Source organism: Pelobates fuscus, chromosome 6 (assembly GCF_036172605.1).
Source record: "Pelobates fuscus isolate aPelFus1 chromosome 6, aPelFus1.pri, whole genome shotgun sequence".
Classification (NCBI taxonomy): Eukaryota; Metazoa; Chordata; class Amphibia; order Anura; family Pelobatidae; genus Pelobates; species Pelobates fuscus.
This window is the reverse complement of record NC_086322.1, coordinates 10,163,028-10,307,206: the sequence shown is the minus strand read 5'-3', so window position 1 is coordinate 10,307,206 and position 144,179 is coordinate 10,163,028. Positions and strand designations below refer to the sequence as shown.

The window sequence follows — 144,179 nt, the reverse complement described above, 5'->3', positions numbered from 1 at the left end:
AAGGGTTATGGTCCCGAGGAACGTTGTTGGGTTCCTGCTGACCGGGTCCATGCGCCCCGTCTTCTCCGGTCGTTTCACAACCGCTTTCCTCTTAAGCCGGGTCCTTCCCGCCCGGTGCGCGGTCTTCGAGTGGGGGGTACTGTTGCGGTCACCGGCCCGCCGAGCCTCACGGTCGTGCCCGACCGGCACGACCGCTCCGACTACACGAGCTTACCTGCTCGTCGGCGAGCCGGGAACCGCGCACATAGTTCTTCCGGGCATCGCGCCCAGATCCAAGATGGCGCCGACCGCGTGGTCGCGTCTATTGCTAGCCCCGCCCCCGAGAATTATACCAACGTGTGCGTGACGTCACGACGTCAACGCACACGCACGTTTTGGGGTCAGAGGTCGCCCTCTGACCAATCATAGCCTAGAGAGGGGTATTTAAACCCCTAGCTTTCCCCATTACTTTGCCATGTCGTGGTTTCAGTTTCCTGGTTTCCTGAAATTGCTATTCTCGTGTTTCCGATTTCCTGGTATCCTGATCCTTGGCGTTTCCCTGGTTATTCTGATCTCTGGTTTCCCTGACTTGGCTTGTTTAATCGGTATTGAGTATTTTCTGGCTTCCTTGACCTCGGCTTTCCCTTTGACCATTCTCTGTCTCTAGCGTATTAGTCCGGCCATTCTAAGGACCGGTTTACGCTCTTTCCTATTATTTTCCTTTTCTTACTTATGTATATGTTTACATAGTTTCTGCGTGCTGGACCACATTACTAGTCGTGACAAACGGTTGGGTGGTCGTCGTTTGTATAGTCAAACACATGACGGCGGCCATCTTGTTTAGTCGAACGCATCCAGCTGTGTTTTGTCTTCGAGCGCATGGAACTAAAATCGGACACTAGACGGCATGGACACCGCTGGGACTTCCATCTCCAGTTAAGTTCAACTGGAATTGCACGAACGGAGCGCCGTTCGGTAGATTTCATCTACTGATCCAGATACACCCACTGACTCTGTGCACGATTTGCTCCGTTCGACTAATGGAACATTACTTCGACTGGTTTAAATAGACCCACCGCACAGCCTAATTCTCTGAAACAGTTTTGGGCATGAAACCATGCGTGCGGTCGGTCAAAAGAGACTTCCAGGAATTTCCTGAACCCCTGCTCTTTTCTGGGTGATTTTGGGATATGCTGTTCACCCAGATCAGGGCTATCAGGGGATGTGTTATGGGGATATGTTGTATTTTGGGGTACTTATTGGACTTTATAAAAATATGTGTTTTTCGATCTAGGGATAATTAAGTTATTGTATTATCTACCTTAATTGTATTACAGACAGAGGGGAGGGATTGTGTACTGTATGTGGGAGTGTCGTTCATTGTTACATTGTTTTGATTGGCTTGTATTGTGTCCTGTGCCCAACAAGGTCCACCTGGGAAACTTGTATAAAAGGCAGTGTGCCTCCATTAAACAGCTATCCCAGCTTATAATCCCAAACTATGTGTTGTCCTGTTATTGGAGGGAAAGATGATTTACTCCTGTGTCTGCTGTTCCAGCTTGCAGGAGATTCAACGGGGAAAGTCTTTGTAAGGACTAGAGCTAATTCCCCATTCGGCTCCAGGAAAGAGTGGTTCCAGGGCACCAGTCAAGCCACAGCAACTGTGGGCAGAAGTGCTGTAGTTTGTCCCCTGTTTCAGCTAGGAAGCGGTCCTTGGCGGAGATCCCCAGCCAGGGGTACAGGGAGCTCTGTAACATCATATGTCTGCAAGTGACATATGATACCAGCAAAAATTTGTTTTTGTTTTTTTTTAATTCTGGCTGTGGAAGAATGATATATGAGGGTCAGATAGGCCTGCAATAAAGCTGAGGGAGGGGGATATGCATCTAAGCACAGAGATGAGGGTTGATATCAATAAAAGAAGGGAGGGTTCAGAGGGTAAATAGAGGTATACATGTAGGTGAATAACTCATTTAAATACAGGGCTAGTAAACCTATGCATGTAGGTGACTAGAACAATCAAATACAGGGCTAGTAAAACTACACTTGAGCATAACAGACAAGGACATAAAGCAATGCACCCAGGATATAAAGAGTAAGGTTAATACAGTTTGCAGAGAAAATAAAATAAATAAGTACATTTACAGGATCTTTAAGATTAGAATTGAACGATGATGTACAGGATAGAGTCTTAGTATTATCCTCCAGAAGGCTACCTTGCTTATGGCAGATGAGAGAAACATAGAAACATAGAATGTGACGGCAGATAAGAACCATTCGGCCCATCTAGTCTGCCCAATTTTCTAAATACTTTCATTAGTCCCTGGCCTTATCTTATAGTAAGGATAGCCTTATGCCTATCCCACGCATGATTAAACTCCTTTACTGTGTTAACCTCTACCACTTCAGCTGGAAGGCTATTCCATGCATCCACTACCCTCTCAGTAAATTAATACTTCCTGATATTATTTTTAAACCTTTGTCCCTCTAATTTAAGACTATGTCCTCTTGTTGTGGTAGTTTTTCTTCTTTTAAATATGGTCTCCTCCTTTACTGTGTTGATTCCCTTTATGTATTTAAATGTTTCTATCATATCCCCCCTGTCTCGTCTTTCCTCCAAGCTATACATGTTAAGATCCTTTAACCTTTCCTGGTAAGTTTTATCCTGCAATCCATGAACCAGTTTAGTAGCCCTTCTCTGAACTCTCTCTAAGGTATCAATATCCTTCTGAAGATACGGTCTCCAGTACTGTGTACAGCACTCCAAGTGAGGTATCACCAGTGTTCTGTACAATGGCATGAGCACTTCCCTCTTTCTACTGCTAATACCTCTCCCTATACAACCAAGCATTCTGCTAGCATTTACTGCTGCTCTATTACATTGTCTGCCTACCTTTAAGTCATCAGAAATAATTACCCCTAAATCCCTTTCCTCAGATGTTGAGGTTAGGACTCTATCAAATATTATGTACTCTGCCCTTGGGTTTTTACGTCCAAGATGCATTATCTTGCACTTATCCACATTAAATGTCAGTTGCCACAACTCTGACCATTTTGCTAGTTTACCTAAATAATTTGCCATTTGCCATTTATCCCTCCTGGAACATCAACTCTGTTACATATCTTAGTATCATCCGCAAAAAGACACACCTTACCATCAAGACCTTCTGCAATATCACTAATAAAAATATTAAAGTGAATGGGTCCAAGTACAGACCCCTGAGGTACCCCACTGGTGACAAGCCCAAGCTTCAAATATACTCCATTGACTACAACCCTCTGTTGCCTGTCACTCAGCCACTGCCTTAGTGCCACTGCCCATTCAACAATATTGGAATCCAAACTCAAAGATTGCAGTTTATTGATAAGCCTTCTATGTGCAACAGTGTCAAAAGCCTTACTGAAATCTAGGTAAGCAATGTCTACTGCACCACCCTGATGTATAATTTTAGTTACCCAATCAAAAAAATCAATAAGATTAGTTTGGCATGATCTTCCTAAAGTAAACCCATGTTGTCTCTGATCTTGAAATCCATGTGTTTTTAGATGTTCAACAATCCTATCCTTTAACATGGGTTCCATCACTTTCCCCACTACTGAAGTAAGGCTTACTGGCCTATAGTTGCCCGACTCCTCCCTATTACCTTTCTTGTGAATGGGCACAACGTTCGCTAACTTCCAATCTTCTGGGACTACTCCTGTTAACAATGATTGGTTAAATAAATCTGTTAATGGTTTTGCTAGTACACCACTAAGCTCTGTTAATAGCTTTGGGTGTATTCCATCAGGTCCCATTGACTTATTTGTCTTTACTTTTGACAGTTGAAATAGAACCTCTTCCTCTGTAAACTCACGTGTAATAAATGACTAATTTATCCTTTTTCTTAACTGAGGTCCCTTTCCTTCATTTTCATCTGTAAATACCGAGCAAAAATATTCATTGAGGCAGTCAGCTAGACCTTTATCCTCATCTACATACCTTCCTTCTATTGTTTTTAATCTAACTAATCCTTGTTTTGCTTTTCTTTTCTCATTTATGTATCTAAAAAAAGTTTTCTCCCCCTTTTTTACTGACTGTGCTATTTTCTCCTCTGTGTGTGATTTGGAAGCTCTTATAACTTGCTTAGCCTCTTTCTGCCTAATCTTATAGGTCATTCTGTCTTCCTCACTCTGTTTTTTTTTCATAATTACTAAATGCTAACTTTTAGTTTTTTACTATTTTGGCCACATCTGCGGAGAACCACAGTGGTTTCTTGAATTCTTTTGAGTTTTACTGACAAGCCTAATGCAATTTGCTGTTGCCTTCAGTAGTGCAACTTTTAAATAATCCCATTTCTTTTGGACTCCATTTAAATTGCTCCAGTCTGATAATGACTCCTTTACACATATTCTAATTTTAGAAAAGTCTGTTTTTCTAAAGTCTAAAACTTTTGTTTTTGTGTGGTGTGACTCAGTCACTGTTCTTATATTAAACCACACTGACTGGTGATCACTGGATCCTAAACTTTCACCTACAGTAATATCTGATACCAAATCTCCATTTGTTAACACTAAATCTAGTATGGTCTCTTTATGAGTTGGTTCCTCAACAACTTGTTTTAGAGACAATCCCAGTAGGGAGTTTAGAATATGTGTGCTCCTGGCATAAGTAGCTATTTTTGTTTTCCAATTCACATCAGGAAGATTAAAGTCACCCATGATGATAACTTCCCCCTTCATTGTCATTTTAGCTATTTCTTCAACTAGTAGATTATCTAACTCTTCAATTTGTCCTGGGGGCCTATAAATCACACCTACATGAGTTACTGTGTGATTACCAAATTCTAACGTAACCCAAGCGCAGAGCGCTCCCTCCTGCCGATCTCTCAATGTAGCATGGCCGGGCGGCACGGAACACGGGACAGGTACCTCTGTTTCCTGTACCCGGCCGCCGGCGGACTGACAGGAAGTGCTCACTTCCTTTCAGTCCGCCGGCGGCCGGTTACAGGAAACAGAGGTTCCTTTCCCGCGTTCCGCGCCGCCCGTCCATGCTACATTGGCAGGAGGGTAAGGACCACTGGGGGAGGAGGGAGGGGGGACACCTAGGACCACTGGGGGGGGGACCTAAGCTAAGGGGGGTGGAGGGGACTAAGGACCACAAGGGGGGTGGAGGGGACCCTAAGGATCACTGGGGGGAGGACTAAGGATCACTGGGGGAGGAGAGGGGGACTAAGGACCACTGGGGAGGAGGGAGGCGGACTAAGGACCACTGGGGGAGGAGGGAGGGGGGACAAAGGACCACTGGGGGAGGAGGGAGACTAAGGACCACTGGGGGAGAAGGAAGGGGGGGAAAGAACCACTGGGGGAGGAGGGGGGAACTAAGGACCACTGGGGAGGAGGGAGGGGGGACTAAGGACCACTGGGGGAGGAGGGAGGGGGAACTAAGGACCACTGGGGGAGGAGGAGGGGGGACAAAGGACCACTGGGGTAGGAGGGGCACTAAGGACCACTGGGGGAGGAGGGGGAACTAAGGACCACTGGGGGAGGAGTGGGGGAACTAAGGACCACTGGGGGAGGAGGAGGGGGGACTAAGGACCATTGGGGGAAAAGGGGGGACTAAGGACCACTGGGGAAGGAGGAGGAGGGGGGGGACCTAAGCTAAGGACCACAAGGGGGGTGGAGGGGACACTAAGGATCACTGGGGGGGGACTAAGGATCACTGGGGGAGGAGGGGGGACTAAGGGCCACTGTGGGAGGAGGGAGGGGGACAAAGGAAAACTGGGGGAGGAGGAGGGGGGACAAAGGACAACTGGGGGAGGAGGGGGGACTAAGGACCACTGGGGGAGGAGGGAGGAGGAAGTGGGACACTAAGGACCACTGAAGGAGGAGGATTGTGGGAACTAAGGACCACTGGGCAAGGAGGAGGGGGGACTAAGGACCACTGGGGGAAAAGGGGGGGACTAAGGACCACTGGGGGAGGAGGGGGGACTAAGGACCACTGGGGTGGAGCGGGAGGGGACACTAAGGATCACTGGGGGATAGGGGGGACTAAGGATCACTGGGGGAGGAGAGGGGGACTAAGGACCACTGGGGAGGAGGGAGGGGGACTAAGGACCACTGGGGGAGGAGGGAGGGGGACTAAGGACCACTGGGGGAGGAGGGACACTAAGGACCACTGGGGGAGAAGGAAGGGGGGAAAGAACCACTGGGGAGGAGGGGGAACTAAGGACCACTGGGGAGGAGGGAGGGGGGGCTAAGGACCACTGGGGGAGGAGGGAGGGGGACTAAGGACCACTGGGGGAGGAGGAGGGGGGACAAAGGACCACTGGGGGAGGAGGGACACTAAGGACCACTGGGGAAGGAGGAAGGGGGAAAGAACCACTGGGGGAGGAGGGGGGAACTAAGGACCACTGGGGGAGGAGGGGGGGAACTAAGGACCACTGGGGGAGGAGTGGGGGAACTAAGGACCACTGGGGGAGGAGGAGGGGGGACTAAGAACCATTGGGGGAAAAGGGGGGATCTAAGGACCACTGAGGGAGAAGGAGGAGGGGGGGGACCTAAGCTAAGGACCACAAGGGGGGTGGAGGGGACACTAAGGATCACTGGGGGGACTAAGGATCACTGGGGAGGAGGGGGGGACTAAGGGCCACTGTGGGAGGAGGGAGGGGGGACAAAGGACAACTGGGGGAGGAGGAGGGGGGACAAAGGACCACTGGGGGAGGAGGGGGGACTAAGGACCACTGGGGGGAGGGAGGAGGGAGTGGGACACTAAGGACCACTGAAGGAGGAGAATTGTGGGAACTAAGGACCACTGGGCAAGGAGGAGGGGGGACTAAGGACCACTGGGGGAAAAGGGGGGGACTAAGGACCACTGGGGGAGGAGGGGGGACTAAGGACCACTGGGGGAGGAGGGGGGACTAAGGACCACTGGGGGGAGGGAGGAGGGAGTGGGACACTAAGGACCACTGAAGGAGGAGGATTGTGGGAACTAAGGACCACTGGGCAAGGAGGAGGGGGGACTAAGGACCACTGGGGGAAAAGGGGGGGACTAAGGACCACTGGGGGAGGAGGGGGGACTAAGGACCACTGGGGGAGGAGGGGGAGGGGACACTAATGATCACTGGGGGATAGGGGGGACTAAGGATCACTGGGGGAGGAGAGGGGGACTAAGGACCACTGGCAAGGAGGGAGGGGGACTAAGGACCACTGGGGGAGGAGGGAGGGGGGACAAAGGACCACTGGGGGAGGAGGGACACTAAGGACCACTGGGGGAGAAGGAAGGGGGGAAAGAACCACTGGGGAGGAGGGGGGAACTAAGGACCACTGGGGAGGAGGGAGGGGGGACTAAGGACCACTGGGGGAGGAGGGAGGGGGGACTAAGGACCACTGGGGGAGGAGGAGGGGGGACAAAGGACCACTGGGGGAGGAGGGACACTAAGGACCACTGGGGAAGGAGGAAGGGGGAAAGAACTACTGGGGGAGGAGGGGGGAACTAAGGACCACTGGGGGAGGAGGGGGGAACTAAGGACCACTGGGGGAGGAGGAGGGGGGGACAAAGGACCACTGGGGGAGGAGGGGGGACTAAGGACCACTGGGGGGAGGGAGGAGGGAGTGGGACACTAAGGACCACTGAAGGAGGAGGATTGTGGGAACTAAGGACCACTGGGCAAGGAGGAGGGGGGACTAAGGACCACTGGGGGAAAAGGGGGGGACTAAGGACCACTGGGGAGGAGGGGGGACAAAGGACCACTGCGGGAGGAGGGGGGACTAAGGACCACTGGGGAGAGGGAGGAGGGAGTGGGACACTAAGGGCCACTGAAGGAGGAGGATTGTGGGAACTAAGGACCACTGGGCAAGGAGGAGGGGGGACTAAGGACCACTGGGGAGGAGGGAGGGGGGACTAAGGACCACTGGGGGAGGAGGGAGGGGGGACTAAGGACCACTGGGGGAGGAGGAGGGGGGACAAAGGACCACTGGGGAGGAGGGACACTAAGGACCACTGGGGAAGGAGGAAGGGGGAAAGAACCACTGGGGGAGGAGGGGGGAACTAAGGACCACTGGGGGAGGAGGGGGGAACTAAGGACCACTGGGGGAGGGGGGACAAAGGACCACTGGGGGAGGAGGGACACTAAGGACCACTGGGGAAGGAGGAAGGGGGAAAGAACCACTGGGGGAAAAGGGGGGGACTAGGGGCCACTGGGGGAGGAGGAGGGGGGGGACCTAAGCTAAGGACCACAAGGGGGGTGGAGGGGACACTAAGGATCACTGGGGGGACTAAGGATCACTGGGGAGGAGGGGGGCTAAGGGCCACTGTGGGAGGAGGGAGGGGGGACAAAGGACCACTGGGGGAGGAGGAGGGGGGACAAAGGACCACTGGGGGAGGAGGGGGGACTAAGGACCACTGGGGGGAGGGAGGAGGGAGTGGGACACTAAGGACCACTGAGGGAGGAGGATTGTGGGAACTAAGGACCACTGGGCAAGGAGGAGGGGGGACTAAGGACCACTGGGGGAAAAGGGGGGGACTAAGGACTACTGGGGAGGAGGGGACACTAAGGACCACTGGGGGAGGAGGGGGAGGGGACACTAAGGATCACTGGGGGATGAGGGGTGGGACTAAGGACCACTGGGGGAGAAGGAGGTGGGACTAAGGACCACTAAGTGGGGAGGGGACTAAGGACCACTGGGGGAGGAGGGGGAGGGGACACTAAGGATCACTGGGCGAGGAGGGGGGGACACTAAGGAACACTGGGAGAGGAGGGGGCAGTAAGGACCACTGGGGCAGGGGGGGGAGTAAGGACCACTGGGGAAGGGGGGGAGTTAGGACCACTGAGGGAGGAGGGGGGAAGGTCCACTAGGGGTTTGCCAGAGGGAGGACCACTAAGGGGGGAAGAGGGGAAGGACTACCAAAGGGGGGAGGGAGGACCACTGAGGGAGGGAGGGAGGACCACTAAGAGGGGGAGGGGGGAGTGAGAAGACCATCAAGGGGGGACTGCAGAGGGACAGGGGGCCAAGGGAGAACACTGAGGGACAGGAGGGAAGGGGAAATCACTAATTGACAGGAGGGGAGAGCACTATGACATTTAAAAAAAAAATAAAGAGCTGCTCCCCTCTCAGTCCCTATCCTACCCCACAAACCCTCTCTTTTACACTACACACATACACAATTCATCCCCCCCACATACACAGAAACATGCAATGCATTATTACACACAGACACACCAGAAACACACAATGCATCCCTTACGCTCACACAAACACTCATTCTCTTACACACAGAAACAAAATGCATCTCTTACACACTCAATGCACACCTTACAGACACACACTGCTTTCAATTACATGCACAGAAACACACCTTGCATCCCTTACACACACACACACACAGAGAAACATACAATGCATTCCTTACACGCAAACACACACTGCATCCACTATACACACACTGTGTGGCGAAACCAACCTCGCCACTGGGCCCTGGAGAAGCCTGTTTGCTAGCCTCCTACCTGCTGACTATGGCCCCTGGGGTATTTGGGGCATATTGTACTTTATATTGCTGCTACTGGCCCTTTAAAATCATCGATGGACATATTGGGACTTTTGGGATACTGTACCTTTAAGACTGTGGAGCATATTACAGTAATACTGCCTTTGGTCCTTTAATATCATGTATGCATTTATGTGTTCAGTTAACCTGGGTTATATGAATGCAGCATTCTCTGATTGTTCGGTAGAATCACTCCATTCAGTCTGGAACTAAAATCGGACACTTGACTAGGCAAACACCGCTGAGACCTCCATACTTCCAGAAATTCGTATAGAAACTACCGAATGACCCGCCGTTCGGTAGAAAGAACCCCACAAACAAGGGAATTCATTCAAACCCTCTCCAGGCTCTATAACACAGGCAATTCGTCTGTTTCCATTCCCTTGTTTGTGACCGACCGCAGGGCCAAAATGCATGGAACTGTTTTCGGATACTTTACCCATGCGGTCGGTCAAATCTTTGGAACCCCATATCTCCCGAACCGTTCATCCGAATGACTTGAATTTTGAATATGTTGTCCCCCTGAATAAGGGCTATCCAGCGATGCTGGATTTAAAGGTGTACCCCCTGTTTTTGGGGTACATCCAGAACTTGGCTGAAAAGGTGTACCGGATAATTGGGTTTAATGTTATCTGAGGGGAGGGGATGTGTGGGCTGAACCATGTATGTGATTGGGTATTTTATGCCTCCCCCTGGGTGTGGACTGTATGTGTATTATTGTAATAAAAGCCAGGCTGGATGAGCCAGTCCAGAGTTCCTGTTTTACCCTCAAAGTGATGTGTCGTCTCATTATTGGGGGAAGGATTTATTGTATGCTGTTCCAGATGACTGCTAGGAGTACAAGCCTATTCGTATGGTTCCTATTCAATGGTCTACAGCATTCATATGCTTGGGAGAATTTAAAAGGTTTCTCGGATTCGGTGATTGTGGTGTCTGCCAGAGTGCTTGGAGTCCTCAGGAAGCACTAGGAGCATCCATTAACGGAGGTACCCAGTCGGGGTGCCAGGCGATCCGTTACACACTACACAAATTGATATCCCTATACACTACATTCTATAAGAACACACACATTACATCCTCTACAATAACACATAGATCATCCCCTACACACATACACTCCACTACCTGTGAGAGAACTCATGGGTGGGCCATGTAGGTGGATTTATGTGTGGGCATTGCAGGCATACTCATGGTCAAGCCCTGGGGGCCCAAACCTTGAGCTGTGTATGGCGCTGCTTCCTGTTCTACACCAGACCTGTGGAGCCAGACTGAGCCCATCATCAGCCTATTGTCCTCATCTGGTGGTAAGTAGGCAATCCAATATATTATTAGTGGCACTAATCTCTAATTTACCTCACATTAAATGGATACTATAGTTACCAGAAGCACTACAGCTTAATGTAGTGGTTCTGGTGTCTATAGCCTGTGCCTGTAGGCTTTTTAATGTAAACACACTGTCTTTTCAGATAAAAGACACTTTGTGCAGACTGACGTTGGCCCATATGGCAGAGCATATGAGCGTGGGCATTGTGATGTCACATGGTGGGCAGGACATATGGGGGGGGGGCGGCAATTTTTTTTTTGCCTAGGGCGGCAAAAATCCTTGCACCGGCCCTGCATTCCAAACAGAGCTACCATGAGAAATAAAGCCAAATCCTTGCTCCCGGCACCATTCGCCAAGCCACAAGTTAAAGTCCCTAATACGCATCCGCCTGTCATTCTGAGTGTTATGCACAGGCAGAACTTCAGAGAATGACAGTGTGGAAGCAACCTGCCGTATATCATTGGCAAAAACACTAAAAACTTCCTTAACCTCTGAAACATCATTGCAAGCCAAGTCATTCGTCCCTAAATGGACAAGTACATCCAAATCCCCTTCCTGCTTTGCTTGCTTAACAATATTACAGATACGTCTCCTGTTGGAGCTAAGACTTTCTTGCAGCACTTTCTTGATTTCTCCTTTTTGTATCCTCCATGTGGCATATTGGAGTACACAGAACTCACATCTACAATTGCTAAAATAATTAAATAAAGCTTTATGGACAATCTATAGTTTGTAAATCTCATAAAATATGTTTCGTATCTGTCATATAAGCAGGATTTCAAGATACATGAGTCTGTCGAAAAAAACTCTATTTACTCTGAAAGAATGCAAGTAAGATAGTTCACTTATTATGGGGTGGCCAGGTGGAGTTCTAAGTATCACTTTTTTAAAATAAATAAAGATGTTCACTCCATAGATTATCATTATAACTTTATTTTAGTAATGCTAGATGTAACTTGTTTGTATTACAATATACCTTGAAAAGTGTCTCAGTTTTGCGAGGGCATTTTATACCTATCACCTTTTTTGTGGTTCATACTGTATTATACTATGTGGGGTGTGTTCTAATATTTTCAGTGATTCCTTGACCTGTGATATACCCACAAGGGAAACTCCAAGTACCATAACCTCTACAGCCTTATTGGAACTACAATAGACTGTAGTGGTTATAGTACTTGCACTGGCCCTTGTAGAAAATTACTCTATTTTATGTCTGCTGTGTCAAGAGGAAAACAATATAAAATTCATATTATTTATTATTATTTCATCTTATAGTTACATCATTACTTTTCCTCTGGTCTTCATATGTATGAAGATAATTATTTTGATGAAACTGGAGAGGTTATTTACCCTTACTTTATATATTACATATTTATCCAACCCAATGATGCAACTCCAAATAAAAGTTTTGTAGGAACCTTAACACCATGGAATAATGAAGATCAGCAGCTGGTCATCAACACACAATCTATCAAATGGAAGAACGAGAAGAATGAGGTCAGTTCAATTTCTAAAAAAAGGAAATAGATTTATGGACTTTCCCTCTCCTCCCCCACTCACCATTATTATTGTGAGGGGTGGTAGGATGGATACTAGTTAGGGTGTGTTTATAGAGGCTTGAGGAACCATAGCCTCAATATATATTGGGTAATGTCTTCCTTTCATCAAATTAGTACCACATCCACCTGCTGTTAATGGAATAAAGCATCTCCCACTTTTTCTACAATATTGCCAGCACCAGTGTGTAATAGATACACAACCTTATCATTATTTTGCCTTCACCCACTGGTCATTGGGGTGGTTAATTGGCACTTCTTTCTAATTGTTCTTTTGAACCCCCACCCTCTTACCATAGCTTGAGACAAGTGGGTGAAAAACAGCATATATTTTTCGAGACAAATGAATGTGCCCTCACCTGATGCCAATGTCTGTTTATATGAACCATTGGCCGGTACCCTAATAAAATGTATACACACCTTGTAAGTAAGACGACCCTGCAGTAGAAGGCAAAAAAAAATATATTTATTAACTAGTTTGTATTTCCATGCAGGCAGGGTATTATTCCCTACCGCTAGACTGCCCTTTTTTCTTGTGTCACAAAGGGTGGCAAGCATTAACTCTAGAGTGTTGTACATTATTATGTGACCTTTCAATTACTCCTCCAACCTAATAATAAAAAATGCCACATCTGGATACAGCCTCTCCAGGTTCTCACTTTCTGCTCTGTAGGACTTTTTTTCTGTCTTGTTCTTTATTATAGTGAATATTGACTTGCTGCGGCCTGATTTAAATTGTCTGTTACATCCTTGAAAAGCTTAAGACTGTTACCTTTGGACCTATAGCCCCCTATCTCTCTCTCCCCAGTGGACATGTCACTCTAATTCTCATCTCTGATGAGAAGAAATGTATCACTCTTTGCTGATCTAACGTATGTTCCATCATTTCAAAAGTGGAATTACATTATCTTGGTAAAGAAGATGATGCTGTGGCAAACCTACTTGTTCTTGATGTTCCCTCAAATTTTGAATATCCTCCACACTGCAGTGAAAGTGCCCAACAATATCCTTTTGATCACAGTTATGACACGTCCTCAAAATTGACAACATTGATGTTCTGCCACAGACCTTTTGTTTGTATAAATATATATATATAATAGCCATTGGAAAATGAAAGTACACCCTCTTTGAGTTCTATAGTTTTAAATATCAGGACATAATAACATTCCTCCATCCTTAGCAGGTCTTAAAATTAGGTAAATACAGCCTCAGATGAACAACAACACATGCCAAAACTAAGTACACCTTATGACTCAATAACTTGCAGAACCACTTTTAGCAGCAATACCTTAACATAATCTTTTCCTGTCTGACTTCATCAGTCTCTCACGTTATTGTGTAGGAATTTTGGCCCACTCTTTACTCCATTGCATCAGGTCATTGAGGTTTGCTGGTATTTTTTAAGCACAGCTCTCTTAACCCGATAGCGCCTTTATGACCTGCTATGCTGTCCCTGTTTAAAACCTCCCAAGTGTGCCCGCTCACTCCCATGCTGCATATCACGGTTGGGGAACCTGCCTGCAGGAAATCAGTGGCAATCTGCACTGATACAATGTGTCAGCCAATGATTTAAAATCACTGACTGACATATTGTCCCTGCCCCTCTCTTCACTTCACTATAATCTGAGGCGAGAGAGGTAGAGAGATCGTTGGAAAGTGTGTCCAGACTTTTAAAACTTTTAATACATTTTTACAAAGTTTGTTTTAAAAAGTGATTTAATTAACCCTTTCAGTGCTGATCACAGCATTGTGATCAGGCTGATCATGACATTCAGTACTTTTGTACTAGTGTTTAGGGTAAAAAAAAAAATGTTTTCTATCCTTTTTGTCAGCCAGAGCATTTTAAATCTCCTTAACCCCTTCCCAGATGCCGTGATCACTGTACTGTTGAAATTTTTTTAGTACTGATCGCATCGGTCTAAGCTGCTATCCGTAATTTTATTTTAGTCTTTGGTTGGGTTTTTGTGGCTTGAAGTATGAATTGGGAGATGGGTGTAGTTAATGGGTGTTGGGCAGGAAATAAAGTAATTACCCCCTTAGTTTTTAACGTTTTTAGCATACAATTAGTCCCCCCAGAATAGAACACCATTACTCAGTAGACTAGGTGTATGCCATTCTCTCAAGCAGTGATGGTGACACTCTGCAAGACAGTGACACTATGACTGCCTCTGACATTGAACCTATAAGTGAATCCTCAAGCCCCACCACCACCTAGGGGACACTCAGAAAGCCCAATACCAGATGCAAACTGGGTACCGCCAAACCTGACGGCCACAGAAATACCCCCTTTCACGGCAACCCTTGACATCATTGTAATAATGGATGCTTGTGAGCCAATAAAATATTTTGTGCTGTTTATGTCAGACAACATATTTCCGCTATTGGTGAAGCAAACCAATTTATTTGTCAACCAGTATGTGACAGTGAATCGGGGTTACATAATAACAGGAAAAATATGTGGCACCCCAAGGATGTCACAGAAAAGTGCAAAGCTTGGGCCCTTTAACCAACTCGTAAGGAGGCCATACTCGATTTAGTGTGAAAGGAACACCATAGTCACCTAAATTACTTTAGCTAAATAAAGCAGTTTTAGTGTATAGATTATTCCCCTGCAATTTCACTGCTCAATTCACTGTCATTTAGGAGTTAAATCGCTTTGTTTCTGTTTATGTAGCCCTAGCCACACCTCCCCTGGCTATGATTGACAGAGCCTGCATGAAAAAAAACTGGTTTCACTTTCAAACAGATGTAATTTACCTTAAATAATTGTATCTCAATCTCTAAATTGAACTTTAATCACATACAGGAGGCTCTTGCAGGGTCTAGCAAGCTATTAACATAGCAGGGGATAAGAAAATCTTAATTAAACAGAACTTGCAATAAAGAAAGCCTAAATAGGGCTCTCTTTACAGGAAGTGTTTATGGAAGGCTGTGCAAGTCACATGCAGGGAGGTGTGACTAGGGTTACATAGTTACATAGTTAGATAGCTGAAAAGAGACTTGCGTCCATCAAGTTCAGCCTTCCTCACACCTGTTTTTTGCTGTTGATCCAAAAGAGAAAAAAAAAAAAAAAAACCCCAGTTTGAAGCACAATTTTGCAACAAGCTAGGACAAAAAATTCCTTATTGACCCCAGAATGGCAGTCAGATTTATCCTTGAATCAAGCAGTTATTACCCTACATTGAAAGATTATATCCTTGAATATTCTGTCTTTGCAAGTATGCATCTAGTAGCTGTTTGAACATCTGTATGGACTCTGATAAAACCACTTCTTCAGGCAGAGAATTCCACATCCTGATTGTTCTTACAGTAAAAAAACCTTTCCTTTGCCTTAGACGAAATCTTCTTTCTTCCAGTCTAAACGCATGGCCTCGTGTCCTATGTAAAGTCCGGTTTGTGAATAGATTTCCACACAATGGTTTGTATTGGCCCCGAATATATTTGTATAATGTTATCATATCCCCTCTCAGGCGACGTTTTTCTAAACTAAATAGGTTTAAATTTGTTAACCTTTCTTCATAGCTGATATGTTCCATTCCTTTTATTAATTTTGTAGCCCGCCTCTGCACTTTTTCTAGTGCCATGATATCCTTCTTTAGAACAGGTGCCCAAAATTGCACAGCATATTCAATATGTGGTCTTACCAGTGATTTATAGAGAGGCAAAATGATATTCTCGTCCCGAGAATGAATGCCCTTTTTCATGCATGACAATACCTTACTGGCCTTGGCCACTGCTGATTGACATTGCACATTGTTGCATAGTTTGTTGTCTATAACAATTCCCAAGTCCTTTTCGTGTGTTGTTATCCCTAATTCGCTTCCATTAAGGGTATACGTTGCTTGTGTATTCTTTACGCCGAAGTGCATAACTTTGCATTTTTCAACATTAAATTTCATCTGCCATTTGAGTGCCCAGTCCTCCAGTCTATCTAAATCCTTCTGCAGCAAAGTAATATCTTGCTCACATTGTATTATTTTACAAAGTTTTGTGTCATCTGCAAACACTGAAACATGACTTTCAATGCTGTCTTCAAGATCATTTATAAAAATGTTAAATAGAAGGGGTCCCAGAACAGACCCCTGAGGGACACCACTTGCCACCTCTGTCCAGCTTGAAAATTTACCATTAACGACAACTCTTTGTATTCTGTTTTTAAGCCAATGTTCTACCCAAGAACAAGCATTTTCATCGAGACCGATTTCCTTGAGTTTGAACACTAATCTTTTGTGTGGAACTGTATCAAATGCCTTGGCAAAATCCAAATAGATCACATCCACTGCAACACCCTGATCTATACTTCTACTTACTTCTTCGTAGAACGCAATCAAGTTAGTTTGACATGACCTGTGCTTCATAAAACCGTGCTGATTTTTGCTGATAACCATATTCTTCTCAAGGAATTCTTGAATATTATCCCTTAATAACCTTTCAAATATTTTACCAGCCACAGAAGTTAAGCTCACAGGTCTATAATTTCCAGGCAAGGATTTTGAACCCTTTTTGAATATAGGAACCACATCTGCCTTCCTCCAATCCTCCGGAACACTTCCTGAAAGAAAAGAATCTTGAAAGATTAAAAACAGAGGTTCACTTATTTCTACACTTAGTTCCTTAAGTACACGTGGATGGATACCGTCAGGCCCTGGAGCTTTGTTTATATTAACTTTCTTTAGTTGCTGCAGCACATTGTCTTGAGTTAACCAATTACAATTATTCTGCAAGTTTTTAGTAGCAATCATTTGCACATCTATTGCCATGGGTTCTTCTTTAATATATACGGAGGAGAAATAGTTATTTAGAATTCCTGCCTTTTCTTGGTCTTCATTAACTAACACCCCCGTTTCAGTTTTAAGTGTACCTATACTTTCATTTTTGGGTTTTTTGGAATTTATGTACTTAAAAAATGCTTTGGGGTTGGTTTTGCTCTCTTTAGCTATCATTTTTTCATTTTGAAGTTTAGCAAGTTTAATTGCCTTTTTGCACGCATTATTTGCTTTCTTATATCTTTTATAAGATGCATCTGATTTGTCTGATTTAAATGCTTTAAATGCCCTTTTCTTATTTTTAATCTCTTGTTTTACTTCTCTACTAAGCCACATTGGTTTTAATTTGTTTCTTTTATACTTATTTCCCAATGGTACATACTGAGAAATGTACCTTTCTAATATTTGTTGGAAGATGATCCATTTATCCTCAGTGTTCTTTTCACTAAAGAGTTTATGCCAGTCAATATATTGTAAAGCTTCCCTTATCTTATTGAAATTGGCCTTTTTAAAATTATATGTTTTAGTATACCCCATGTGCTTTTGTTTTTTTGAGTTTATTTCAAAGGACACTATATTGTGATCACTATTTCCCAAGTGCTCACCTACTTGAATGTTGGTCAAAAGATCAACGTTGTTTGTTAAAACCAGGTCCAGACAAGCGTCCATTCTAGTTGGTGCTTGTACAAGTTGTGACATGAAGTTGTCATTTAACAAGTTTAAAAACCTAATTCCCTTTGCTGAGCTACTAGTCCCTATGTCCCAATTTATGTCTGGGTAATTAAAATCTCCAATAATTAAAGTGTTACCAAGATTTGCAGCTTTCTCAATTTGCTCAAACAGCTGTTGTTCCTCGTCAATATTAACATTAGGTGGTTTATAACATATCCCAACCAATAGTTGGTTTCCCTTCTTTCCCCCCAAGCAGATATTTACCCATAAAGCTTCCACATTTTCCTCATCGCATTCAATTTGCTTATGATTTGGCTTTAAATCATGGTTGACATACAAACATACCCCACCACCCTTCTTGTTTTTCCTATCCTTCCTAAATAATGTGTACCCATTTAAGTTAACTGCCCAGTCATGTGTCTCATCCCACCATGTTTCAGTTATGCCTATTATATCATATTGTTTAGTGTATGCTAATGCCTCTAGTTCCCCCATTTTGTTATTTAGGCTCCTTGCATTAGTAAGCATACATTTAATATCATGCGTCTCTTGTTTATTTTGTGAATTACCAACATTACATAGCTTCTCTGTTCTGAGCTTGCCCCTCCCCCCGTCTCCACCCTCCTTATACTGTTCTAAAGCCCATCTCCTTTCTGTCCTATCTCCATTTTGTAGATTGCTATGACCCTCCCCCCCTACTACTAGTTTAAAATCTCCTCCAACCTTCTAGCCATCCTATCCCCCAGCACTGCAGACCCCCTTCCGTTTAGGTGCAATCCATCACTACTATATAGGTTGCACCCAATCGCAAAGTCGGCCCAGTGCTCTAAAAACCCAAAACCCTCCTTCCTGCACCAAGACTTCAGCCACGCATTAACCTCTCTAATCTCCCGCTGCCTTTCCACTGTAGCACGTGGCACAGGTAATATCTCAGAGAATACCACCTTGGAGGTCCTTTTCTTGAGTTTGCTACCTAATTCCCTGAAATCATTCTTTAGGACCTTCCATCTTCCTCTTACTTTGTCATTGGTACCAACATGGACCATGACCGCTGGGTCATCCCCAGCCCCTCCCAATAATCCATCCACTCTGTCAGCAACATGCCGGACCCGAGCACCCGGGAGACAGCAAACTGTCCGGTTGAGCCGATCAGAGTGGCAGATTGCCCTATCTGCTCTCCTAATGATAGAGTCCCCTACCACCACAACCTGTCTTGCCTTCCTTACATTTTGATCCCCACCCGTACTAGAGGGGCTGTCACCTCGGCTGTTAGAAGTAACAGCTTCCTCTAATACAGCTACTCCTGAGCTGATGCTCCCAACATCTTCCCTCAAACGGGCAAATCTGCTAGGTTGCACCAAATCAGGACTAGCTAGCCCTTTCCTCTTCCCTCCCCCCCTGCTTCCTCGCCCCACTGTCACCCAGCTACATGCCTGTTCCCCATCTGTCATATCTCCTCCCTCTCCACTACCTGTCCCCACTAAACTCTGCTCAGTCAGCAGCAGACTCCTCTCAAGATTGTCGATCTCCCTCAAAGTTGCGATTTGCTTCTCAAGATCTCCAATCTGAGCTTCCAGAGAAGCCACTCGCACACAACCATCACAGAGGTATGGACCATGGACGGGTACATCCAGGCATCCATACATGCAACAAGATGTGCATTGAGTTAAACTAACAATCTTGCTAACACTCATTTCCCCAGATACAGATAAAAAAAAAAAATAAGTAAAAAAAAAAAAATAAAAAAGAATCTATATATATATAAATAAAAAAAAAATTTAAAATTACCTTGATAGTTTAAACCCCTAGTTAGTTCCAACTCCTGGTTTTTTAACTCCTACTTGAAAGAGTTCATAAACAAAGGGATTTAACTCCTAAATGGCAGAGGATTGAGCAGTGAGGCTGCAGGGGCATGTTCTATCCACCAAAACTGCTTCATTAAGCTAAAGTTGTTCAGGTGACTATAGTGTCCCTTTAACAAATGGAATCAGATATTACTGTAGGTGAAAGTTTAGGATCCAGTGATCATCAGTCAGTGTGGTTTAATATAAGTACAGTGACTGAGTCACACCACACAAAAACAAAAGTTTTAGACTTTAGAAAAACAGACTTTTCTAAAATGAGAATATGTGTAAAGGAGTCATCATCAGACTGGAGCAATTTAAATGGAGTCCAAGAGAAATTGGATTATTTAAAAGGTGCACTGCTTAAGGCAACAGAAAATTGCATTAGGCTTGTCAGTAAAAGCAAAAAAATTCAAGAAACCACTGTGGTACTCCGCAGATGTTGCCAAAATAGGAAAAAACTAAAAGTTAGCATTCAGTAATTATAAAAACACAGAGTGAGGAAGATAGACAGATCCATAAGATTACAATAATAGAGGTCCAGGCACTCCTTGGTTCAAGACAGGTACTTTATTAGGAACCACAACAGCAACGTTTCGACCCCAACGGTCTTTGGGGTCGAAACATTGCTGTTGTGGTTCCTAATAAAGTACCTGTCTACAACAAAGGAGTGCCTGGACCTCTATTACTTTTTTATTTCTGGAAATCTGATGTTTGATTCCGGCTCAGACTTATGGGAGTGAGTGAAGTTCCACACATACTACTTAAGATCTATAAGATTAGGCAGAAAGAGGCTGTGACAGACCCATCTGTATGGACTAAAGATTGCTGGTTCGTCTGTTTGCCTCTATTCCGTTTAATTGCCTGTCCGTATGCCCCTGTTCGTGTGTTTCTCTAAGTACCGATTGAAACTACCGAACGGACGGCCACCCAGGAGAGAAGTGTGCTGCTGGTTAACCTCTTGGCCCCAATTAGAACGTTGTGGTTAACCGCAGACACCTCTTTATTCCATCCGTATGGGTGGTCGCCGTTCGTATGAAAACTACCGACCGCCCTTCTATTCTATTTCGGCGAGGCATACGAACACCGGTCCGTTCGGGAGTTTACAACATTCGCATGGACTTAGCCAGATAGCCATCCCATAGAGTCATTCGTATACCGAAAGACTTGTGATAGACTCCATGGCGATTGAACTGTATACATCGGATCTGAGTGCTATTTGGTAGAAATATGCACTCAGATACGTTACACGAAGCACCTGCATTCGGTATTTTCAAAATTATGTATTTTAGTGTATTTTTATTGTTATATTCAAAATGGCAATTTGCCTCTATCCCTTGAGCTAATTAGGTTTCTTCCCAATTATCTTGAGGATAGAGAGGAGGGATTTATGTATGTAAGCCACTGCGATTGGCTATTGTACAATAAATGTCCCAGTCTTCCATTTGGTCCCCTAGGGGAGTGTCCACCAGATGGGAGACCTGCATAAATACCGGGCGGGTAGCCCTCAGTAAACAGAATCCTGTTTTACCCTCAAGACGGAGCTTGGTCTCGTTTGTGGGGGGAATTACTACTTGGGAAAGCGCATTTCGGTTGTTTTAGCCGTGGAAGGAGTTCGGCTGATTTTATGTTCGGGAGTTACCGTGTTTACTTAAACTCCGTTCAGGAATTTGGCAGTCGGCCGTGTAAATCCTGCATTTTGGGAAAAGGGGATTAACGACTAAACGGCGGTTTCATTTAAAGTGGCGGTGAGTGTCGTAACAGAGTCTAAGCAAGTTACAAGAGCCTCCAAAGCACACACAGAAGATAAAATAGCACATTCAGTAAAAAAAGGGACAAAACATTTTTTCAGATAAATAAATGAGAAAAGGAAAGTAAAACAAGGATTAGTTAGATTAAAAACAAAAGAAGGAAGGTATAGAAGAGGATAAAGGTCTAGCTGACTGCCTCAATGAATATTCTTGTTCAGTATTTACAGATGAAAATGAAGGAAAGGGGCCTCAGTTAGGAAAAAGGACAAATGCGGAAGTGAGTTTATAGAGGAAGAGGTTCTATTTCAACTGTCAAAAATAAAGACAAATAAGTCCAAGGGACCTGATGGAATACACCCAACGTTATTAAAATAGCTTAGTGGTGTACTAGCAAAACCATTAACAGATTTATTTAACCAATCATTGTTAACAGGAGTAGTCCCAGAAGATTGGAAGTTAGATTGGAAGAAAGGTAGTAGGGAGGAGTCGGGCAACTATAGGCCAGTAAGCCTTACTTCAGTAGTGGGGGAAAGTAATGGAAACCATGTTAAAGGATAGGATTATTGAACATCTAAAAATACATGGATTTCAAGATCAGAGAAACATGGGTTTACTTCAGGGAGATCATGTCAAGCTAATCTTATTGATTTTTTGATTGGGTAATGTGACGAGACCAATCTCGCCACATTGCATTGGAGGAGCCTGGTTTCCCGCCTGCTGCCTTTGGACTATGGACCAGACTTTAAAAGAGTTATTTTCCCTGCAGAAAGGCTTATTCGTGCCTTTTCTGCCGGGGTGTTCGGTAGATTTTATCTACCGAACAAACTAACGAATGCGCGACCACCTGGGAGCTGGAGTGTGCCGTCAATTTACCTCCCTGAAGCTGCGGTTAACCGCAGCTTAATTGACGAATCCAGGGTGGTCTTTGTTCGGTTGCCGACCACGAGGCGGCGGCCTTTTTAATCGTGCAAAAGACCATCGGTGTTCGGCAAATATTCTATGGAACTAAAAACTGACACTTATTTGCACAAACACCGCTGAGCCGTCCGTCTCCTGGTTCCTATTTGTGGGAATGTAGCCGAACAGCCGTTCATTCGGTATTTTGTTTTATGTGAATATGTGTTAACCCAGATAGCTATGCCATGGAGCCTATTCGTGTGATTAGAGACTTTGGCTCCATGGCAATTGAACTGTGTGAATAGGATCTGAGCGCTATTCGGTAGTTTTGTGCGCTCAGATCCCAGCTATCTGGGGATATGTGACATGCCTATGTTTTATGTGTAAAAAGTGACTTTATGTATTTTAAAGGGTTTGCTGTCTTTTGAGTCCCCACATGTGTAATGGAGTTTTGTCTCTGTCCTGGGAGATAATTGAATTACTTCTCAATTATCTCCAGGATAGAGGGAGGAGATCAGGATGCAATGTTTTACTGCTGTATGTCTGTAATTGGTGTATGTCTGTCCCTTGTCACAGTCTTCCATTTGGTCCCTTAGGGGAGTGTCCACCAGGTGGGATACCTGCATAAATACTGGGCGGGTAGCCCTGAGTAAAACAGACCACTGCTTGACCCTCAACACGGAGCCTTGTCTAGTTCTTGGGGGGATTCACTGTATGCATATATAGACTGATTGCCAGGAGTGTAAGCTGATTGTGTGCTTTTCCTGTTCGTCTGCTAGCAGCTATTCGTGAGATCCCAGTTCGGGAGTTTGGAGTGCTACCTTATTCCCTTGTATGCAGTTCGGGAGTTTGGTGCATTCACTTATATCCAATTTGTGAGTTTTGGTGATTCTACAGTAGCTGTGCCTGTCTCTGAAAAGGGGATTATTGCCTAAACGATTTTAACCCCTTGTCTGCTGAAACGGTCCGTTACAGGTAACTAAAATAATAGATTAGGGTGGTGCAGTCGACATTGCTTACCTAGATTTCAGTAACGCTTTTGACACTGTTGCACAGAGAAACATAGAATGTGACGGCAGATAAGAACCATTCTGTCACGATTTGGGGAACCTAACACACTAACACAAACAGTCACAGAAAAAGGGTGCAGTACCGGTCCTTAGAATGGCCGGGTTAAGCACACTAAGAATAGTCAGGAGACGAGCTGAGTAAGAGGAGCCAGAAATCAGGATAACGAGAAACAAGCCGAGGTCAAAGGAGCGGAGAATACAAGAGAGTCAGAGAAACAAGCCAGATAATCGGTAACCAGAGAGTGAGTTGCTATTCCCGTATCAAGGTGAATCCCTCATTTGGTATTATCCCTCGATACCCGGGTTACCCGGGTTATACCGTAACACTCTGTAAACTCATTTGACTCATTTGTCCTTTTTCCTAACTGAGGCCCCTTTCCTTCATTTTCATCTGTAAATACTGAACAAAAATATTAATTGAGGCAGGCAGCTAGACCTTTATCCTCTTCTACATACCTTCCTTCTTTTGTTTTTAATCTAACTAATCCTTGTTTTACTTTCCTTTTCTCATTTATGTATCTAAAAAAATGTTTTGTCCCCTTTTTTTTTACTGACTGTGCTATTTTCTCTTCTGTCTATGATTTGGAAGCTCTTATAACTTGCTTAGCCTCTTTCTGCCTAATCTTATAGGTCATTTTGTCTTCCTCACTCTGGTTTTTTTTATAATTACTAAATGCTAACTTTTTGTTTTTTACTATTTTGGCCACATCTGCAGATTACCAAAGTGGCTTCTTGAATTTTTTGCTTTTACTGACAAGCCTAACGCAATTTTCCGTTGCCTTCAGCAAGGCAACTTTTAAATTATTCCATTTCTCTTGGACTCCATTTAAAGTGCTCCAGTCTTATAATGACTCCTTTACACACAACTCTTCAATTTGTCCTGGGGGCCTATAAATCACACCTACACGAGTTACTGTGTGATTACCAAATTCTATCGTAACCCAAACGGACTCCATGTTCGCATCACTATCTTTTATTAGGCTAGATTTTATGCATTCCTTCACATACAGGGCCACCCCTCCCCCTTTCTTGCCTTCCCTGTCTTTTCTATATAAAAAGTATACTGGTATTGCTATTAGTGATGTCGCGAACACAAAATTTTCGGTTCGCGAACGGCGAACGGGAACTTCCGCAAACGTTCGCGAACCGGCCACAAAAGTGATGGAAAAGTTGTTTCAAGGGGACTAACACCTTGACTGTGGCATGCCGGAGGGGGATCCATGGCAAAACTCCTATGGAAAATTACACAGTTGATGCAGAGTCTGGTTTTAATCCATAAAGGGCAGAAATCACCTAACATTCCTAAATCGCAATGGATATGGATTGACACCTGACATATGGATTGACACCTGTCCTCAGAGACCCTGATACACACTGACACAGAGCAGAATAGGGACTGTTCCCCATACATAGGGTCACTTGGCAGATATGGATTGACACCTATCCTAATGATCCCTGATACACAATGACACAGAGCAGAATAGGGACTGTTCCCCCTACATAGGGTCACTTGGCAGATATGGATAGACACCTGTCCTCAGAGACCATGATACACACTGACACAGAGCAGAATAGAGACTGTTCCCCCTACATAGGGTCACTTGGCAGATATGGCGTGGTCGTGGGAGGAGGAGGATGACTTTCACCTCTTCCCCTTTTAGATTCCCTTTTGTGCTGTGACATCACTCTTATAAGCTGTGTAAAGCATACTTTTTAATTTATTTTGCAAATGCTGCATCCTTTCCGACTTGTTGTAATTCGGTAACATTTCCGCCAATGTCTGCTTATACCGGGGGTCTAGTAGCGTGGACACCCAGCACAGGTCGTTCTCCATCAGCCTTTTTATACGAGGGTCCCTCAACAGGCACGACAGCATGAAAGACCCCATTTGCACAAGGTTGGATGCCGAGCTACTCATTTCCCGTTCCTCCTCCTCACACAGAGTAGAATAGAGACTGTTCCCCCTACATAGGGTCACTTGGCAGATATGGATTAACACCTGTCCTCAAAGCCCCTGATACACACTGACACAGAGCAGAATAGAGACTGTTCCCCCTACATAGGGTCACTTGGCAGATATGGATTGACACCTATCCTAAGGATCCCTGATACACACTGACAGAGAGCAGAATAGAGACTGTTCCCCCTACATAGGGTCACTTGGCAGGTATGGATTGAAATCTGCCCTCAAAGCCCCTGATACACACTGACACAGAGCAGAATAGAGACTGTTCCCCCTACATAGGGTCACTTGGCAGATATGGATTGACACCTATCCTAAGGATCCCTGATACACACTGACACAGAGCAGAATAGAGACTGTTCCCCCTACATAGGGTCACTTGGCAGGTATGGATTGACACCTGTCCTCAAAGCCCCTGATACACACTGACACAGAGCAGAATAGAGACTGTTCCCCCTACATAGGGTCACTTGGCAGATATGGATTGACACCTATCCTAAGGATCCCTGATACACACTGACAGAGAGCAGAATAGAGACTGTTCCCCCTACATAGGGTCACTTGGCAGGTATGGATTGAAATCTGTCCTCAAAGCCCCTGATACACACTGACACAGAGCAGAATAGAGACTGTTCCCCCTACATAGGGTCACTTGGCAGATATGGATTGGCACCTATCCTAAGGATCCCTGATACACACTGACACAGAGCAGAATAGAGACTGTTCCCCCTGTAACGGATCACCTGGCACCCCGACTGAGTACCTCCGTTAATGGATGCTCCTAGTGCTTCCTGAGGGCTCCAAGCACTCTGGCAGACACCATAATCACCGAATCCAAGAAACCTTTAAATTCTCCCAAGCGTATGAATGCTGTAGACCATTGAATAGGAACCATACGAATAGGCTTGTACCCCTAGCAGTCAACTGGAACAGCATACAATAAATCCTTCCCCCAATAATGAGACGACACATCACTTTGAGGTTAAAACAGGAACTCTGGACTGGCTCATCCAGCCTGGCTTTTATTACACTAATCCACATACAGGCCACACCCAGGGGGAGGCATAAAATAACCAATCACATACATGGTTCAGCCCACACATCCCCTCCCCTCAGATAACATTAAACTCAATTATCCGGTACACTTTTTCAGCCAAGTTCTGGATGTACCCCAAAACCCGGGGGTACACCTTTAAATCCAGCATCGCTGGATAGCCCTTATTCAGGGGGACAACATATCCAAAATTCAAGTAATTCGGATGAATGGTTCGGGAGATATGGGGTTCCAAAGATTTGACCGACCGCATGGGTAAAGTATCCGAAAACAGTTCCATGCATTTTGGCCCTGCGGTCGGTCACAAACAAGGGAATGAAAACAGACGAATTGCCTGTGTTATAGAGCCTGGAGAGGGTTTGAATGAATTCCCTTGTTTGTGGGGTTCTTTCTACCGAACGGCGGGTCATTCGGTAGTTTCCATACGAATTTCTGGAAGTATGGAGGTCTCAGCGGTGTTTGCCTAGTCAAGTGTCCGATTTTAGTTCCAGACACTCGACGGCAAAACACCGCTGTTCGGTAGTTTAAGATGGCCGCCGCCACGTGTTTGTTTCCCGAATGGCGGCCACCCAGAGGACAAAGAATACATTACACGGATTGCCAATTACCCGTTTGCAACATTGTTGCAAACTGTAATTGGAGGCACACTTATTCCTGGGTGGTCTGGTTGTTCGGTAGTTTCACTCAATATAATAAATGGAGTGATTCTACCGAACAATCAGATGAATGCTGCATACATATCCCAGGTTAAACTTAATACACATATAATATTACAGGCAGTACACTAGAATATGTATCACAGTCTTAAAGGGACAGTAGTCCCAAAAGTCCCAATATGTCCATAGATGCTGTTAAAAGGGCCAGTAGCAGCAATATACAGTACAATGTGCCCCAAATAACCCAGGGGCCATAGTCAGTAGGTAGGAGGCTAGCAAACAGGCTTCTCCAGGGCCCAGTGGCGAGGTTGGTTTCGCCACATTTCTCCCCTTTTCCAAACAGACTAACAGGGTACCTGACCTCTTGCCGGTCAGTGCCCTTGTTAGTCCAGCAGCCCACCCACAAAACAGAAACAGCAGTACAGTCCACCCACAATGAATGGTTACTACACCTGAGTAATGGAAAAACTTGTCCAGGTCCAGGTGCCTCACCCCGGCTGTGTGGGGGACTGGTAGGCTGTTTTGGTGGGTTGCTGAGTGGGCAGAGTGGGCAGACTGGTGCCAGCACTACTACGGGAGTAGTCTGGTTGGAGCCTTGCTGGAGACCGACTGCCTCCCCTTTAGCTGCGCAGCTCTGCTGCTGGAGACCGACTGTCTCCCCTTGAGTTACACAGCTCTGCTGCTGGAGACCGACTGTCTCCCCTTTAGTTACACAGCTCTGCTGCTGGAGACAGACTGTCTCCCCTTTGGCTAAACAGCCCTGTTGTGGGGGGGCAGGACCGACCGTCCCTAACCCCTGTGCTGGAAGTGCAGAGACCACGGTCCCATCTGCACAGGTGTGGGGCTTACAGTCTCCCCCTGGTACATTAAGCTGCCGCTGGGGAGAGGTGGTAACCAGCTCCTCTCCCATTAGAACACTCTGCCCATTGATGATCCGCCGCTGGGGAGAGGTGGTAACAATCTCCTCTCCCATGCCTACTTTCAGTCTTTGTGGAGGGAGACCGACTGTCTCTCCTCCCAATTCAGTGTCCTGCTGCTGGGGAATAGAGACTGGGCTCTCTATTCCCAAAAAATCACGCTGCTGCTGGGGGGTAGGACCAACTACCTCTGCCCCCTGTAACTCAGCCTTCCGCTGGGGAGGGAGGACGCTGCTCTCCTCTCCCTGCACTTCACACTGCCTTCCCGGCATATCACTCTGCTGCTGGGGGGTAGGACCAACTACCTCTGCCCCCTGTAACTCAGCCTGCCGCTGGGGAATGGGGACTGGGCTCCCAATTCCCTGCAATTCACACTGCCGCTGGGGAATGGAGACTGGGCTCCCAATTCCCAACAAATCACACTGCCGCTGGGGAGTGGAGACTGGGCTCCCAATTCCCAATAAATCACGCTGCTGCTGGGGGGTTGGACCCACTACCTCTGCCCCCTGTAACTCGGGCGCAGAGACCACGGTCCCATCTGCACTGGTGTGGGGCTTACTGTCTCCCCTTGGTGTGCTAAGCTGCCGCTGGGGAGAGGGGGTAACAAACTCCTCTCCCTTACACACTTTCAGCAGCTGGGGAGCAGGGCTGACCCTCTGTACTCCCTGTAGGCAGGGCGCAGAGACCCCGGTCCCATCTGCGCTGGTGAGGGGCTTACTGTCTCCCCTTGGTGAGCTGCGCTGCCGCTGGGGAGAGGGAATAACAAACTCCTCTCCCTTACACACCTTCAGCCACTGGGGAGAGGGGATAACAGGCTCCTCTCCCTGCACCGTAGACTGCCGCTGGGGAGCAAGAACGGCACCTTCAGCTCCCTGTAACGCACACTGCCGCTGGGGATCTGGGCCGACTGCCCAGCATCCCTGTAGGGCCGGTAGAGAGACCGCAGTCCCATCTCCACCTGCCATCTGTGGGTCTTCCCAGGACCAATCCGTGAGGCCCCTCAACATTTGTGAGTAAGGGCCACCTGCTTCCCCACCTGGCAACTCTGGCTGCTGCTGGGGATCTGGGCCGGCTGCCCAGCATCCCGGTGGGCCCGGTGGAGAGACCTTGGTCCCATCTCTACCTGCCTGTTGTGGTTCCTCACAGGACCAGTCTATGAGGACCCCCACTTCGGGTTCCTCCCGCCGCCTCAGGGAAAGACGGCTAACCTCCTCGGATGCAGCCTCTACTCGGCTGCTGTAACGCTCCTGCTGCTGAGCATACTTCCTCTCTTTCGCCAACCGGAATTCTCGGTCCAGCCTTGTGTTTCGCTCGGCCATGACCTGGTTCCAGATCACCCGGCGTGTCTCCATGAGTATATCATCCCCATACTCGGCCACTCGCTGCCTCACCTCGGCCAGCCAATCATCTCCAGAGCCAGAACCTTCCATACTAGTCTGCTCCCAGGGGCGCTGCACGACTGCTAGCGTTGCCCTCAATTTGTAAATCCAAACGTACTGTGTCTCCGAGCTGCTTTACCTCGCACTAGGACGCCATCCCACCGCTTGCCACCAATGTAACGGATCACCTGGCACCCCGACTGAGTACCTCCGTTAATGGATGCTCCTAGTGCTTCCTGAGGGCTCCAAGCACTCTGGCAGACACCATAATCACCGAATCCAAGAAACCTTTAAATTCTCCCAAGCGTATGAATGCTGTAGACCATTGAATAGGAACCATACGAATAGGCTTGTACCCCTAGCAGTCAACTGGAACAGCATACAATAAATCCTTCCCCCAATAATGAGACGACACATCACTTTGAGGTTAAAACAGGAACTCTGGACTGGCTCATCCAGCCTGGCTTTTATTACACTAATCCACATACAGGCCACACCCAGGGGGAGGCATAAAATAACCAATCACATACATGGTTCAGCCCACACATCCCCTCCCCTCAGATAACATTAAACTCAATTATCCGGTACACTTTTTCAGCCAAGTTCTGGATGTACCCCAAAACCCGGGGGTACACCTTTAAATCCAGCATCGCTGGATAGCCCTTATTCAGGGGGACAACATATCCAAAATTCAAGTAATTCGGATGAATGGTTCGGGAGATATGGGGTTCCAAAGATTTGACCGACCGCATGGGTAAAGTATCCGAAAACAGTTCCATGCATTTTGGCCCTGCGGTCGGTCACAAACAAGGGAATGAAAACAGACGAATTGCCTGTGTTATAGAGCCTGGAGAGGGTTTGAATGAATTCCCTTGTTTGTGGGGTTCTTTCTACCGAACGGCGGGTCATTCGGTAGTTTCCATACGAATTTCTGGAAGTATGGAGGTCTCAGCGGTGTTTGCCTAGTCAAGTGTCCGATTTTAGTTCCAGACACTCGACGGCAAAACACCGCTGTTCGGTAGTTTAAGATGGCCGCCGCCACGTGTTTGTTTCCCGAATGGCGGCCACCCAGAGGACAAAGAATACATTACACGGATTGCCAATTACCCGTTTGCAACATTGTTGCAAACTGTAATTGGAGGCACACTTATTCCTGGGTGGTCTGGTTGTTCGGTAGTTTCACTCAATATAATAAATGGAGTGATTCTACCGAACAATCAGATGAATGCTGCATACATATCCCAGGTTAAACTTAATACACATATAATATTACAGGCAGTACACTAGAATATGTATCACAGTCTTAAAGGGACAGTAGTCCCAAAAGTCCCAATATGTCCATAGATGCTGTTAAAAGGGCCAGTAGCAGCAATATACAGTACAATGTGCCCCAAATAACCCAGGGGCCATAGTCAGTAGGTAGGAGGCTAGCAAACAGGCTTCTCCAGGGCCCAGTGGCGAGGTTGGTTTCGCCACACCCCCTACATAGGGTCACTTGGCAGGTATGGATTGACACCTGTCCTCAAAGCCCCTGATACACACTGACACAGAGCAGAATAGAGACTGTTCCCCGTCCTCAAAGCCCCTGATACACACTGACACAGAGCAGAAAAGAGACTGTTCCCCCTACATAGGGTCACTTGGCAGGTATGGATTGACACCTGTCCTCAAAGCCCCTGATACACACTGACAAAGAGCAGAATAGGGACTGTTCCCCCTACATAGGGTCACTTGGCAGATATGGATTGACACCTGTCCTCAAAGCCCCTGATACACACTGACACAGAGCAGAATAGAGACTGTTCCCCCTACATAGGGTCACTTGGCAGGTATGTATTGACACCTGTCCTCAAAGCCCCTGATACACACTGACAAAGAGCAGAATAGGGACTGTTCCCACTACATAGCGTCACTTGGCAGATATGGATTGACACCTATCCTAAGGATCCCTGATACACACTGACACAGAGCAGAATAGAGACTGTTCCCCCTACATAGGGTCACTTGGCAGGTATGGATTGACACCTGTCCTCAAAGCCCCTGATATACACTGACAAAGAGCAGAATAGGGACTGTTCCCCTTAAATAGGGTCACTTGGCAGATATGGATTGACACCTATCCTAAGGATCCCTGATAAACACTGACACAGAGCAGAATAGAGACTGTTCCCCCTACCTAGGGTCACTTGGCAGGTATGGATTGACACCTGTCCTCAAAGCCCCTGATATACACTGAAAAAGAGCAGAATAGGGACTGTTCCCCCTACATAGGGTCACTTTGCAGATATGGATTGACACCTATCCTAAGGATCCCTGATAAACACTGACACAGAGCAGAATAGAGACTGTTCCCCCTACATAGGGTCACTTGGCAGGTATGGGTTGACACCTGTCCTCAAAGCCCCTGATACACACTGACAAAGAGCAGAATAGAGACTGTTCCCCGTCCTCAGAGACCATGATACACACTGACACAGAGCAGAATAGAGACTGTTCCCCCTACATAGGGTCACTTGGCAGGTATGGATTGACACCTGTCCTCAAAGCCCCTGATACACACTGACAAAGTGCAGAATAGGGACTGTTCCCCCTACATAGGGTCACTTGGCAGGTATGGATTAACACCTGTCCTCAGAGACCATGATAAACACTGACACAGAGCAGAATAGAGACTGTTACCCCTACATAGGGTCACTTGGCAGATATGGATTGACACCTATCCTAAGGATCCCTGATACACACTGACACAGAGCAGAATAGAGACTGTTCCCCATACATAGGGTCACTTGGCAGGTATGGATTGACACCTGTCCTCAAAGCCCCTGATACACACTGACAAAGAGCGGAATAGAGACTGTTCCCCGTCCTCAGAGACCATGATACACACTGACACAGAGCAGAATAGAGACTGTTCCCCATCCTCAGAGACCCTGATACACACTGACACATGGCAGAATAGGGACTGTTCCCCTTACATAGGGTCACTTGGCAGGTAAGGATTGACACCTGTCCTCAAAGCACCTGATACACACTGACACAGAGCAGAATAGAGACTGTTCCCCGTCCTCAGAGACCATGATACACACTGACAAAGAGCAGAATAGAGACTGTTACCCCTACATAAGTTCACTTGGCAGATATGGCGTGGTCGTGGGAGGAGGAGGATGACTTTCACCTCTTCCCCTGTTAGATTCCCATTGTGCTGCGACATCACCCTTATACGCTGTGTAAAGCATACTATTTAATTTGATCAGCATGGCCACTTGAGTTTTTATTTTTTTCACGCTGCTTGTAGTTTATATATGGTTCCCAAAAATCAAACAAACGATAAAGTAAACATGTAAGGATTCAGAATTTTCTTTCAAACACTTACACATTGTGTGTACGTATTTTTTGTCTTAAGTTTGTGGCTTTAAAGAGGTTCACATTGTTTCTATGATGTGCATACCATGTTCTTGTAAATGTCACATTTTTCCTGGAATTGTAATTTTTGAATCTGAATAAAGATAGTCAATTCCCTTATACACACTGACACAGAGTAGAATAGGGACTGTTCCCCCTACATAGGGTCACTATATGCGTTTTTTTGGTTTGGTTTTTGAAGCCACAGTGCAGCACCAGAGGGCCTAAAAATTAGGCATGTACATATGCCTGAAAAATTAGGTATTGTTGCAGCCGCTGCTTTAGCAGCGGCCAGAAAAATTGATGTTTGTTTCACAGGCAGAAAGTGCCCTAAAACATGGCGGCTTGAACCCTAGATGGTGGCGGATAAGTCACGCAAGCCAACCGGCATTCAGAGCTAAAATACAGCAGCGTGTGGACCATTTTTAGCGCAAGGCAGCTCATCTCATCAGGGCTTTTTTAATCGAATGTATCGCCCAGTGTCAGTCCCTTCGGGATCCATCCCTCATTCATCTTAATAAAGGTGAGGTAATCTTGACTTTTTTGACCTAGGCGACTTCTCTTCTCAGTGACAATACCTCCTGCTGCACTGAAGGTCCTTTCTGACAGGACACTAGAAGCGGGGCAGGCCAGAAGTTCTATCACAAATTAGGATTGCTCAGGCCACAGGTCAAGCCTGCACACCCAGTAGTCAAGGGGTTCATCGCTCCTCAGAGTGTCGATATCTGCAGTCAAGGCGAGGTAGTCTGCTACCTGTCGGTCGAGTCGCTCTCTGATGGTGGATCCCGAAGGGCTGTGGCGATGCGTAGGACTTAAAAAGGTCCGCATGTCCTCCATCAACAACACGTCTTTAAAGCGTCCTGTCCCTGCCGGCGTGGTCGTAGGAGGATGACTTCCACCTCTCCCCCTGTTAGATTCCCGTTGTGCTGTGACATCACCCTTATACGCTGTGTAAAGCATACTTTTTAATTTATTTTGCAAATGCTGCATCCTTTCCGACTTGTTGTAATTCGGTAACATTTCAGGCACTTTCTGCTTATACCGGGGGTCTAGTAGCGTGGACACCCAGTACAGGTCGTTCTCCTTCAGCCTTTTTATACGAGGGTCCCTCAACAGGCACGACAGCATGAAAGACCCCATTTGCACAAGGTTGGATGCCGAGCTACTAATTTCCCGTTCCTCCTCCTCACTGATGTCAATGAAGGTATGTTCTTCCCCCCAGCCACGTACAACACCACGGGTACCAGGTGACAACGAGCACCCTGTTGTGGTTGGTCTTCCTCCTCCTCCTCAAAGCCACATTCCTCCTCTGACTCCTCTCCCTCACAATCCTCTTCCAGTGTTGCCGCAAGTCCAGCAAGCGATGCTGATAAGGCTGTGTCTTGTGGTGATGGTGACCACAACTCTTCCTCTTTATCTTCACGCTCATCTACAGCCTGATCCAGCACTCTTCGCAGGGCACGCTCCAGGAAGAAAACAAATGGTATGATGTCGCTGATGGTGCCTTCGGTGCGACTGACTAGGTTTGTCACCTCCTCAAAAGGACGCATGAGCCTACAGGCATTGCGCATGAGCGTCCGGTAACATGGCAAACAAAATTCCCAGCTCCGTAGAGGCTGTCCTAGCACCCCGGTCATACAAATAGTCGTAAACAGCTTTTTCTTGTTGGAGCAGGTGGTCAAACATTAGGAGTGTTGAATTCCAATGTGTCGGGCTGTCGCAAATCAAGCGCCTCACTGGCATGTTGTTTCGCCGCTGGATATCGGCAAAGTGAGCCATGGCCGTGTAGGAACGCCTGAAATGGCCACACACCTTCCTGGACTGCTTCAGGACGTCCTGTAAGCCTGGGTATATTGCACAAAGCATTGTACGATCAGATTACACACATGTGCCATGCACGGCACATGTGCCAACTTGCCCAACTTCAATGCCGCTAACAAATTTTTTCCGTTGTCACACACCACTTTGCCGATATCCAGTTGCTGCGGAGTCAGCCACTTTTCCACCTGTGCGTTCAGGGCGGACAGGAGTCCTTGTCTGGTATGACTCTCTGCTTTCAAGCAAGTCAAACCCAAGACGGCGTGACACTGCCATATCCGGGATGTGGAATAGTTCCTGGGGAGCTGGGGGGGTGCCGTTGATGTGGAGCAAGACGCAGCAGCAGAAGAGGACTCAGCCGAGGAGGTTATGGAAGAGGATGGAGTAGGAGGAGTAGTGGAGGTGGCAGCAGGACTGCCTGCAAGTCGTGGCGGTGTGACCAACTCCTCTGCAGAGCCACGCATTCCATGCTTGGCAGCCGTCAGCAGGTTTACCCAATGCGCAGTGTAGGTGATATAACTGCCCTGACCATGCTTTGCAGACCAGGTATCAGTGGTCAGATGGACCCTTGCCCCAACACTGTGTGCCAGACATGCCATTACTTCCTTTTGCACAATCGAGTACAGGTTGGGGATTGCCTTTTGTGAAAAGAAATTTCGGCCTGGTACCTTCCACTGCGGTGTCCCAATATCTACAAATTTTTTGAACGCTTTAGACTCCACCAGCTTGTATGGTAAAAACTGGCGGGCTAATAGTTCGGACAAGCCAGCTGTCAGACGCTGGGCAAGGGGGTGACTTTCTGACATTGGCTTCTTACGCTCAAACATGTCCTTGACAGACATATGACTGTGGGCAGATGAGCGGGAACTGCTCAAGGTGGGAGACGGAGTGGCGGATAGTTGAGAGGGGGCAAGGAGGACAGCAGTGGTTGACGTGGCTGAAGATGCTGGACCAGGAGGAGGATGGTGGCTTAGAGTAGGTGTGCTGCTTGTACTCATGTGTTGATCCAATAGGCGTTTGTGATGTGAGATCATGTGCCTACGCAAAGCAGTTGTACCTAGGTGGGTGTTGGACTTCTCACGACTCAATTTCTTTTGGCACAGGTTGCAAATGGCATCGCTGTTGTCAGAGGCAGACACACACAAAAAAATTCCACACTGCTGAGCTCTGCAATGACGGCATTCTGTTGGTGGACACAGCATGCGTTGATTGTCGTGCTGTCAGGCTGACCCTGGGTGCCGATGCATGCTGTCTGACTGTGCCACTAGCTCCATGCGACGACCTCCCCCTGCTTCCAACTCGTCTCCTCCTCCTCCTCTCTGTCTCCCCATCTGAACTTTCACCCTGTTCTTCTTCTTGCCGAGCGGGCACCCACGTGACATCCATGGACGCATCGTCATCATCAACCGCTTCACTTGTATCTGACAACTAAGCAAAGGAAGCAGCAGCGGGTACAACATCATTATCATCACACCGTACGTCCATGTGTGTAATGCTGCCTCACTGAGACATATCCCTGTTATCTACATCCTCTGGCAATAATGGTTGCGCATCACTCATTTCTTCAAACGGATGTGTGAATAACTCCTCTGACATAATACAAATACTATTTCTGGTTAAAGAAATATATGGGTGGATTGGCGCTATTAGAAATGATGTAAAAAGGTAAACAGCAACAACCCCCAAGTGCCAAACAAATCACCCAAAGGCACTATACAAATACAACAAGTGATAAAAGACAAAACAGGAGGGGGTGCTATATATATGAAACCACAGTAATATACTTATATCTGTACATAGGTAATTCTGTCAGAGATCTGCCGGATCGATCTAAGAAACAATAATGTACATAGCATAATACTGTTAAGCAAAATGGTAAATAGATATGGTCTGGTATTGGGTCACTCACGATCTCCAAAGCCTATTATAGCAGGCTTAGACTGTAACGGCTCCTCATAAAGTCATGCAGACTATGTTGTCCAGTATATTCAGCTCTTCGGATTTTCCCCGATCACACCAAAAAGCTCCAAAAGCCAAATGGATACGAATAAAGGGATTTATTGGATAAAATAACAATAAACAAAGTAATATAAAAAGTAGTATAAAAATACAGGGCACTACACGTTTCGACTTTCGTCTTCTTCCAAGGTGCATACAGTCCGAACGATTTCCATCTCTTTAAATAGGTCCGGTGATGCCGGCATTCCCGGGCAAATTTTCAATTCACTTTCGTATTGTGACGTCACTTCCGGGTTCCGTCGACGTGACTTGCGTCGGTGATGTCATTACGGATCGGCTCGTGTTCTAATCTTTAGCTCGGAGAAATTTAAAAATAAGGATACGTGAGCATATCTACAACATAAGGAGAGGTTTTTTAAAACACAGTGTTTCCTCACAATTTTTGAATGCCCATGGTGGGAACCCTGCAGGGCTGAATTTCTATGGAATTCAGACAATTAAACCCCATTGGAGGGGAGGTCAAATTGAGTCCACGTTGAGTCGTAGCGAAATGAGATGGATCTTTGATCTGGAGACATTGACTCCGGGTGGACTCAACGTGGACTTTGAGATGGCAGCCCTCATTTAGTAGATCAGCCCTCGAAACCTCTCTATATATATTTTTTTCCCTTTGTACTTTTTGAAAGGCAACTTCTATCCTAAGTGACTCGGTCCCACTTAGACGTTCTCTGGTCTCCGTTGCCGGCTGAATTTCAGGGAAGAACGATGGAGCAATAATGACACGCACACAGTTGCTTTCCAACGAACTTCAAATGTATTAGGGATAGACAGTTATATTTATACAGTATCGGATATGAACTTTGACTTACATAAAATGCAATAAATGGTTACACAGGATACATGTTTTTGCAACAAGCGGATATAGCTGATTTTGCACAAAATCCCTTGTGATCAAGCATGTGATTCTTTTCACGTAACTATCATTATTTTAGGTTGCGGATGCGTGTTTGTTATCGAAAGCAGAAGTTTAATATCAAAACATATCAAAACACAGAAGTCCAAGGACAGTCCAAGCTCAAAATAATCCTGCGGTTAGTCTGGTATTTAGCTATTGAGTAAATCATTAAAAAGAGAATATATTAGCTGAATTTATAAGATGAGATTCATTAACCATTTATTGACTCTCTCTATCCCTTCATTCCCCTCTTTGAGCAAAACTTGCTCATACCCTTTTGTTAAAGTCGTGACTTAAATATGAATATTAATTAATATATAATAATTAAGCAACAAATAACAACTTTAATATTTTTTAGAGTTCGGTATTATGGTCGAATATATAATAGGAAATACACAAAACATTGTAGTATTAAATGTATATTTAATATAATTATAATAACAATTAAACAAATGCTAGCAGAATGTCAATTTACTACAATAATTACACAATACAAACTACAACATATTACTTACACGGCTCCAGCCTGTTTGGCTGGAGCTATACAGTCAGTTACATTTTCAATCAATGCAAGCAAAAGAAAAGGGAGAGAGTTCCTCCTACTATTTGGTTTTATCCAGTAAGTAGGCTGGCCTGTGATGTCACTTCCAGAAGCACATGAGTTAGCACACTGACCCCTAGTGGTGCCTCTAAAGCATTAAGCTCATTATGCTTTTTTATGACAAAAAGTCATTAATTAATAAATACCATTACACCTTTTAGGGTTAATTTAGCCAGGGTAGCTGATCATGGTATATTCAGAATTGCTAGCCAATTCTGCAGGACTTTCATTATTTCTTCGGCCACTATTCCCATGGCATATACCCTGGCTAATATAGATCACATGTAGATGTTTTCAGGAGTATTATTCTCATGCATGTAGAATTGTAAGAATTCTGCATAAACTGGTGGTGGGGGTAATGGACGTGACGGTGGTGTGGCTTTGTAGATGCAACATATCACTCTTGTGAGTACATAAAAGAGGAGAGATATAGATGCACCCATAATTAAGATCAGACCTAAGGTTTTTACTGTATTAAGGATGGAGGAGAAATTAAACCAATCACCCCAGTAGTTAGCTATCCCAGAGTTACTCTTCATTTCCTTTGCTAAATCTTCTAATTTCTGTATAGCTAAAGTTACTTTTCCATTGGGGCCAGTATTCTGGGGTATATAGGTGCAACATACCCCTGAGGCATTTTTACAAACTCCCCCTTTCTCTGCTAGAATCATGTCCAGGGCCAGTCTATTTTGGAAAGTCATTTGTGAAGTAGCTTGTAATTGTTCAGCAAGGCCTTGTAGGGCATCTCTAGTATAATTAATGAACCTTTGCTGGTTATAGTATATGTAATTAATCCAATCAACATTTTTACTGGCGGTAATCATAGGAAGTATGGATTCAAATCCAGCTGCTACTTCATCTCTTGCCTTAAACTCTTTGGGTACACCCCGTGGGATACCTATAGTATCTAAGTGAATGTGTGGATCAAGGCTACCAATGGGCACTGCCCTCTTCCTGCGACTGGAGACAGGTATTGCTTTGGATACAGAAAGAGAATCACTAAAGATGTGTAATGGCATGATAATTTTAGCTGGGGTGCATTCACCTCTCCATGGAGTGGGGAGCCTATATCTAATCTTCATGTCCCCACAGATCCAGTATACATCTCCCACTGATAAAGTCTGGTTTGATAGGGTGATGTTACTATAATAGGGACAAAAACCATTAGAAAAATTACCAAATTGTTTTCCTTTGTTATCAGTATTGTTACCCCTAAAACATTTATAATTACCAGGGTAAATGGAGACAGCATCGTGTAATTTAACTTTAGACTCGCCTAAAGGATGCTTTACTTTCCAGGTCTCACAACCATCTGTAGAATCATTTGTACCAGTGAATAGACTAAGAAAACAGTTCCAATATTCATCAGGGACAAAGAGTGGGACTGTTCCTAAATGAGGTCTGGAACTGCCACACACATAACAATTGGACCTGTTATTGGAATGAGCATTATATCTCATCCATTCCAACCAGAGATTATTGTCGGTGTATCCTGTTTCTAGGGCAACAGTATCCTCAAAAGTTGCATCTGCTATGGCCATCATATCTCCAAGGGTGTGAATATGTGGTTTGAGGGGGTTAACAAGTGTCTGATGTGAAGTAAGCTTCTCCCATTCTGTTGAGTTCCACATATCCTTAAATTGAAACCGTCCTTTAGTGGCAGTGGATACCATATCTATATAGGTAGATAATATGTACAGACCTTCATCATTTTTATTGGGGTTTTCTAGGTTAAGTATCAAGGGCATTCGTTTACCCAATTTCTTCCTATACCCTATCCCTTCACTTTTTTTTCCCTTTGTACCATTTTTTATTATTCAAAATTTTATTATATAAAACATTTTTTTTTTTTTTTTAAATGTAAAAAAAATTTTTTTTATAAAAATTCGTATATATATATACATTTTTATTTATCTTTTAGAACCTTTTGGGCAAAACCGTTTCCCCACATGTGTTCTCCACTTATGTTGTAGAATATATTGATATAATCTTTGAATCAGATGTATATTCTGTTGATTGTATTTTGATTTGTTTATTTGCACAAAAAGATGTGGATTGACGATTTCTAATGGATCTATTTTTTCCTACTAAAAAGTGGACTTTATAAAATAAGCTGCCACCTTTAAAGATGGCGCTAAAGTATAGCAATATCCGAGCTAAAGACAAGAACACGAGCCGATCCGTAATGACGTCACCGACGCAAGTCACGTCGACGGAACCCGGAAGTGACGTCACAATACGGAAGTGAATTGAAAATTTGCCCGGGAATTCCGGCATCACCGGACCTATTTAAAGAGATGGAAATCGTTCGGACTGTATGCACCTTGGAAGAAGACAAAAGTCGAAACGCGTAGTGCCCTGTATTTTTATACTACTTTTTATATTACTTTGTTTATTGTTATTTTATCCAATAAATCCCTTTATTCGTATCCATTTGGCTATTGGAGCTTTTTGGTGTGATCGGGGAAAATCCGAAGAGCTGAATATACTGGACAACATAGTCTGCATGACTTTATGAGGAGCCGTTACAGTCTAAGCCTTCTATAATAGGCTTTGGAGATCGTGAGTGACCCAATACCAGACCATATCTATTTACCATTTTGCTTAACAGTATTATGCTATGTACATTATTGTTTCTTAGATCGATCCGGCAGATCTCTGACAGAATTACCTATGTACAGATATAAGTATATTACTGTGGTTTCATATATATAGCACCTAACTCCTCTGATACCAAGTAAAGCGGCTGTGGTGCTAGTTTTGGTCGTGGCGGCAGGCGGGTGAGTGGTATCTTGAGAGGTGCCTGAAGCTAAGCTGGAGAAGGATGGTGCGTCAAGGTTCCGAGCGGAAGCTGTAGAAGATTGGGTGTCCTGTGTTAGCCAGTCAACTATGTCCTCAGAACTTTTCAAGTTCAGGGTACGTGGCCTCTGAAAACTGGGCATTATTCTAGGGCCAAAGGGAATCACAGCACCACGACCACGATGGCCCCTGCGGGGTGGCCTGCCTCTGCCTGTCATTTTTTGGGGGATTAGTGGTACTATGCGTGCAAGCTACTGTGAGACCAGATATGAGTGGCAATGTGCAATGGCAGAGGTCTGCAGAGCACACGCTGAAGGAAGGCCTGACACACCCGCTTTAAGGACACTGACTGCTATTAGCTTACACTGGAAAACCTTTTTTCTTTGCAACAGCACGCTATAGAGACACCAGATATGAGTGGCATTTGTAAAGGTACACTGGCAGGGGTCTGTAGGGCACACGCTGAAGGACGGCCTGACACACCCGCTTTAAGGACACTGACTGTTATTAGCTTACATTGGAAAACTTTTTTTCTTTGCAAAAGCACGCTATAGAGACACCAGATATGAGTGGTGTAAAAGACCGTTTCAGCATAAAAGGGAATAAAATCCGTTTAGGCGATAATCCCCTTTTTACAGAAAGGCACAGCTACTGCAGAACATCAAAACTCACGAATTGGATATAGGCGAATACATCAAACTCCCGAACTGTATACCAGGGAATAAGATAGCACTCTAAGCTGGAACCTCACGAATAGCTGCTAGCAGACGAACAGGAAAAGCAGACATCAGCTTACACTCCTAGCAATCAATCTACAACAGCATACAGTGAATCCCCCCAAGAACGAGACAAGGCTCCGTGTTGAAGGTCAAGCAGTGGTCTGAGGTGCTGGAACACCCAGCCTGGTTTTTATTACAAGTGTACACATAAAGGCCACACCCAGGGGGAGGCATAAAATAACCAATAGTATCATGGGTGCAACCCACACATCCCCTCCCCTTAGTGTGACACATAATCCCATTATACATACAGTTAAAATATACTTTTTACACAACTTTCATAACTCTAAAACCATACATCACATTCACATAAAAATACATATCCACAATCAATCCATTCAGGGGAACAACATATTAAAAAATGGCAGGAATCCGACCAGGGGTTCAAAAGTTACTAAAAGTATCTTTTGTCCCTTACTAGCCGCATGGCAAACCAGTTTAGAAAGGTTTTACATAGGCCTCTATCCTGGAGACAAAGAGGAAAGTAATCCAATTATCCAGGGCTAGAAGCAGACTCCATTAACCACATGGTTACAGAAAGACATAAAACACTTTAAAATACAGAAAGTTACTTTTTATCCATAACACACAGACATTTCACATATCCCCAGATAGCTGGGATCTGAGCGCACAAAACTACCGAATAGCGCGCAGATCCTATTCACACAGTACAATTGCCATGGAGCTAAAGTCTTTCCCATAGTCTTTCATTATATGAATAGGCTCCATGGTATAGCTATCTGGGGTATCACATTCCCATAAAGTCTGGTCCATAGTCCAAAGGCAGCAGGCGGGCAACCAGGCTCCTCCAATGCAATGTGGCGAGATTGGTCTCGTCACATCTCTCCCCCTTTCCAAAAAGACTAACAGGGTACCTGACCTCCTGCCGGTCAGTGCCCTTGTTAGTCCAGCAGCCCACCCACAAAGCAGAAAAATCAGTACAGCCCACCCACAATAAATGGTTACTACACCTGGGTTGAGGAGAAACGTGTCCATGTCCAGGTGCCTCACCGCGGCTGTGTAGGGGATTGGTAGGCTGCCTTGGTGGGTTGCTGAGTGGGCAGAGACCAGCGGTACTCTGTCCTGGTGCCAGCACTACCACCGGAGTAGTCTGGTTGCTGGAGACGGACTGTCTCCCCCTTAGGTGCATAGCTCTGCTGCGGAATGGGGAGACCGGTTGTCTCCCCCTTAGATACACAGCTCTGTCGTGGGGGGTAGGACCGACCACCCCTACCCCCTGTGTGGTAAGTGCAGAGACCGCGGTCCCATCTGCACCGGTGGGGGGCTTACAGTCTCCCCCTGGTACATTAAGCTGCCGCTGGGGAGAGGGGGTAACAAGCTCCTCTCCCAATAGAACACTCTGCCGCTGGGGAAAGGAGACTGAGCTCTCTATTCCCTGCCCATTAATGATCCGCCGCTGGGGAGAGGTGGTAATAAGCTCCTCTCCCATACATACTTTCAGTCTTTGTGGAGGGAGACCGACTGTCTCTCCTCCCAATACAGTGTCCTGCTGCTGGGGAAAGGAGACTGGGCTCTCTATTCCCTGCTGGATACTCTGCCGCTGGGGAAAGTAGACTGGGCTCTCTATTCCCTGCACATCACACTGCCGCTGGGGAATGGAGGCTGGGCTCCCAATTCCCAAAAAATCACGCTGCCGCTGGGGGGTAGGACCAACTACCTCTGCCCCCTGTAGCTCAGCCTGCCGCTGGGGAATGGAGACTGGGCTCCCAATTCCCAATAAATCATGCTGCTGCTGGGGGGTAGGACCAACTACCTCTGCCCCCTGTAACTCCTATCCCTGCACTTCACACTGCCTTCCCGGCATATCACTCTGCTGCTGGGGGGTAGGACTGTAACGGACCGTTTCAGCATATGAGGGAATAAATTCTGTTTAGGCGATAATCCCCTTTTTACAGAAAGGCACAGCTACTGCAGAACATCAAAACTCATGAATTGGATATAGGCGAATACATCAAACTCCCGAACTGTATACCAGGGAATAAGATAGCACTCTCAGCTGGAACCTCACGAATAGCTGCTAGCAGATGAATAGGAAAAGCAGACATCAGCTTACACTCCTAGCAATCAATCTCCAACAGCATACAGTGAATCCCCCCAAGAACGAGACAAGGCTCCGTGTTGAGGGTCTGAGGTGCTGGGGCACCCAGCCTGGTTTTTATTACATGAGTACACATACAGGCCACACCCCGGGGGGAGGCATAAAATACCCAATGACATAGATGTTACCTCCCACACATCCCCTCCCCTTAGTGTGACACATAATCCCATTATGCATACAGTTTAAAATATACTTTTACACAACTTTCATAACTTTAAAACCATACATCGCATCCACATACAAATCACATATTCAGACTCAGCATACTTTAAACATAAACACTCTCAAAAATCATACCAATCCCTTCAGTAAATAAAAAGTTACACGGAAGTCCTTTTATGACCGACCGCAAGCACCTTTCCTTGCCCAAAACAGTTCCATGGATTTGGGCTGTGCGGTCGGTCACTTTCTAGCATAAAAACGGCTAAGTCCCATTCGAAGTGTGGCTGGTATTCGAAGTGTCGAAGTGGAGTTGATGTTAAGGGTTGGCGGTGTTCGAAGTTAAAATGGCCGCCGCCACGTGGTCCTTTGTCCGATGCCGGCCACTTCGACGACTTCGACAACTTCGGGACTTCGACAACTTCGGCACTTCGACAGCTTCGACAGCTTCGACAGCTTCGACTGTGTCCGAAGTGTCATATACAAAAGTACCAATCCTTCCCCAAAGTATTTAAAGAGCTAGGGACAGTATAATACAATCCACCTGCCCAAAAGTAGTTCTTAAAGGGTCAGTACATTATGGTAGAAGTCCATAAGCCCCAATTCAGTCCCTTAAAGGGCAATATGTCCCAGGGACCATAATCACTGGGCAGGAGGCTAGCAACCAGGCTTCTCCAGTTCTCAGTGGCGAGGTTGGTTTCGTCACATCTCTCCCCCTTTCCAAAAAGACTAACAGGGTACCTGACCTCCTGCCGGTCAGTGCCCTTGTTAGTCCAGCAGCCCACCCACAAAGCAGAAAAAACAGTACAGCCCACCCACAATAAATGGTTACTACACCTGGGTAGAGGAGAATCTTGTCCATGTCCAGGTGCCTCACCATGGCTGTGTGGGGGACCGGTAGGCTGCCTTGGTGGGTTGCTGAGTGGGCAGAGACCAGCGGTACTCTGTCCTGGTGCCAGCACTACCACCGGAGTAGTCTGGTTGGAGCCGGGTTGCTGGAGACGGATTGTCTCCCCCTTGGTTGCATAGCTCTGCTGCGGAATGGGGAGACCGGTTGTCTCCCCCTTGGATACACAGTTCTGTCGTGGGGGGGTAGGACCGACCATCCCTACCCCCTGTGTGGTAAGTGCAGAGACCACGGTCCCATCTGCACCGGTGGGGGGCTTACAGTCTCCCCCTGGTACATTAAACTTCCGCTGAGGAGAGGGGGTAACAGGCTCCTCTCCCACTAGAACACTCTGCCGCTGGGGAAAGGAGACTGGGCTCTCTATTCCCTGCACATTACGGATCTGCAGCTGGGGAGAGGTGGTAGCAAGCTCCTCTCCCATACATGCTTCCATCATCTGTGGAGGGAGACCGACTGTCTCTTCTCCCAATACAGTGTCCTGCTGCTGGGGAAAGGAGACTGGGCTCTCTATTCCCTGCTGGACACTCTGCCGTTTGGGAAAGGAGACTGGGCTCTCTATTCCCAAAAAATCATGCTGCTGTTGGGGGGTAGGACCAACTACCTCTGCCCCCTGTAACTCAGCCTGCCGCTGGGGAGGGAGGACGCTGCTCTCCTCTCCCTGCACTTCACACTGCCTTCCCGGCATATCACTCTGCTGCTGGGGGGTAGGACCAACTACCTCTGCCCCCTGTAACTCAGCCTGCCGCTGGGGAGGGAGGACACTGCTCTCCTCTCCCTGCACTTTACACTGCCGCTGGGGAATGGAGACTGGGCTCCCAATTCCCAATAAATCACGCTGCTGCTGGGGGGTAGGACCAACTACCTCTGCCCCCTGTAACTCAGCCTGCCGCTGGGGAGGGAGGACACTGCTCTCCTCTCCCTGCACTTTACACTGCCGCTGGGGAATGGAGACTGGGCTCCCAATTCCCAATAAATCACGCTGCTGCTGGGGGGTAGGACCAACTACCTCTGCCCCCTGTAACTCAGCCTGCCGCTGGGGAGGGAGGACGCTGCTCTCCTCTCCCTGCACTTCACACTGCCTTCCCGGCATATCACTCTGCTGCTGGGGGGTAGGACCAACTACCTCTGCCCCCTGTAACTCAGCCTGCCGCTGGGGAATGGAGACTGGGCTCCCAATTCCCTGCAATTCACACTGCCGCTGGGGAATGGAGACTGGGCTCCCAATTCCCTGCAGGACCGGTAGAGAGACCTCGGTCCCATCTCCACTGGCCACCTGGGGTTCTTCCCAGTAAAACTGTACAATATCTTCCCAGCTGAAGGGGTCTGGATCTGGGTCTGCGCTTCCCTGCTGAGCCTTCTCACTGGAGTGGAACAGATTTTGGTAGCCCTGTTCCAGCTCCATCTCTCGGGTCACTAGGTAGACCAGGTCTTGCTCTATCTCCTGAGTGTCGTCCCAGTCATACCTGCTCTCCCTCCACTCAAAGAGATCACTGAACCGGGCTTGTGTGGGGCTTCCAAATTTAGGCTCTGAAAAAGACTCCCATAACAAGCCAGGACCATCAAACTCCTCTCCCTCTGGCTTGTCATGCTCGGCTGTCCGCGGTAGGTACTGAGCTTCATACCACCAGAGTGCCTGGTAGGCATCCTCCAGCCACATCTCCTGCCTTATCAGGTACTTCAGATCTTCTACCCACTCTTCCAGGGGCTGCTCTCCCAGGAAAGGCATCCGCAGGGCTAGTCGCTTTTGCTGTCGCTGCTCGTCCTTGGAGAGCCTCTCGTCCCGCAGATATTCCACAATACCCAGTGCCTGGTACCAGATGCCTTTGCGGACTGCATCTCGGTCATCCATGACACCCTCATCGTACTCCACTGCTGGTTCCATCCTGGTGCATTCAGGGTCGCTGTACTCAGACATGCGTTGCCCTCAAATTGTAAATCCAAAGAAATGGTGTTCTGTAGCTGTCCTTCCGGCTGTAGGAACAATCCCGCCGCTTGCCACCAATTGTAACGGACCGTTTCAGCATATGAGGGAATTAATTCTGTTTAGGCGATAATCCCCTTTTTACAGAAAGGCACAGCTACTGCAGAACATCAAAACTCATGAATTGGATATAGGCGAATACATCAAACTCCCGAACTGTATACCAGGGAATAAGATAGCACTCTCAGCTGGAACCTCACGAATAGCTGCTAGCAGATGAATAGGAAAAGCAGACATCAGCTTACACTCCTAGCAATCAATCTCCAACAGCATACAGTGAATCCCCCCAAGAACGAGACAAGGCTCCGTGTTGAGGGTCAAGCAGTGGTCTGAGGTGCTGGGGCACCCAGCCTGGTTTTTATTACATGAGTACACATACAGGCCACACCCCGGGGGAGGTATAAAATACCCAATGACATAGATGTTACCTCCCACACATCCCCTCCCCTTAGTGTGACACATAATCCCATTATGCATACAGTTTAAAATATACTTTTACACAACTTTCATAACTTTAAAACCATACATCGCATCCACATACAAATCACATATTCAGACTCAGCATACTTTAAACATAAACACTCACAAAAATCATACCAATCCCTTCAGTAAATAAAAAGTTACACGGAAGTCCTTTTATGACCGGCCGCAAGCACCTTTCCTTGCCCAAAACAGTTCCATGGATTTGGGCTGTGCGGTCGGTCACTTTCTAGCATAAAAACGGCTAAGTCCCATTCGAAGTGTGGCTGGTATTCGAAGTGTCGAAGTGGAGTTGATGTTAAGGGTTGGCGGTGTTCGAAGTTAAAATGGCCGCCGCCACGTGGTCCTTTGTCCGATGCCGGCCACTTCGACGACTTCGACAACTTCGGCACTTCGACAGCTTCGACTGTGTCCGAAGTGTCATATACAAAAATACCAATCCTTCCCCAAAGTATTTAAAGAGCAAGGGACAGTATAATACAATCCACCTGCCCAAAAGTAGTTCTTAAAGGGTCAGTACATTATGGTAGAAGTCCATAAGCCCCAATTCAGTCCCTTAAAGGGCAATATCTCCCAGGGACCATAATCACTGGGCAGGAGGCTAGCAACCAGGCTTCTCCAGTTCTCAGTGGCGAGGTTGGTTTCGTCACAAGGACCAACTACCTCTGCCCTCTGTAACTCAGCCTGCCGCTGGGGAATGGAGACTGGGCTCCCAATTCCCTGCAGGACCGGTGGAGAGACCTCGGTCCCATCTCTACCGGCCACCTGGGGTTCTTCCCAGTAAATCTCTACAATATCTTCCCAGCGGAAGGGGTCTGGATCTGGGTCTGTCACCTTACTGTCCTGCTGAGCCTTCCCAATGGAGTGGAAGAGATCTCGGTAGTCCTGCTCCAGTTCCCACTCCATGTTTGCTAGGTGAGCCAGGTCTTGCTCTACCTCATGGGGGTCATTCCACTCATGCCTAGCCTCCCTCTCATAGAAAATGTCCTGAAGTCTGGTTTGCGCAGGGCTCCCGAAGCCAGGCTCTGCAAAGGACTCCCATAACAAGCCAGGACCATCAAACTCCTCTCCCTCTGGCTTGTCATGTTCGGCTGTCCAGGGTATATACTGTGCCATATACCACCAGAGCGCCTGGTAGGCATCCTCCAGCCATAGCTCCTGCCATACCCGGTGCTCTAGTTCCTTCACCCATTCCTCCAGGGGCTGCTCTCCCAGGAAGGGCATCCGTAGGGCCACTTGCTTCTGCAACCGCTGCTCTTCACTGGGGAGACTCTCACCCTGCTGGTATTGTACATTATCCAGGGCCTGGTACCAGATGCCTTTCCTTAATGCATCCCGGTCATCCATGTCACCCTCATCGTACTCCACTGCTGGTTCCATCCTTGTGCTGTCAGGGTCGCTGTACTCAGACATGCGTTGCCCTCAAATTGTAAATCCAAAGAAATGGTGTTCTGTAGCTGTCCTTCTGGCTGTAGGAACAATCCCGCCGCTTGCCACCAATTGTAACGGACCGTTTCAGCATAAAAGGGAATAAAATCCGTTTAGGCGATAATCCCCTTTTTACAGAAAGGCACAGCTACTGCAGAACATCAAAACTCACGAATTGGATATAGGCGAATACATCAAACTCCCGAACTGTATACCAGGGAATAAGATAGCACTCTAAGCTGGAACCTCACGAATAGCTGCTAGCAGACGAACAGGAAAAGCAGACATCAGCTTACACTCCTAGCAATCAATCTACAACAGCATACAGTGAATCCCCCCAAGAACGAGACAAGGCTCCGTGTTGAAGGTCAAGCAGTGGTCTGAGGTGCTGGAACACCCAGCCTGGTTTTTATTACAAGTGTACACATACAGGCCACACCCAGGGGAGGCATAAAATAACCAATAGTATCATGGGTGCAACCCACACATCCCCTCCCCTTAGTGTGACACATAATCCCATTATACATACAGTTAAAATATACTTTTTACACAACTTTCATAACTCTAAAACCATACATCACATTCACATAAAAATACATATCCACAATCAATCCATTCAGGGGAACAACATATTAAAAAATGGCATGAATCTGACCAGGGGTTCAAAAGTTACTAAAAGTATCTTTTGTCCCTTACTAGCCGCATGGCAAAGAAAGGTTTTACATAGGCCTCTATCCTGGAGACAAAGAGGAAAGTAATCCAATTATCCAGGGCTAGAAGCAGACTCCATTAACCACATGGTTACAGAAAGACATAAAACACTTTAAAATACAGAAAGTTACTTTTTATCCATAACACACAGACATTTCACATATCCCCAGATAGCTGGGATCTGAGCGCACAAAACTACCGAATAGCGCGCAGATCCTATTCACACAGTACAATTGCCATGGAGCTAAAGTCTTTCCCATAGTCTTTCATTATATGAATAGGCTCCATGGTATAGCTATCTGGGGTATCACATTCCCATAAAGTCTGGTCCATAGTCCAAAGGCAGCAGGCGGGCAACCAGGCTCCTCCAATGCAATGTGGCGAGATTGGTCTCGTCACAAGTGGCAACTGTCAAGGTACACTGGCAGGGGTCTGCAGGGCACACGCTGAAGGAAGGCCTGACACACCCGCTTTATGGACACTGACTGCTATTAGCTTACACTGGAAAACTTTTTTTCTTTGCAAAAGCACGCTATGGAGACACCAGATTTGAGTGGCAACTGTCAAGGTACACTGGCAGGGGTCTGCAGGGCACACGCTGAAGGAAGGCCTGACACACCCGCTTTAAGGACACTGACTGCTATTAGCTTACACTGGAAAACTTTTTTCTTTGTAAAAGCACGCTACAGAGACACCAGATATGAGTGGCAACTGTCAAAGTACACTGGCAGGGGTCTGCAGGGCACACGCTGAAGGTCTGAAACACCCACTTTAAGGACACTGACTGCTATTAGCTTACACTGGAAAACTTTTTTTCTTTGTAAAAGCACGCTACAGAGACACCAGATATGAGTGGCAACTGTCAAAGTACACTGGCAGGGGTCTACAGGGCACACGCTAAAGGAAGGCCTGACACACCCGCTTTAAGGACACTTACTGCTATTAGCTTACACTGGAAAACTTTTTTTCTTTACAAAAGCACGCTATAGAGACACAAGATATGAGTGGCAACTGTCAAGGTACACTGGCAGGGGTCTGCAGGGCACACACTAAAGGAAGGCCTAACACACGCTTTAAAGACACTGACTGCTATTAGCTTACACTGGCAAACTTTTTTTATTTGTAAAAGCACGCTATAGAGACACCAGATATGTGAAACGAGAATATACCCCTACACGCAGGATCCAGCCAAACAGAAGACAGCACAGAGGAGAGATACGTCTACCGGACCTTAGAGTGGCCGGACTCGACGTAATAGGAGAAGTACAGAGTCAGGAACGATCCGAGGTCAAGGGCACAAAGAGACACATCGTAAATGAGAACTAGCCGGGGTCTGGTACACAGGAATCAGCAAGCCGGCAAACAGTACAGACAAGGATAAAGCGAAAACGAAGTCAGAATACAAAGCCAAGGTCAAATACGGAGAAACACAACTGAACACAACAAGCACTAAAGGGAACTGTAGCAGAAACCACGATAGGGCAAGGAACTAAGGGAAAAGGGTGAGTATAAGTAGCCTTCAAACTAATGTGATTGGCTCCTGTCACTTCCACACCCCCAACAGGTAAGTGTATGGGGTGATTGGCATGACAGGAGCCAATGGGAGCCTTTTTGCAATTTAGGCTCCCACTGTCTCTTTAAGAGCGCGCCCGAGACTCGCGGCGCGCTCTTAGCTGCAGGCGGACACGTGACCGCATCTCGCGGTCACTGCCCGTCCTCCTGTTAGGAGAGTCGGATGAGCCGCGCGCGGCTCGTGCAGCCGCAGGAACGCGCATGGCTTGAAGAGAGGACCACGGCCGGCCCCCGGATAAGGTAAGTACCGCTACAGTACCCCCCCCCCCCTGAGGACACGCCCTCCGGGCGGGTAGGACCAGGCCTGGCAGGAAAACGCGAATGGAAAGAACGTACAAGACGGGGAGCATGAACAGCATCCGCAGAAATCCAACTGCGCTCCTCAGGCCCATAACCCTTCCAATGTACCAAGTACTGAAGCCGACCCCTAAGGAAACAAGAGTCAAGAACAGCAGACACTTCGAACTCCTCATGACCCTCCACAGAGACAGGAGGGGGAGTGGGAGTATGCCGGGTATAGCGGTTGCGTATGTAAGGCTTCAATAACGAGGTGTGAAAGACATTAGGTATACGCAGATTCTTAGGCAGACCCAAGGCATAAGAAACGGGATTAACCTTATGTATAATGCGATAAGGACCAATAAAGCGGGGAGCCAATTTCCTAGAAGGCACCCGGAGGCGAATATTCCGTGTGGAAAGCAAAACCCTGTCCCCCACAACATAGGAAGGAGCCGCTCTGCGATGTTTGTCAGCCTGAGCCTTCTGGCGGGCAGCAGAGTCCACCAAAGAATGCTGAACCTGCTCCCAAGTATTACGCAAACCAGCCAAATGCTCATCCAGAACTGGCATGCCCTGTGAGGAGAATGCAGCCGGAAGAACAACGGGATGCTGGCCATAGACAACGTAAAATGGGCTTTTGCCGGAAGAATCATGAGTGGCGTTATTCCGAGCAAATTCAGCCCAAGGAAGCAGGTCAGACCAATTGTCCTGATGGTGAGACACAAAACAACGGAGGTACTGCTCCAGAGACTGGTTGGCACGTTCAGCAGCTCCATTAGACTGGCGATGGTAAGCGGAAGAAAATGAGAGAGAAATACCCATCTCCGAACTAAAGGCTTTCCAGAACCTGGAAATAAATTGGCTACCCCTATCGGATACAATAGATAAGGGAATACCATGTAATCGAAACACTTCTCTAGCGAAGATAAGAGCCAGTTCCTTGGAAGTGGGCAACTTGCGAAGAGACACAAAGTGAGCCATTTTGGAAAACCGATCTACTATCATTAGGATGACTGTGTTACCATTCGAAGGGGGTAATTCAACAATAAAATCCATTGATAGGTTAGACCAAGGTCTCTCGGGAACGGGTAACGGATGCAACAGCCCACAAGGAACTCTACGAGAGGATTTCATACATGCACAAGTAGTACAAGCACTTATATAGTCAGTAACATCCTTACGTAAGGTATCCCACCAAAAATACCGATAAACGGCTGACAGCGTTTTGGATATACCAGGATGTCCAGCAGTCTTAGTATCATGATACAGTGACAGAATATCCCGTCTCTCGGGAACGTCAACAAACAATTTATCATTAGGCCTCTCGCTAGGTGCCATGCTTTGTTTCGCTTGTATGGCCTGCAAGAGGGACGAGGAAATAGACAATATAGTAGTTGCTATTATCCTGTCTGGGGGAATGACAGGAGTAACATCAATCTCCTGTTTGTCAATAGTCTCGAACTGTCTGGACAGAGCGTCCGCTTTAGTGTTCCGATCACCTGGCCTATAGGTGATTATATAATTAAAATGAGACCAGAACAGTGACCACCTAGCCTGCCTGGAAGACAATCTTTTAGCTTCGCTAAGGTAGGATAGGTTCTTATGATCCGTAAATATGAGGATAGGATCCTTAGTGCCCTCTAACAAATGTCTCCATTCTTTGAGTGCTAAAATGATAGCAAGGAGTTCGCGATTACCCACATCATAATTCCTTTCTGCTTTGGACATTTGTTTAGAAAAGAAGCCACAAGGATGCAATGGCTTGTCAGGAGACTCTCTTTGGGATAAGACAGCACCTACCCCTATATCGGAAGCATCAACCTCAAGTATATATGGCAATGAGGGGACAGGATGCTGTAAAATAGGTGCAGAGGCGAACGTAGTCTTAAGAAAGTCAAAAGCCTGAAGTGCCTCGGTAGACCAGGGACGTGTATTGCCATCCTTTTTAGTCATACGAGTAATAGGTGCTACGATAGACGAAAAACCTTTGATAAAACGTCTATAATAATTAGAGAAACCCAGAAAACGCTGGATGGCTTTCAGACCTTGCGGCAGAGGCCATTCTATGACCGCAGCGAGCTTCTGGGGATCCATCCGAAAACCCTTAGCGGAAATCAAATACCCCAAAATCTGGACCTCGGACCATGGATACCCTAACACCAACTGTGAAGAGGGAGAGGTGATGACCTGGAACCGAATGGTTTCATAGTGTAGAACCCCTGTGTACATGTGTAGCGGTGCAGTCTCATGAGTAACAACTGGAGATATCAATGGTCTACCATCTATGGCCTCAACGGCCAAGGGTATCTCCTTCTCCCTGATGGGAATATTGTTTTTCTTTACAAAACCAGAGTCTATAAAATTCTCAGCTACCCCAGAGTCAACCAGGGCGTATATATTTCAACTATACAACTCTCTCCCATATGTAAAGAAACAGGGAGAAGCAGTCGGTTAGGAGGCAATGTAGGAGACTTAGAAATCACACCCAAGGCCAGTCCCCTATAAGGTCTTAGGTGCGAGAGTTTTCCGGGAGCAAAGGACACTTCTTTACCATATGGTCTCTCTTACCACAATATAGGCAGAGTCCCTCCCTTCTCCTATGTAATTTTTCATTATCAGAGAGTTTGGCAACCCATAATTGCATGGGTTCCTCTTCAGATACTTTTACACTCTCCGGTGTAGTAACTCTGGGGTGAATAGGTGTAACAAAACGTCTATTCCTGTTCTTGGTATAGAGCCTGTCACGAATCCTATTATCTATATCGATGAGGTAGTCAATAAGGTCCTCTAAGGCATCAGGAAGCTCCTTAGCTGCTACCTCATCCAATATAGAGTCTGATAAGCCTTCCATGAAGGCAGTAGTTAACCCATTGTTGGTCCAATCTACCTGTGAGGCAAGGGTACGAAACTGAATAGCGAAATCAGCCACAGATCTAGAACCCTGTTTAACTCTCATTAATGCTCTTGCGGCATTCTTAGACCTTTTCATAGTGTCAAAAGTTCTCCGAAAAGCTGTAAGGAAACTGTGAAAGTCATGCACCATAGGTCCATTAGCCTCCCAAATAGGGTTTGCCCATTCAAGTGCTTTGTCGGTAAGTTGGTGCATAAAGAATCCAACTTTAGACCTCTCTGTGGGAAATGAACGTGGATACATCTCAAAATGAAACTCTATTTGGTTAATGAACCCTCTGCAAGTCTTAGAATCCCCTCCATACCTAGGAGGAGGTGTTAAATGGGCCAAAGTAGTAGGCAAAATGGATACTTCAGGAAGCAGGGGTGGAGGAGGGTTAGGTGCGGTTGCTGGAATGGTTCTAGCTAAGAGCGTCTGGAGAGCCTGAGCTATCTGATCCATACGGTGATCCTGCTCTACAAATCTAGCCTCATGGGACGCCATCTGTTGAGCTAAATCTGCGGGGTCCATGGCCCTATCGTAATGTAAAGAGAATATACCCCTACATGCAGGATCCAGCCAAACAGAAGACAGCACAGAGGAGAGATACGTCTACCGGACCTTAGAGTGGCCGGACTCGACGTAATAGGAGAAGTACAGAGTCAGGAACGATCCGAGGTCAAGGGCACAAAGAGACAGCGTAAACGAGAACTAGCCGGGGTCTGGTACACAGGAATCAGCAAGCCGGCAAACAGAACAGACAAGGATAAAGCGAAAACGAAGTCAGAATACAAAGCCAAGGTCAAATACGGAGAAACACAACTGAACACAACAAGCACTAAAGGGAACTGTAGCAGAAACCACGATAGGGCAAGGAACTAAGGGAAAAGGGTGAGTATAAGTAGCCTTCAAACTAATGTGATTGGCTCCTGTCACTTCCACACCCCCAACAGGTAAGTGTATGGGGTGATTGGCATGACAGGAGCCAATGGGAGCCTTTTTGCAATTTAGGCTCCCACTGTCTCTTTAAGAGCGGGCCCGAGACTCTTAGCTGCAGGCGGACACGTGACCGCATCTCGCGGTCACTGCCCGTCCTCCTGTTAGGAGAGTCGGATGAGCCGCGCGCGGCTCGTGCAGCCGCAGGACCGCGCGCGGCTTGAAGAGAGGACCGCGGCCGGCCCCCGGATAAGGTAAGTACCGCTACAATATGAGTGGCAACTGTCAAAGTACACTGGCAGGGGTCTGCAGGGCACACGCTGAAGGAAGGCCTGACACACCCGCTTTAAGGACACTGACTGCTATTAGCTTAGATTGGAAAAAAAAATTTATTTGAAAAAGCACGCTATAGAGACACCAGATATGAGTGGCAACTGTCAAAGTACACTGGAAGGGGTCTGCAGGGCACACGCTGAAGGAAGGCCTGACACACCCGCTTTAGGGAAACTGACTGCTATTAGCTTACGCTGAAAAACTTTTTTGCTTTGTAAAAGCACGCTACAGAGACACTAGATATGAGTGGCAACTGTCAAAGTACACTGGCAGGGGTCTGCAGGGCACATGCTGAAGGCCTGAAACACCCACATTAAGGACACTGACTGCTATTAGCTTACACTGGAAAACTTTTTTTCTTTGTAAAAGCACGCTATAGAGACACCAGATATGAGTGGCAACTGTCAAAGTACACTGGCAGGGGTCTGCAGGGCACACGCTGAAGGCCTGAAACACCCGCTTTAAGGACACTGACTGCTATTAGCTTACAATGGAAAACTTTTTTTCTTTGTAAAAGCACGCTACAGAGACACCAGATATGAGTGGCAACTGTCAAAGTACACTGACAGGGGTCTGCAGGGCACACGCTGAAGGAAGGCCTGAAACACCCGCTTTAAGGACACTGACTGCTATTAGCTTACACTGGAAAACGTTTTTTCTTTGTAAAAGCACGCTATAGAGACACCAGATATGAGTGGCAACTGTCAAAGTACACTGGCAGGGGCCTGCAGGGCACACGCTGAAGGAAGGCCTGACACACCCGCTTTATGGACACTGACTGCTATTAGCTTACACTGGAAAACTTTTTTGCTTTGTAAAAGCACGCTACAGAGACACCAGATATGAGTGGCAACTGTCAAAGTACACTGGCAGGGGTCTGCAGGGCACACGCTGAAGGCCTGAAACACCCGCTTTAAGGACACTGACTGCTATTAGCTTACACTGGAAAACCTTTTTATTTTGTAAAAGCACGCTATAGAGACACCAGATATGAGTGGTGGCACTGGCCAGGCAACTAACTGCTATTCAATCTATTACAGTGAAGAAAAAAAATGTTCTTTTTAAATGTCAAGCATAAGCTATTGTGAAAACAGATATGAGTGGTTGCACTGGGCAATTGGGCACAGTATCCACTGAGCCTGACACAGAAGCTGGCAGACAACTAACTGCTCTTCTTCAATCTATTACAGTGAAAAAATATGTTTTCTTTTTAAATGTCAAGCTTAAGCTATTGTGACACCAGCAGTGAGTGAGTGGTGGCACTGGGCAAATGGGCACAGTATGCACTGTGAGCCTGACACAGAAGCTGGCAGGCAGGCAACTGCAATTAAATTACACAAAAAAAAAAAAAGCTGACTGATGTTCTAGCCCTAAAAAGGGCTTTTTGGGGTGCTGTTCTTAAAGCAGAGATCAGATGAGTCTTCAGGATTGTAGTGGACACTGAATACCCTAGCCTAGCTATCAATTTCCCTATCTAATCAGCAGCAGCTACACTTTCCCTCCTCTCACTAAGCATGCAGCTTCAGAATGAATCTAAAATGGATGCTGGGAAGGAGGTGGGAGGGTGTGGAAGGGAGGGTCTGCTGCTGATTTGGTGGAATGTGTCTGCTGACCGTGAGGTACAGGGTCAAAGTTTGCTCAATGATGACGAATAGGGGGCGGATCGAACCGCCCATGTGTTCGCATGCGGCGGCGAACGCGAACACACTATGTTCGCCGGGAACTATTCGCCAGCGAACAGTTCGGTACATCACTAATTGCTATGTCCCAGTAATTTTTCTCATTATACCATGTCTCAGTAACAGTGACTAAATCTACATTATCAGTTGCCATTATTGCCACAAGTTCATGGATCTTATTCCCTAAACTGTGAGCATTTGTAGACATGACTCTAAGCTTGTAATTTTTTAACACACTTGCTACAGTCACTTTTTGTCCTTGTTTAGGGTGGGGCAATTGGATTGATGTTTTATCACCCTTTTGCAAGCCAGGTTATTTGTCCCTAGATGGACAAGTACATCCAATTCCCCTTCCTGCTTTGCTCACTTAACAATATTACAAATATGTTTCCAGTCTCTGTGAGCAGTAGCTCCGGGAAGACATCTTACAAGACCACCATTGTCCATCTCTACACCTCTTATGATGGAATCCCCCAACAACAACTGCTTTCTATTAGGCCTCACCATAGTCTCCAAGCCTGTCTCCACAACACCACTACCCTCAGTGCCTGAGCCTGTCTCCATAACACCATTACACTGTGAAAGCGCAGAAAATGAATTATGTAGAGCAACAGATTGTGCAATATGCCTTTTATCTACAACTCTACGTCTACCAGATCCTACAGTAATCAATCTGCCATTCCTAGAACATCGCTGCGGCAGTGGCTTTGCAGCAGTTCCAGCCTGAGTTTGTTTACCAGATAATTTACAAATCTCAGACTTCAAAAATACAATCTCCTACCGCAATATAGAGAACTGTCCACAGATTACACAGCATCCAAATCTGCAAAAAGTGGAACGTGAAACAAATGCATAACAACTATTACACTGAACTAAGTCTGCCATTTTAATGAGGTGAATAATATAAATCAAACAAATCTTATTTTTTTTTTGTCCTCCTGTATATCTTAGATTACCTCCAGTTTATCTCCAGAATATCTCCAACCACACACTTAGAAGCAGCACTTAGATGAAGCAACCAAGCTATATTAGCCAAGCTAATGACAACAACCCTTATATATAGAAGGCTTATCAATAAACTGCAATCTTTAAGTTTGGATTCCAATATTGTAGAATGGGTAAGACAGTGGCTGAGTGAAAGGCAACAGAGGGTTGCAGTCAATGGAGTATATTTGAAGCATGAGCTTGTCACCAGTGGGGTACCTCAGGGATCTGTACTTGGACCCATTTTCTTTAATATTTTTATTAGTGGTATTGCAGAAGGTATTGATGTAAGGAATGCATTTTTGCTGATGATACTAATATATTATTATTATTATTATTATTATTATTATTTTATTATTTATATAGCATCATCAGATTCCGTAGCGCTGTACAATAGGTGGACTAAAAGACATGTAATTGTAACCAGACAACTGGATGTACAGGAGGTGGAGGGCCCGGCTAAATGAGCTTACATTCTAGAAGGAGTGGGGTATAGTGACACAAAGGGTAAAAGTAGGGATAAGAAGTAGGTTGTTAGAAATGTATTCAATGAGGAAGGTAATTTTTGACAGTTGCAGGAGAGGAGTCATTGTGGGTGGGGGATAAAGACAGTTTAATTGATGTGCTTTCTTGAAGAAGTGAGTTTTCAAAGATTTTTTGAAAGAGTGGAGACTGGGTGAAATTCTTACGGAGAAGGGAAGGGAGTTCCACAGAAGAGGTGCAGCCCTGGAGAAATCATGGAGGCAAGCATTAGAGGTGGAAGCACGGAGAGAGGATATACGTAGCTCTTTGCCAGGGCGTAGGGGCCTCGACAGGACATACTTGTGTATTAGAGAGGATAGGTATGTTGGAGCAGCACTATGTAGGGTCTTGTAAGAAAGCACCAGAATTTTAAATTGAGCCGTTTATCTAACAGGAAGCCAATGCAGGGCTGACAGAGCGTTAAGGCGTGGAAGGTGCAAGCAGACAGGAAAATGAGCCTCGCCGCCGCATTCATTATAGATTGCAGTGGTGCAATCTGAGAACATGTAAGACCACTGAGAAAGGTATTGCAGTAGTCAAGGCGAGAGAGAAGAAGAGGATGGACCAGCTCCTTAGCCGCATCCAGGGTTAAATAGGGGCGGATGCGTGCTATGTTTTTGAGATGGAAGCAACAAGATTTGGTGATTGATTGGATATGAGGGATGAAGGGGAGGTTCGAGTCAAAAAGAACACCCAGGCAGTGAGCCTGCGAGGTAGAGGTGATGGTAGGGAGACTGTGATAGAGTAAATGGTGTGGTATGTGAGGATGTTTATATTACTGCTAATTTCCTCAGAGAGGCATATGATATTTAATCCCAGGGGGAGTATAACTTGTAGGTGTTGTATGCAACACAAACTAAAGTTTAGTTATAGGTCCCTGGGGTGGAGCATTTGTAGAGTAGGATGGGCCGGTGCTCCACTCCTCAGTTTATAAACAACTGGGAGAAATAAGGTCCAGGCAAGACTTTTGAACTGTCTCCAACCCACTGCTCAGCTGCAGTCTCGCCATCTTCTGTCCACCCTGGATCAGCTTCTTTCCTCCAGGACCGTGTGGGGAAGACCTCTCCTACAGGAGAGCATATCAGGAACTAGCTCTTAAAAGAGCTAAGGGATTAAAGCTCAAGGGAGTATGCAGAGCATAGCAATCCCCAGTGTGAATATAGCTGTCCCATCCAATCACGAGACAAGACTACGTGTTGAGGGTCAAGAAGAACTGTTTTACTTGGCACCAAAGTGCCTTCTTTTATGCAGGTTTTCCCTACATAGGACCACCCACAGGGTTTTACAGAACAACCAATAACACACGTACATTACAGAAAACACTCCCAGCAATTATACACAAAATCCTCCCCTCTGCCTTTGATATAATTATGGTACACAATGGGTTAACATAATTATCACAAGCAGGAAAAATACAGTTTTTATACATGTACTATAACTTTAAAAATAAACGTCCAATCTTCATAAAAATTACATATTCAGCACACTTTAAACATAAACACTCTCAAAAATCAGACAAATCCATCCAGTAGATAAAAAGTTAGCTGGGAGTCCTTTATGACCGACCGCAAGCACATTTTCCTGCTCAAAACAGTTCCATAGATTTGGGCTGGTAGGTCGGTCTATTTTACACAGAAAAATTATTAAGTCCCTTTCGAATGCATGAATGGGGCCATTCGTGCATTTAGCTTAGTATAGCAGTGAGTTCAAACTGCCGAACGGGACTTAGTCTCTGCAGCTGAAAACGGAGTGTAGGAGAAGGTAAGGGTCAGCAGTGTTCGTTGAAATGTGTAGCCGATTTCAGTTCCATGGATTTGGCTACACATACCGCTTACCTCGTTCGAACGAACAAAGATGGCTGCCGCCACATGTTCGTTTGTTGAATGGTGGCCACTTCGACTACTTCGGACCCTTCAACTGCATCCGAAGTGCCAATTTAAAGCTGCAGAACTGCTCCAATACAATTTAAAGGGGCAGCAAGAGTCTTTTAAAATCCAATCTGCTAAAATAGTCTTTAACAGGCAATATCTTCCAGGGGCCATAGTCTTAAAGGGGCATTGGTCACCAAAGTCACAATGTGCCCACAGACGGTTCTTAAAGGACCATACACAGTCCAATAAAAGTCCATAAGCCCAAATGCTGGTTTAAGAGGGTACAATCTCCCAGGTGCCATAGTCACAGGGGAGGAGGCAGGCAAGCAGGCCTCTCTAGGTCAAAGTGGCGAAGGGCACTTCATCACAAGGAAAAAGGGGTATTTGGGGTTTTGCTCCCTGAGAGGTTGGAAGCAGCAGGCTAGCTCAGAGCACTCGAGTGATGAAAGGAGAGCAGTCAAGGTGACTGAGCGCTGGAGGGCAGAGTGTTGCCATCTAAAAAGATTGGTGAAACCTATGATACGTTTTTTTTAGTTTAACCCTTGATAGAGAAGGACATTGAAAGTCAGTCAGTGCTCAGACGAGCTAGGGTTTTGTGTAAAGGGAAACCTGTTACATTATTGTTTATTTAGTTGTGTTGCTGTGGATTTACCAATAAAGTGCCTGGATTTAAGTTATTTCAAAGTACTGTGCATGTTTGTACCCAAGAGGACTGTGCTAACAAAAAAAAGGATCACAGAGACAGACACGGGTGTAGTAACACATGAGGGAGGAAAGACCAGAAGTTCTGTTTTGGACAGGTTGAGTTTAACCCCATAAGGACACATGACATGTGTGACATGTCATGATTCCCTTTTATTCCAGAAATATGGTCCTTAAGGGGTTAATGAAGTGAGCAGTCATCCAGTTGGAAATCGAAGAGAGGCAGTCAGAGACACGAATCAAGATGGACGGAGAGAGATCAGGAGAGGATTGGTAGATTTGCGTTTCATCCACATAGAAATGATAATGGAAGCTGTAACACAGCCCTAATATATGCCTGGGAATATCTGCTATCACCAAGCCCTTTAAGAGCCAGTCAGACACTTACACCGGTATAGAGACCTGGCATTATGCCGACATATTGCTTATCCAGTGAAAGGATACCGAACGGGATATACACTGAAAATGCTCACCTGCCTTCATGTGGATTCTCCTGTAAAGATGTTTGGGACTTTTACCCATTCACCTAATTGTAGGACCCAAATGGTATAGGCTCAGCATTCATCATACGAATGCAAACTACCGAACACCGGACCACCCTGCTACCTAATTATGTGGTAATTTACCTCCCTGATCGGCACATCCAGTCTGTATAGAAACGCACAAATGCTTTGTTTAAGTGCCTGGGTGGCCGCCATTTCGGGACATGTATACGTGTTCACGGCCATCTTAACTCCCAAACTGCTGTGTTTTGTCTTCGAGTGTCTGGCACTAAAATCGGACACTCGAGTAGGTGAACACCGCTGAGACCTCCATAACACCGTAAATTCGTGCCAAAACTACCGACCGCCCTGCTGTTCGGTAGAAAGACTATGCAGCAGATGGGGATTCTGACGAACATCCAGATACCCGCAGATGGCAAGCTTTTCATGACTTTTTCACGCACGAATGAGGACCGACCGCAAGGCCAAAACTCATGGAACTATTTTTGGCTAGTTTGCCTGTGTGGTCGGTCAAAACTTTAAAGCTCCATAACTCCTGAACCCAGTAACCGAATGGGATGATTTTTTTCATATGTTGTTCCCCCAGATCAGGGCTATTTTGGGGTACATATTTGGGGTACATCCAAAACTTGGGAAAAAATGTATCCTTGTTAATTTTGTTAAAGGTTTATCTGAGGGGAGGAGATGTGTATACCCTGTATGTCATTGGTTACCCTTTTAATTATGTAGGTGTCTCCCTTGCAAGGGCAGCACCGCATAAAAGGAGTTTGCATGCCATTAAAAGACAGTTCTTCTTGACCCTCAACACATAGTTTTGTCTCGTGATTAGAGGGGACAGCTATATTCACACTGGGGATTGCTATGCTCTGCATACTCCCTTTAGCCTTAATCACTTAGCTCTTTTAAGAGCTGTTCCTGTTACGCTCTCTACAGCGGTTGCGGAGTCTGCAGTGGTTGTGGTGTCCGGTGCGGTGCTCATGGTCCTCAGCGCAAGCTAGGAAGCGTCCATCAACGGAGGGTACTCGGTCGGAGTACGGGGAGCTCCATTACAGAAGCCAAAGGGGCTGATGAGTTTACCAAGGGAGGCACTATAGAGAGAACAGAACCTTGGGACAAAACCTTTGAGGAGCCGACAGAGATTTTGGGGGGAAGTGGCAAAGTCAGAGAAAGAAACACTAAAATAGCACTAGTAGAGGTAGGAGGAGCACCAGGAGAGAGCAGTATCCCATAGACCAAAATTACGGAGAATGTGAAGAAGCTGTTGATGATCAACAGTGTCAAAGGCAGCAGAAAGATCAAGTAGAATTAGGATAAAGTAATGGCCGTGAGATTTAGCAGCAATTAAATTGTTGGATACTTTGTGTTACGGACGCTCTACAGATTGTTACGGGATTACTCTGTTTATTTTACCGTATACTCTGTTTCGGTAGTTATAATGTATAAAATGCATTACATGAACAGTCAGGACTATGTATTCGTGCAAACGAACAAAAGACCACCAGGCCCTTGGCGTGTGCCGCCACTTAACCTTTTTCACCTTTAAAACAACCGAACAACCGACCACCCTACAAGCAGAGTGTGCTTCCAATTGACCACCGGGAAGCTGCGGTCTGCAATTGACTGCCTCCGGGTGGCCTCGTTTGGGTAATAATTCACTCCCGAACGAGGACCACCTACACCCTGGCGTGTAGCCCCAATTAGAACATTGGGTATGCGGTTAACCGCAAATTAAGTACCCCCCTTCATGGTGGTCTCTGTTCGGCTCACGAAGGGCTGGGACAACCATCCTCTGAGCGGTTTTCACATAATTGTTCAGCCGCTACTCGCTCCAAGGGTTTTAGGGCCAGGTCCTGCTCTATTTTCACCAGCCTGAAAACATGGCCGCCATCTCGTGTTCAGGACAAAAAGGCACGAAATGACTTTGTATTGAAGAGACTGGCTATCCTGTTCGTGAGATCTGAGCGCTATTCGCCTATCTGCTGCGCTTAGATCTGGGCTATCCAATGAATGGTGGAATATAATATGTGTCTATTAAAATTTTATAGATATGTATTTTTATACTGTTTTATATGTTACAATAAATCGTGGGATTTTGGGCGCCTGGAGATAATTAAATTGCCATAACCATTAGAGTCATTATCTCCAAGCTGGGCGGTGACCATTTCAAACGATACATTGTAATGCCATTGGTCAACTGTTTGTATTGTCCCTGTATCCCATCAGGTCCAGAGGGGGCTGTCCCTGGACCTGGGGTTTTGCATAAATAGCGATGCATGTGTGCCATTAAACCCAGTTCGTTTTGACCCTCAAATCACAGCCTCGACTCGTTTTGTGGGAACAAGGGTATCCTAGCTGGACCATAGCTAGTGGGATTGCTTTATATTCGCAGGATTCTTGTGGTATGCTGAACGGAACAACGCTTCTCTCTCCACACTCGGGAACCAGGACATCCAAGTGGTCCAGCTTTCAGCTAGCTTGGAGGTAACCGTAACACTTTGGTCACAGCCATTTCGACATAATGACCAGTGCGGAATCCAGACTGAAGGGGGTCAACCATAGAGTTGGATTCGACAAAGTCAGTCAGTCTGGTATACACAACTCTCTTGAGGATCTTGGGGACAAATGGTAGTAGCGAGATAGGGCGGTAGTTGGATGGGGAGTTGGGGTCAAGGCTGGGCTTTTTCAGAATCGGGGTTACAGTTGCATGTTTGAAGGGTGAGGGAAATGTGCCAGAGGAAAGGGAGAGATTGAAAATTTTAGTGAGAGGGAGACAAAGTACGGATGAGATATGAGGGAATAGGATCGAGGGAACAGGTGGTGGGGCGGGAGGACCACATGGGCACGCTGGGATGAGCACGCTGGGCAGCACAGGAATGAAAGCCCCATCGCACTGCCCAGCATGCAAGGCCGACAGGGGAGATCCTTTGATTTCCTCTGCTGGCCCATGGAGAGCCGTCCCTATTTTCTGGCCCAAGCAAACAGGGCCAGAAGGGCCCTACGATCTGGGAGAAAGGGTGGGAGGAATGGCCCGGTGGCGGGTGGCATGGCCCGGTGGCAGGGGCAGGGACCTGTAAGGCAGTTCGCTCCTCCTGTGAGCAGGATGTATGGATCGTTGCCATGTGTTACCCTGCATGTGAGGACAGGAGACAGCCTGCAGCCAGACGAGCTGCAGGCTACACAGAACTCACCCCCACCGGACCACCAGGGCTGGCTGTGTCTATCCACTCCATCACCAAAAGGTAAGAAGAAGGGAGGGGGTTGAAGATGTTATAAATGTATAGCATTATTAAAAACAAATTTGCTACCTGCACCCCTCAAACTCTGCAACACACACACACATCAATCCTACTCACACACACACACAGCACTCCTCACACACAGCATCTCTCTCACACACACAGCATCTCTCTCACACACACACACAGCCTCTCTCTCACACATACACACAGCCTCTCTCACACACACACACACACACAAACAAACACATACCCACTCAATGCAGTATTTGTGTGTGTATTCAGCAGTTTGTATGTATTCAGCAGTCTCTGTGTGTGTGTGTGTATTCAGTGGACTGTGTGTATTCAGCAGTCTGTGTGTGTGTATTCAGCTGACTGAGTATGTATTCAGCTGTCTGTCTATGTGCACTCAGCACTCTGTCTGTGTGTGTACTCAGCAGTGTGTGTATTCAGCAGTCTGTGTGTGTGTATTCAGTGGACTGTGTGCATGTATTCAGCCGACTGTGTGTATTTATTCAGCAGTATGTGTGTACTCAGCAGTCTGTGTGTATTCAGCAGTCTGTCTGTGTGTGTATGTGTGTTCAGCAGTCGGTGTGTGTATATGTTCAGCAGTCTGACTGTATTCAGAAGTCTGTGCGTATGTATTATATGTATGTAATGCATTTGTTGAAGGTACAGTGGTACCTCGGTTTACAAACGCCTCGGTTAACATAATTTTCAGTTTACAAATGAAAATCTATTGAATATAATGCCTCAGTTTATGACATTTGGATGTCTATGTCAGGGATGGCTCGATAGGCTTTAGCAGCCTGACCGGTCATGTTTTGTGGCAAGGAGGGGAACCTATTGTACTGAACTGATGTTGTGTATGTTTCATTGCCCATTAACATCATGCAGGAATTTGTTGAGAGCCCCTTTGATCTTGTGATCCTTGTCTGCAGGTAGCATGGTCCTCTAGGGTAAACAACAGGCACAGTCCCTTTATTTTCATATAATCCAGGCACTTTATTTGTAAGTCCACATGGAGACAGTAGCAAATGAAAACATAAATATAACACAAATCCCTATAAACAAAATCCTAGCTCTACTAACATCAGGTTCCCTATCTCTCAGTGGTTAAACTAAAAACTAAACAATATTGCTTTCACCAACCTAGTGTCTTTGTCAGCTCTCTGCACTCCAGTGCTTAGTCAGTGCTTTCCTTTCTACACTCCCAGTGCTCCAAGCCAGCCTTAACTGCTTCCTTCTCCACTCCCATTGCTCTAAGCCAGCCTTAACTGCTTTCCTTCTGCACTCCCAGTGCTCAGTCTCCTTGACTCTCTCACTGGAGAGAACAGCCTCTCTCCTACCTGCCTCCAGGGAGGAAGCCAGCAATCCCCCTTTACCTGCCTAGCAGGGAGGGGTTTATTCCTGCTGCTACAGCTGATTATCTGCAGCTGAGCAGTGGGTTGGAGACAGTCCAAAAAAACTCTGGCCTGGAACTTATTTCTCCCAGTTGTGTATAAACTGAGGAGTGGAGCATTGGCCCACCCTGCTCTCCAAATGCTCCACCCCAGGGACCCATAACTAAATTTTGATTTGTGTTGCCTACAACACATACTACACATACCCCCCCACCCCCCCACCCCCACCCCGGGTTAAATGTTATAAGCTCAACTGCCTTCACTTCCACAAATGTTTTAAACGTGCTGTAGGGGATTTTCAGCTTGGGTTCAGCACTGGAGGACACCGCAGCTGATTCCGCCAGGAATTGCCTTTTGGACAGCCAAAGTTGCATATCTCACTCCACTTGAGCAGCAAGATGTTTTAGAGGTATTTCTTGGTAGGTTACCTCAATACCAGCAACCTTTGTATATTTGTTATTATATGGAATCATTATCCCATTTGTATCCACACACCAGTTAACATAAATGCATAGAGTAGTAAGGCATAGTAGAAGAAAAACTGAGACAGTAAAGTTGTTTTTATGTATTTACTTGTAAGTGCATGTTTAATCTTTCTATTTACATAGGTTGGATACATTTCAGAAACTACACACTTGTCCATACAAGGTGCTTTTCTTGTGCTAAGCTGGATGGACAACAGTTTCACAATCCGTTACATTTCATTTTCTATTTCAGGTTCCAAAGTCTCGGTGCTCAGAAAACTGTGTGCCCGGGTACCGGAAAGGTATAAGCACACATATGTGTTGTTATAACTGTATTCCGTGTCCAGAAGGAGAAATATCCAATATATCTGGTACATACTGTCATATTATATTTTATTACATTGAAAAACATGTGAATCAGGTGACAGCACACAATAAACATGCAAAATATTGTATATTGTAGGTCAGAGAATCAATAGCTCTCATTTATTTAGGTATCAATAAATCTATTTAAATGTTAATAGATTATTATTATTATTATTATTATTATTATTATTATTATTGGCATGTATATAGTGCTAACATATTCTGCAGCACTTTACAATATTTTAAAGGAGTAAATGTAACAATAAATGAGACAATTACAAACAAAACGTTACAGGAATGATAGGTTTGTGAGGAAGCTGCTCTAAAGAGCTAGGAATCTAGAGGAAGGGCAGCATGGGGGATAGCTACCAAGCAAAAGGGCAGGAAGTAGAGGAATTGAAAGGCGAGAGTGGAATGTGGCCCTGTGACAAACTGCCCTTTGCCACTGGCTTTTGGAGGAGCCTGATTGCCAGTCTCCTGCCTTATGACTATGGCGCCTGGGGTGTATTACCATTTAAAAAGTCTATTTGGGCTTATTGGATTTTAAGACACTTTTTCTGCCCCTTTAATTCCATGGGGAAATGGGCCTCTTCCCCTCCCCCCTTTTCCTGTCCTATTGTTCTCCTGCAGGGCGTTGTCTCAGAGACACTGCCAGACCAGTTAAAACTGGCTGCTTTGTCCCTCCTCAATCTCTCACCAGTCCTTGCTATTGTTTATCCCCATGGTGATCCAACTGTATTTGTGAGACCTGAGCGCTTTTCGGACATATTGAGTGCTCAGATCCAAGCTATATGGAGTTATGTTGGACATATACATTAAACATTATATTATATGAGTTATGTATTTTTATGTAGTTTTTGTAACAGTTTTTGGACTTAGAGAGATTTCCTGTACCTGGAGATAATTGGCTTACCACACCCACTTAAGCCGATTATCTCCAGGATAGAGGAGAAGATAGACCGGCTGCACAACCTAAATCTGTGGAACTGTTTTGGGCATGAAAGCCATGCTTGCGGTCGGTCAAATATGACTTCCATAAAACATTTGAACCCCTGCTCTGATCTGGGGAATTTTGGGATATGTTGTTCACCCAGATCAGGGCTATCCAGGGATGTATGATGTGGGGATATGTTTGTTTTTTGTGGTGTTGCTGGACTTTGGGTAAAACTGTATATTTTCTTCCTGTGGTAATTAAGTTAGCACATTGTGTTTGTTAATTGTATCACAGGCAGAGGGGAGGGTTTGTGTGCATTAGCTGGGAGTATCTCACTGTACTGTACTGTGTTGATTGGCTGTTGTAACTTTGTGTCCTGTGTACCACAAGGTCCACGTGGGTGGTAACCTTGTGGGAAAATGTGTATATAGGAAAGTCCTGTGTGCTCATTAAAACAGTTCTACTTCACCCTCAACTCGCAGCCTCGACTCGTGTTTGGAGGGGACAGCTGTAATCACTACAGGGATTGCTATGCTCTTCATACTCCCTTAGCTTCACTGAGCTCTTGTAAGAGCTGTTCCTGCTTCACTCTCAGAAAGAGAGGTTCACCCACTGGAGCCTGGAGCCTTGTCGTAGGTCGAGGGTGGGTAGGAGACGGCAAGACCCCAACCACGCTGCAGAGGTTTGTGGGGTCTGCAGTGCTTATGGTGTCTGGTGCGGTGCAGCTGGTCCTTGGTGAGACCTAGGAGCATTCTTTCCACGGTCCAACCCTCAGCTAGCCTGGGGCAACTGTAACATGCCCTTTAAGAGAAAGCGAGACATAGGTTTCTAAAAGAGAAGTTACTATGTGAGGCCACAGGGTGTTATGAAGAGATAGATTTCGAGGGACATTGAAGATTTGGGGACAGGAGAAGGCCCTTAAGAAGTCCTGCAAGTGCAAGTTTGCAGTATGGGTATAAGCAGCCAAGGCCGGTCTTAGGGTACAGGGTAACATAGCAGCAGGAGAACCAGGCAGTCGATATGGCTCGCACATGCAGTGGACGGCAGTGCAGTGGTACATTTCCAAAGCTGGCTGCATGCAAGGTGGGAGTGGAGCTAAATTTGCATTTTGCTAGTGGAGCTAATTCCTTGCTTCCCCAACAACTACACACCAGGGTACTCAGTGCCTATACTCCTCCCCCAGTGCCCATACTGTCTACAAGTGCCGCTAAAGGTGTGTGAGACTGCCTGTGGCTGTGTGTATGTGTGACTGTGTGTGTAACTGTCTGCTTGAGATTGTGTGTGTGTGTGTGTGTGTGACTGCCTGTTACTGTGTGTGTGCGCAATTGTCTGCTTCTGACTGTGTGAGGCTGCCTGTGACTGACTGCCTGTAACTGTGTGTTTGACTGTCTGCCTGTAACTATGTGAAGCTGCTGTGGCGAAACCAACCTCACCACTGGGTGCTGGAGAAGCCTGGTTGCCCGTCTGCTGCCCCAGGATTATGACCCCCATGTAAAAGACCTTATTTCTCCCTGCAGAAAGGCTTGCTCGTGCCTTTCTGCCATGGCGTTCGGTAAATTGAATTTACTGAACAAACGTACAAATGAATGGACCACCTGGGCATGGAGTGTGCAGGCAATTGATCTCCCAGAAGATGCAGTTAACCGCAGCTTAATTGAGTAACGCTGGGTGGCCGTTGTTCGTATAGCCGAACATGTGGCAGTGGCCATCTTAAACTGCCGAACGGCCAGCGGTGTTCAGCTACAAAACTCTGGAACTAAAAACGGACACTTATATTCATGTACACTGCTGAAGCCGCCGACCTCCCTTCTCCTGCGCTCACACATTAATACAAACGACGGTCCATTTGGTACTTTGACTGTGTGAACCGTGCTACCCAGATAGCCATGCCATAGAGCCCATTCGTATAACGAAAGACTATGTGAAAGACTTTGGCTCCATGGCAATTGAACTGTATGTATGTGATCTGAGCGTCATTCGGTAATAATGTGCACTCAGATCTAAGCTATCTGGGAAAATGTTGAACATGCCTATTTCATTTGGTAGTTGTTATATTATATATTTTTATGTGTTTTTATTACCATGTGTGCAATGGAGTTTTGCCTCTTTCCTCTGAGATAATTGGATTACTTCCCAATTGTGACAGATGCCTTTGTCTTGGATTTACAAGAAACTATTATTCATTTCATATATTGAATTTGTGTGATTTTATGTGATTCATGTTTTTCCCCGTTCGTATTGACTTCATGCAATTCCCCTGAAACTACCAAACAAAACTCCCGAACGGCCGACCACCCAGTAGAGAAGTGTGCTGCTGGTTAACCTCTTGGCCCCATTAGAACGTTGAGGTTAACCGCAGACACCTCTTAATTGGTACCTGTATCTGGGTGGTCGCCATTCGTATCCCGAACACGAGGTTGCGGCCATTTTAAACACACGAATTCTCAGCGGTGTTTCGACGACGAAACCATGGAACTCAAAACGGACAGTATTTGGCACGAACACCGCTGAAACCACCGACCTACCTTCTCATTCGGTATAAAACGCACGAAAAGACTAAGTTCTGTATTTTTATGCCCGAAAAGCCATACCCCAGATAGCCATCCCGTGGAGTCTATTCGTATGGAGAACAGACTTGGTGAATACTTTGACTCCACGGCGATTGGACTGTACGCATAGGATCTGAGCGCTATTCGGTACTTATGTGCGCTCAGATCCCAGCTATCTGGGGACACGTTGAACACTTATGTTATGTTGAAATATTGTCAAGTTATATATTTTTAACCAATATTGTCAAAGTCATTTAAGATGGCGGGTGGTCTTTGTCCAGGGAGATAATTGAATTACTTCACAATTATCTCCCGGACAGAGCAGAGGGTCTTGGGTAATTAAACGGGCAGGGTTACACGTGTAACAATCTGATTGGTCAATGTAACGTCCTTGTCACAGTATTCCATCTGGTCACCTAGGGGAGTGTCCACCAGGTGGGAGACCTGCATAAATACCGGGCAGGTAGCCCTCAGTAAACCAGATTCCTGCTGACCCTCAACACGGAGCTTTGTCTCGTTATTGGGGGGGATTATTCGTATGGAGTGCGCTTGTTTGGCTGTTTGGGAGAATACCTAATTCGTATGATTGATGTGCGGCTGTTTAGGAGAATACTTAATTCGTATGATTGCTGGTCGGCTGTTTGTAAGACTACTGGATTCGTATAACGCTTGTTCGGCAGTTTGGAGCACTCAGTGACTACCTTTGTATTCGGGAAGGGAACGTCTCATACGGCATTAACCCCTCTCCTACCGGGGGAGCCGTAACAATTGGTGGCAAGTGGCGGGATGTTCCTACAGCCCAGGAGGTCAGCTACAGAGCCACAGACGGATGGAATTATAGTATGAACAGCTGAAACGCTCGACCCTTAAGGATTTACTGGAGAGCCGTGGTCACTCAGCATGTAACAAAAAGAAAAGGGACATTATTGCAGAACTACGGGAAATGGATAACAGCGAGAGGCTCAGCACTACAGACAGGACACCCGAGGAGGCAAGCTTTGACCGGGCAGTCCGCATAAGGTTGGCACATTTTGGCCCCAACCCCTCAGCAGATATCATTGAGCGGGTCATAGCAGCTGTGGAGGCAAACCAGTGACACTTTCAGCAAAGAGGTACTGCAGCAGCTGAAATACCCACTGCACCAGAAAAGAGAAAGGTACCTTTTGCTGCTTTTAAAAATTTCATTGAAGCAGAGGGGGAGATTGATGGGTACCTGGCGGATTTCGAAAGGCAGTGTGCCCTGCACCGGGTACCCACAGATGAATGGGTCGCTATCTTGTCTGGGAAGTTATCAGGACGGGCCAGTGAAGCATTTCGGGCCATACCAGACGAGGATCTTACAAATTATGGGTTGGTAAAAGAAGCCCTACTAGCCAGATACGCAGTCACACCAGAGGCATATCGCAGGAGGTTCCGAGAAACCTCAAAGCAAGCAGGCGATTCCTACACAGAGTGGGCTTGCTGAGTGCACCGTAAGGCGACTCACTGGCTAGCTGGATGCGAGGTGGTGTCTGGAGAGGAAGTGTTGCAGCTATTCCTAATAGAACATTTTTTTGAGAAAATACCCACGGGGGTCAGAGAATGGGTACGTGACAGAAAACCCCTTACCATGGCTGGTGTCACAATAGCTTGCATTAAAAAAAAAAAAAACTAAAAGAAAAAAAAACCTTTTTGACTGTAATATAATAGCAGTTAGTTTCCTTCACATGTGTGTGTTTCAGGTCCTGCCAGTGCACACCAGTGCAACTCATATCTGGTGTAACAGTAGTGTACATAAAAAAATAAAAAATAGAAATTTGACTGTGAAATAATAGCAGTTAGTTTCCTTCACACGTGTGCGTTTCAGAGCCTGCCAGGGCACAGTGTCACACCAGTGCAACTCATATCTGGTGTAACAATAGTGTACATTAAAAAAAAACCTAGAAATTTGACAGTGAAATCATAGAAGTCAGTTTCCTTCACACGTGTGCATTTCAGGGCCTGCCAGGGCACAGTGTCACACCAGTGCAACTCATATCTGGTGTAACAGTAGTGTACATTAAAAAAATAAAAATAAAATTTTGACTGTAATAGATTGAATAGCAGTTAGTTATCTGCAAGCTTGTGTGTCAGGCCTACAGCGTCTACTCTGCCAACTTCTGCCAGTGCACATTGCCACTCAGATCTGTTGTCACAGTAGCTTGCACGCATAGTACCACTAATCGAAAAAAAAATGACAGGCAGAGGCAGGCCACCATCCTCCTCCTGGTCCAGCATCTTCAGCCACATCAACCACTGCTGTCCTCCTTGCCCCCTCTCAACCATCCGCCACTCCGTCTCTCGCCTTGAGCAGTTAATGCTCATCTGCCCACAGTCAGATGTCTGTCAAGGACATGTTTGCGCATAAGAAGCCAATGTCACAAAGTCACCCCCTTGCCCGGCATCTGACAGCTGGCTTGTCTGAACTCTTAGCCCGCCAGCTTTTACCATACAAGCTGGTGGAGTCTGAGGCGTTCCAAAAATTTGTAGCTATTGGGACACCGCAGTGGAAGGTACCCGGCCGAAATTTCTTTGCACAAATGGCAATCCCCAACCTGTACTCGATTGTGCAAAAGGAAGTAATGGCATGTCTGGCACACAGTGTTGGGGCAAGGGTCCATCTGACCACTGATACCTGGTCTGCAAAGCATGGTCAGGGCAGGTATATCACCTACACTGCGCATTGGGTAAACCTGCTGACGGCTGCCAAGCATGGAATGCGTGGCTCTGCAGAGGAGTTGGTGACACTGCCACGACTTGAAGGCAGGCCTGCTGCCACGTCCTCTACTCCTCCTACTCCATCCTCTTTCATAACCTCCTCGGCATAGTCCTCTTCTGCTGCTGCGTCTTGCTCCACATCAACGGCACCCCCCAGCTCCCCAGGTACTATTCCACATCCCGGGTACGGCAGTGTCACGCCGTTTTGGGGTTGACTTGCCTGAAAGCACAGAGTCACACGAGACCAGCACTCCTGTCCACCCTGAACGCACAGGTGGATCAGTGGCTGACTCCGCACCAACTGGTGATCGGCAAAGTGGTTTGAGACAATGGAAGAAATTTGTTGGCGGCATTGCATTTGGGCAAGTTGACACATGTGCCGTGCATGGCACATGTGTGTAATCTGATCGTACAATGCTTTGTGCATAAGTACCCAGGCTTACAGGACGTCCTGAAGCAGGCCAGGAAGGTGTGTGGCCATTTCAGGCGTTCCTACACGGCCATGGCGCAGATTTCAGATATCCAGCGGCGAAACAACATGCCAGTGAGGGTCTTGATTTGCGACAGCCCGACAAGTTGGAATTCAACACTCCTAATGTTCGACCGCCTGCTCCAGCAAGAAAAGGCAGTTAACGACTATTTGTATGACCGGGGTGCTAGGACAGCCTCTACGGAGCTGGGAATTTTTTTGGCACGTTACTGGACGCTCATGCGCAATGCCTGTAGGCTCATGCGTCCGTTTGAGGCAGAGGCGGCTCTCTAATTAGGCGGTTTAGGCGGCCGCCTTAGGCCTCGAGCTGGCGGGGGCCTCGCGGCCGCCTAAACCGCCTGTTGGCAGAGTGTGTCAGGTCCTCGGTCACTGACCGTGGACCTGACTACAGGAGGGGGCCCGGTGGCTTGCCCGGTATGCAGCCGGGAGCTAGGCCCCTCCTGGCTGCCCGGCCACCATCGCAGACACTGGTCTGCAGCTCCACAGTGTGCAGAGCTGCAGACCATGTGACTCGCGAGAATTGGCCAATCAGAGCATTGCCGCGGGTTACCACGGCAACGCTCTGAAATCTCGCGAGATTACACGGTCTGCAGCTCCTCAGAGCACCGGACCACCAGGGAGCCCACTGGACCACCAGGGAAAGTTAGGCTCTCCCTCCCCATCACCCCCACCACCCTCAGGCTCACCCCCAGCTTCACCACCCTCAGCCTCACCCCCCACCATCATCACCCCCACCACCCTCAGCCTCACCCCCACTTCCACTATCACCCCCCACCACCATCACCCCCACCACCCTCAGCCTCACCCCCACCACCATCACCCCACCACCCCTCCCCACCCTCACCATCACCCCCACCACCCTCAGCCTCACCCCCACCACCACCATCACCCCCACCACCCTCAGCTTCATCCCCCACCACCATCACCCCCACCACCCTCAGCCTCACCACCACCACCATCACCCCCACCACCCTCAGCTTCACCCCCCACCACCACCATCACCCCCACCACCCTCAGCCTCACCACCACCATCACCCCCACCACCCTCAGCCTCACTCCCCATCACCCTCAGCTTCACCCCCCACCACCATCACCCCCACCACCCTCAGCCTCACCCCCACCACCATCACCCCTCCTCAGCCTCACCCCCACCACCATCACCCCCCTCCCCACCCTCACCATCACCCCCCACTCCCTCTCACCATCACACCCCCCGCTCCCTCTCACCATCAGCTACCCCATACACATAGGGTCTCAGACAAAAATGCAAACATGCTCACAGAGACATACATTCGCACACACAAGGATACTCTCTGTCAGACACACTCTCAGGCACATACACAGGTAGACAGTGCATCAATGTGTATATGTGACACTTTTTTGTTAGTGGGGCCTCATGTTTGCGTTTCGCCTAAGGCCTCATAAAGTCTAGAGCCGCCTCTGGTTTGAGGAGGTGACAAACCTAGTCAGTCGCACTGAAGGCACCATCAGCGACATCATACCATTTGTTTTCTTCCTGTAGCGTGCCCTGCGAAGAGTGCTGGATCAGGCCGTAGATGAGCGTGAAGAGGAAGAGTTGTGGTCACCATCACCACCAGAAACAGCCTTATCAGCATCGCTTGCTGGACCTGCAGCAATGCTGGAAGAGGATTGTGAGGAAGAGGAGTCAGAGGAGGAATGTGGCTTTGAGGAAGAGGAGGAAGACCAACCACAACAGGCATCCCAGGGTGCTCCTTGTCACCTATCTGGTACCCGTGGTGTTGTACGTGGCTGGGGGGAAGAACATACCTTCAGTGAGATCACTGAGGACGAGGAACGGGACATGAGTAGCTCGGCATCCAACCTTGTGCACATGGGGTCTTTCATGCTGTCGTGCCTGTTGAGGGACCCTCGTATAAAAAGGCTGAAGGAAAACGACCTGTACTGGGTGTCCACGCTACTAGACCTCCGGTATAAGCAGAAAGTGCCTGAAATGTTACCGAATTACCGCAAGTCGGAAAGGAAGCAGCAGTTCCAAAATAAATTAAAAAGTATGCTTTACACAGCATATAAGGGTGATGTCACAGCACAACGGGAGTCTAACAGGGAAAGAGGTGAAAGTAGTCCTCCTCCTCCCATGACCACGCTGGCAAGAACAGGACGCTTTACAGATGTGTTGTTGATGGAGGACATGCGGCGCTTTTTAAGTCCTACGCATCGCCACAGCCCTTCGGGGTCCACCCTCAGAGAACGACTCGACCGACAGGTAGCAGACTACCTCGCCTTAACTGCAGATATCGACATTCTGAGGAGCGATGAACCCTTTGACTACTGGGTGTGCAGGCTTGACCTGTGGCCTGAGCTAACCCAATTTGCAATAGAACTTCTGGCTTGCCCCGCTTCAAGTGTCCTGTCAGAAAGGACCTTCAGTGCAGCAGGAGGTATTGTCACTGAGAAGAGAAGTTGCCTAGGTCAAAAAAGTCTAGATTACCTCACCATTATTAAGATGAATGAGGGATGGATCCCGAAGGGACTGACAGTGGGCTATACATTCGACTAAAAAAGGCCTGATGAGATGAGCTGCCTTGGGCTTAAAATGGTCCACATGCTGCTGTATTTTATCTCTGAATGCTGGATGACTTGCGTGACTTTTCCGCCACCAACTAGGTTTTAAGCCGCAATGTTTTAGGGCACTTTCTGCCTGGGAAACAAAAATAATTTTTTCTGGCCGCTGCTACAGCAGCGGATGCAACAATACCTAATTTTTCAGGCATGTGTACATGCCTAATTTTTCTGGCCTCTGGTGCTGCACTGTGGCCTCATAAACCAAACCCCCAAAAAGGCACATAACAGTGATTAAACTGATAGGAATAGTACTACTTAACACACCACTCCTATCTGGTGGCACAGATAGATTGCACGCGCAGTGCCCCGAATTTGAAGTAGGAGGTCCAACCAAGCATCTTTTTCCATCTCCCGGTTCCTAAAATCGATGCCATATACACGTCCCCTGATAGGGGACGTAACAGGGATTAAACTGATAAGAATATAACTACTTAACACACCACTCCTATCTGGTGGCACATTATATTGCATGCGCAGTGCCCCAAATTTGAAGTAGGAGGACCGACCAAGCATCTTTTTCCATCTCCCGGTTCCTAAAATCGATGCCATATACACGTCCCCTAATAGGGGACGTAACAGGGATTAAACTAATAAGAACTGTACTACTTAACACACCACTCCTATCTGGTGGCACATTAGATTGCACGCGCAGTGCCCCAAATTTGAAGTAGGAGGACCGAACAAGCATCTTTTTCTATCTCCCGGTTCCTAAAATCGATGCCATATACACGTCCCCTGATAGGGGACGTAACAGGGATTAAACTGATAGGAATAGTACTACTTAACACACCTTATAATAATGCAGAGAGAGGCAATGTAGAGAGAGGAGTCTGAAGAAAAGGAGTAAGAGGAGGAAGGTGGCTTTGAGGAGGTGGAAGACCAAACACAGCAGTTGTCCCAGGGGGCTTGTTGTCACCTTTCGGGGACCCTTGGTGTTGTACATGGCTTGGTGGAGGAAGAGACCTTCAATGACATCAGTGAGGATAAGGAACGGGACATGGCTAGCTTGGTATCCAACCTTGTGCAAATGGGGAGTTTGCGGTTGTGCAAATGGACGGTTTGCGGTTGTTTGCTGTGCGTTAAACGGGGAGTTTGGTCTGTCACTGTGAAGCGGGCGTAACCCTTACACTACCTGATCAATACAGCATCATACTTGATGTTTTAAAGCACGTTATTCCAAACAATTTAGGAATGTTAGGTGATTTATGCCCTTTATGGATTAAAACCAGACTCTGCATCAACTATGTAATTTTCCATGTGAGTTTTGCCATGGATCCCCCTCCGGCATGCCACAGTCCAGGTGTTAGTCCCCTTGAAACAACTTTTCCATCACTATTGTGGCCAGAAAGCGTCCCTGTGGGTTTTAAAATTCGCCTGCCTATTGAAGTCTATGGCGGTTCACCCCGTTCGCACGTTTGTGAACATTTGCGGAAATTCACGTTTGCGAACGGAAAATGTTATGCTCGCGACATCTCTACGCCTGGATTATCGGCTGATGACAGTCACCACAGCAACTGCACCACCACCACAAGCGTACCGGACTGCAGCACCACTCCCGCCTTGCCCTCATTCCCAGCCACCCAGGTTCAACGCCCGGAGCTACTCTCAACCCCTGAGGTGTTTTGGCTGTATCCAGGTGGGGCATCGGAAGCAGGATTGCCCACTGAACCCATCCAGGCAGTCCCAGTCTTGGAGGAGACCAGCCGAGAGTAACAACCGCACAGCAACGCCGGCTGCTCACTGTGTGGAAGAAGAGGAATGTTGGGGTGTACTGCATGGGGCGGACCCTGTACAGGCTGCTAACTGGGACAACTGACAGCAGCACAGACAGACTGTCAAGGTCAACAGGAAGATTGTCAGTGGATTAAGAGATACTGGTGCCACTATGACCTTGTTGCAGAAAAATCTGATTCCAGAAAGTCAACACACCGGGGACACTGTTGCTGTACGGGTAGCTGGAGGCACCGTATTTCGACTACCCATGGCCCGAGTTCACTTGGATTGGGGAGTTGGCTCGGGACATGTTAACGTAGGAGTGATGAAAGACCTGCCAGCCGAATACTGGGGAATGACTTGGCCCCTCTGGTTTCTACCTACGCCTCGACGGGCTCTGCGGAAGCCAATCCTGTGACGACCCGTGCCCAGACTCGTGCAGCTGAAACCGGCCCACCTGCTGCTGAGACCCAGGTAAGACCGTTTTCCCCGATTTGTACGCTTGACCAGGTTCCCCTAGACTGGGATATCCCTGAGGCATTTGGGAGAGAGACCCGGGGGGACCCGACCTTACAGAAATACAGGGCCAAGGCAAACAGCCAGGAAGAAGGGATAGACGGGGAACGCTTTGAGTGGGTGGAGGATAGGCTATATAGGATCCCTAAACCATCCCCAGGGAGTAAAGCCCCTTCAAAAGCTGGTGGTGCCCGCGAAGTGCTGGCAGGAGATTCTGCGAATTGGGCATGATGTGCCGCTAGTGGGGCATCTAGGGTCCCGCCGCACAGCCTATAGGATTACACAGAATTTCTTCTGGCCCAATTTTAACCAGGCTGTGCGACAATATTGTAGCACGTGCGACACTTGTCAACGGGTAGGGAAGAGGGGGGACCACTAGCCAGGGCTAGTCCATCCGGGAAGAAGTACATTCTCACCGTGGTGGACTACGCCATCCGTTACCCAGAGGCAGTAGCCCTGTCCAACTTTGAGGCGGAGACAGTAGCTGATGCTCTGGTTAGGATCTTTTCTAGAGTGGGGTTCCCCAAGGAGATCCTCTCCGATCAAGGAACCCAATTAACGGCTGTGCTCACCCAGCAATTGTGGAAGGTGTGCAATATTAAGCCCTTACTCAGCTCACCTTACCATCCATAAACTAACGGTCTCTGTGAGCGTTTTAATGGTACCCTCAAGCAAATGCTGAGGACCTTTACTGATGCTTGCAGGGACTGGGATAGGTTCCTACCTCATCTGTTGTTTGCTTACAGAGAAGTACCTTAGGAATCTACTGAGTTCTCTCCCTTCAAGTTGCTCTATGGGAGGAGGGTCCGTGGACCCCTCAATCTCATCAGGGGACACTGGGAGGGAGAGATGGAGCAGGAGGGAACCCCCCTAGTGCCATACGTCCTGGAACTCCGGGACCGCATGGAGCAGTTGTCTCTGATGGTCATAGAGAACCTCCAGGCGGCCCAGGGGAGACAGAAGATATGGTATGATCGGGGCGCCCGACAGTGCGTCTTCCAGGTGGGACAAAAGGTCTTGGAACTTAAACCTTTGAAACACAACAAGATGCAAGCCTCTTGGCAGGGACCGTACAAAGTCGTGACCCAGGTGTGTGACACTACATATATTATTGCCAGCTGTGCAGATGAAAGGATCCAGCGGTCCTTTCATGTGAACATGCTAATGGAATACCAGGAAAGACAGGAGAATGTTGCTGCTGTATGTGCCCCCGCTACCGATGATCTTGAAAGTTTACCTTTCCCTGACTTGTTAGAGAGGGACCCCCAGACTGAACTGACGAGCCTGGTACAACTAGGGGAACGGTTGAGCCCTTTGGAAAAGGAACGGGCTAAGTGGCTGCTATGGGAGAAAAGGGCGACCTTTTCTCAAGAACCAGGGTATACCACCCTAGCTGTACATAAAGTAGAGAACCCAGGACAGACACCCCTTAGACAACCTCCCTACCGTATCCCTGAAGCAGTCCGAGAAGGAATGCTGAAGGAGATCCAGGAGATGACCCGGCTAGGGGTCATTGAGCCCTCCAACAGCCCTTGGGCTTCGCCTGTAGTCCTGGTACCTAAGAAAGATGGGACCACCCGGTTCTGTGTGGATAACAGGCGTCTCAATGAGAAGACCACGCCTACCCGATGCCCAGGGTAGACAAACTACTAGACAGCATAGCCAGGGGGCGCTATCTTACCACCATAGACCTGTGTAAAGGCTATTGGCAGATTCCCCTGGCCGAGGATGCATTCAACACCCCGTTTGGCCTATACCAGTTCAAGGTCATGCCTTTTGGGATGAAGAATGCCCCGGCTACTTTCCAGCGTCTGGTGGATAGGCTCATTGATTGGCTTCCAGGACTTTGCTTGTGCATACCTGGATGACATTGTGGTCTACAGTGGGTCTTGGGAGGAGCACTTAATTCATGTAGGGGTTGTACTGGACATGATTCGGGCCACTGGCCTGACCCTGAAGTCAGATAAATGCCATATAGGCATGGCTGAGGTACAGTACTTGGGAAACCGGGTGGGGTGTGGAAACCAGAGACCGGAGCCAGCCAAGGTGGAGGCAGTAGCTAACTGGCCCACACCCCACACCAAGGCCTTCCTAGGGACGGCAGGGTATTACCGATGTTTTGTCCCCGACTATAGTACGATCGCCAAGCCTCTGATGGACCTGACCAAGAAGAATTTCCCTAAGCAGGTCCTGTGGTCTCCAGCTTGCGAAGCCGCATTTAAGACCTTAAAGCAGGCCCTTGTGAATGCCCCTGTCTTGGCTGCCCCAGTACCTAATAAACGTTTTCTCGTCCATACAGACGCTTTCATGTTTGGACTGGGGGCTGTGCTAAGCCAGGTCGGGGAGAATGGAGGAGAGCACTGTTACGGTTGCCTCCAGGCTGGCTGGAAGTTGGACCGTAGAAAAGGATGCTCCTAGCGCTCACCAAAGGACCATCAGCACCGTAGCAACCATAAGCACTGCGGACTCCACAAACCACCACTGCTAGGCTGGTATCTCGCCGTCTGCTCTGCGCCCTGGACCTACGACCAGGCTCCAGGTTCCAATAGGCGAACCTCTTCCTTCTGTAGAGCGAAGCAGGATCAGGAACAAGAGCTCTTACAAGAGCTCAGTAGCTAAGGGAGTATGAAGAGCATAGCAATCCCTGTAGTGATTATAGCTGTCCCCTACAAACATGAGTCAAGGCTACAAGTTAGAGGGTCAGAAGAGGTCTGAGGTGCTGGAACACCCAGCCTGGTTTTTATTGCGGTTGTACACATACAAGCCACACCCAGGGGGAGGCATAAAATAACCAATAGTATCATGGGTGCAACCCACACATCCCCTCCCCTTAGTGTGACACATAATCCCATTATACATACAGTTAAAATATACTTTTTACACAACTTTCATAACTCTAAAACCATACATCACATTCACATAAAAATACATATCCACAATCAATCCATTCAGGGGAACAACATATTAAAAAATGGCATGAATCCGAACAGGGGTTCAAAAGTTACTAAAAGTATATTTTGTCCCTTACTGGCCGCATGGCAAACCGGTTTAGACAGGTTTTACAGGGGCCTCTATCCTGGAGACAAAGAGGACAGTAATCCAATTATCCAGTGCTAGAAGCAGACTCCATTAACCACATGGTTACAGAAAGACATAAAACACTTTAAAATACAGAAAGTCACCTTTTACACATAACACACAGACATTTCACATATCCCAAGATAGCTGGGATCTGGGCGCACAAAACTACCCAATAGCGCGCAGATCCTATTTACACCGTTCAATTGCCATGGAGCTAAAGTCTTTCCCATAGTCTTTCATTACATGGCATAGCTATCTGGGGTATCACTGCTCACACAGGGCCATCGTCATAAGGAAGGAGGCTGGCAAATAGGCTTCTCCACAATCCAGGGAAGCAGGGCAATTTTCCATTTAAAGGGCCAGTTACAAATAGCGATTTGTAACAAGCACCCTGTCGCCTACCTAAGCAGGAAATTACTACCCGTGAAGTGACTTATGCGGCAGTAGAAAAGGAATGCTTAGCCCTGATCTGGGCTCTAAAAAAAACTAACACCCTACTTATACGGACAAGAATTCTCCTTTATTACAGACCACAACCCATTAGTGTGGCTGAACCGGGTCGCAGGGGACAACGGCAGGTTGCTAAGGTGGAGCCTGGCCCTCTAACCTTACAATTTTACTAGTGATGGGTTGTCACGGCAGACTGACCCTACTCCAGCTTCTCTGTCCGGACATCCCCAAGTTGACCCGTTGAAGGATCAAGCTGGGTCTGCCAGAGTGTCCCACAAAGGGGGAGCCGTGTGACAGATCCCTCTGTCTTGGATTTACGAGAAACTGTTATTCATTTTGTTTATTTAATTTGTGTAATTTTATGTGATTCATGTTTTTCCCCGTTCGTATGGACATCATGCAATTGCTCTGAAACTACCGAACAAAACTCAGAACGGCCGACCACCCAGTAGAGAAGTGTGCTGCTGGTTAACCTCTTGGCCCCATTAGAACATTGAGGTTAACCGCAGACACCTCTTAATTGGTACCTGTATCTGGGTGGTCGCCATTCGTATCCCGAACATGAGGTTGCGGCCATTTTAAACACACAAATTCTCAGCGGTGTTCGCCACGAAACCATGGAACTCAAAACGGACAGTATTTGGCACGAACACCGCTGAAACCGCCGACCTACCTTCTCATTCAGTATAAAACGCACGAAAAGACTAAGTTCAGTATTTTTATGCCCGAAAAGCCATACCCCAGATAGCCATCCCGTGGAGCCTATTCGTATGGAGAACAGACTTGGTGAATACTTTGACTCCACGGCGATTGGACTGTACGCATAGGATCTGAGCACTATTCGGTACTTTTGTGCGCTCAGATCCCAGCTATCTGGGGACACGTTGAACACTTATGTTATGTTGAAATATTGTCAAGTTATATATGTTTAACCAATATTGTCAAAGTCATTTAAGATGGCGGGTGGTCTTTGTCCAGGGAGATAATTGAATTACTTCACAATTATCTCCCAGGCAGAGCAGAGGGTCTTGGGTAATTAAAGGGGCAGGTTTACATGTGTAACACTCTGATTGGTCAATGTAATGTCCTTGTCACAGTCTTCCATCTGGTCCCCTAGGGGAGTGTCCACCAGGTGGGAGACCTGCATAAATACCGGGCAGGTAGCCCTCAGTAAACCAGATTCCTGCTGACCCTCAATATGGAGTGCACTTGTTCGGCTGTTTGGGAGAGTACCTAATTTGTATGATTGCTGTTCGGCTGTTTAGGAGAATACTTAATTCGTATGATTGCTGGTCGGCTGTTTGGAAGACTACTGGATTTGTATAATGCTTGTTCAGCAGTTTTAACATAGAAACATAGAAACATAGAAACATAGAATGTGACGGCAGATAACAACCATTCGGCCCATCTAGTCTGCCCAGTTTTCTAAATACTTTCATTAGTCCCTGGCATTATCTTATAGTTAGGATAGCCTTATGCCTATCCCACGCATGCTTAAACTCCTTTACTGTTAACCTCTACCACTTCAGCTGGAAGGCTATTCCATGCATCCACTACCCTCTCAGTAAAGTAATACTTCCTGATATTATTTGAACGCTCAGTGGCTACCTCTGTATTCGGGAAGGGAACGTCTCATTAACCCCTCTCCTACCGGGGGAGCCGTAACACCAATTATCTCCAGGATAGAAAGGAGGGATTACAATGTACCTGTGGGAGTGTTTAACTGTGTATGTCTGTGATTGGTTACTGTGTAAAGTTGTCACAGTTTTCCACCAGGTCCCCTAGGGGAGTGTCCACCTTGTGGGAGACCTGCATAAATACCGGGCAGGTAGCCCCATTAAACCAGATCACCTGCTGACCCTCAATACAGAGCCTCGTCTCGTACTTGGGGGGGGGGGATTATTCGTATGGTTTGACTGTTTGCCTGTTCGGGAGTGTAAACCTTTCGTATGTTTTTTCCCATTCGGCAGATTGGTGTATTCAGTAGCTGCCTTTGTATCTGGAAAGGGAATATCTCCTAAATGGCTTTAATCCCTTTTCTACCTGTGGTGCCATTACAGCTGCCTCTAACTGTGTGCTTGTAACTGTATGTGACTGTGTTCAAGTGACTATGTAACTGGGACTGTGTTCATGTGCCCATATTTGACAGTATATGTGTTTGTTACTGTGTGCATCTGACTATGTGACTGTGGGACACTGTAAAAATACACATCTGCATTTACTCATGGGCCTTCCTTTTTTTAAAAAAACTGAATAACTGTGATAAATCATCCTTAAAACCCAGTGATTTCCTTTTGCCCAGATATTTTTCCTTTATTCAGTAGTTTGATCTACCAAACGTCGACCAGTCCCCTCACTCATTAACTAGAAAGTAATCACAAAGTTAAGTGCTCTAATCAAGCAACATGTGCAATGGAAAACAGAGGCAATCTTGTCTCCTGAAAGCAGGCAGCGGTACTTGGTCGTCGAGTGTCTGGAACTCTAAGCCGGACACTCTAATTCACGAAAACAGGTAACTTTGAACCACCGCCTGCTTCTATTCCCGACAAGCCAGAGCGCTATTCTGTGAAAAGGTATAAACAAACTAGACAAACAATGACTACCTATGAGCCAGGGGAACTGTTCGGTATTTCATTCATTTTGAGACTCCCGAAAGTGACTGACCGCTACCACTTTTCTTCTGGAACTATTTTGGGCAGCTGCCACGTGTGCGGTCAGTCAAAACTTTACCCCGGTTGCGATTTGACTGGATTAGTGAGATCTGAGTGCTTTTTTGATACTTTAGGCTCTCAGATCTAGGCTATCCGGGGATATAAGACATGTGGGGGTCCCTATTAATATTAGTTGTATCCTTCATCAAGTCTCAACTGATGTTTGGTATGTGAATGGCGAAGCGCTTAATAGTTCTCATGATCTGCTGGGATTTTGGGTAAGTACAAATAAACGTACTGTGTGAACAGGCTATAAACACATAACCCTCTAGGAGTTTGGAAGAGTGCGAATTAACCTAATATGTGAAATACAAGGGGTTCGTTACAAACACCCATCACAAATAGCGCACACAGTCATTACACACACACTATACATATACACCTTCAAAGATACATAAATAAATATATATAAAGGGCTGTATTTAATTTTGATTGGACCCTGGGCAAGCATTTACTTGGGTCCCCTGACTACATATAGATACACACAAATACACTACCTGATACACACAAGAACATAAAGATACAAACAGACTACATATAGATACACTCTCACACACAGATACACAATCTGACAAACATGCAGATACACACTGACCGCATATAGATACACACAACAACATAAAGATACACACAGACTACATATAGCTACACTAACAAACACAGATACACAAGCTGACACACATGCAGATACACAGATACAAACACTGACATATATGCAGATACAAATGTACGCACACTGACTACATATAGATACACTGACACACACAGATACACAACCTGACACATATACAGACACAGATACAAACACTGACACATACAGATACACACTGACTATATACAGATACACAGACAAACACAAACAGACAACATACAGATACAGAGACACATTCTGACAGACGTACTGACACAGAGACACACACATACAGACATACTGAAACACACATACACAAAGACATACTGAACCACACAGGCACTGACAGACTCACACACACACACACACACACACATACTAAAACACACTGTCATGCTTACCCGCATTTCCTCAGCTTTTCCGGACTCCAACCCAGCATGTTCCACGCTGGCCACTGGGGCTCCGCCTCCTCTTATGACGCGGCAGGCGCTCGCCGACGCCATGACTTCGATAACGTCATGACGTCACACGAGTGCAGACGTCATAATGATAGTGACGTCATGACCCGCCAAAACGTTAAACACAAACGTTTTGGGGGCGTGACTTCCGTATTAAGGAACCAGCCTATAAAAGGCTGGTTCAAAACTAAGTATTTGCCTTATTGTGGTCCTATTTTGTTCCCAATAGCGCGTCTTGATCCTGATTGTCTCATTTGGTATCTGACCTCGGCTTGTTCACTACTCTCTGCTCTCTCTTGTCCTTGACTCGGCTTTGTACCTCGTTTGTTCCGTTTTTCTGGTTGCCTGACTCGGCTTGTCTCTCGTTCCTGTACCTTCTCCTATCCTTGATATAGGCTCGTCCTGACTATTCTCATATATTATGTGAGTCCAGCCATTCTAAGGTCCGGTATACGTACTGTTTACACTTTGCGTGCTGGATCTACCTTAAAACCCTGACATTACAATAAGGCCACATGGATCCTGCAGGTGTAAATCCTCAGAGGAATCCCTATGAGGATAGATTCATGGACATTGTTCACCGCATAGACCAGATGGCCGTAGCCTTGCAAACCCTTTTGACGCAGTCAACTGCCCAAAAGGAGGAAAGCCATAACCCAGTGGTCACACCTGCTTCAAGGGGGCGGAGGTGACACCCTTTGGTACCACCTCACATGTTACTCCTCCTTACGATACGGTAGAACTCCTGAGGCTTGTTGTGGGTTTCTTAATCAGATCAGCATCCACTTTGAACTGCAACCTAGAGAATATCCCATGGACAGGGCCAAGATAGGGTTCATCATCACTCTCCTAATAGAAAAATAATTGATATGGGCTAATCCACTGTGTGAGAATGACAATCCCCTAGTGTATAATTATGCTGCCTTCATGGAAACATTCCGTAGGACTTTTGATCCCCCTGGTAGAAGGGCTAATGCTGCTAGGTCTCTGTTATGTCTTAAACAAGGGAGTAAGGCCCTGGTGGAATATGCGCTAGAGTTCAGGTCCTTGGCAGCAGAGGTTAAGTGGAATAATCAGGCCTTTGTGGATGTTTTTCTAAAAAGTGTGTGAGACACCATATTAGATGAGGTAGCAACTAGAGACCTACCTGAGGACGTAGAAAATTTAATATCCTATCTCAGTCGAATAGATGAACACCTCAGGTTCAGGCAAAATACTAGGGAGAGACCTAGAAGATCCTTGATTAGTTTACCTTCACCATCTAAAGCCATGGAGTCTACGGCTTTAGCGTTACCTGAACCTGTACCAGAACCCATGCAGTTAGGTTCAACTCACTTAACAGAGGCAGAGAGACAATACCGCAGGAGAGAGGGGCTGTGTTTGTATTGCGGGAAGAAGGGACATCTTAGACTGGCCTGTCCTAGCCGGCCGGAAAACACCCGCAGGTAGCCCTCAGTAAACCAGATTCCTTAGGAGGACAGATCCCTTAGGAGTGTTTTTATCATGTCCTCCATAATAAACAAAGAACAACATCGGCTTCTAGTACCCATCATCTTCACTTGGCAAGGGAGGGACATACATACTATGGCATTAATAGACTCTGGGGCTGTTAAGAGTTTTATTGATTTTACCTTTGTCAACAAACACTCCCTTCCTATCTGGTCAAGAGACACACCCTTGGCCGTTGAGGCTATAGATGGTAGACCACTGACTAAGCCCATGATTACTCATGAAACCGATCCTTTACGGTTACAAGTCGGTTTATTCCACAAGGAATCCATAGTTTTTCTATGTATTTTATCGCCCATGTTTTCCGTAGTATTAGGACTCTCTTGGTTATGGTTACATAACCCTTCAATCGATTGGGCTAAAGTGGAGATTGATTCCTGGAGTGAATTTTGTAAACTAAATTGTATGACTAACAGAGAAAATGTTTGCCTTCTTAATGTTCCTGTTACAGGCCCCACTATCTACTACGATACCTGAACCCTATATGTGTGTCAAAGAGGTATTTGAAAAGAGTAGAGCAGAGACACTTCCACCTCATCGGTCATATGACTGTCCTATAGACCTATTACCCAGAACTATACCTCCACGAGGTACTGTATATCCTCTTTCACCCAGGGAGAATTTAGTGTTAGAGAAGTACATCAAGGAAAATTTAAAGAAAGGGTTTATTTGATAGGTTAAAAAACACCAAGATCTTTACGAAACTCGATCTCAGGAATGCATATAACCTGATAAGAATTAAAAAGGGTCATGAATGGAAGACAGCTTTCAATACTCGATACGGACATTACGAGTATACCATGATGCCTTTTGGTTTATGTAATGCTCCGGCTGTCTTCCAAGACCTGGTTAACGATGTATTGAGGAATTACTTACATGAATGTGTTATTGTTAATCTAGAAGATATGCTCATATACTCAAAATCAGTAGAGGAACATCACAGACATGTTAAGAAGGTTTTACTCTGTTTATTGCAAAATGGTCTATATTATAAATTGGAGAAGTGTCTCTTTGATCAAACCCAAATCAGCTTTCTTGGTTATATTGTTTCTGAATTGGGTTTCTATATGGATCCTGTAAAGTTAGAATCCATACTCAGTTGGCCTCTTCCTTCTGGTCTCAGAGCCATTCAACGATTTATAGGTTTTTCTAACTACTACAGACGGTTCATTAAAGGGTTCTCTTCTATAATAGCTCCCATCACAGCTATGACAAGGAAGAATACTAACCCCAAAACATGGACTCCTGAAGCTAAGGAGATATTCGAATCCTTGAAAATAGCATTTTCTTCTGCTCCCATTCTTGTACATCCAGATCCTACCCTTCCTTATCTCCTAGAGATAGATGCGTCCGAAACTGGTATAGGTGCTATCCTATCTCAAAGGAAGGGACTAGACCAACCTTTGCATCCTTGTGGGTTTTATTCAAAGAAACGTACAGATACTGAGATTGGGGATAGAGAGCTTCTCGCTATAATCCTTGCCTTAAAAGAATGGAGGCATTTACTGGAGGGTACTCCCATGCCCATAACCCTTCGTACTGATCATAAGTATCTTGCTTACTTAGGAGAGGCTCGGAGGTTGTCTGCCAGACAGGCTCATTGGTCCTTATTTCTAACTCGGTTTAATTTCATCCTCACTTATAGACCAGGGTCAAAAAATACTAAGGCAGACGCTCTGTCACGACAACACGAACCTCAAACCAGCCCTTTCACTACCGTATCCTTGTCAATACAGTTCTTAGAATTGAATCTGATTTTGTTGGCAACATAGCCTCTCAACAAGATCAAGCACCAGAATTGACTCCTGTAGGGAAATTGTTTGTTCCTTCCGAATACAAAACATCCATACTTACCCAACATCATGACAGCAAGACAGCAGGGCACCCTGGTACTAAAAAGACATGTTCTCTTACATCCCAAAAGTACTGGTGGCCTTCATTGAGAGAGGAGGTCAAGGATTACGTTGCTGCTTGTGACGTATGTTCTAGAAACAAACAACCTCATGCTCTTCTATTGATTTTATAGTTGATCTTCACGTTTCCAAGGGTAGAACCATCATACTGACTATAGTGGACAGATTTACCAAGATGGCACACTTCATATCCTTAAATAAATTGCCTTCTTCACCTGAACTGGCCACTATATTCTCCGCGGAGGTGTTTCGTTTACATGGTATTCTTAGTGAAATAATGTCAGATGGAGGTTCACAATTCGTCTCTCGGTTCTGGAGAGCCTTCTGTGCTCAGTTGCGTATTGAACTGAGCTTTTCGTCTGCATATCATCCTCAGTCCAATGGGGCAGCGGAACGTACAAACCAAATACTAGAGCAATACTTAAGGTGTTTCATCTCTGAACATCAGAATAACTGGGTCGATCTGCTTCCCTGGGCTGAATTCGCACATAATAGTTTGGTTAGCGAAGCTACCCATTTCAGTCCGTTTCACCTCAATTATGGTTTCAACCCCCAGATTCTTCCGTATGCACTCCCCACTCAGGGTATGCCATCGGTTGACCATCATGTTGGAAACTTGAGAAAATCTTGGGAAGAGGCTCGACTTATCCTGTCTAATTCTTCTCGTTTGTCAAAGATCCATGCTGACAAGCGTAGACGTGCCGCTCCGGTGTATCATACTGGGGACAAGGTTTGGTTGAGTACCGACATATCCGTTTAAAGGTACCCACTATGAAGTTCGCTCCCAGATACATCGGCCCGTATAAAGTTCTGCGACAAATCAATTCTGTTGCTTATAAGTTGGCTCTTCCTTCTTCGTTGTGGATTCCTAACACTTTCCATTTATCTCTTCTTAAACCTTTGATCTGTAACCGCTTTACTCATCCTGCGGTTCTTCCTCCTCCTTTTTGTGTTGAGGATTCGAAGGAATATAAGGTTGGGTCTGTAACGGCACCCCCAGGCATAAAAGGGGTTCAAAGCTGTTTAGGAGATATTCCCTTCCAAACATACAGGCAGCTACTGTAGACACCAATCCACCGAACCGGAGAAGTATATGAATGCCGTAAACAGCTGAACCGGAACCATACGAATGCTGTAAACAGCCGAATAGGAAAAAACATACAAATAGGTTTACACTCCTAGCAGTCAAACTGGAACAACATACAATAAATCCCCCCAAGAACGAGACAAAGCTCCGTGTTGAGTGTCAAGCAGTGAACAGACAGAGCTGTGGGTTTATTGTTCTTATATACGCATTAAGGGTTTTGGAAAACAACCAATAAACATGAACAATACACTCAGACACTCCCACACAAAATCCTCCCCTCTGCCTGTGATACATTACCTTACACAATGGGTAATGTAATTACCACACGCAGAGAAATACCGTTTTTGTCACATTATTCATAACTTTAAACGTATGCATCACATTCACATAAAACTTACATTTTCAGAATCAGCATACTCCAAATACAAACATACGTCAAAATCATCAAAATTGGCCATTGGTTCAAAAGATAGATCGAAGTCCTTTGTGACCAAATGAAGCATGGCTTTTCTGCCCAAAACCAGTTCCACAGAGTCTTCTATCCTTGAGATAATTGGGAAGTAATCCAATTATCTCAAAGGACAGAGGCAAAACTCCATTGAACACATGGCAGCAAAAGACAAGAAAAAATACATAAAAATATATAGCTGTGCAGCCATTGCATAAAACAGGTACATTCAACAAATCCCCAGATAGCTCAGATCTGAGGGCACATTATTACTGAATGGTGCTCAGTTCACACACACATACAGTTCATTTGCCATGGAGCCAAAGTCTTTACCATAGTCTTTCATTATACGAATGGGCTCCATGGCATAGCTATCTGGAATATCACAGCTCAAACAGGGCAAGCACCGAATGGCCCCACTTTCGTGGGATTGCAGGGGAAAATCAAGCGTTTCAACATGGGGCCATAGTCTAAAGGCAGCAGGCGGGCAACCACGCTCCTCCAATGCAATGTGGCGAGATTGCTCTCGCCACAGGGTCCATTTTAGATTCCCGCTTCTCCTGCTGGGGTTTGCAATATCTTGTTGATTGGAAAGGATGTAGACCTGAGGAGTAGTCCTGGGTCAGGTCATTTGATGTGCATGCCTCTCGTCTCTTGCGTTTGTTTCACTATCGTTTTCCGTCTTGTCCTGGTCCATCCCGCCCGGTGGGTGGGTCTCGAGAGGGGGATTCTGTCATGCTTACCCGCATTTCCTCTGCTTCCGGACTCCAACCCAGCATGTCCCACGCCGGCCGCTGGGGCTCCTCTTATGACGCGGCAGGCGCTCGCTTACTTGGGCCCTCTGCCTGCATATAGATACACACAAATACACTACCTGACACACATGCAGATACACACTGACCGCATATAGATACACACAAGAACATAAAGATACACAGAGACTACATATAGATACAGAGACACATTCTGACAGACATACTGACACAGAGACACAGAGACACACACATACAGACATACTGAAACACACATACACAAATACATACTGAACCACACACACACTGACAGACTAGCACACAGACATACAGATACACTGACAGACATACTGGCACATATACACACAGACAGACGGACATACTGAAACACACTGTCATGCTTACCCGCATGCTTACCCGCATGCTTACCCGCATTTCCTCAGCTTTTCTGGACTCAAACCCAGCATGTCCCACGCTGGCCGCTGGGGCTTCACCTCCTCTTATGACGCAGCAGGCACTCACCAACACCCTGACGTCGATAACGTAATGACGTCACGCGAGTGCCGACGTCATAACGATAGTGACATCACGACCCGCCAAAACGTTAGAACACGAACATTTTGGGGTGTGATTTCCGTATTAAGGAACCAGCCTATAAAAGGCTGGTTCAAAACTAGTCAGTATGAAGTTCTGATATTCACAATATGGAAATAACAGACACTTAAGAGGGAATAAGAAGAGTATATGAATAAGGTCTAAAGACTGGAAAAGAGAAATTCACCCAATCCTATAAACTGTAAAAAGAAAGATACACAAAAAGTGAAGGTTCAAAACTAAGCCTTTGCCTTATTGTGGTTCTATTTTGTTCCCAATAGCACGTCTTGATCCTGATTGTCTCATTTGGTATCTGACCTCGGCTTGTTCACTACTCTCTGCTCTCTCTTGTCCTTGGCTCGGCTTTGTACCTCATTTGTTCTGTTTTTCTGGTTCCCTGACTCGGCTTGTCTCTCGTTCCTGTACCTACTCCTATCCTTGATCTAGGCTCGTCCTGACTATTTTCATATATTACATGATTTCGGCCATTCTAAGGTCCGGTATACGTACTGTTTACACTTTGCGTGTTGTATCTACCTTAAAACCCTGACACACACACATACACACACAGACACTGACAGACATATTGACAAACACAGTCATACAGAACCACACAGACACTGATAGACTCACACATAGACATACTGATGCACTGACAGACACACATACAGACAGACATTCTGGCACACATACAAACAGACAGACATACTGAAGCACACATACATGCATACATACCGAACCACACAGACATACTGACAGACTCACACACTGACACAATGACAGACATACTGGCACACATACACACAAACAGACATACTGAAACACATATACAACAGACACTGACAACCACACATACAGACATTTTGACACACATAGACAGCCATACTGAAAACACACATACATACTGAACCACACAGACACTGACAGACTCACACACACAGGCATACTGACACACATACACACAGACAACCATGCCGAAACACACATACACACAGACACTGACAGACATACACACATACAGACATATTGACACACACAGACACAGAGGCATACTGAACCACACAGACACTGACAGACTCTCACACACAGACATACAGATACACTGGCAGACATACTGGCACACTAACAGACATACACTGACAGACATACATACACACATACATACTGACACACACACACACACTCAGACACTCATGCAAATAATGAAAACCACCCTCCAGTTTCTTACCTTTTCCTGGAGGATGGCTTCTTGGAGTCCAGTGGGCTGGCTGGGGTGACTGGGAGTTAAGCTCACACTCTGTCCTGGCCTGGCCCCCTCAGGAACAGCAGGTCCTTCCTCCCACGCGGCTCCGGTTTCTGTGGGAAGAAGTGATGCACGGCTATCACTTCCTCCCAGCCGGCTGCCGAAAAGCAAGGGCCCGGTCGAGTTGTTAAGTTGTTGCTGACACAGGCCCACGGGGTGGCCCTCGGTGCATGGGCCACCCAATGGGCCCCCATAGCTTGCAGGCAGAGGGCAAATGGGGCAGCTGCCTTGGGTCCCCCCAGCAGGGCTCAGGGCAGCTGTCCCGTTTGCCCTGCATTAAAGACGGCCATGAATATATATATATATAGGAAAATTTAAAGAAAGAGTTTATTAGGAAGTCTTCGTCTCCCGCAGGTGCAGGATTTTTCTTTGTCTCTAAGAAAGAGGGGGATCTTAGACCATGTATCGATCGTTTAACCCCTTAAGGACCAACTTTCTGGAATAAAAGGGAATCATGACATGTCACACATGTGATAAGTGTCCAACCAAGTGAGTTCCCCAGAAATATCATGACCTTATGGATGATGAGTGGCGTTTGTTGAGGATATGACATGTGCTTAGTTGTCTGAGTAACAATGGATTGATGACCCTGACCATGATTTACCCCATGCCACAGCAGCTGCTACAAAGATTCCCCAAAGGGGCTAAAGTGGTGGAAAAATTTCCAAACCTGGATGACATGGCCAACAGCTCCAAAGCAATCGTTCCCGGTAGATCACTGTCAAAGCCGTGGTAGACGCCGCGTCTGACCATCTGGTTGGAGAAGTGTCAGACAATCCTGGAAGGAACATGCTTTTACCATGCCAAGTGGTTAAGAAATCCTCCCCCCCCATGTGCAGGTCTGCTGTTGCTGGGGTGTCTAGGGACATCCTCTGATCGTCATGTTGGAAGTGTGGAAAAAAGGGGAAAGTACTCTGGATGTGAAAGTGTGGTATTGTGGTATGATTGGCATGGCAAAATTAAGGAACCTGGTAGTGATTGTAGTTCCTTGCGGTTGTAAGTACTAAGCAGGATGTAGTGATTGATGTAGTTGAGAATGTTCCCTATTTGTCTTGTGGTAACTTGCGTGTATGGATGCCCAGTAATGTTATGATAGTGTCTGGGCCTTCTGTTTCTTATGGGGTACTGGGACACCCAAGTGGTCAACCAGACTAAGCTGCCATGAGGCTTCTAGTGAAAATATGTTATTTTTTCAACCAGAAGTCTTCTAGATAGTGTATGCCTGTAAGGCCTCTGGATATGTTATCATAACCAGCACAGAGTATTTGCGAATATCGATAGCGGGCTAATCTGTAGCCCAAAAGTTGAGCGGGGAAAGGATTGCCCATTTTTTACCATGTAAGTGCCAGTGTGTAGGGTAGATGGTAGCCGTTTACTGTGTTGATGATATTAGTCTTACTTAACCAAGCTTCAACCCATGCTTGAGTGATAGCTGTAAAGGTAGATCAATGGTGTTGTATAGTAAGGAAACTCCGCGGAGGGTATGAGGGAGTTGAGACTTGGGGTTGCGAAGGTGTGTGGTGCCAATAAGTCTATGGTTAGTCTTTGTTTAAGGAAAGATTTCCTTTTAACAATAGAAATGTGTTTGGGTTTGGTGTCATGCTGTAAATGGTGGAGATTGGAAAACCCAAGTAAAACACCTCTGCAAATCTTGGCTATGAGTGTGTTTACAGCCGATGGTTCTGTTGTGCTGACTGTAAGTGAAGGCATGCTATATTCCTTGAAGGTGTATTTATGATACCTGTATGGGAGCCCTTTGAAGCCCCAGAGTTTTAGTAAATCTACTACAAGTCTGGAACGGTGATGAGTCAGTAGTGTTGAAATTGCATTGGTGTGTACAGATGTGAGTACGTTATTTGTAAGTTGTATTGGGAAACATGGGTTGTCATGTGCCCTGAACCATTTGAAAATATATGCAACAGTCTATATGCAATGCAACTACTCATATCAATTGTCTCTGGTAGTTCAGAGGTGCTGGTACCTGGAACCTGAGAGTGCTCGTCCGTTTGCTTGGGACAAAATCCCTTCTGTATGGGTACCTGCAAAAATAAACATCTCTACATATTCCCAATGCCAACCCAACCAAGGGATGGTCAGTTTCCGATTTAACCTGGAATCCCAGGATCTGACGATCAGAGATACATAATCATACAAATATATGTCTTGTTTCCCCAATGTGCTGGGATCATACGTGCAGGGTTAACGTCTTGTGTGTCATAAGAATTGATTGTACCAGGTAACCAAGTTTCGGTTAGTGCTGGTTGTACAGTAGAGTGAGGCCCAGCCTTGTGAGGGCTGTGGTGACCAACTCGAGATTGCCAGTCTGTTGTAAAATGTTTTGGCTCATGAGTTTATGAGTGAGGTTAGCATGGCCTGGGTGTCACCTGAATTGGTGTTGCTGGGCCTTCCCCTGCCTCCGTGTTGTCCGTTGATGTATGGAGGAGTTTGAATAACTGTGCTTTCCTTGCTGTGGCAGGGTAGGGGATTTGTCGCCTCCTTAGGTTGGTGATAATGTGTGGGATCGTCCCGGATCTGTTTGCTGCTGGACTAGCAACATCTCCTCTGCTTAAAGGTGTATCAATTTTATCCAAGTTGCTAGGCAGAGGTAATTCTTCACCATCTTTTTGAGAAATACTTAAATAACAATAAAGATTGCAATTATTATTTGTACCCAGGGGTCTTGTACTGGCTTGTTAGCTAAGCCGTAAGGCGAAACGATTAGCCTTGGTGTTTTTGGTGACTGGTGAGGCCCTGCTAGTTGCCAAGTGGCTTGAGAGGCTCTATCTATGCTTGGCGCGAGGGGATTTTGTGTGGCCACCGAACGTTGTGGCAGGATGTTGGCCTCTCAGTGACAGTAACCAGAAAATAGGAAGGGGAGTGACAGGTGAGGCCCTCTCTATGATACAATGCGAGGCGGCTAGCTCACGAGTGGCCCGAGGGGTGTATGCCTCTGAGTATGAGGCGGGGTGTTGGCCTCGCGGGACCACTAACCGAAGCATAATGCAGAGAAAAAGGGGGTAATAACTATTGGGCCCTAGAACCCTAATTGCCAGTATGCTATTACTATTCCAGGGAAGGAAAGAGATGGATAACTACGTGTATGTACCTGGTAGTATGGTATTGAACCTGCCAAGCCGTATAGGGTTTTTTTTGGTTTTTTTTTTTAGTAGTAACTGTAACCTGAATGGAAAAAACCGTATGGCATAAGGAAATATGGCATAGACCAAGCTTATCTTAATACGTACCATATATGTGAAATGTAAAGTGCCGTGATGTGTAAATATAAAGCATCGTAGCCATACTGGTTAAATATGTATCAATCTTAACCCATTAAGTGCCGTATGTACGAGTGAAGAAGTGATCTGTCCCCACCTTTTATGTTGTATGTCCCCTTGCTAGGGGAAAGTCTGTTGTGTGAGCAGCGTGCTGTGAAAAATGTATGTGAACTATATTACCAGTTACGTATATACAGATGTGTCTGCTACTGTGTAATACTATATGTATTTATACCAGATGTTGATATACTACTTGCTATGTGAATTGTTGGATGTCTTATTGCATGGTAGGGGTCAGTGAACATGGTGTAACAAAATGCAAGTGCACTGGAGATCTGCTGAGTGCCCTATAGGTGGCAGTGTAGTTGGATACTGATTGGTATGTGAAATGTTGTTTGTCTGTTGACCTATAGGAGTCAGTGTTTTGGTGTTTGTAAAACCCCATGAAATTTGTCAATGTACTTGACAGACCTGTAGGTGGCAGTGTTGATAGAACCACTGTTGGTCTTGATGTGAAGTGTAAATTATTGTTAATTAAACCTTAAGTTGAGCCCATGCTGGAGTTTCATTTATGGTTCATGGTTATGTTTAAAACAATCTTATGTGTAATTTACATTGGCTGGTAAATTGTATATGACATGTGAAGACAGTTTTGCTGTTGACCAGTAGGGGTCAGAAATGCTGATTGTATGGTAAAATTACCCTTTACTCCAAATGCAAGGATCTGAGAAGCCTGTAGTATACCGTTTGACAGATAGGAGTCAGTATAAAAGCAAAAATGCTGTAGTTCGATTGTTTGCTCATGAAATAAAAGAGAGTGTGAGAAGCCTGTAATACCCAAAATGTGAATGTTTACATGGTGTGTTCAATTAAAACATGGCAACATATATATATATATAACAATTTCAAAATTTGAAAACATTGTTTAGGAGTGTGTAGGAGAAAATGCAGTGGTTTGTTGGTTTGTACATGAAATGCAATAATGTCTAAGAAGCCTGTAGTACATTGAATGGCCGGAAGGGGTCAGAGGGCAGGTGAAAAATGCAGTGGTTCGTTGGTTTGTACATGAAATGAAAAAAAAATGCCTGAGAAGCCTGTAGTACACCAAATGACCGTTAGGGGTCCATGTGTAGGAGAAAATGCAGTGGTTTGTTGGTTTGTACATGAAATGCAATAATGTCTGAGATGCCTGTAGTATACGGATTTACCGGTAGGGGTCAGTGTAGGCAAAAATGCAGTGGGGGTTGTTAGTTTGAACATGAAATGCAATAATGTCTAAGAAGCCTGTAGTACACCGAATGGCCGGTAGGGGGTCAGTATGTAGGCGGAAATGCAGTGGTTTGTTGGTTTGTAAATGAAATGCAATAATGTCTGAGAAGCCTGTAGTTCACCGAATGACCGGTAGGGGTCAGTGTGCAGGTGAAAAATGCAATCCATAATGCAGTAGTTGTAATATGCAGGAGACCCTTAGATTGCAGATATAGAGGAGTATCAACAACCAAAGAGTTGCTGCAGTGGCGACAAGTAATAAAGCGCTGTAGTGCCTCTGTTTTGTGTTAGCATGAGATTTTGAGAGTGACCTGTAGGGGTCAGTGTGGTTTATGTGAAACATTGTTCGTGGGCTATGCCCCAGCATTATAGTTGTATGACAGGGAAATGAACAGTGCCCGTTTGACAATATACAATATGTGAACATAATAGCTTAATAACAGTCATTATAACAAACCAAAGTTCTGTTCATGGGTTGTAAACGCACGAAACGTGTGTGTAGTACAATAGTATATGCATGAACTAGTTCCCGTTTGGTAGAAAATTGCACGAACCGTGAGCCTGGTATGTCAGGGAAACAAAACGAAACGAGCAGTGAGATTCAAAATGCACGCACAGAATTGCCTAGTATGTTTAGGCAATTGGAACAGAATGTGTTCCCATTCAGGAGTATGCTAATGCTCGAAATGAGCCACTGACAGATATAAACAAGTGAGTTTAAACGAATGATATGCATGAACATGCAATGGTATTAGAACAGACTTAGACAAAATGCAGCCGTAAAGTGAGGACCTGACCCGTGCATGGTGCCTTGGGACTGATGCCTGGCGTAACGGGTAGGTCGACTTACGGTTTGCGAGTCACTTGGACACCATCCACAGTGATGGATTGAAGAAGGTGGTAGGCCGGAAAAGACTGTGGCTGGATTCCTGACACAGCTCAGCTTGGAAAACCTCATTGAGTAATCAGGTAAAATGGCGTCTGGATGACCTGGAAGTGGAAATCATTCTGCTGCTGACCTCAAGCGATATGAGTCAAGTAAGGGGTGTCCCTTATATAGGGGAGTGAATTAATTTAAGCCCCTCCCACAAATACAGGCCAAACGGCCTTAATACATATAAAAAACAGCGTTGGCTACCTCATCCTCCTCCTCCAACGCCACGGTCACCGCCTACTCAACCTATGGGTCACTTAGTATAAACTAGGTACACATTAGCAGAGCCTTGTGAAGGCCTTTTCTCTATGCATCAGGACTGCAAGAAATGCACCGCAGGCCACAAATGTTTATTTTTTTGTATTTCCCAATATTATATGGGCTACCACAATTAGAAAAAAAACAAACCATAAAATACAGTGTTGGCTACCTCACCCTCCTCCTCCACCACCATGGTCACCGCCTCCTCAACCTATGGGTCACTTAGTATAAACTAGGTACACATTAGCAGAGCCTTGTGAATGCCTTTTCTCCATGCATCATCACTGCAAGAAATGCACCGCAGGCCGCAATTTTTTCTTTATTTGTATGCCCCAATATTTTGTGGGCTACCACAATTAAAAAAAACAAAAACATAAAATACAGTGTTGGCTACCTCATCCTCCTCCTCCACTGCCACGGTCACCGCCTCCTCAACTTATGGGTCACTTAGTATAAACTATGTGACCCACACAATATCAGAGGCTTGTGAAGGCCATGCATCGGGAGTTGAGCTCAGTTTGAACAATGAAAGAGAATACCCTGCACTCCAACCCTCTCTCAAATGGATAATTCTGGTGATCCTCCTGACTGCCATGCTTTAGATTTTGATTTATGTTCTTCCAAAGCTAAATTCAAAGATTCCAATTAGTGCAATTTTATGGCTCAGCTTTTTTTTTACGTTATTTGAAGTGATTTCCCTATCCACATTTTTTTGCAGGGCACTTGTCCTACTCTTACCCCCATTTGACTTCCTTTTGCAGCTCTCTAGCCCTTTCCAGGAGTTTTTTATAGTCAAAGTTCGGGTTGCCATTGACTTCAATGGGGTTCAGGTTCGGGGTCAAGTTCGAGACGGAACCCGGACTTATTTTCAAAGTTAGGCCGAACCCGCCGGACCCGAACATCCAGGTATCCGCTCAACTCTAGTCCTGATGAAAGTTTGCTGATGTAAACTGAAACGTTGACAAGTTCTATGGATTAAAGCCCTTTTCGTTTTTACAAGTCCTTGAGTGCTGGCTTTATTTGGTAGATTGTATTTTTGTGCAGCTTATTTGGTAGATGGTATTTTTGTGCAGCTGAGCACCGGGCATTTAGCCAAGAGGAAAGCAGGAGTGCAAAACACCAACAAATTATATTTAAAGATATATAGATATGTTGGAAGGCAGGGCCTGAATTTGTGGGAGGGGCTATAGACCTACTTAAGGGACTCCCCCCTTCCCTCACTTACCTTCGTTGGTCTAGACGAACAGCCTGTTGGTCTAGACGAACAGCCTCCGTTGCTCCGACTTCCTGGTTGTATTTGTCACTTCCGGCGAGACGCGGCACCCTCCTCTGACGTCACGCGCCGACTTCCGTCTGCTCCACCGGCTCCTATTCCGGCATGAACGGCGGTTTACAGCCCTCCTCGCCTACCCGGTCCGGTGCAATAAGCGGAGCTCCCACACAGGCACACATTACAGAGACTCCATTACCACGTAGGAGTCTCTGTTTTCCGGCCGCCGGGGGAATCATGAGTATGGGGAAGGGGAGGGGGGGCGGGAAGAGAGGTACTCTCCTTACTGCCGGACGGGAACAGGCTATACCAGACCCCTATAACACATGGGGAGGGGGGGGGAGGAATAGATGGAATACCACTGGCCCCTTGCTTAGAGGGCACGTACTGCTGCTGGTTGACCTTAGTTCAGCCAGCCACCACCATTTGTCATGCATAAATAGGCAATTTCGGTCAATAAGGTATACAAACTGGTAATTGCATATGTTGTATTTGTATTAACATACATGAAGTAATGTTATATATTAACCATCTGTGTGTTACACATATACGAAGAAATAGGATGCTGGTTAAAGTAAACTATAAACATTTTAAATATAAGTGTATGATTTGCTTGTTAATAAATGACACATGTCATATATGATTACTTATTACTGGTTAAGATATGTTAAGAGTTATTCTGCAAGTATAATTGTAACGTTAAGTGTTAAACTACATTATGTACATGGGGGGGACGATATTTCACTACCCCCCAGGAGTCTTACTACGCCTATTTTCCATATGAGAGTACATTATCTAAAATTCTCATACCCCCAGGAATCTGCATACCCTCGGACGGTCCACCTAAACTAACCCCCCCCTACTCAAGAGACTCCCGAATCTCTTACACAGTACCGGTGCTCAATTTCTGCAGGTATGTTGGACACAAGTTTTCTTTTTCTACAAGGCCATGTTAGTTAATTCCCTGCCCCTTAATCATAGAGGTCCGCGAGGCCAACTCCCATCCTCCACTTCGAGGTACTTTACGCCCCTCGGGCCAAATCATAGTTAGCCGCCTCGCAATTAAATAGAAAGGGCGACACCTGTCACTACCAAAACCCCCACCACCCCCCCCCCCCTTTTTCCTCCCTACTTACCCTTGGAGAGGCAACAACCCGTTTCACTGAGCAGGTTACCATACCCCTCGCGCCAACTCATAGATAGAGCCTCTCTAGCCACTTGGCACTAGCAGGGCCTCACCTGCCACGAAACCTAGATTGAATTTTTTCGCCATCTGGCACTAGCTAGCTACCGGCTATTCCCCAACAAACCACCAACAATGCCTATTATTACTTTCAGTATGTCTCTGCTCCCAGGCGATGGTGATGACATGTCAGTCCCTAGCACCCCGGCTAGGTCACTTACCCCGACACGTAAGGACGACATAGGAAGTCCCTCGTCCATCAGATCGTGGACTATCCCTCGCATCACGGCGGAGTTGCGCAAATGCAGTATCCCTTTCCCGGCCACGGCCAGGAAAGCAGAACTGTTCAAGTTGCTTAGAACAAGCACCCTTATTACGGACGCGGGGGAAGGCACTAGTAGGTCCCAGGACCCGACTCTCCATGCTATGGTTGCCTCCCTAATTTCTTCTATTGGGAAGGTCAACGACAGACTGGAAAGGCTGGAAGCACGCAGCTCCACCATAGAGCCACCTGTGCCTCTCGTTGTAGCAGCCCCGGTCATACCCACAGAAATAGCGGGTAATCCTATACCTAACAAGGCAGCGGCACACGTTATTAACCCTGCCCACATGGTTCCGGCTAATCTTAAAAAAGACATCCTGGAGGGCAAGGACGTTAACTTGGTCTCATTGCTCATTGCCTCCCAGGATGTAGTGAAAAAACGCTCTTACGACTACGGGGACATCTCTGTTGTTTTAAAAGCCAGAGACCCCAGACTCAGTAAGAAATTGACCATTCCAGATTTTGCCCTGTCTTTTGGTATCTTTAGGGATATCCTGTGCACAGTTCATCCGCATAGGAGAGAGGAACTGGACTTATATATGCATAAGCTGGTGGACCTGGGTAGCAAATATGGCGGTTACACTTTTTACGACTACCACAAGTCTTTTTCATCTAAAGTGTCAGCCACATTGTCCCAGTATGGCATCCAGATGGATTGGAGCCAACTGGACAATGAATTGTTCCTCAGACACTTTGCGGGGCTCAGGACACCAGCTTGTGCCATATGCACGTCACCCGCTCACTCAGCTTATTTGTGCCCTCTCTGCCCGGACAGTGCTCCCAGCACGTCCCTACAGCACCCCTTTAAAGCTGAGAAACAGACCAGAATTGGGTCGTCCGGTAGTGTACCTAGGCAAGTCACAAATTTGCAACAATTTTAATGAAGGCTCCTGTGGTTACAGCGCTTGCCGCTTATTACATGTGTGCTCACACTGTTTTCGGGCACATGCAAAATCCATGTGCACAAATAAAATGTTTCAGAAACCTTATTTGTCTCCAGTGAACATTCCTGCATTTGAACACATGCTGTCCTCTCACCCCTCTAAACACCTGGTGGAATTTTTATGCACAGGTCTCACCCACGGGTTTCACACGGGGCTCATTTACATGCCAACAGGGGTGTTAGAATGTCACAATTTACAGTCAGCCACTAATAACCCTACTGCAGTCACTAACTTGCTACAATTGGAAGTAGACCAGGGATTTGTCATTGGGCCTTTTGGTAATCCCCCCTTTTCCAGCTGGAGAACTAACCCTATCGGGCTGGTCTCAAGCAAAAATTCAGATAAACAAAGGCTCATCATTGACCTATCCGCACCTCGCTCTTCAGCCATCCCCAGCCTAAACTCATTGATTCCTTCTGAAGAGTTTTCCTTACAGTACTCCACTATTGACCACGCTATTGCAGCTATCAGGTCAGCAGGGGTGGGGGCCTGGCTTAGCAAGACGGATATAGTCAATGCTTTTAAACTGTTACCTATACACCCCTCATTATGGCACCTACATGGAGTTAAGTGCAAGAAGCCTACTACTTTTTCACAAAACTCACTTTTGGGGCCAAGAGTAGTCCAAGGATCTTTGACACGTTCGCAGAAGCTTTGTGTTGGCTCCTCCTTAATACCTGTAGGTGCCAAAATGTGATACACTATCTGGAGGATTTCCTGTTCATCGAAGCCAATACCAACCCCCCGTGTAGCCTAGACAAAGCTGTCAAACTATTCACCGCACTCGGGGTCCCCGTATCACCCACCAAAACTGAAGGTCCAGACACAGCCATCAATTTTCTAGGTATTCTGCTGGATTCAGCAACGATGATGGCCAGCCTCCCTCGTACAAAGATTGATAATATCCTACAGGACATTAACCACTACATGCACAGGGGGTCATGCAACCGTAAGGAACTACAATCACTGTTGGGTTCACTAAATTTCGCCATGCGCATAATCCCCCAGGGCAGGGCTTTCATTTCCAGGCTCCTCGCCCCACCTTCACCTTTGCCCTGCGACTGCCGACCTTCAGATGTGGTACAAATTCCTCTCTGACTGGAATGGTAGGAGCATGTTCCTTCCACAGCTGGATTCTCAGTCACCTGTCATTTGGACAGACACAGCATCATCCGCAGGATATGCGGCCATTTTTGGCACAAATTGGCTCTGGGGCACGTGGCCAACAGAAACACAGGGCATCGAGGGGTTTCACACTAACTCAGCCCTCTTTGAGGTATACCCAATAGTTTCCGCAGCTGTCACTTGGTGTAGGTTGTGGGAAGGTCAGTCAGTACGCTGTTTCTCTGATAACATGGCAATATGCCACATTATCAACAAAGGCCGCTCTTCCTCCTTGATAATTATGAACTTCATTAGGAAACTGACATGGCTGGCAGCTACCCATCACTTTCACATTGTATGCTCTCATGTTCCCGGCATATACAATACAGCAGCTGACCAGCTATCCTGCTTTCAATTTCAGGCTTTCAGACGGTCCCTACCCTCGGCAGCTCGCTTGGCAACCCCAGCGCCAATCTTCCAAGACCTTGTCATGGAGTAGAGGAACTACTCCAGCACAGCCTCACTCTCACAAAATTAGCCTTATCCACTAGCACTCAACACTCATATCATAGAGCTTTTCACCTATATAAACGATTCATGTCTGAACATCACCTAACCAACTGCTTCGAGGTAGCGTCACTAATGGCTTTTGCATCCTTTTGCCACCTTAAGTTAAATTTCTCACAAAACACCATTAAGCTTTACCTCACGGGGATACAACACCACATGTATTACTCCTTCCCTAACCACAAAGGGTTATTAACCTCATACCCCATCCGCACACTACTGAAGGGTATAGCAAAGGCAGACGGGCCATCAACACTCAAAAGATTGGCTATTGATATAGAGATGTTCAAATCTTTGTCCAACCTACTCAATCAGGCACCATTTGAACCCAATACTAATATGGTTATTAAAGCCGCCATGTATCTGGCCTTTTATGGGTTTCTTAGACCACGAGAATTCACCGTTAGTGGTCAACTACATAGCCAATGGTGCCTCCTCACGTCACATCTCACGAAACACACAGACTACTACGTCCTGTCTCTACCTAAGACTAAGACTAGTCAGATGGGGGAAACAGTCCACATGACCTACTACCCCACGGGTAACATTTGGTGCCCAGTAAAAGCACTAGACGTTTTCTTAGCCACAAAACCAACACAACGCACAAGGCCTCTACTTATGTTGCACAATGTCATTCTCACCACGGCAAAATTCATGCTTTACGTTCGAATGCTTATTACCAGGCTTGGTCTGAACCCTAGTAGCTACTCGGGGCACTCCTTTAGAATTGGAGCGGCCTCCACAGCCTCTAGCCAAAACTTTCGCGTTCATGTCATTAAAACACTGGGTCGTTGGAAGTCCGCAGCTTACACCACCTACATCCCGCACCCAGTCCAAGAGCTTAGGAGGGCTTTCATTAAGATGTCTACTTAATAATGTATATGTGTTTATGTATTTATGTTTACCAAATAAATGGTTATCTTGCTTTTCTCTTTTTGCCCACTTTATTTACCGGCCTACAGCATACATCGGTTTCGGCACACCTCAACCGACTATTTCCTTTTATTGTATTACTCTCACCAGAGTATTCCATATCATATGAGAATGCCCCGAACACAAGTTGGAAGGCAGGGACTGAATTTGTGGGAGGGGCTATAGACCTACTTAAGGGACTCCCCCCTTCCCTCACTTACCTTCGTTGGTCTAGACGAACAGCCCCACCCTCCACTCCCATTATTCATATTTACTCTATGTAAGCCCACTTTATTTACCGGCCTACAGCATACATCGGTTTCGGCACACCTCAACCGACTATTTCCTTTTATTGTATTACTCTCACCAGAGTATTCCATATCATATGAGAATGCCCCGAACACAAATATATATATATATATATATATATATATATATAAACACATACATACACACACATATATAAATATTTCGGGAGGTTGTGATGTAATGTCTGCTCATATATTTTATGTAGTTAATCTCCATCTCCATCAGACATTTGTCCAATTCCATGCCCATCCTTCTTGGATAAATTCCAATATTTGCCAACTCCCTACTTAAAACACACACACTCACTGACTGAAGGATAGAATATCCATTTCATTATTTCTGTTTTTCCTGTTTATATTATAGGGCAGTTTGAAACTTTTGCAACTTTATGAGTAGCTTGAAACAGTTTCTTATTTTAGGTTATTTTACTTACCTAGGTGCCTTGCACCCTACATCTCCCTCTCCCCCCTCCCTCTTCCCCTTGTATATATAGTTCAGTGTTTGTTTTTCACTTAATAACGTTTATTATTTTTAACTGTTTGTTTATTTAATGACATTTGTGTAAATATTCATACATTTTTGGACAGACTCCGTTCTCTTTTCTCCTCTCCATTATCTAGGGTTATCCCCTGTTCTGTCCTCTAGGATCTTTTTTCTGGCCATTTTCTCCTATGCTTGAAACAGTTGTTCAGTTTTTTCATTTCTCGGAAAACATTACCGCTTATGTCAAATCTTCTTGTTTTTGGTATTTGTAATATTTTCTGTAAATCAGCATATTTGCATAAATCAACATAGTTCTTATCTATCACGAGCAGCTGCTTCCTGTTACATCCTGTTACACCCCATAGCATGATAAAGAATGTGGAAATACAGCTTGTGAATAATTACATTTTGAACTAGTTTGGAGAGCATTTTATTGTGTGTCTCCTCACTTGTTCCTGGAACGTTTCAATAAATCTTGAATAAAAGAACATTTAAAGAGATAGCCATTAATGCCTTTGTTAACTGCAGTTCCACTAATGTAATTTACATTATAACTTGTGATTGTGGATTACAGTACATTGGCAAAACTTACCAACAATTACGTAGACGAATCTTACAGCATATTAATTCCATCACTAATTTACATATTGAGACTCCAGTCTCGAAACATGTAGGAACCAATCATGCTTCCAAACCTGAGGTTTTGAAATTTCAAGTGTTACAAAAACTTTCTCTGAATCATCGCAAAGGAGATATTAACATTGCTCTACTAAAGGCCGAATCCCGTTGGATCTACCAGACCTTGTACCCCAAAGGACTCAATGAAGAATTTAATTTCACCCCATTTATTCACTCCTAACGCAGGAGAAATTTTAATTTTAATTTCAACTTAGGACTGTTTAACTTCGCACTCTAATTTTAGGGTGATCGAATAATGAAATAAACCATCTTTTAATAACGTTATAATAGCGAATGTGTTCTCCCTTTTTCAGGGTGCATTTTACATTTGAGTTATTGGTGTTCAATCGGTCACCACATTAACTGGTGGTCCTTTGTGTAGGGTCATTACATACATTATAATTTTTTTTTTTTTTAAATCTCTGTTCACGATGTTCACCCTATTCTTCAATGAATATAATTCACAGAAGGGTTAACTTAGGAATTATCTTCTGTACATATACATATATATCTTTTATAAATTGTTTCTGTTTTCCTTATTTTTTATTTTTATCTTTAAATCACTGTCATGACTTAACAGTGCTACATCATAATACAATGTTTCAAACTGATGCTACATTTTTATTTGGCTTCTGGAATTACAGTTCCCAGACATTTTCAATTACAATTATAATGAATCTCCCTTAGTGATTGTTTTTTATCTTGGATTCTGGTAATGATTGTATCACTATTTCAATTAAGACTATATTCTTACTATTTGCCTAACGTTTTATACTATCCAATTATAAAATTAAATGTGCCTATTAAGTACCCGGCCTTGAAGGGTTAATTTTTTCCGTTCTCTATCCCTCCCCTCTCTGTAACGGTTGATGAAAATACCAACCGATTGAAACAGCGGGCGGGATATTTAAACCACGAACTTTCTTTGACCCGGTTCCCCTGGACGAGCCGAGTTTCGGCGAAACGCGCATCGGGATGATTATTTAATAGCTAGAAATGAAGTTTAAGACAAGGGACCGATAGGATGTTTTCTGATTGTATCTCTCCAGCTTAATTTTCGAGCTCAGCTTACACTTACGAGTTTTAGCTTGTAGCCGTTTGGTATTCCAGCCGCTGGGACGCTCAGAAATTAGGAGTTTCGTTTAGCAACAAAGGGCACTTGGAGTTTAGCTAGCGGATTATACTGACCTTTCTCTCCAAGCTTATTACCAGCCTCGTTTCTTTTTACGAGCTTCAACAGATAGCCGTTGAGGTCCTCCAGCCGCTGGGACGTTTTTTTTTTTTTTAATTCTTTATTTTGTTGTGCATAGCTTTTTCAAACAACTTTAGTGCCATGGTGGCAGGTTATGGTATTATATGCTTATATAGGTATATACATGGCATAGAGGTGAAAAACACATTTTTCAATAAGGAACAACAGGAAATTATAACAGTTTGGTTGGTCACAGTGAGGTTAGTTTAGCGTTGTGTGATGTTTGGCTATGTGTTCTGTGTGATTCTTTGCAGTCTACTATGGGACTAGCTGGTCTCGGTAGGGTGTTCGTGACGGGCAGGCGAGGTGGTTTGACAGCTTTACGGTATCAGGGATGTGTTTGGATGGTCGTATGTGTACAGGCTTCAATGCTTGTGTCTGTCGTGTTATGAGTGTGTTGGGCCTGTTGCATGGGCAGTGTGTGTTGATGCTTTGGATCGTGCTGTCATGTAGTGTGTCTCGCCTTGCTCTGTCTCGGCATTGAGGGTGGTTACCCCTAGCCATGTGGGTAGCGGGGGGGGGGGGGTGATAGCGTTGTGTTCGTGGAACGTATTTTCGCATTTGGGCATCGACGTTCTTTGTGCTGTTCTGGGTCTGAGTACCTGAGTGTCTGTCTGGGAGTTAGTCAGAGAAGAAACAGTAAATCATAGTGAAAGGCAATATAAACATAAAGTATTAAACATAAAGTATGAAACGTGAAGTCCTCTTCTGTCGGTTTCTCCTTCGCTGGGATGAGGGCACTGTGGGAAATAGTCCGACATGGTCCGACTTTGGGTTTCGCCAGTGGGCAAGTGTCCATGGAACTTAAGACCCCAGTCCACTTGTTCCCAGGGCGTGATGGGAGGCTATTGCATTTTCTCCGTTCTCTCTTCGGCGTTTCGGATTCTGGTTCGGCAAACTGATGGTTTTCAGGTAGTTGGCTGCTTCCTCCGGTGTTGTGAGGACTTGTGTTGTCCCTGCATGGGTGACTTCCATGGAGCCTCCTGCTCCCCACCTGTAGGCTATACCTGCAGCGCGTAACTGTGTGGCAGTTTGGCCGTATGACTTGCGCCACAGTAGTGTGGCTCTAGATAGATCTTGATAGAATGTAAGTTCTGCTTCTTCAAAGGACAGCGGTGTGCGATCCTTAAGCGCCGCCATGATATGGAGCTTGTCCTGTACTGTTACGCATCTTAAGATGACGTCTCGAGCTGCTGGTGATTTCAGTTGTGTGTAGGTTGGGAGCCAATAGACTCCATCTGTGGTGAGTTTCTTAGCAGTTGCGTGTGGGAGTATGCTGGTCAGGAGGCGCCTAGCGTAGTGCGGCAGTTCTTCTGCTGTAATTGCTTGTGAGATTCCTCTGATTTTAATGTGTGTTCGCCTTAGTCTATCTTCTATGGTCGCCATTTTAAGTGCCATGATTTTTTGGTGATGCTGTATGTGTTGTACCTGATCTTCCAGCGTTGTCAGGTGTGTTTTGACTTCCACCACGTATTGTTCTGTGGCAGTTACCCGGTCTGTGACCATTTGCACCTCCGTTTTGAGGAGGGCCGTGTCGGCCGCCCAGAGCCTGTAAATGTCAGCGAGTAGGAGTTTGAGATCGCCTTTGGTGGCCGGTGCAGCGTCATCTGGGGCTTCGGGCTGCGGTGTCAGCGTGGTCTGTATGGCCGGCTGGGCCTCTGATCTGCCCTGCTCTGTTTGGGGAGTGCGGTCTGATTCCCAGTCATCTCCCGTGGGCCTAGGAGCGGGACGTGGCTGCGCGGGGCGTTGTAACAGCGCACCTATGTCTCTGCTGTCCGCCCCATTGCCGGTGAGGGAGGCGGTGGTTCCGTAGGTGTGGGGATTAGTGGGTGCCCCCTCTCTCTAACCTTGGTCGGAGCAGGAAGTCCTCCAGGTCTCTGATAGTCGGCGCGAGGTAGGCCCCGGTTTTGCGTTTACGCTTAGGGAGCTTCTGCGGGTGTAAAAACGGCATCGATCGGTGCCTCTTGTCTTTCTATCCCCGTCTCTGAGGGTTGTAGGGCTGGTTGGGTGCCCGTTTCAGTGATTTTGCCCAGATTCAGTGAGTACGGTTAGGAGACTGTAGAAATGGCGCCTGATGCCATGTGATGGCAAGCCCCGCCCCCCGCTGGGACGTTTTTTGCAACAGTGAGGAGTTTTTTTCATTTTTCTACCTCCGGGGTGGTCTAAAATTTGTTTTTTTGAGGATTTTCCTCATGGGATTATAGATACCACTTCATGTAGGATTTTTTTTATATTTATTTATTTTATTTTCACTCTTCCACCATACCTACTCATGTTGATATTAGACTAGGGCTATTTAGCCTTTTGCTATGAACTAGATAGGTTGTTGATTACAGCCTTAATTTATTTCCCTTTCATATTTATATTTATATTTTGGACTTTTTAATGTTTCTATTAAAAGTTATATTTTATTATTCATCATTTACATGTGCTTGTGGGTTGGCAATATCGTACTAGCTCCAGTTAGGGAGCTGAGAATGAGACATTCTTTCTGTTATTTCTCTTCCTCCTCTCTGGATTACTAGTACATTTTCTTCATTTTGCTTTAAGATTCATGGAAGAACGTAAGTATTCCTTTTCATGTCATAACACACACTACATACAAATATGGACACCATGGTTGACCTTCCAGACTGATACAGGAGGGATCTCTTAACTATTTGTGAGGCTCACTCACAGACACATCTGCCCACCTGAGCATTTAAAAATAAGGATAGCACACACCTCTGATACTGTTAAAATATTACCAATACAATGTTGCAACCTTGAGGTAATTGTATATTATACTACTCATCTGTCAATAACAGACCTCAACATGTTCATCTACCCCCCCCCCACCCCAATATGTGGAGAGGAGACATGACCCCCCCCCTTTTTGTCCACCATCTTAAAACAATAAGATGACAAGTTTGGAGTATGGAGTTACATATAGATTGGTTATATATGTTTTAATTTTTAGTTTTATTACTCATATACATCTCAACTCCCACTGAGATTAGCTAAATACACGGTACACCATTTTTTATAATTAGCTATAACACAGAGTGTGAGATACGAGAGGTGGAAGTCCACCCTTCTCAAACAAGGCAAAAAAAAACTCATTACTATGCAGTATATCACATATGCCTCATGGTACAACAACAGTCGCTACCTTACGCAAAAGCTATTTTTTCTATCACATGTTGAAATCTGGAGAAGCCAACAAATAACTAGCTGAACCATGTTTGCACTCTGCCACCATGGGATATGATAGATATGCTCACGCAGTTTAGCTGATAAGAAACATGCCCCCAGTAGGGTCCATAAGATACAACACCTGGGAAAAATCAATACAAGATGATTGTAACCGGTTTGTTAAGACACTCCCAGCATAAATTAGTGAAACCGCCATTTAGTTGATCTTCCCCCTTTAGAGACACATCTCTTTTCAGCCTTTCATACGATACTTCTATTAATTCCGGATGTGTAGTTGTCTCTCTGGGCAATGAGGATCATCCCGTCGCTTGCCACCAGTTGTTAAGACACTCCCAGCATCAATGAGTAAAACCGCCATTTAGTTGATCTTCCCCCTTTAGAGACACAGGCACTGTTGCTGTAGAACACCAAACTCCTGAATGGAATATAAGGGAATGCTCCAAACTCCCGAACAGAGAATCATCCGAACTCTTTCTCTCCTAGAACAGGCGAAATAATACTCCCAAGTAGCAATGCCCCCAAACACGAGACCAAGCTCCATCTTGAGGGTAAAACAGGAATCTGCTTTAATGAGGGCTACCTGCCTGGTATTTATGCAGGTCTCCCACCTGGTGGACACTCCCCTAGGGGACCAGATGGAAGACTGGGACAAATGAAGTACAGTAGCCAATCACAGTGGCTCAGGTATAAACACTCCCCTTTGTACAAGTAAAGCCCTCCTCTCTATCCTGGAGATAATTGGGAAGAAATCCAAGTATCTCCATGGATAGAGACAAACCACCATTTTATATGGTATAATAAAAACACATAAAAATCCATAAATGTAAAACTACCGAATGCATTGAATTCGTATAACGTATCCCCAGATAGCCTAGGTCTGAGCGCACATTACTACCGAATAGTGCTCAGACCCAATCCACACAGTTCAATCGCCATGGAGTCAAAATCTTTCACACTGTTCTTTCGGTATACAAATGACTCCATGGGATGGCTATCTGGGTTAAGTCCATTCATAAAATAAAAAGTCCCGAACGGACCAGCGTTCGTATGCCGATGATAAGAAGGGCGGTCGGCAGTTTCAGCGGTGTTCAGTAGAAAAAGTGTCCGTTTGGAGTTCCATAAGTTTCTCGCCGAACACCGCTGTTCATTCGCGTGATTAAAATGGCCGCCGCCTCGTGGTCGACATACGAACGACAACCACCCAGCATACGGTTCGAATGAAGAGGTGTCTGCGGTTAACCACAATGTTCTAATTGAGGCCAGTAGGTTAACCAGCAGCACACTTCTCTTCTGGGTGGCCGTCCATTCGGTAGTTTTATTCGGTAGTTTTATTCGGTACTGAAATAAACGAACAGGGACGTACGGGCAGGTAATTCCACGAATGCACAACAAAATAGACGAACCAGCAGATAATACTTATACAGATGGATCTGTCACACGGTTTATGATATGCACACATTGTCTGATTGTTTTTTTTTTTTTTTGTAAATATGTGTTTATTGAAGTGTTATGTTCAGTTAGTCAATTTTGAGTAGACATTAAGTGGGACACGCAGGTCCCGGCGATCAAAACATCAACGGTAACATGCAAAAACTGTAAGTTATCTTTTCAATTGAAGCGACACGCAGGTCACCTCTGAACACGAGCATATCATCATTAATTAACATTAATTATCATCATTAACTGTCAACATGTTAACATTCTGTTTTCTGTTTTCCTTCCCCCCATACCGACCCCCCCCCCTGCCGACCCCCCCCGCACCCCCCGCCCCCCGTGTGCGGCCACTCAGATCTCGGGGAGAGCCATTGGAAGTGACAAATGGGGCCATTGAGCGTAATATCCATAGCTTTTCACAGAGGGACGTGTCGAGAGATACATGCTCTAGGTGTCTGTTTAGCGACCTATCCAACCATAACATACACCAGGGTCTAATGATGTTAGGTGCAAGACTTGGTTCGGAGCTCGGAGAGTGGGTCCAGCATTTCGAGTATGGGCCTATATATCCCTACTTGAGCTTGGGTTGGTAGGTATCAGGTTGCAGTTGTGGTGGGAATGGCAGTACAGGACACAGTTTACTACTAGGCTGGGTCAGGGGTTAGCTGTCACGGTCCTATTACCATGTGTTCTCTGGGGTGCATGAGGCATCCGCTCCCCCACCCCCCTCCCCGGTAGCCGTCGGTGGGAATTATGTGGTGCCTTGAGGTAGTTCTGCGTTTGGGAGTTGATATGACTCACCAGTGGTTTGTTCATGTGTGCTGCTGGTACCAGGGTGTCCAGTGTAGAGAGCGGGGCTAGGGTAGCGTCTGTGGACCCCCTGCTCCCCTATTTGTCCCCGCCATCTAAGTGGTAGCTGTCGGGTCATGCGTTCCCTGTGGTCCATAGCCAGTATGTTCCCGCTATCCATCTGTCTGCTAAGGTACCCAGCGTCTGGGGAGTCATCTCTGGGCCAGTCTTGCTTCAGGTGTATGTGTGGGTGTCAATTTAGGTGGTCATAGGTGCTGGTATGTGCGTGTGGTGGTAGGTGTGGTGTGCGTCCCAGATGTACCTCTCCTTGTCTCTCCATCCGCCCGCCCTCCCCCGTGCGGCTCCGTGTGGTGTCAGTCTCTCTTGTGTTGCATCGGTTGTCAGTGTGTGTGTATTCTATATTATAAGAAAATAGTTATCTCCCTACGCGCGTTGCATGCAAGTCTGGTTACTCTGTGCGCTGATAGCGTTCCCTTAACCCCGTCCCCCGGATATCCATTCCCAACCGTGGCGAGGCCTCCGCTCCGGTCTCACCGGGGTCCCTGCCCACCTGTCCCCCGGCCCCTGGCGAGGATATGGCAGATCAGTGGGGAGGTAGGGAAGTTGTATCAGGCAAGCCCGGGCCCCGTATTCCCACATCCCTTCAGTCATCATCTGTGTGTTGCGAGCGGTAGAAGAACCAGGGTCCCCATTGATCTGCATGCTTTTCTTGTTTGCCCAGCAGGTTGGCTATTATGGATTCAGCTTTTTGGATGTCATCCACTTTACGTCTCCATTGTCCGATCGTCGGCGGGTGCGTCTTCTTCCAGAGCAGTGGTATCAGTGTCTTCGCCGCGTTCAAGAGGTGTCGAAGGATCGACTTTTTATAAGCTGAGAGCGATTTGTCCGTGTGGTGCAGTAGGACTAGGTCTGCCGTCAGGTTCTGAGGTTCGCCTAGTATCTTTCGTATTTCGTCTCCAACATTCACCCAGTATGGCTTAATACCGTCGCATTCCCACCAGATATGTTGGAGGGTCCCGGTCTCAGTCTCGCATCTCCAGCATGTGTTTGGAATTTCTGGGCTGATTCGGTGTAGCAGAGATGGGGTGCGGTACCAGTGAGATAGCAACTTGTAGTTCGTCTCCTGGTATTGTGAGCTAGAAGAGCTCTTATGTTGCAGCAATAGTACTTGCTCCCATTGACTTTCTGTGTATTCTCTGTCCAGTGCGTCTTCCCAGCGCCTCTTGAAGGTATCTTTCCTCTCCCTCTCTCCTGTCGCCAGTCGCTGGTACATTGTGGAGACTGTACCTTCCGCCTCGGGTGTCTGGAAGCATAACTGTTCAAACCACGTTAAGTCTAGTTCTATGCGGCAAGTTGTGATAGAAGTGTTTAAGTTGGGCATAATGAAATTGGTGCATCAACGTGGGTCTCTCTATTTCCGATATGTCCTGTAGCGTCTTCATCCCCCTGTCTGTGATCGCCATATGTAGTGGTATGAACCCGTCTTGGTTTGGTAGCGGCCATGCTGGAGGCGGTATTCCGTCGCCTATGTAAGTGTTATGGGCAATGGGGATCAGGGGGCTCGGGGTAGGTGAGATATAGGAAGTTTGTCTCAGTCGGGTCCATGTCCTAAGAGTCTGGGTGATTGGCGAGTCCTCCCCGAGGTCCTTCTTGGCGTCTGCTTCCTTGTACCATAGGAAGAGGTGTAGGTGGTTGTCCGCTAATTCCCGGCCTAAGGAGGTCCACCGTTTGTGAGGGGACGCCAAGTGCAAGTCTCTGATGCGTTGTAGAACCGTGGCTTGGTAGTACTTGTGGAGGTTAGGCAGGGCCAGTCCTCCCCACGGTTTGGGAAGGCAGAGTGTGTCATGTTTGATCCTGGCTCTCTCTCCCTTCCATATATATCTGAGGAACGCTGAGCGGAGGGTTATAAAGAATGCCGGTGGGATTGTGCGAGGTATGGTGTGGAACTTATATAATATCCTTGGTAGGATGTTCATTTTAATGACTGCTATACGACCTTGCCAGGAGATGTGGTTGAAGTTCCATCTCTTAAGGTCGTCAAGGATGTCTGTCAGGAGGGGTGTGTAGTTCTGTGCGTATATATCTCTAGCTTCAGGTGTGACCCGGAGCCTGAGATATGTCATATATTCCGTGCACCAGTGGAACGGAAACTGGTGTTGCAGGGTGGCGCATTCCTCTCCCCTGACCGTCACATTCAAGACCTCGCATTTGGGCAGGTTGAGCTTAAGCCCCGATAGTGTACCATATAACCGGAATTCGCTCATGAGTAGTGGGAGCGACTCAAGGGGTTCGGCTAAGAAGAACAGCATATCATCCGCGTAGGCGGCTACCTTGTGTTCCTGAGTCTTATGCGTAAGGCCCAGGATCCGGGGGTTGTTGCGGATTTTGTCAAGGAACGGTTCCAGGGTGAGTGCGAACAAAAGTGGCGAGAGTGGGCACCCTTGCCTGGTTCCGTTTCGAATCTCGAAACTGTCCGTGAGGGCTCCATTCACCCTGACTCTGGCATTAGGTTGATGGTACAGCGTCTGGATCCAGGTCATCATTCCCTCTCCGACACCGACCCTCCTCAGTGTCTCCATCATGAAGTGCCAGTTCACCCTGTCAAATGCTTTTTCCGCATCCGTGGATAGTAAAAGTAGCTTCTTCTGCAGGTGTTTCGCCAGGTGTTGTAGCATGAAGAGCCGGAGCGTACTATCTCTGGCTTCCCTGCCCGGGATGAAGCCTGTCTGATCAGGGTGGACCAGTCTAGGCATGAAGGCCTGCAGACGGAGGGAGAGTATCTTCGAGAAGAGTTTTATGTCGGTGTTGATGAGGGAGATTGGGCGGTAGTTACCCACCTGTTCCGTGTTCTTCCCCGGTTTAGGTATCACTGTGATCGTCACCGCCAGGGATTCCTTATGAAAGGAAGCTCCATCACGTAGGTTGTTAAGGGCTTTTACTAATCTCGGTATTAGGTCATCGCTAAATTTTTTGTAGTATTCCACCGGGAACCCGTCCGGGCCCGGTGTCTTACCGTTTTTTGCCGATTTTAGGGCCAGCTTAAGTTCCCCCTCGGTGATGGGCGCTTCAAGACCCTCCGCTTCTTCCGGGGTGAGGGCGTCTGGGTTGAACTCTTGTAGGTAATTGGTGGTTTCAATTCTCTTCTGTGCGGTACTGGTGTCACCATCTGTTGCAGGGGTGTTGTATAGATGTGAGTAGTACACCCTGAATTAGTTGGCGATATTATCTGGGAATTGTGTATGCTTGCCCTGTCTAGTGCGCAGGGTGTGTACTTGCGCCTGCTTCTGCGGTCCCCTGAGCATTTGGGCGAGAAGTTTGCCCCCCTTGTTAGCGTGCGTGTAAAAGAATGCCTTTGAGCGTTGCACCTGTCTCATGTGATTACGTTCCAGGATGTCTGTGAGTTGTTTCCTTTTCAGGGTCAGCTCACGGTAAGTTGGGTCGTGTTGGGTTCTTTTATGTATCTGTTCCAGATCTGCTATCTGTCTGGTGAGGTCTTTAATCTGTGCGCCTGCCTCCCTCTTTTTTTGTGTGGCCATTCTGATGAGGTGGCCCCTCAGAACACTTTTGTGCGCCTCCCAGATGGTCATGTCCGAAACGTCTTCTGTGGAGTTCTCCTCGAAGTATCGACGAATGTGATCCGCAATCAACGTTCTCGATGGTACATCTTGGAGTAAGGTGTCATTGAGTCTCCAAGTCATCCTAGCAGGGCAGTAAAGTGGTGATTCCAGTTCTACCCTCACTTCACTGTGGTCCGACCAGGGGGTCGAGTGGATGTCAGCCTTTCGGAGGAATGTGAGTCCTTCCTGTTGTATGCATAAGTAGTCGATCCGGGAATACCTATGGTGTAGCGTGGAGTAATAGGTGTAGTCCCGGTCTGTAGGATGGAGCGCCCTCCACGCGTCTGTCAGGCGAAGCGCTCTGAGGGATCGTCGAATAGTTTGCAGGGCTGAGTCAGGGACACTACTCCGTCCCATGGATGTATCGACCAGAGGATCTAGTGGGACGTTGAGGTCGCCTCCCATTATCAGCACTCCTTCCGTGAAGTTGGCTAACTTTCTCAGTGTCCTGCGGAGGAAGCTGGCTTGTCCCGAGTTCGGGGTGTATATGTTCGCTACTGTATACGTCCTTCCCGACAGGATTCCTTTAACAAAGACGTATCTGCCATCGCCATCCGACAGATGGTCTGTGGGCACGAACTGGAGGTTAGCTGCGATCAGGATAGCTGTCCCCGTTTTTCGCATTGTGGGGTGATTGCTATAGAAGTTTAGTGGGTAGTGTCGGTTCTTGAGTAGCGAGTTTGCCTCCACTCTCAGGTGAGTCTCCTGCAGGAGAGCAAACGAAACGTGTTGTCTCTTGAGGGTTCTCAAGAGGTGTGATCTCTTTTCAGGGGTGTTGAGGCCCCTGCAGTTCTGCGTCGTAATGATCAGGGGTGCCGGAGAGTAGGCCATTGTCGTGTCCCACTCGTTGGTCAGCTGTAAGCGGTCCACTCCGTGTCTCCAGCCAGGGGTCTCCCCCTCTTGTGTGCGGGAACGGGGCCGGGGCCTGCCGGATCAGTCGCCGTAGGGCGGCAGGGAGAAAGAGCGGGAGCAAGGGGAAGGAGGGAAAGCACAGAGGGGGGAGAGAGAGGCAGGAGGGGGAGGGGGGGGGGGCGGGGGGCCAGGTGAGCACCCCCCGGGGCGTCCAGCGAAGAGTTAGAGCGCTATGGGTATGAGGTCCCTCGCAACACAGCGTCACAGTCGTAAAACGTCTGCGGGTGTGTCTCCGTAGGCGCTTGTGTGTCTACCTGTGTTTGGCTGGCCCCTGGAGTGTGTGTGGGTGATTAGTCGTGTGTGGTGGTGGGGGTGTGTGTGTGGCAGTTATGTAGGGTGTGTCTGTGTGTGTGTGTATACCAACTTATGTAGTAGGTGTTGGTGGACCCTTCTGTATAGGATGTGGTCCCGTGTAACTGGGTGGGTGTCCAGAGCCGTACCACTACACGGTATGTACCGGAGTAGCCGCGGCTGTGGCCCCCTCAGTGGTTCTGGTTTACACGGGCTTGGTTCGGGTCGTGGCCTACGCCAAGTCGAAGTGGTGTGCGGGTGTGTCTGGAAGTCTCAGGTGGATTACCTGTCCCGCTGAAAATATAGCGTTTCGTGTGCACTTTGTTGCTGGTGTTACTAGCGGTTATGTACTCTCCCTTTGGGTCTGGGTCAGCACTATCTAAAATTGCGTTAGTAGAGTCTCCCCCGTCCGGTGGTCCAGGCTCTGCAGAGTCCCATAACCAGTCAGCTCTCAGGTGGCATCGGGCAAGTCAGAGTCAGTTAGGTTAGTTGTAGGTTAAGCGCAGGTCATTACAGTTCGTCGTCGTCATGGTGGTGGGGTGCGTCGTCTAGGCGTTGGTCAGTGACAATGGGCGTGATTCCTGGGTGCCTGTCTCTGCAGTGCGAGTGCGGTCTGGAGTGTGGGATAGTCCGCGTTAAGAGTTGGGTGGTTGAGGCGTTTAAGCTAAGTCAGGGATGTGTGTCCGGGGTTTCACTGGGTTTAAACTCTCCATATATGGTACCTGTCTTATCTAGTGATCCCTAGACTTTCCTGTGCTAAGTACAGTGCTCAGTGGGCCCCGTGTTATACAACCATCTTTCCCATCATTACACATTTTCGTCCTCTCCCACCCTCTCCCACCCGCCCACATTCTCAGTCCTCCAGTAGAGCCTGGAGTAGCTTCGGGTTGTACCCCCAGTTTGGCGGTGATCCGGGTGCAGTGTCACTACAGTATTAAGCGGCAAGGTCCCATTCTCCAACTTTCTCCCCCCTCCCAAGAAGCGTCTAGGATCCCTCCCCTTCCATTCAATAGTGCCAAACTGTCAATGTCTCGGTGGTGCGTAAGTGCCCCTGACCACTTCAGGCGAGGGAGATGTCGTCGGGTGGGTGGCAACAGTCCGCAGGGAGTCAGTCCATGCCAACATCTCTAGCGTGTGTTTTAGGCGAGTAAAGTCAATAGTCTCGGGTCAAAGTCAATACTTGTCAGTATAATAATATAAATGTACTTAGCTGTCATGATCTCAGTCGCAAGGATGCCCCTGTCCTACCAGCCGGGGGAGACGCCAGGTCGTCCACTTCAGTGCCAATTCGTTAGTCAGCCTGCTGGGCCGGGTTGCGTGGCCGGTGCGCCGGCGGTCTGTGCGGCGATTCCTCTCTGCGGCGTCGTGCAAGTCTTTGTGCCATCGGGCCAGGGCGTGGTTCTGTCGGCCTCAGGATCCAGTCTTCTACCTCCGTGGGCGGCAGGCCTAGTCGCCTCAGGAATATCGGCACTTCTTCAGGCCACCGGATCGGGATCCATTCGTTATCATGGCGGGCCAGTAAACTAAAGGGGAAGCCCCACTTATAGGGGATGTTGCGGCTCCTCAGAAGTTGGGTTACCGGCCGGAGTGCCCTGCGGGCCTCAAGAGTGAGGGGTGACAGGTCCTGGTAGAGGGCCACTTCTGAGCCTTGAAACGGCCAGGACTGTTTGGAGCGGGCCTTGGACATTATCAGTTCTTTTATTTTGAATTCACGCAAGCAGCAAATAATGTCTCTGGGAGAATTGTCAATGTTTCTCGGTCTTGTGGCCCTGTGAGCTCTGTCGAATAGGATATGTTGCGGTGCATCCGGGCCTAATATACCTTTGAAGAGGGCAGTGAGTATAGCCTCTACGTCTTCCTCTCCGTTGGATTCAGGGAGGTTGCAAACTCTTATATTAGATCTGCGCCCTCTGTTATCCAGATCTTCAGCTTGTCTTCTAAGGTGCAGAAGGATAGTCCCCTGTCGGGTAATTGCTAGGTTATTAGCTTCTATGCGGCTAGACATTGCCTGTTCTGAGGCCTCCAGGGCCTGAATGCGGTTACCTTGTGCTGCCAATTCGTTTCCTAAGATGGCGACCTCCGCTCTAATTGCCTCATGGAGCGTGTCTGAGGTACTTTTGAGGTCGTCCTTCATGGTTGCAGTAAGGGCCCTGATATCGGCTCTTATGTCCGCTAGGGATAGCGCATGGGGTTCCGTCTCCGGCGGTGAGCACTGGCCGTCGGCCATTTTGGGGCCTTGTGCGCCGCGTGGCTGGCTGCTCGGTGTTTGCAGGTAGCCGTCCAGGGAACCGGCGTGCGGGCTGTTCAGCGGTCTCCTGGTGGTCTGGTGGGTGTCTGCCCGTTTGGTGCGCCCCATCGGGAGAGTATTGCGGCGTTTAGTGCTGCTTACAATGCTGCGCGGGTCGGAGCTCCGAAGTTAAGCGGCCATCTCCGACGGCTTCCAGGCCACGCCCCATCTGATTGGTTTTTAATGAGTAAAGCTCTACTCCTTGTCTCGTACTTCATACACAATGTTTAATCTTCTGTATAATTTGCTGTATACAGATTGACATTACATATCTGTTATAACACAATACTTGTAGAAATATATACACGATCAATGTAAACGTTGTGATGATGGTGCATTTCTCATGTATTATTTTGTATACCTGCATGATGCTGAAACTGAGAACAAATCTAATAAAAATAAAATAAACAAAATGTATTATTTATTATTTTTTTATTTCTTTTTTGTTCCAAATGTTACCATCAAGGGAAGAGAGTTGGCAATTTCCTTTCCCATTTATTATAAGCTAAATGGTACACGGCAAGGGAGTCCTCTCTCTCCTCATTTTTAAGTATTAGCACTAGAACCCTGAAATAATTTATTAGGAACACTTCATCAATACAATGTTCTGCTGATGATATGCTATTCACAGTCTCCCAGTCATTCATTTCATTGCCCAAATTGTGTCATATTTTACGTGAATATAGTTTCGTGTCTTACTACAAACTAAACAAAACTTGTGTATACATTAACTCCTGTTCTCTGTTTAAGAATAGTTCAAACACAATTGGAAGAAATATTATGGTAACTATTGTGACCTCTGAATCACAAATAACCCTTCTGATGTATGTGTAAATAATTATGGATGTTGGTTTGGTAGGAGGTTAAACAGTCCTTAATAGACTGGCAGGGAAAATAGGACCATATTTTATTTGTACACAGAGAGGTTTCTCACTGTACACATAAGCAGTATATAGTGCACACCTGTTTAACTTCCATGTTTCCCAATTCCTCCAAAGGATATTGAAGATTCTAGAGCCACTGAGGGATTTTAATACATATATGATATGCTATATGATACAAGTTTTTTTGGAGAGCATTTATTATTCATTTATTATTTATTCTATAAAGATAAAATTATCAGTGTGCATCAACTGCGATAGACCATAGGTAGGTTATGTCACAGTGGTCCAGACTAACAAAGCATTGATGAAATATTCCAGGGATCTCTCTCAGGGCTTGACCCTCATAGTACAAAAGTTACAAAAATAAAGAAGGTATGCAGGTACACCTGGGGTTATCATTTATTCTACTACAACAATAAAGCTCCCATTCACACTGAGCTACTGATACCCTTCCCAAACAATTTCCCAGCTGGCTGCAATGTCATATTTTTGTATGCCCTTTATTTAATTGCTTTCTTTTGGAAGTAAGTTAAAATGTAACGGGTGTAAAATATATATCTTAGGAAATTCACCTGTCCTACCCCCTCACAAATTAACTAAAAGTCTCAATATTTCTGGTGAAGATGGAATGACTACATTTGGCATTTATCTTTGACTGCAACTCATGGATGTATTCAACTGATTGGTGCAAGCTATTAGTACACATTCTTGTTACTTTCATTTTCTGCATCTGCCCAACGGGGATGTGGATCCAGGTAGGTTAATACATAGAAAGATGATGACTTTTCCTAAATTCATTTTGACTCCATCTCGTATATCCAAACTGTCCTTACTCCAACAAAAAACGTTTCAGTCCATTTTCCTTCCACAGCATGTATTAGCCTTCATTATAGTATTTCATGGTGGCAACATGCCCTACAGCCTGGCAGTCACTAAAATAATAACAATGCTATTTGTTTGATTTTATTGAAACTAAATGGTTTTAATAACGTTACTTTATTGTGTATTCTTTTTAAACTTGGATCTACTTTAAATGTGAAAATCAGTTTGCCATGAATGGATTTTAACTTGAGACTTTTTGTTATTTGCAGATAGTGAAAAATGTATAAAATGCCCTGATACTGAATGGCCCAATACGAAGAAGAATCAGTGTTTTCCAAAACTGGAGGAATTTCTATCTTACAGCAATGATGTACTTTCTGTGATCTTTTTGTCGATATCATTACTTTTTATTGTCATAACTGTAGTTACATTAGTTATTTTTATTTTCTATCAAGACACACCTATTGTAAAAGCCAATAACAAGAACCTCAGCTTCATCCTCCTGACCTCCATCTTACTGAGCTTCCTCTGTGTGTTCTTGTTCCTCGGTCGCCCGGTGGATATAACCTGCATTCTGCGTCAGACCTCTTTTGGAATCATCTTTTCAATAGCAGTCTCCTCTATTTTAACCAAGACAATCATGGTTTTCATTGCTTTCAGTGCCACTAAACCTGGAAGCTCCTGGAAAAGATGTATTGGTGTCAAACAGTCTAACCTGCTAGTAGCAATGTTTTCATCCATCCAAGTTCTAATTAATATAATATGGTTAGCGATATCTCCGCCCTTTCAGGAACTGGACTCTCATTCTAATCCAGGCAAGATCATCATTCAGTGTAATGAAGGTTCCGTTATTGCCTTCTACTCTGTGCTGGGTTATATGGGCCTTCTAGCAGCTGTTAGTTTTATTGTAGCATTTTTGGCCAGGACATTACCGGACAGTTTTAATGAGGCCAAGTACATCACCTTCAGTATGCTGGTGTTCTGCAGTGTTTGGATTGCAATGATCCCGGCCTATCTGAGCACCAAAGGGAAGTACATGGTGGCTGTAGAGATGTTTGCCATCTTGATTTCAAGTGGTGGACTTTTAAGTTGCATATTTTTCCCAAAATTATACATAATAATATGTAAACCTGAAATGAATGCAAAAATATGCTTGTTCAATAAATGAAACCTAGACTTACTTTACATATATTAATATATTGTTTATTTAAATATATTGATTTCTTCAAAATACATCTCAAGCTGGCTGACTTTGATAATTAAAGTAAAAACTGAAAAACTGCACATATTAAAAAAAATGAAGTACATCAGTAGAGATGTCGCAAACATAACATTTTCCGTTCACGAACAGCGAATGCGAATTTCCGCAAATGTTCGCGAACGTGCGAACCGGGCGAACCGCCATAGACTTCAGTAGGCAGGCAAATTTTAAAACCCACAGGGACTCTTTCTGGCCACAATAGTGATGGAAAAGTTGTTTCAAGGGGACTAACACCTGGACTGTGGCATGCCGGAGGGGGATCCATGGCAAAACTCCCATGGAAAATTACATAGTTGATGCAGAGTCTGGTTTTAATCCATAAAGGGCATAAATCACCTAACATTCCTAAATTGTTTGGAATAACATGCTTTAAAACATCAGGTATGATGTTGTATCGATCAGGTAGTGTAAGCGGTACGCCCGCTTCAGAGTGACAAACCAAACTCCCTGTTTAATGCACCGCAAACAACAGCAAACAGTCCATTTGCACAACCGCAAACTCCCCATTTGCACAAGGTTGGATACCAAGCTAGCCATGTCCCGTTCCTTGTCCTCACTGATGTCATTGAAGGTCTCTTCCTCCACCCAGCTACGTACAACGCCAAGGGTCCCCGAAAGGTAACAACAAGCCCCCTGGGACGCCTGCTGTGTTTGGTCTTCCACCTCCTCAAAGCCACCTTCCTCCTCAGAATCCTCTTCTTCAGACTCCTCTCTTCTTCAGTTGCCTCTCTCTGCGTTATTATAAGGTGTGTTAAGTAGTACTATTCCTATCAGTTTAATCCCTGTTACGTCCCCTATCAGGGGACGTGTATATGGCATTGATTTTAGGAACCAGGAGATGGAAAAAGATGCTTGGTCGGTCCTCCTACTTCAAATTTGGGGCACTGCGCGTGCAATCTAATGTGCCACCCGATAGGAGTGGTGTGTTAAGTAGTTCTATTCTTATCAGTTTAATCCCTGTTACGTCCCCTATCAGGTGACGTGTATATAGCATCGATTTTAGGAACCGGGAGATGGAAAAAGATGCTTGGTCAGACCTTCTACTTCAAATTTGGGGCACTGCGCGTGCAATCTAATGTGCCACCAGATAGGAGTGGTGTGTTAAGTAGTACTATTCCTATCAGTTTAATCCCTGTTATGTGCCTTTTTTTGGTTTGGTTTTTGAAGCCACAGTGCAGCACCAGAGGCCAAAAAAATTAGGCATGTACACATGCCTGAAAAATTAGGTATTGTTGCAGCCGCTGCTGTAGCAGCGGCCAGAAAAATTAATGTTTGTTTCCCAGGCAGAAAGTGCCCTAAAACATTACGGCTTGAACCCTAGTTGGTGGCAGATAAGTCACGCAAGTCATCCGGCATTCAGAGATAAAATACAGCAGCGTGTGGACCATTTTTAGCCCAAGGCAGCTCATCTCATCAGGCCCTTTTTAGTCGAATGTATCGCCCACTGTCAGTCCCTTCAGGATCCATCCCTCATTCATCTTAATAAAGGTGAGGTAATCTAGACTTTTTGACCTAGGCGACTTCTCTTCTCAGTGACAATACCTCCTGCTGCACTGAAGGTCCCTTCTGACAGGACACTTGAAGCGGGGCAGGCCAGAAGTTCTATCGCAAATTGGGATAGCTCAGGCCACAGGTCAAGCCTGCACACCCAGTAGTCAAGGGGTTCATCGCTCCTCAGAGTGTCGATATCTGCAGTTAAGCGAGGTAGTCTGCTACCTGTCGGTCGAGTCTTTCTCTGAGGGTGGATCCCGAAGGGCTGTGGCGATGCGTAGGACTTGAAAAGCTCTGCATGTCCTCCATCAACAACACATCTGTAAAGCGTCCTGTCCTTGCCGACGTGGTCGTGGGAGGAGGATTACTTTCACCTCTTCCCCTGTTAGATTCCCGTTGTGCTGTGACATCACCCTTATACGCTGTGTAAAGCATACTTTTTAATTTATTTTGGAACTGCTGCATCCTTTCCGACTTGCGGTAATTCGGTAACATTTCAGGCACTTTCTGCTTATACCGGGGATCTAGTAGCGTGGACACCCAGTACAGGTCGTTCTCCTTCAGCCTTTTTATATGAAGGTCCCTCAACAGGCACGACAGCATGAAAGACCCCATTTGCACAAGGTTGGATGCCGAGCTACTCATGTCTCGTTCCTCATCCTCAGTGATTTCACTGAAGGTATGTTTTTCCCCCCCAGCCACGAACAACACCACGAGTACCAGATAGGTGACAATGATCACCCTGTGATGCCTATTGTGGTTGGTCTTCCTCCTACTCCTCAAAGCCACATTCCTCCCACTTCCTCACAATACTCTTCCAGCGTTTCCGCAGGTCCAGCAAGCAATGCTAATAAGGCTGTTTCTGGTGGTGATGGTGACCACAACTCTTCCTCTTCCTCTTCACGCTCATCTACGGCCTGATCCAGCATTCTTCGCAGGGCACGCTCCAGGAAGAAGACAAATGGTATGATGTCACTGATTGTGCCTTCGGTGCGACTGACTAGGTTTGTCATCTCCTCAAAAGGACGCATGAGCCTACAGGCATTGCGCATGAGCGTCCAGTAACGTGGCAAGAAAATTCCCAGCTCCACAGAGGCTGTCCTAGCACCCCGGTCATACAAATAGTCGATAACGGCTTTTTCTTTTTGGAGCAGGCGGTCGAACATTAGGAGTGTTGAATTCCAACGTGTCGGGCTGTCGCAAATCAAGCGCCTCACTGGCATGTTGTTTCGCCGCTGGATATCTGAAAAGTGCGCCATGGCCGTGTAGGAACACCTGAAATGGCCACACACCTTCCTGGCCTGCTTCAGGACGTCCTGTAAGCCTGGGTACTTATGCACAAAGCGTTGTACGATCAGTTTACACACATGTGCCATGCACGGCACATGTGTCAACTTGTGCCAAATTCAATGCCGCCAACAAATTTCTTCCGTTGTCACAAACCACTTTGCCGATCTCCAGTTGGTGCGGAGTCAGCCACTGATCCACCTGTGCGTTCAGGGCGGACAGGAGTGCTGGTCCGGTGTGACTCTCTGCTTTCAGGCAAGTCAACCCCAAGATGGCGTGACTCTGCCATATCCGGGATGTGGAATAGTACCTGGGGAGCTGGGGGGATGCCGTTGATGTGGAGCAAGACGCAGCAGCAGAAGAGGACTCAGCCAAGGAGGTTATGGAAGAGGATGGAGTAGGAGGAGTAGTGGAGGTGGCAGCAGGCCTGCCTGCAAGTCGTGGCTATGTCACCAACTCCTCTGCAGAGCCACGCATTCCATGCTTGGCAGCCGTCAGCAGGTTTACCCAATGCGCAGTGTAGGTGATATACCTGCCCTTACCATGCTTTGCAGACCAGGTATCAGTGGTCAGATGGACCCTTGCCCCAACACTGTGTGCCAGACATGCCATTACCATTACTAAGCTGGAGGAGGATGGTGCGCCAAGGTTCCGAGCGGAAGCTGTAGAAGATTGGGTGTCCTGTGTTAGGAAGTCAACCATGTCCTCAGAACTTTTCGAGTTCAGGGTACGTGGCCTCTGAACACTGGGCATTATTCTAGGTCCAAAGGGAATCACAGCACCACGACCACGACGGCCCCTGCAGGGTGGCCTGCCTCTGCCTGTCATTTTTTTTCCGATTAGTGGTACTATGCATGCAAGCTACTGTGACAACAGATCTGAGTGGCACTGTACACTGGCAGAAGTTGGCAGAGTAGACGCTGTAGGCCTGACACACGCTTGCAGGCAACTAACTGCTATTCAATCTATTACAGTCAAAAAATGTTTTTTTTTTTAATGTACACTACTGTTACACCAGATATGAGTTGCACTGGTGTGACACTGTGCCCTGGCAGGCTCTGAAACTCACACGTGTGAAGGAAACTGACTGCTATTATTTCACAGTCAAATTTCTAGTTTTTTTTTTAAATGTACACTACTGTTACACCAGATATGAGTTGCACTGGTGTGACACTGTGCCCTGGCAGGCCCTGAAACGCACACATGTAAAGGAAACTGACTGCTATTATATTACAGTCAAAAATGTTTTTTTTTTTTTTTAAATGCAAGCTATTGTGACCCCAGATGAGTGGTGGCACTGGGCAAGTGGGCACAGTATACGCTGTGAGCCTGACACACACACTGGCAGGCAGGCAACTGCAATTAGATTACACAGGGAAAAAAAACGCAGACTGATGTTCTAGCCCTAAAAAGGGCTTTTTGGGGTGCTGTCCTTACAGCAGAGATCAGATGAGTCCTTCAGGACTGTAGTGGACACTGAATACACCGATTTCCGTATTAAATCAGCAGCAGCTACACTGTCCCTCCTCTCACTAAGAATGCAGCTTCCGAATGAATCTAAAATGGATGCTGTCCAGGAGGTGGGAGGGTCTGGGAGGGAGGGTCTGCTGCTGATTGGCTGGAATGTGTCTGCTGACTGTGAGGTACAGGGTCAAAGTTTACTCAATGATGACGAATAGGGGACGGCCCGAACATCGCATATGTTCGTCCGCCATGGCGAACGCCAACAAGCTATGTTCACCAGGAACTATTCGCCAGCGAACTATTCGGGACATCTCTATACATCAGTAATATTTCATTTTTTTAATTGTAGATTTGAAAAATTGGCAGCTGCTGTACATCGATGGAAACGCTAGATTCAAGTAATTTGTAGCATTTATGAAATATTTTGGGCAGATTTAAATCTTTATGACACTAAGTTCTTAAAAATATTTTAAGAAACAAAATCTCTAATTCTTTAATATATGTATATGACAGACAACTCAGGTTGTCTCTACTGTCTTGACCTACAGCAATTCTCCAACAACCTCTAAACTCTCCTTTTACCTATTTGAACCTAACATTCCCTAGCTTTGCAAACTCCTTTTACAACTCCACCCTCTCCTCTCAACTAGACTTCATGGTACCTCCTACACTTAAATGCAGCAAGTGCCTCTAATTAAAACCTTGACACACCAAGTTGGCCCGATGCATCCAAAAATACTTCAGAACTGCTGAACGCTTTTGGAGACTCTGAATCTGACTTCCTCCACTGTAAATGTATCCTGCGCTCCCACAGCTTTGCTCTTTCCTCTGCAAAAGAAAACTACTTCAATACCATCATAAGCACACTTTTCCATGAACAAAAATACCTCTTTCACAAGTTTAACTCTCTTTTGGCCCTGTTGATCTAGAAGATTTTTACAATCAGGGTAGAAATCTCTCATCTCTCTGCTACCCCAAACGCACTCCCTCTGCTGTTCTATGCTCATTTACACCTGCGGCAGTGCAAGAGGTTTCTGCTCCAGTCCTCCCACCCCACCACCTGTTCTCTTGATCCCATTCCTTCACATCGCATCCGCACCCTGTTTCTCTTGCTTTCCTCTCACTAAAATATTATTATTATTATTATACATAAAGTGCCAACCAGTTCAGTAGCGCTGTACAATGGGTGGACTAACAGACAAGTATTTGTAACCAAAGTTGGACACACAGGAACAGAGGGATTGAGGGCCCTGCTCAATTAGCTGAAATGCTAGAGGGAGTGGGGTAATGTGAGATAGGGTAGGGTAGAAATGTATGTTGCTGGGATAGTGTTCATTGAGGGCTTAGTGTTTTGTTTTGATGACAGTTTCAGGAGAAGAATTAGGGTGCGGGAGGGAAAGCTGTTCACAGTTTTATTGATATGTTTTCCTAAAGAAGTACATTTTCAAAGATTTATGAAGGAGTGGAGATTGGGTGAGAGTCTAACAGAGAGGGGAAGTGCTAGCTTTACTATAGCTAGGAGGATATTCTACACTTGCAGGTTTCTACCAAATGGAACCTCGTTCGACTCTCTGACTTCGGGAACCAAGACATCCAAACAATCCAACCTCCTGCTAGACCAGAGGCAATCGTAACATGGGTAAAACATTTACAAGCCAACGGTTTCAGAAGAGACACATGGAAAGTATTGGGTATACGCAGGGAAGGCTGAAGAGCCAAACTATACGCCACAGGGTTGACCTGCTTAACGGCCGATGTATCTGGGAGAGAATTTCATGGTTGGCACTTTGAGACGGATATGTCTTGTACTCAACAAATCCATCTCCCAGTTGATACACCAGAGCAGCACGTCTACATTTGTCAGCTTGGAACTTAAAATAATGTGAAGTATTAGTGAGGATAAGTTGAGCTTGTTCCTAAGTGTTTCTCAGGTTTTCAACGTGAAGGTCATCCAACAGCATACCCTGAGAAGGAAGAGCTGAAGGAAGGACCAGAGGATTGAAACCATAGTTGAGATAGAACAGACTGAAATGAGTACCCTCGCTAACCAAATTGTTATGAACAAATTCAGCCCAGGGAATCAGATCAACCCAGTCATCCTGATGTTCAGATATGAAGCATCGCAGATACTGTTCCAGAATTTGATTCGTACATTCTGCCGCTCCTTTAGATTGCGGATGATAGGCGGATGAAAAGCTTAATTCAATGCCCATCTGAGTACAAAAGCCCTCTAGAACCGAGAGATGAACTGTGTGCCTCTATCTGATATGATTTCAGTTGGGATACCATGTAAGCGAAAGGCTAATTTGGAAAATATAGTTGCCAAATCTGGTAAAGAAGGTAACTTAGACAAAGATATAAAGTGTGCTTGTAATGGAGCTCCCTGTACCCCTGGCTGGGTACCTACACCAAGGCCCGCTTCTAAGCTGGAACAGGGGACAAACCGCAGCACTCTGGCCCTCAGTCGCCGTAGCTTGACTGATGCCCTGGAACCATTTCTTCCTGGAGCCAAATGGGGAATTCGCTCTAGTCCTTACCCCAGTAGAATCCCCTGCAAGCTGGAATAGCAGACACAGGAGTAAATCTTCTTTCCCTCCAATAATAGGACAACACACAGTTTTTTGGAGTGTAAGCTGGAATTGATTTTAATGGAGGCACACTGGCCTTTTATGCAAGTTACATAACAAGGGTGACACCCAGGTGGACCTTGTTGGGCACAGGAACACAAAATGAACAAACCAATAAAAGTCATACAGTGAGGCACACCCATACACCAAAAATAGAAGGATAGAATAGAAGGAACTGTACTAATCTAACCTAATTATCTCCAAGCACAGAAAAACATACAAGTCTATGAAACCCCTGAAAGTACCTTAAAACCACACACCATCCCCTGATAGCCCTGATCTGGGTGAGCAACATATCCAAAAATCACCCAGATCGGTTAAGGGGTTCAGGAATTTCTTGGAAGTTATAGTTTTGACTGACTGAAAGCATGACCCCATGCCCAAAACTAGTTCCAGGGAAATCAGTGCTAACAGTCGGTCAATTTCGGTAGTCTTTTACAGGTTTCCCTCCAGGGCCCATAGTCTGTGGGCAAGAGGCTGGCAAGCAGGCTCCTCCAGGAGCTCGTGGAAAACTCACTTGGAGAGGGGAGTTTGTCACAGTGCCATCTTAGAAAACCTGTCCATTTTTGTCAATATAACAGTTTTTACTTTGGACAAAGGAAGTTCGACAACAACAATAAAATCTATGCATATACTACTCCATGGTTTGTCTGGTATGTTAAGTTGTTGTGACAGGCCACAAGGGAGAGTGTGGGACTGTTTATTACTGGAGCAGATGTCACATGCAGTTATGTATTCTTTGACATCTTTTCTCAAGGAAGGCCACCAATATGTTGTATGTATAACAGAGTATGTCTTTTTGATACCAGTATGTCCCACTGTTTAACAGTCATGATGATGGGTAAGTATAGATGCTCTATATTCAGGAGGAACAAATCATTTGTCAACAGGAGTCGATACCGGTGCTTGGTCCTGGTTAGATGAAATGTTGTAAACAAGATCAGACTTGATTTTGAGAACCGTGTGGGCTATAATACGAGAACTTGTCACCACTATAGACATGTCAGTAATAGGACTGGTTTGGGGTTCATATTGGCGGTCTTGGTATTTTTAGACCCTGGCCTATAGGTTAGGACAAAATTGAACCGTGTCAAAAAAAGGGAACAGCGAGTCTGTCTGGCTGATAATATCCAGGCCTCCCCAGATAAGCAAGGTTCTTATGATCGGTTAAGATAGGTATAGGTATGGGAGTACCTTCTAGCAAATGTCTCCATTTTTTTAAGGCCAGGATGATAGCCAACAGCTCCCTATTACCGATCTCATATCTCCTTTTGGCATCAGTAAGTTTTTTGGAATAAAACCCACAAGGATGCAATGGCTGATCCGGTCCCTTCCTCAAGGATAGTACTGCTCCTAAGCCTGTTTTGGACGCATCTACCTCTAGTATATAAGGAAGGGTTGGATCAGGGTGGACTAGAATAGGAGCAGAGGAAAAGGCTGACTTTAAAGATTCAAACGCCTCCCTTGCCTCAGGTGTCTATATTTTGGGATTGTTTACTTTCTAGCTGTGATAGGAGCTATAATGGAAGAAAAAACTTTGATAAAGCATCTGTAGTAGTCGGAAAAGCCTATAAAGTGCTGTGTGGCTCTGAGTCCAGTAGGGAGTGGCCAATTGATTATGGATTCTATCTTCTTAGGACCCATAGAAAACCCTGAACCAGAAATAACGTATCCCAGAAAACTGATTTGGGCTTGATCGAAAATATATTTTTCCAATTTACAATACAGTCCGTTTTGTAGTAAACGCATTGAGACTTTGTTAACATGTCTATGATGTTCTTCCAGAGAATTGGAATAAATGAGAATGTCATCCAGATCACTCATGTAAGTCATATCTAAGAACATAATGTTACGCTACTAGGGGTGATTTGGGTTGGAACTAAACTGCAGCTTGTAAACTCCCTAATTACAATAGTGAAGAAATGGAGAATCCTTAAGTATTAATATTGTAGCTTTAAGAAAGAGAGAATCACTGGAAACTTGATTCAACCAAATTTATTTTTTATTTTTTTTATTTGCATTTTATAATATCAACATACCATAGATAATATCACACAGCATGAATGTATAACATTGCAGTAGAATGCTTTGCAACTTTCCTCTTGCGATTCATACATCATATTTTCACATGTTGATACAATTTTAACATTACAACAATAACATAACTGAAGAGGGATGGGATAAAGGGAGTAGGAGAGTCAAAGGGAAGAGGGGTGATGGGGGGAAGCTATAGTGATCATGGTTGTTGTGAACCTAGAGTTATTATGTTATGCTTGCACTAAGAACTACAGGGCTTATACCTTTCGTCTGCAAGTGGATGTTTCCAGTACAATATCTATTTAACTTTCCTATAGGGGTGTTTTGTGCCTCTCATCATCTCCTATTTTGGGATTGCTGGGTGGCACCAGATCTCCCCCCTTTTTACTCATCAAGTACGCTTCCCATACTTCCCATGCTGTCACTATTGCCCACTTTGGTGGTGCATTTCTACGCGCCATTACTTCATATTGTTTTGTCAGGTGTAATGCTGTAAGGCATTGGGTTGTAGACGGTAGTCTCGTGTCCCGCCAGTGCCTGCTAATTGTTTGTAGGGCTGCCACTATTATGTGGTACATGAGGTATAATTGGGATTTTGTGATATCTGTGGGGAATAGTTGTAACAAATATACCTCAGGTATTAGCGGTAGGCGAACACCCGTACTGTCCTGTATGATCTTATTTATATCCTTCCAATATGATTCCAGTTTTGGACATGACCACCAGACATGTAGCATGGACCCCTTATGCTTCGTGCATCGCCAGCATGTGTCTGGGATACCTGGATTTCCTTTGTTGAGTCTGGTTGGAACCATGTACCATCTGTACATTATTTTACGTGTTATCTCTGCATGTGAGGCGCACAAGGAGAGATTCCTGTGTCCCCTAAGTATTCGGGCCCATTGGTCCTGAGTAATATGGGTCTGTAATTCTCGGTCCCATGCTTTCATGAATGTGTATGCGTGGGGATCTACTGTGGAGTTATATATTGCATATACTAAGGAGTTGAGTTTTTTCTTTGGTTTTAGGTTGAGACATATTGATTCTATCTCCGTCAGTTGCAGACCTGATTCTGGGTGATAGGAACAAATTGTTTGTGACCTAAACCATGATGCTAGTTGCATATATGAGAATTGAGCTATATTTGGTAAATCAAAGTGTTTTTGGATCTCGAGAAATGATTTCAGTACTGGACCTTGACTTATTTGGTAGAGATTAAGGATACCGTGGTTGTGCCACATTCAAACAGGAAATCCCGGTATGGCCATGGATAGTGTTGCTATTGGCGTCGCTAGAGAGGTGTTTCCTTTTAGTACACGCGACTTCCCGAATTGATCCCATATTTGTAGCGTGAGTTTAGTTGTTGGGTGTATATTCTTATACTTAGGCCTGAGCTTTCTGGACATCCAAGCCAACGCAGCTATTGTGAAATTATTGGTATAACATGCTTCTATATGAACCCACTGCGGGGGATCTGGCTCACCAGTGGATGCCAGGAGCGGACCTAATATTGCCGCTTTGTAATAATGGGTTACATTCGGTAGCCCCATACCCCCTTTCACAAGTGGCTTATATAGGGTGGTCTTCGCTATTCTAGGCTTAGTGTTATTCCATATGAACGTGGATATCGTTTTTTGTGCTTCATGTAGATAATGCTTTGGAAGTGCAAGCGGGATATTTCTAAATAGGTATTGCAGCCGTGGAAGAAGAAGCATCTTTACAGTGGCTATTCTGCCGACCCATGAAATAAACTTTCCCTTCCAGCTGTGTATCATACTTTTTAGTTCCGCTAAGAGTGGCATGTAATTGGCTTTGTAGATTCCCACTAGTGTTTTAGTTAAAGCTATCCCTAAAAATTTAATCTTATCCGTACACCATTCAAATGCAAATTCTTTTTTGAGGTCTTGTAACTCAGGCGGAAGTATATCAATGCCGATCGCCTGTGTTTTGTTAATGTTCAATTTGTAGTATGAACAGTGCCCATATTGATGTATCAAATTGTGTAATGTCGTTAGGGAAGTGTGTGGGTCTTGTAGTGTGAGGAGGATGTCATCCGCAAATAGTGTTATCTTGTATTCTTCATTTTTCACTTTGATTCCCTGTATCTGGGGGTCGTTCCTAATTAGATGTGTGAGTGGTTCGAGGGTGAGTATGTATAGTATTGGGGACAGGGGGCAGCCCTGCCTAGAGCCATTTGAGATTTCAAAGGTATCTGAGGAAAAGCCACCATTTACCACTTTCGCCGAGGGGCAGGAGTACAACGCCTCCACCAATTACTCGAACCGTGGTGTAACGGAGCTCCGTGTACTCCGACCGAGTACCCTCCGTGGATGGATGCTCCTAGCGCTTACAGAGGACTCCAAGCACTGCAGACGACACCACAACCACCGCAGACTCCACAACCGCCGTAGCTTAACTGGAGCCGCGCCGTCTTCCTTCCACCCTGGATCAGCTTCTGTCCTCCAGGACCGTGTGGGGAAGACCTCTCCTCCAGGAGAGCGTATCCGGAACAAGCTCTTAAAAGAGCTAAGTGATTAAGCTCAGGGGAATATGCAGAGCATAGCAATCCCCAGTGTGATACAGCAATTCCCTCCAATAACGAGACGAGGCTAAGTTTTGAAGGGTCAAGAAGAACTGAACACTGGGACACCCAGCCGGCTTTTTATTACAAAAAGGTACACACAGGACACTCCCAGGGGGAGGATGAAATTAACCAATCACATACATGGTACCACCCCCACGTCTTTTCCCCTCAGATAAACATATAACATAATTTTATCACATGACAGGAGGCTTCCTATTTTGCATATCTCTCTTTACTAAAACTCCATAGCAGTAAAGAAAGTAAAACGTTTTAACCAATCAAAATGCAAAAGAGGGTTAGGTATTCCCAGAAAATAGGCTCCTCCTCCTCTTTCTTTACTGCTCCATCGCAGACAGGTCAGAGTTTTGGGCTCTTCCCTAATATATATATTTGACTATTATTTTTACTGTGTTGTATTTTTACATCTGTTTATTTTATATTCATTTATATATATATATATATATATATCTTTATTGTGTACTGAATTATTTTCCTATCTATCGTTTGTACAGTGTACTGTCTTTAAATATACTTTTTCCTTTACTTTATTTCCATCTACTCGGTATATAATTTTTCTCTCCACTTGCCGCCCGCGGGCGGACCCGCCGAGGTCTTTCTTCCCTACCCTACCTTCTAACGCCGCATACATACGGCTGTTCTACCCTCTTTGCCGCTCTCGCGGCTTTCCTCACGCTCGTCTCCTCACTCGCGCGTCGGCCATTTGCAATCTCGCGTCTCGCGAGATTGCGGCCGCCATCTTGTTTTTTCTCGGTGCCGCGAGGGACACGCTCAGGAGACCGGCGGTTAATTACCTGCACTTCGTTTGAGGTCAGTCTGTTAATTTACTCATTGCTGTACACAGGCACCAGGAAACTTTTGACTGTGCCTGTCTGGAGTGCTGCTCCATTTAAACTGCTGCTTATCTGGAGGTCGCCCTGTGGCCACCTCTGTTTTTCTCTGGGTGAAGCCCAGCTCATTGAAAAGCCCAATTGGTGTGGTGTTTTGGCTTCCAAAAGCCTCCTTTATTATCACTATCAGTGCATTACAATATATTTTTTACTATTCACCTGTGATACACTTACCTGTATATATATATCCTTAGATCCTGCTAGGATCATTTTTTTTTTTTTCAATACACCACAGACCCTGCTGGGGTTATTATCACACTATAATTTTGTGATTATATCTGTTGGGACACCACTGCACCCTGCTGGGGTCAGCCAAGTGTTACCTATATAAAAATACGTACAGCTGCACTGACCTCTATAGCTACTATATAATTATTTCGCCCTGTGCCATATATATTATCTGCTAGTAATAAAACATGGAAGCTTCTCAAAATACAGCAGACTTCCAGACTATGATAAACGAGGCAATAGCAGCCTCCATGGAGAAAGCCCTCTCCAAAATGATGGCCTCTACTACCGAAAAGAGAATGCCACCAAAAACCCACCAATCCCGACACGATTCAGATTCCGAGGATTCGGAACCACATAAGAGCCAGGAACCTTCCACTGGCAAACGCCACTGGAAAGGGGAAAAGGGCAAACAGAACCCTACTAAGGAAAAAAACCCAGCTAAAAAGCGTAAGCCCTCCACGGTCGCTACTCCGACCCCACTACTTAATTACTCCTCCGATGAGGACGACATGCAGTCCAAGTCCTTGGCCATTTTAGACGAGTGGCAGGCTGAAGTATCAGACGGACAGGAAGACTCTTGGGGCTCTGAATCCGAGTCCCAACCCGGTCTACTTCCACACACACTACTGGGGGACTCCCAAGTGACCGATGCCGCGGTTAACCTGCCAGAGGACGAAGATGCCATCTTCGATCCATCAGGCCAGAGACTGTTCGACCCACGAAATCTAAGGCACCCACGATCAGGGGACTGGACGCCCCCAGAACACTTGTCAAAATTTATGCACCTCTGGCTTCGAAAATCTATGGACAAGACGGTCCGCAATAGACTGCGTTCCGAATGCCCAAGACCCTCGCTACCAGACCATGTAGCGGAGACGCCCGAGTTTGACCAGGTGATGACCACCTTTATGTCCCGCGGTGGCCGTGACCCACGCAAAGGCGTGGAAAAAGGTTTCAGGGCAGTCCAAGACAAACTCCTGGACTCGGTGGGGCCACTTTCCAGGATCATGTACCTGGCAGATGACGCTCTCACAAAAGCAGACCAATTTGACGCGACCATGGTTCGCGAGTGGGCTCACGATGTACGGGAGTGGGCACAAAGATGCTTTTGCTTTGTGGGAAATACCAATGCTGCCCTTTCTTCTGAGCGGCGCAAAGCAGCTTTACTCCGTATTGACGGAAAGTTGGTGGAATTGGGCACCAAAGAATTAGGTCCTTTGGCACAGGGCAAACTATTTGGAGATCCTTTCCTCAAAGACTTAAACAAACATGTAAATATTTTTACTTCACTAAACAAAGCCCAATCGTCCATGAGGAGAGTGTTTAGAAATAACCCCACCAGGGGTGTTTTTGGAAGGGCTGGCCGCCAAAGGGGCCGTGCTGCCAGCCGATTCTGGCCTTCAGGCCCCCGCAATTCGAGACCTCAACCTTTCTACCCCGAAGTGGGGTACCGTCAACAGTTCCATTACACCAGAGGAGCAGACAGAGGACGTGGACCACGTACCCGTGGCAGAGCTCGCTTTTCCACAGGTAAGCAACCAATTGATTCCTTCTTTTTCCCATCGTATTGCAGGTCGCATCTCCCTTTTCTTTCAGGAATGGCGAACCATTTCCACAGACAGCTGGATCCTACAAACGGTGCAAGGCTATATGATCGACTTCACGTCCCAACCACGACAGACGGTCGCTCCATACCCCATCAGATGTTCAACCGAGAACTCCGAACTCATTCACAAAGAACTACAAGACCTACAAGCGAAAGGCGCAATCGAACCCGCCTCCGGACCACAAGGCTTCTTCAGCAATATATTCCTGGTGAAGAAGAAGACAGGGGACTTTCGCCCCGTCATCAACTTAAAACGACTCAACGAATATGTTACTTACAGGCACTTCAAAATGGAAGGCATACACCTCCTGAGAGACCTATTACAGGACAAAGATTGGTTCACGAGATTGGACCTAAAGGACGCATACTTTTCAGTACCCGTCCACCATGCCTGTCGACAATTCCTGCGATTCCATTGGCAGGGCCGCCCCTGGCAATTCACATGCCTCCCTTTCGGCCTCAGCTCAGCCCCATGGTGTTTCACCAAACTACTCAAGCCCGTGGTCGCTCACCTTCGGGCACAAGGAATTCGGTGCATCATATATCTGGACGACCTCCTGCTTTTCTGCTCCGACAAGTCCAGACTAATACACCACACAGGATATGCCACAGACCTTCTTTCATCCCTGGGCTTCATAGTAAACTTCCACAAGTCAGCCATGACACCTTCTCAAACAGTACAATTCCTCGGATTCGAGATAGACTCCACCACAAGCACTCTACGACTACCGGCGTCAAAAATCTCAAACATTCGCAAAGAACTGCGCAAGACCATTCGCGCCCACACCATTCCACTCCGTGCCCTCGCTCGAATAGTGGGACTCCTCTCAGCTTCCATACAAGCTATTTTCCCGGGCCCGCTCCACTACAGGGCAATGCAACGCCTCAAGGCCTCTTTCCTCAGGCAGAACCCATCTTACGACCAACCGATTCCAGTAACGGAGGAGGTCCGACAAGAACTCAGTTGGTGGCTGGACAGCATGGAAGCATGGAACGGTCGAGCCATCTTTGGGAGCACACCCGACATAGTCCTGGAATCAGACGCCAGCCTCTGGGGTTGGGGCGCCACAAGCAACGGTGCATCAACAGGCGGAGCATGGACCTCTCAAGACCTCCACATGCACATAAACTGCTTGGAACTCCTGGCAGGATCTTTTGCCATCCGCAGCCTTGCAAAAGAAAAGACGGACTGCTGCATCCTCCTTCGGATGGACAACATCTCAGCAGTCCGCTACATCAACCGCCTGGGCGGAGCGCGCTCCCGGATTCTGTCAGAAATAACGAAAGAGATTTTCGACTTCTGCTTACCCCGAAACATCTCCCTCAAAGCGGAATATCTCCCGGGGGACACGAACCTCACGGCAGACTGGTTCTCACGACATTGGAGGGACACCAGCGATTGGAAACTGGATCCCCAAATATTCCAAAGTCTGCAACAACATCGAGGTCCATTTCACCTAGACCTATTTGCGTCTCGCAACAACAGGCAAACACAGACATACTTCAGTTGGCTACCGGACCCGGAGAGCGCAGCAACAGATGCTTTCCTCCAACCATGGCCGACCACCGGGGCATACGCCTTTCCCCCATTCGCCATGATAGCCAGGACCATACACTACCTGAGGCAACAACGAGTATCTCTTCTACTCATCACACCTCTATGGATGGGACAACCATGGTTTCCAGACCTCCTAGCCCTATCTCATCAGGATCCCCTCCTACTGCCATCGCACCAGTATACCCTCAGGGATCCGAAAGGGAGCCCCCACCCACTGATCCTAGCCAACCGACTCAATCTGGTGGCCTGGACACTTTCCGGGGTACCTGGCACGTCGGCGAACTATCGCAGGCTGCTAAGGACCTCCTATGGGACTCATGGGCTCCAGGAACCAGACGATCCTACCTGTCCGCTTGGAATTCCTGGTCCGATTGGTGCATGGAACGGAACCTTGATCCATTTACGGCCTCTATCCCTTCCATTTTAAACTACCTAACACATCTGTTCTCAACAGGACGGTCATATAGGACAATTAATGTAGTCCGCTCCGCCATCTCGGCGGCCCACGTTCCTATTATGGGGACCCCAGTTGGTAAAGACCCACTAGTATGTCGACTCCTCCGGGGCATCCGCCTACAACGGCCCCCCGAAACTAGATATTCTCAACTCTGGGATGTCGAGATAGTCCTACGCTTCCTGAGGGAATGGCCGACTAACGATAGACTATCACTCCGACAACTATCAGCAAAACTAACAATTCTGCTCTGTCTAGTGTCCTTCCGCAGAGTTTCAGACGTCCGGGCGTTTGACATAGACGCATTCTCGGTCTCCCCGGAGGGGGTCACATTCCACATATCACGTCGCACGAAATCGGATTCTTCTACAGTTTTCTATCCCTTCTTCAACTCCGACCCACAGCTCTGTGTAGTAGCCACTCTCCGACGATATGTTGAAGTTACGCTCCCGATTCGGACACCACCTACTGGACAACTCCTCGTGTCGTATGTTCGACCACATGTCCCCATCACTTCCACTACACTCGCCAGATGGGTTCGCTGGATACTTTCGTTGGCAGGCGTAGACGCTTCCTTTGGGGCCCACTCGGTACGAGGAGCAGCTGCATCCACAGCCTTCTCTGCGGGCGCATCATTATCGGACATCCTACGTGCCGCAGACTGGTCGAGAGAATCTACGTTTCGTACCTTTTACTTTCGACCGAACTCTAACGCGGCCATGTCACTCTTACTACAGCGTTAAAAATGCAAAATAGGAAGCCTCCTGTCATGTGATAAAATTGAAGATTATGCTAGCGTCAGTGTACCTATAATCTTAATTTTAATAATGACAGGAGGCGAGTATTTTCCCCCCCTTTCCCACCCGGGGAAGATAGAACTGTTAGTACCATCGCTATGTAAGATAGAACTGTTAGAACTAAACGCTATGTTCTCTCCCTCTATTTCATATCTGTCTCTAAGCTATTATCTGTCTCTAAGCTATTTTCTTCATCGCCTGGGGACAGTAAACTGTTATCTTTTGTGTCTCTCATTTCGCATATGTTGCTAATATCATTGCTGGGTCACTGCCATTATAACAACCAGTAGGAGACCAGAGTCTAACCCATTTCACACTCTCATTTCAGTTTAACTTCATCAGTCTGGAGTTTCAAGAGCCACTTTGGCGAAGTTTCAAGACAACAACTCTCCATGAGGACTGTCTACTGTTGCACGCTCACCCGTTGACGTTGGTTGCAGTTTGATCATGTCACTACTGCCGTTTCTGCTGTTGTGCCTTCCAGATCTCCTTGAAGAACTTTCTCTATGTTACAATATTAACTTTTCTCTGTTACGATGTCGCTTTGAAAGAGGAGGAGGAGCCTATTTTCTGGGAATACCTAACCCTCTTTTGCATTTTGATTGGTTAAAACGTTTTACTTTCTTTACTGCTATGGAGTTTTAGTAAAGAGAGATATGCAAAATACTCGCCTCCTGTCATTATTAAAATTAAGATTATAGGTACACTGACGCTAGCATAATCTTCAATTATAGCATACAGTAAAAATACAGTTTTCACACACATACACTGTAACTTTAAAACTATACATTCAATCTCCATAAAAATTACTTATTCAGACTCAGCATACATCAAACATAAACACTTCCAAAAATCAGCCAAATCCCTCCAGCGGATCAAAAGTTAGCTGGAGGTCCCTTTATGACCGACCGCAAGCACAATTTCCTGCCCAAAACAGTTCCATAGATTTGGGCTGTGCGGCCGGTCAATTTCATGCTAAAAAACATTTCGAACGGGACTTAGTCTCTGGAGCTGAAAAACGAAGTGTAGGAGAAGGTAAGGATCAGCGGTGTTCGGTAAAATGTGTAGCCGATTTCAGTTCCACAGAATCTTTAGCATACACCGCTGACCGCGTTCGACTGAACAAAGATGGCCGCCGCCACGTGCAATTAACCTGCAGTAACCTCACAGCCTGGGAGGTAAATTGCCTGCACACTTTAACTTCTGGGTGCTCCGCCTGTGTGGTACTTGGTTCAGTGAGCTCTATTTACTGAACCAAGTGGGAGAGAGCCAGGGGCAAGTTATTTTACAGGTCTGGGGGCATAGTCTTAAAGGGGTATTGTTCAGCAAAGTCACAATATGTCCCCAGATGGTTCTTAAAGGGCCATACACACCGAATAAAAGTTAATAAGTTTTCAGGGGCCCAATCTTCCAGGGGCCATTGTCATGAGGCAGGAGGCTGGAAAATAGGCTTCTCCACAATCCAGGGAAGCAGGGCAATTTTCCATTTAAAGGGACAGTTACAAATAGCGATTTGTAACACATCTCCCCTTTGGGGGGAAGACTAACCAGGCACCTGACCTTCTGTCGGTCAGTGCCTCCGTTAGTCGATCCACCAACCCACAATAACTAAATGCCAGAGTAGCCCACCCACAACAAACAGGTACAAGGGTGACCCACCCACAAGACACAATTACTGCACCTAGGTATCCAGCACCCAGCAGATCCAGCACCTTCCTTACTCCATCCGCCCCCTGTCTACCTCTCACGAATCCCACTTGGTCAGCATGTACCAGAGTAGGAACGATCGGCGCCAGTCTATTAGCAAAGATTTTGGCTAGGAGTTTCGTGTCCGTATCTAGGAGCGAGATTGGGCGTAAGTTCTGGCATTTATTTGGGGGTTTCCCTGGTTTAGGAAGCGTAGCCACTTGCGCCACAAGCATCTCCCTCGGCATAACACCTGTGGTGGTAATGTGGTTGTATAATGTTGTTAGGTGTGGTGCTAAAATGGTAGCAAAGGTCTTGTAATAATAATTTGTGAAACCGTCCGGTCCCGGAGACTTACCAGACGGTAGTGATTTGATAGTGTTTAGTATTTCTTGGGTCGTTATGGGTGTTTGTAGTTGTTCTACTTGTGTCGGTGTGAGTACTGGCAACCGTGCAATACATCACTCACTGACATTTGAACTACTGCGCATACGAAAGGATATGCAGGGAAGATATATAGCACTTCACTGCATAATTAACAATACTGAATATGTCTTGGTGGGGGTATATTGCCCAAATACGAATCAAAAACAATTCTTACAGAAAGTCCTGAACAAATTACCCACCACGACCATGGGTCAGGTGCTGGGGGCTGTCTGGGGCTCGAGGGAGCACTGACAGGCTCCCCGGCATAGGCCCCGCCTCCCGCACACAAGCCCCGCCCCCACCGTTAAGCAGCAGCCCATGCTGCTGCTGGAAAGCATGGAAGATGGCTGCCTGACCCCCAGCAACAGGCTCCAGTGACAGGTAGGCTTAGTGTGTGTGTGTGTTTGTGTGTGCTCAGCCTCCCTACCACCCTCAGCCAGCCTCCCCGCCCTCAGCCTCCTCACCCTCCCTACCACCCTCAGCCCCACCACCCTCCCCACCACCCTCAGCCCCACCACCCTCAGCCTCCCTACCAACTTCAGCCTCACCACCCTCCCCACCACCTTCAGCCTCCCCCACCACCCTCAGCCTCACCACCCCCACCACCCTCAGCACCCCACAACCCTCAGCCTCAGCACCCCCCACCACCCTCAGCCTCCCCACCCTCCCCAATAACCTCAGCCTCCCCACCCTCCCCAATACACTCAGCCTCATCACCCTCCCCACCACCCTCAGCCTCACCCCCTCACCACCCCACCAGCCTCAGCCTCAGCACCCCCACCACCCTAAGCCTCAGCACCCTCAGCCTCACCACCCCACCACCCTCAGCATCACCCTCCCTCACCACCCTCAGCATCACCCTCCCTCACCACCCTCAGCATAACCCCCCTCACCATCCTCAGCATCACCCCCCACCCCAACCACCTGCAGCCTCGCCCCCACCCCCCTCAGCCTCACCCCCCACCCCCTCCTTCTCACATCACATCACCCCCCTCACTCTCACATCACCCCCCTCACTCTCACATCACCCCCCTCACTCTCACATCAACCCCCCCTCACTCTCACATCAACCCCCCCTC

The 144,179-nt window shown here is 46.4% G+C and overlaps 1 protein-coding gene across 1 annotated transcript; it reads left to right on the top strand.

Annotated features, from left to right (window-relative positions):
- The first annotated feature begins 64,238 nt into the window (after positions 1-64,238).
- On the top strand, positions 64,239-128,578 carry LOC134565984 (vomeronasal type-2 receptor 26-like). The gene is made up of 4 exons (XM_063425697.1): positions 64,239-64,295; positions 67,077-67,194; positions 122,953-123,736; positions 128,536-128,578. The coding sequence occupies exons 1-4, from the start codon at positions 64,239-64,241 to the stop codon at positions 128,576-128,578; spliced, it is 1,002 nt and encodes a 333-aa protein (XP_063281767.1).
- The last annotated feature ends 15,601 nt before the right edge of the window (positions 128,579-144,179 follow it).

Excerpts from the sequence above, each read along its gene's own strand:
- LOC134565984 (XM_063425697.1), top strand. The coding sequence starts at position 64,239 with ATGACCAGTGCGGAATCCAGACTGAAGGGGGTCAACCATAGAGTTGGA. Across the intron at positions 67,195-122,952 it reads AGAAATATCCAATATATCTG|ATAGTGAAAAATGTATAAAA; the intron begins GTACATACTGTC and ends TGTTATTTGCAG. Across the intron at positions 123,737-128,535 it reads TACATGGTGGCTGTAGAGAT|ATTTGAAAAATTGGCAGCTG; the intron begins GTTTGCCATCTT and ends TTTTAATTGTAG.